The sequence below is a fragment of the Ptychodera flava genome, unplaced genomic scaffold (assembly GCF_041260155.1).
Source record: "Ptychodera flava strain L36383 unplaced genomic scaffold, AS_Pfla_20210202 Scaffold_52__1_contigs__length_894533_pilon, whole genome shotgun sequence".
In the NCBI taxonomy this organism is placed as follows: Eukaryota; Metazoa; Hemichordata; class Enteropneusta; family Ptychoderidae; genus Ptychodera; species Ptychodera flava.
The window spans coordinates 755,027-894,900 of record NW_027248374.1 but is presented as its reverse complement, the minus strand read 5'-3'; the positions used below and the strand labels follow the sequence as shown (position 1 = coordinate 894,900).

The 139,874-nt window shown below is 37.6% G+C and overlaps 3 protein-coding genes and 1 long non-coding RNA gene across 5 annotated transcripts; 2 read left to right on the top strand and 2 right to left on the bottom strand.

The window, feature by feature from the left end:
* Positions 1 to 18,818: 18,818 nt before the first annotated feature.
* Positions 18,819 to 34,034, top strand: LOC139128408 (uncharacterized). Its single transcript, XM_070694183.1, has 7 exons — positions 18,819 to 18,921; positions 27,297 to 27,347; positions 28,805 to 28,918; positions 30,426 to 30,539; positions 32,528 to 32,581; positions 33,051 to 33,164; positions 33,877 to 34,034. Exons 1-7 carry the CDS (start codon positions 18,819 to 18,821, stop codon positions 34,032 to 34,034), a joined length of 708 nt encoding a protein of 235 aa, XP_070550284.1.
* A 9,920-nt stretch (positions 34,035 to 43,954) lies between these two features.
* LOC139128412 (ubiquitin-conjugating enzyme E2 Z-like) lies at positions 43,955 to 54,187 on the bottom strand. The gene is made up of 7 exons (XM_070694186.1): positions 53,239 to 54,187; positions 52,736 to 52,923; positions 51,930 to 52,041; positions 49,764 to 49,879; positions 46,219 to 46,309; positions 45,265 to 45,424; positions 43,955 to 44,302 (listed from the first exon to the last, which is right to left on the bottom strand). The coding sequence occupies exons 1-6, from the start codon at positions 53,302 to 53,304 to the stop codon at positions 45,275 to 45,277; spliced, it is 723 nt and encodes a 240-aa protein (XP_070550287.1). The 5' UTR covers positions 53,305 to 54,187; the 3' UTR covers positions 43,955 to 44,302; positions 45,265 to 45,274.
* A 2,587-nt stretch (positions 54,188 to 56,774) lies between these two features.
* On the bottom strand, positions 56,775 to 74,277 carry LOC139128411 (uncharacterized). 2 transcript variants are annotated; one of them, XR_011551291.1, is made up of 6 exons: positions 74,122 to 74,277; positions 66,142 to 66,258; positions 61,792 to 61,921; positions 59,804 to 59,909; positions 58,260 to 58,413; positions 56,775 to 56,955 (listed from the first exon to the last, which is right to left on the bottom strand). It is a non-coding gene; the product is annotated as an uncharacterized lncRNA (long non-coding RNA). The 2 variants fall into 2 exon arrangements; XR_011551290.1 differs by having other exon boundaries at positions 56,777 to 56,955; positions 59,800 to 59,909.
* On the top strand, positions 66,590 to 69,345 carry LOC139128398 (uncharacterized). The gene is made up of 3 exons (XM_070694174.1): positions 66,590 to 67,282; positions 67,869 to 68,843; positions 69,291 to 69,345. Exons 1-3 carry the CDS (start codon positions 66,735 to 66,737, stop codon positions 69,343 to 69,345), a joined length of 1,578 nt encoding a protein of 525 aa, XP_070550275.1. The 5' UTR covers positions 66,590 to 66,734.
* Positions 74,278 to 139,874: the final 65,597 nt, after the last annotated feature.

Below are 139,874 nucleotides of genomic sequence, written 5' to 3'. Positions count from 1 at the left end.
CGCATTGTAATCTGAATAAAATGTAATGTTAATGAACACAATGCGTGTGTCGTCGTTTGATACTGTGCGCCAGTGTTGTCAACGTAGTCCCAACTTACAAAAATGCTTGGTCTCGGGCACGAATTTCCGACGTTCGATCTCTCGGACGTCCGTTTTCTGCATTTGGGGACTAAAATGGCGAGAATGCCTCATAAGACGACTGAGACACGTGAGGTCATGGGATAAAATCCGTTTGCGCTATATGCCGAGCAATGTTTCAAAATCTCGACCCGCCTGCAACGGGGATTATAGCTTAATACTAACATGTATTTTAAAAGGAACTGCTTTCCATTGCAGTAAATCAAGTCGGCAGAAATAGGCAAACTGCATCAATCTTGTATGCTATAAAATAAACGTTTTTTAAATAAAAATAAAGGGTGACCTAAATAGGTTTCCTTCAGAGGGAATTAAAGAAATACTCTTATCTGTTGTTTGCACTGAAACTAAAATACTTTAATGTTAGCTAAAACTATTTATAATAAACTTATAATAATTTATGATATTGATGATAAGCTTTGTGATGACTACCTTTGGTATTTTCATACTTTTCCACACAATGCAGAATATATTCCTTTAGGACCTGACTACTTTCTTCAGATTTTAAATTGTGCGCAGCCAACAAATGTACCATTAATCAGGAAATGACACAATGTTCCATATTCCTCTCATCAACGATTCTTCAGCAAAATTGATCCGACTCATGCAAGATTAAAGAGATAAATCAGTTACCTTAACACTTACAACATTTGTATCATACTAGCTGTAAATCGGTATATTTTTAAATTCAATTGTTTTGTCACAAACATCTTCGCCGTCTCTTGTAAAACTGCCTCTTCCTGCAACATTTTTATTGTCTTGAGGTACGGAGTAGTACTTAAACAGCCATTATTTTTCCAAATAAAAAAATAATAATTACATTAAATTACATTAGTCATCCACATACCCTAAGTGTATCCGTCTTCACAGAACTGAGTACAATAGCCATCTTTGACAAACTGAATATTAGATGCCTAAAGTTTACTTGATTATTTCATGCGTGGCAATCTCCCTAACGAAACTGTCGAGATTATATTGCTCAAGTCGGTCACCAGAGAACAATTCAGAATTGTAGCCGGTTGTCATTTACTTGTCCCATAGAGAAAACTGCGGCTACGCTAGTTTCCATTCTGCTGTCTTTGAGCCAAATTGTGAAGGCAAGTGATATTTTGATATTGTTCGACATTCTAGACTTGATAAATAAAAGTATTGCTTGAACTGGTGAAAATTACTACCAATCGTGGTATTTTTACTTGCTTGCACAATTTTTTTAATGTTGGAAAGAAAACGACTCACTGGCTTTTCCTATACTAACGAGCAGCTGATTCACGTTTTTTTGCAAGACAAATAAAGAATAGGACACCATCTTTGTATGATGTATTGTGCAAAATGTATTTTCTTCGGACTAAATCAGTGGATGTATTAACTGCTGTTTTGAAAAGGGAGTAGTTTGATAAGGGAAACCAGAGCAATCATTTGGTCGACCGCGGCAGTAACTGTTAGTGTATTCAGTTCGCAAATGTCTTGACAAATGTAAATTCAAAGTGTTTTCACCATAGCACCTAAAGTTTGTCCGTGATGCTGTATTTGAAATTCAAGGGATATTAGAAAATGGAATCATTCTCAGACAAGTCTTTCGTTTACAAGCGATCGCTCGTTTGTTGAACGTTTGTTACTTTCTCTTAAATGGTTACATTGAATAAAAGTCCGTTGCTAGGCTACGTACGGTTATGACTTCAATGCCAGTTGACCTGTCTCGGGTAACTTTTAGAAGACAGTTATATTTTCTTGCCTGTACCTATCGATTGCGATTCCCCTTCAAGATCGTATGTATTTCAAATTTGACACAATGGTTCATGGGACATTATAGTTTATGAATTTGTCATAGCTTTCAGCTTAATCACCAATTCATTTTGTTAAGGAGCATTGTATACCCTACAGATATTCACAATCTAAAAACTCACCAGTATTGGAAGCAGGAGATGACTGCAGATCGAGAAAACCGGCGACCCGGTTACCTTCATCGAATACGCTGTTGGTAAGCTAGCGTTTAACCCCTTGACTACCAAGGCCAATGTATTCCTATATACCAGGCCCCTTATGTAAATATTGATAAAATCTTGGGTTTGGTCATTGCATGAACACTGCTTAGAGTAAAAATTAAGTAAGTACCAATAAACCATATATTTTCTGAATCAGCATGAAATTTCCCACTTTTTCATACATAAATTTTGTATTTCCAGGTCACGTGACTGATCACATGACACGTCATGTGACCAGAGTTGGCAAAGAACATGAATATTTGAAGCATCAGGACGTGTTTTGAATCCATAAAAAGATGCAAATTTGAATAGTTGCAATTTTCATGGCATTGTTTTTACATATAGTAATAATAACTACCCTTTACTTTATTTATAGATGTTCCTATTTAAGATTTTTCTCACAAAAGGCAGAGTAAATGAACCATAAACATCAGCATCTGACATGATTCTGTATTTGAAAATCAACACATTTTATATTTGTAAACACCTGCTTTATGTCTTCCTTGCAGAAACTTGCATCGAAAATGGTTATGATTTATCAAAAAATATTTCACAATATTTAAAAGTAAATTTTAGGGAACAACATATCACATGACCAAACACATGACCAGTCATGTGACCAGTCATATTGATAATATGGCTGCTATAAAATTTCACTGGCTTATAGTAAAAAACTGTATTTCCTCTAGTTTCATTCACGAATATTGCTGTTAATAGAACATATTTACATATAAATCATTTGTTTCCAATAAATAAACATTTCATATCATTAAAAAAAACCCAATAAACATCTTCGCAATCGTCTGTACTTCTGAAAACTGTAAACAATCAGCTCGACGCTTCTGTGATCAGCCTGACCTTTCAGGGTCGAGGTCATGGGTCACGACATTTGCTTCCGGATTTTGGCCATACTCGGACTTATGGGGGCGCAATCACATTCTGGCCAGATCGGAATACATCAATCTTAGTTGCGCTGCATGCCGGTGCTGAAATTACAGGATTTTTAGCGACAAAAACGAAGCAAATACGCCTATTTAACTGTGCCGATATTTCCGGCACTCAAGTATATGGTAATTCAATATGGCGCCGGAAATATCCGGCGCCATAGGTAGTCAAGGGGTTAAACATTGGCGGCAGGATGGGTTACTTTCAAGACACACGCTTGAACGTCACAGGACGCTTTTCCCACACGAATGGGCATTGTTAACGATTGTAAAACATTTCATTTCCCCGGACTTCGATATTTTAATGGAAACTGGGCAACAACTTTGACTTAGTTGCATCATGGGTATTCGACATGCTGTTAATCAAATTTAAAGGAGAAAAACGATTCACGCAAACGCCTATGAATTGGTCATAATACCCGGTGACAAACGCTGACGATAAATTGATTCACACTTTATCATTTGAATAAAAGATTTCAATGTTGTTTGGAACAATAGTCATCAGAAGTCAACTTATCTGGAAAAAATAGTACTACAAGGTGACGCGAGGCTGTGACGGTCTGCCAACACTATCCGACATTGAAGCCGTTGGTTCGCATTTATGTTAATACTGCTCGTGCCGTCGTGGCCTCGGCGTTGAGGCAGACAGTAAGAGTTTTGAGTGATGCGTCGGTTTGTACCTTAACACTCTCCCAACTAACTTCAGCAAAAAAAGCGAATAATTAAGGGTAGACCCATTTGGCAGACACTTATGTTTAAAATGATTTTTCACTATTAAAATGAATTGATACATCAGACAATCTGAGCTGCCAACCAAATCACTAAAGATCATAAAATAAGTCAATTAATAATTATTTGACATGATGCTGCTGTACACATTTACAGTACTGGAAGATCAACACCTGTGTCATGTTTTATAGAATTTGATGCAGTATTTCTTGACATATCAGCTGAGAAAATTCATGAAATATGCAAATACTCAATATATTGACACGATACGGCTCAATGCCTTTGCATGGAACTACAACACTATAAGATCAATATCCGTATCAAGTTTCATCCAATTAGTTGCAGTATTTCTAGACATATCACACTGATCAGTTCTTTAAATATGGAAATTATAAATTAATGACAAGATCTTGCTAAATGTATTTGCATAAAGTTACACAGCTCTTTACCGAGTTTCATCTAATTCGAGTTGGTATTCCTTGACATAAAACCCTAATTACGAAAATTAATCAAATATGCAAATAAGTTAATTGATATGATCCTGCTAAATGTCTTTGCATATAGTTAGAGCTCTGGTGAATGAACAAAGTACCAAATTTCATCAAATTTGTGTTGGTATTTCCTGACATATTACTGGAATTATGAAAAATCATGAAATATGCAAATTAGCAATTAATCGGCACCATAATGAACAATGTTTTTGTGTACTATCAGAGATTTGTGTGACCAACACATGCACATAGATACATAGCTCTTTTTCAAAAAGCATTTATTACTCAACTTAGCACTAAATATGCGTGCAACATCCAAAATAATAGACATGCATATGTATTTAAAGGCAGGGGGAGCCTATAAATACCCCCTATCTCCCTAAGCATTCATAATCCAATATGAGTGGCGTATGGCAACAGCGTCAACGAATGCTCCCGAAAATCTGGAGCTTTCAACAACCATGGTGTAAATTAAAGCACTGTTCCAACATATTACGTTTTGTGAATACTTGTTGCATCAACTTGTTGGTGAAATTCTCTCATTTTTCCATTTTAAGTTGATTTTTGATGCCAAAACTGCTTCGATGTTGTGTTCAAAGCGTCCACAGAACAATAGATGAAAGCATTCAACAGCTGCCAATCACGAGGGGACGCGAAAAGGTGCAAACGATCAAACATTTGATGTGTACATCGGATCGATTACGATGTCAAAAATGAATAACCGCTTATTAGGGGAGAACCATTTGATTTTTTTTTTTGGGGGGGGGGTATGGAGGAAATGGGGTATGGGAGCAAATTTTTTTTCCTGTCACAGTGACAGCAATTTTTTTTTTTTACTGTCACTGCTGCATCAATTTTTTTTTTCAAATGGAGTAGCAATGCAAATTTTTTTTTTTCTTTGTCATCAAGTTTGTGATGCGTTGTATAGAAGGGATCCGTAATTATTTACGGCCTGAAACTTAGAAATTTCAAGTGACACACCCCCCCCCCCCGACAATCATGATGAATTTGAGTAACTCCCCTCTCTAACTCTGAAATTTTGACTGATCCCCCCCACTTAGAAAAGTTAAATACAAATACATGTATTTGTAAAATTTACAAAATACAGCAATTTAACAGTAAAGACCTTTGAAATCCTGATGTACTCTGCTAGACTATCATCAGTTATCTCATGATGGTTCAAAAAAGGTGAACCCATCAAAATGAAATTGCAAGTCACAATAAAATAAAGATATAAAAGCTCACGCAGTATCTAACCATATAGTATATTGTTTAATTTGGATGGGTATTAGACAAGGTTTTCACTAGGATATCTGACCGGGCAGAATTTTAAAGTACAGGGGGAGAACACGCGAGAGGCTTAGGGGAAAGTGTCACAGGGCTTTCCCTATCTTGCATGGAAAGTTTAAGATATTGATGTGTGCAATGGTGCAGTCTGGTGCTATCTGAGAGGTGTTTTTTAATTTTTTTTTTACTAAGTGAAACTGTTAGAACACCTCAAGGGGGAGAGCACGAGAGAGGGTCTCTCGTATTGGAAATTTTGGGAAATTGATGTGTTTAATGGTGCAATCTGAGAGGAGTTTCAGGTTATTTTGCATTTGGTAAAACTGTTTGAAAATGACATTGAACACTGCAATATTTTTACATTTTATGCATGATCAGTGTTTGTGTCACAATATTCAACAACCAAACGATGACAATACAATTTGTGAAAAACAGTTCTGTTTGCCAGAGACTGAAGATAAATAAATATACAGGAACGGAAAATTTGTGACCTTCTTGTGTCATTTCTCCAGCTGCCAGCTTCTAATGAAAAGCTTGAATATGGTATGTTTAACTGTCAAAATGGTCATTGAAGTGAGGTAAATGGAAACATGTCTCTGTGATAATAAAGGATGAATTCACAACAGTTCAGTTTTGTCCTAGATCCTGGGAAAATTTTGAGAAATTGATGTGCGCCACGGTGCAGTTTAGTGCAATCCGATAGGTATTTTAAATTTGTCTTTTACCAGTAAAACTGTTAGAAGACACAAGGGGGAGAGCCCGAGAGGGGGGTCCTGCCCTCTCGCATTGAAAATTTTGAGAAATGGATGTGTGCAACGGTGCAATCTGAGATGTGTTTCAATTTATTTCGCCAAAATAATTGAGTAACCCGTCCCCCTTCTCCTCTCCACATTTTGAGTAACGCCCCCTGAAGTTTTCAATTTTTTTAGTGACCCTCTCCCTTGTATTTCATTACATTTGTTGTTCCTCAATTTTTCATTGTCAACTTGTACATCTTCCTAATATATTTATATTGAGAGAATACTATATTGATTTTAACACTAGTTTATTGACTCCTGTCTTGTGTTTTAACATTTTCACAATTTACAGAAGTCAAAAAGTCCCCTTTAGATAGTGCCTATGCCATTGAGATATTGCAACAGAAATCCTGAAATATGATTTCTTGGGTCAGGAAAGGGAAGGAAAACATTGAGTGCACTGAGGTGTAAGTAGACCTATGTAGTGCATGCTTATATCATAAGTGCTGGAAAAAAACATAAGAATTGCTTGTGGTAAAAACATTTGCGCCGCCTATGGCGGCGCGCCGGCAAAGAATACATGAGAATAGGGTTTCCAAATTTTGCTAATTTCTGGTGCATTGTGACAATTTTTTTTTTCATTCTGTCTGTTATGACAATTTTTTTTTTCTCAGGCCATGGCAGGATCAATTTTTTTTTCTTCTATCTCACCTGGCGACAAATTTTTTTTTCTCAAATCCTCCATACCCCCCCCCCAGAAATCAAATGGTTCTCCCCTTACACTGGAGCAAAATACTTGACCAACGGTACTGAACACGAGTCTCAGATGAGTTCAGACACAAACGGACTGCTTCATGGTTTCAAGCAGATTGCCTCTCCCAGTTTGTTTGTTGATCTGTGTACCTGTAGGCCTATGAATGGGTGATGTGTATGTTGACCTGCAGTACGATATTTTATGATAGATCTCTTTTGGAAGTATATAGTGGCCTAGCCCTGCGTACGATGCGTGTGTTCCCGGCATTATACGGCCTCCCACCACGGCTTGGCTGATTGCCATGGACAAAACCGGCAACATACGGATTCAATTTGGACGGAGCACGAAAAACTACTTTTCTAACTGTTCGAGTCCGATCCAAATCCAATTGCCTACCCAAATCACTCAACCGCTCACAGAGTGCGAAAGAATGCTCTCGTGACGTCTAAAAACCGTTGTTTGCTGGCGATGCATCGTCAATGGCCAAGGCAGTGGACGCCCATTGGATACGTTCATGCCACGATTATGCAGGTGCCCATGAGCTGCATTTCCTGTCGGGTCGGGGCATAGAAACTAAATAGCGATTGACTCATCTCTGTAGGATTTGACCAAAAAGAGCACTTGAAATAGATTATAGCATCAAATGTTGACATTCAGACTGAAACATGATGAAAGGTCTGAAGATCGCCGTGATGTCATTCTTCTCTACACGTTTTTCTGAGCTTGTTTTTTTACTAAATTGCTCTAATTATCTGACGGGTTTTTTTGATCAATTTTTCTTTCCCAACCAGGGACCAACATTACCTTTTTTACTTTCATAGTAACGTAGGATTCATTTAAATTCGCAGATTACATGTAATAGACTCTTATGTTCTTCCTCGATTGTCTGTGAATGATTTTGCTATCCCGATATCGATATTGCGTTCGCACTCACATGTCTTGAACCTTACGTCATTCACTGAAATAGATTTCGGACAAACTCAAGAAATTCGACAACTATAGTCGGCAAAATTTACAGAGACTAGCAATAATAATTATGGTCATTTTACCATCTGTAGCTAAGTGGATTCGCTTGGCGGAAGCAGTATATAACGACCTGAGTTCCCAGTTTTACCCTACCGTGTTAGTAGTATTCGAACGAGTGAGATCATAATCTTACGATGTTCCGAGTGGCCTGGAGATTTTTTATAATATACAATAAATTGACCCTATCAAAATTACTCTGTTTTACATTGCTTGGATATTGATATTTTTTTCTATACTTTTTGACTTTTGATTTTTTGATTCTCCATTGGCGGCAGCACATGTACGGCACAACCGTCATGTGATGACCGGAGTGCGATTGTAAAGTTGTCGGGAACAGTTGTTGTTCAGAAGAAAAATCATTTTGTATTTAGAGGCTGCAGTTCGGATTGTTCATGATAAACAACCAATTATACATTTCCTACATCTTTGGAACGGGGATTACGGTAATCTTTCATGTGATGAAAATTTTTTGAACGTGTTTGCAATGTGTTCCCACGATAAGTGTGAACTGATTCTTTGTCAGTAAAAATCGTCAGAAATGGTCCAGTAACCACGGTAAAACAGACAAAGATGAAAAAATCATTGCGAGGAAAATAGTAAGAAATTCACGTTGCAATATTTGCTGTCGTATTTCTCTGCAGGAATAATCATTTTTTACACGTTGTGTATAAGAAGAGCAAGCAGGTGTTCGGCGGTCAATTGCATGCTTCTATCATAATAATCTTGATCGCAGCTATTTGGCGAGAAGACAGCGGGTACTTATAATCTCGCAAAATTATTGACATCATGTCTTTGTATTGACAATTTTCGATCGGAGGCAGTTCAAATCAACAGCCGTGGTACATTAGGAATCGTGTTTATCACTGGACACCGAACTACCTGCTATCAACAGTACGTAATGTACCATCGGCGGTAACACATTGGTCGTAATCTTGTCTAATTCTGCCCCGCCTTTTACACCGTCCTGAAAAAGCTAGAATTTTTTTACCCTGACATATAATACAGCGACCTTGCACACTAATGATCATTCCAATGTTTCTGTTGGGGTTTATTGGCTTTTTAATTTGCTCCGTGGCCCCGGTAAGATTTTTTCAATACGATACACAGTTTGAATTTTTTAACGTAAATTTAGTATATTGCCAGTTTGTTGGATAAAGTTGTCTGGAATGAAAGTTTGAGTTGACGCTGACAGAGTAGATGTCGAGCCCGGTACAGTTGACTGAGATCCGGTCGGTTTGGGGTCGTTCAGTCCGAAAACCTGCAGAGTTCTGTATGATCATCGTTCGGAATTTAGGTGATTTTTTTGGTCAAAGTAATTCAGTAACAATGTACGCCAGATTCCTTGTGTTGTTTTTGTCACCGTCATACGCGTATACGGACAGTTTTTGATTAAAAACGGTAAAAATATCCAGTGCTCGTAAATGCGTGCACAGTTTATTCAGTGACTGTTTACCCAGCAGTCGTCGATTCGACTAGGATTTGCCACCACGTAACAACTGTAAACACCGCGTCAACAGTCAATACGAAAATTTTGTGCTGAATCGAGTAAGATAATAATTGGCTTGCAGTGGGAAAGGTCAGTCCATCAGCCGTCAAAGTTGTTGATCCAAAAAATCTCCACTGTGCACCAACTACATGAGTGGCGACTGTTATAGTTGTACACGTAGTTCTGTGGGCTTTCCGCTGTCCCTTGTTACGAGCTATGTTCAAAGTGCGTCAAGCTACGAATATTTTCATGTACGGAGTTACAGACATCGGGTGAAGTACCGGTACATTGATTTTGTTCAAAACCACTGCCTGTTTGTTCCCCGTGTTGTTTTTTGTGTCCCTAACGTTGGCTGGCTCTATATGCGTACAAACATAGCAGTCGGGATTAAGATTTCGTGGATAAATAGATACACTCATAGTTTATTCCGCCTCTGACGCAAAGATACACACTGTTTTACATGTGCCACTCCTAGGCCCTGGGATCGATTTCCATACCTTTAACTTTGTTATCCTTGTACCAAGTTGAAAGGAATCTGCCATGGCATATTTGAGATATCTGCGTGGATTGACGAACCGACCTACGGACAGACGCATGGAATGACGCAGCCCAAACCACAAGTCTCCTGCACTTCCTTTTCGGGGACTGAAAAGGACAAACGGTGGTTAACAAAGTAATACCACACTTTGTTTCATTGTAGTTGTTTTTGATAGACATCACAGTCTCAGCCACCGTTGGATTCATCAAATGAATTCTGATTACAATACAATTATATCCCTCCTGATTTGTTAGCCATTACTGCTTAACTATTCATCCACTGAAGTAGCGCTAAAGTAACATCGAAACCTGTGATAGCTCAGTGTGTTCTTTTGACATCACTGTAATGAAACAGTCTTTATGTGGTTACACTTGGTAAAATTTCTACGGCTCAACAATGGTTTCACTTTTTAGTAAAAGTGTTTTACCAGCTCTATACATACATCATGAAATCCTGTATCTGAGTCTTGGGGATGTTTATCCCATGTTGGTATTTAGGTTGACTCGATGGACATATATTTTATCCTTGTTCTCACTGGGACGTCCACTATTTTGATGTTAAAGTTTTTTACTTGAAAAAGTTGGTCTTTACGTTTGTTCTTAGTCGTTCTTTTCCCTCACGGCGTAAGACGCGATAATCTTCCAGGGCCACAGATACACGCCTAATTCCCAAGAAACAAAGAACACAGCTGTCTACTAGCTACCCTTTTTCATCATAATAATGATACAGCACCATACCTTAGTCTACATTTTAACATCTGCTGCTACCAAATTGCAACCAGCGGCGAACGCATCTTTGGTTTGACAGGCCCTCTAGGATAATAACCATTTATCAGTAAGAGAAGGCGGTACTTAATTCACTGTTCATATAGAAATGTCAGCCGTTTCCATGAGCACTGTGTTGAAGTAAGGAAGAGTATACCAATCTGAAAGTGCAGCGAAAAAGTTCTTGTTCGAAACGAATAATCCACTACGTGTAAGTTGTCAGTGTCTCATGATTTGTAGCAGACGTATTTAAGGCTGTTATATAATCACAGCAGGCATCTAATTATTATGGTACGTGCAGCAATCATTCGGAACGGCTGCTGCAGATATTTCCGTGTGTTTCCTTTTATCGCAGCTTTTACCTAAAATCAAATGACTTCTTACAAGTGTGTGCTTAAAGTAACGCAAAGTATCGTACGTCCATCCTCACCCATTTTTCTCATCCGTCGATGAATGCAAATTATATAATTTTAGGTTTACACTCAGAGATAGAACATTTTGATCAGGAGTCAAAAATAATTCGTTCGCAAAATCATATAACACTGGTTAATGTTGTTATAGATTTACAGTACTTATATTTCCTTCATAATCACACACAGACATAAATCATGCACGTTATCTCAGCTCTGATGCTCATGGTTTTCAATGCTGCGACATTCATTGTAGATGCTGAAGATGCAATAGTTCCCAAAAATCGGAGAAATTTGAAAGGTAAGGCCAATGGAAAATATCAACGGGCAAGATTATTTAAAACTTGACAAGGTGTTTTTTTTTTTTATTTTTTCATCACTTTCGTTTTTCAGAGTTCCTTGGAAAAAAGCCTTTGTACTTAATATTCTCTCACGCTAGTTAGCAACATGAACAAAATAGATTTTAACATTTAGCTATTTTTATGCATGTAGTTTCTGACAAAGATTATGTTTCCATGTTGCTAAATGCTGTGACTTTTTCTGATATTTAAAAACAGCATTGATACGCTTGAAACTGCAGTGTACAAATGTAAAAATAGCGGACGCTAGACGCGTCTTTACGCGTTCAAAATGTACATGTCGGTGTTCAAATTTGAACGGCTGGTGTTCACATCGTTAACACTAGTGTTCATATTATTAACAATAATGTTCTAAACCTGAACACGATGTGTTAACAACCATCTCCTTCAAGTGTTCAAAAACTCAGCATCACAGAAATTTTACAATATTCTGAAACAGTTAACAATCTTTTGTGTTTTTTACTTTACATTGGCTATATTAACTTTACTACTGCCTCGCTGTCCGGCATTCGTACACGGATTTTGGTATGACAAATTTCACACTAAGTGAAAAATATTTCCGGTCTACAATTGCTGAAAGCATGTTTTTTCTAAAAAAGGAAGTATAAAAAATAATTTTACACGTTTATTTCGGGTTGAAATTTTGAAAATTTAAAAAGACAATCAGAAAACTACCATGGACGTTTTAATTTTAACATCGACGTGCAAGAGGCGTTCTACTTCTAAACACTTGGTGTTCAAGTTTGGTGCCTTTTCTTATCCCATGATGCATCAAAACGGAAGTTGTGACATTTTTCTTGTAAGCGCACGCTGAAGTCGTGATCGTGTGGAAACAAGACCAGAAGGGGTAAGTTTTCTCTCCAAAATAGTAAAAGGTTTTAGATTTTGAAGCATCTTTATTATTATCCTTTGAAATTATTGTATTGTACTATGAAATAGCTTAACTACGTGAAGAAATCTTGAATTCTTTCAGTGGCTGGTATACCAACAACTAGCTGTGAATACGCAGTGGTACTTTTGGCCATGGCCTATCGATCGATCTCACTCGGGTCAAGGGTCATCGCAACACACTCTAGCGATAACCCTTGACCTGAGCGCGATCGATACGCCTTGCATAGTACCGCTGCGTAATCACAGCTAACACATGTCTTTTAGTAGACACAATCGCATGTAAAACATCAATTAAACATGATCGTACAGTATACAATGTATTGTGTCAGCATATGAGAGTTTGGCTTTTTTATTTTAATCAGTTGATGACAAGAATAAGCAAATATTTTTAAACATTATTGAAAAGAGGCTCCCCTCAGCCCCTTGTCTTTCATAGAAAGTCTTATCTCGACATATTACCTATTGTTGCATTATTTTCAGGATGTAAAAAAATGGACTTAACTGAAAATCGAAGAGTTGTTACAGAAGAGGTAGCTGTTTTGGAACCAAGCTTGAGAACCCCAATTCATCTCTAATGTAGATTTAAACTTTCAAGGGTCAGTAACTGAATTTTGATAAGTTTCTGTATTTGTTTTCTTAATTAATCTAAGCTTTGGTAGCATGCTACGATCAACTATATGTTGCCGGAGAATAAGCTTTCACAGACGTGTAGTCTCCCTCATCGGATGCAAGGGTGGAATGAAAAATTAAAGCTGAAAGCGACAGAAAATTCAGAGTAAAATGTCCACTCTGAATTACTGAATTTTCAGAAATTTTCACTCTGAATTTCCTGTCACTTTCTGCTTCAATTTTTCATTCCCCTTGCATCTGATGAAGGAAACTTCACGTTTTTAAAAGCTTATGCCCCTGTCACATTTAGTTGATCGCAGCATGCTATCAAACCTAAGATTATTTTGTATTGTAGCTCAACGCGTTTCTTGTTCTTAGCAACTGGTTTTAGCTTTGCAGTCACCTAAATATGTGGATGTGTGTAGCATTGTACATAACAAGGTTTTTCTTGAAAACAGCCTGTACGAATCCTTTAATATTTGAATTACACGTTCCGAGAGATTACCCAAGTCAGATATGTTTAAATTATGATGAAATATGCAAATTTATGTTTTTGAGGCTGATGTTGCTATTTTTTGGGTAAAAATCTTCTCTCTTTTACAGACGTCATCAATATTTGAACATGTCCCTAATATGACCGTAGTCAAATTTGTGCTATCTGTCATGAAATATTCAAATTTTTATATTTCATGGCATTTTGTGTCATTTTTGGTAAAAAAACTTTTAAAAATCTTCTTCAAACTGCTCATTTAACAGCTTTGATATTTAGGACATAGATCTCTACTGATAGCCTTTTTCAGATTTTTCAAATTATGGAGAAATTTGCAACTTTGTATTTTTGAGACATTAAAGACATTTCAGAAATTTTTAAGATATTAGGGATTACCAGAATGTGATATATTCAAGTTAAGATAAAATCTATGTTTTCTTTTATTTTAAGGACGATTTTTACCATTTTTGGTAAAAAAAAATTGTATAAAAATTAATAGCAGGGTACACCAGAATTTGAAAGGGCTTTACGATTATGTTTTTAATTTCTGAGAAGTAGATTTTTGAAATGTCACCGATTTATTTCAGGGTTTATTAAAGATATTACAAACAAGCAAAATTTTGGTTTATGAAGGACTTCGTTGGAGAAGGAAATAGGTTTTATCCTGCCAAGGACCAACTTTCCCCACTTTCTGCATGTTGTGCCTTACCGTGACACTTTGACAACTTGACATGTTGTGTTTACTTTAGTGTGGACAACTATACACCATGTGAACTAGAGAAGCCTTGACAAACTTCTTTTCTTCAAAATTTACAATTGTCTATACAAGAGGAAAAGTCTTTAAGAAGCCATGTTACAAAAATGGAGTATGCATTTCATACATATACGTCTTTTCAACACAATGAGTAAGCCAAATTGTGAGCTTTTTCAGATGAGTTTTGTACGTTTTAAACAAGTATGAACATAAAACGTAACCCACAATATCTAAATAAAACCAGATTTGTCATTACTTTGTTCATGTTTTTTAAAGCGATCTACAGTGTTTGTGGGGATTTTTTATTGCTTATGTTTTTTGATAGGAGGGTGTTAACACCGTTGGTAGTTTCCTCTGACAAACTTTACATACAAAGTGGCAATGTTTATTTGCCCATTTTCCAGTAAATTATTGTACTTTATTCTAAAAATGTTTTGTGTATTTTTAGAATAAAATAATTTAACTGAATATCAGTGGTCTGTAATGTTATTTCCAGGCTTGACATCCCCTGAACGCCCAAAATTAAAGGTGTTCAACAAAAGCGCATCATGTGTTCTAGCCTTTAACACACTTATCGTTGAACGGCGTCCATGCGTTCAAAAAGTGTTACAGCCCTTTGAACGCGTAAATGCGTTCAATTTTTTGAACACATGTCATGTGCAACGAGTGTTCTGATATGGAACACCATGGTGTTCAATATAATGTCTGATGAACACTCAATCAAAATGTTCACACATGTGTTCAAAAATTGAACGTCGGTTGAACACGTAGTGTTAAATTTCTGAACGTCTAGACGCGTTCAAAAAGTGTTACAAAAAGACGTTTAATTGGTGTTCTATCCTTTAACACTTAACTTTACAGTGTGTCATAGGTGGAGAATGCATTTATCTTCAACGACAAGGAAAAAGAATTTATTGGGTAAAAAGTAAAATATGGTATAGGCGATTTTAAATCGCAGTAGTTGACAATACCCACACGGTAGTTGTTTACTGAGAGTAAAGTAAAGATATCTGTTAGTCAAATTTCATCAATGCTGCAAACTTCACTTCCTCTGTCATGTAATTTAAGTTACAGATATCATTACTCTGTACTTGAGTAATATGAGTTTATATATATATATATATATATATATATATATATATATATATATATATATATATATATATATATATATATATTAATTATATTATATATAATATTGTATATATATATGTATATGTTATGTATATATATATATATATATATATTAATTATATTATATATAATATTGTATATATATGTATATGTTATGTATATATATATATATATATATATATATATATATATTATATATATATATATATATATATATTATATATATATATATATATATATATATATATATATATTATATATATATATATATATATATAATTATATATATATATATCTGCGTCGATTGACGGACCGACCTACGGACAGACGCATGGAATGACACAGCCCAAACCACAAGTCTCCTGCACTTCCTTTTCGGGGACTGAAAAGGACAAACGGTGGTTAACAAAGTAATACCACACTTTGTTTCATTGTAGTCGTTTTTGATAGACATCACAGTCTCAAAAGGCCACCGTTGGATTCATCAAATGAGATTCTGATTACAATACAATTTATATCCCTCCTCTGTGTCTCCCTGGCCTTTCGAAATTGTTAGTAAATTTACGAATTGGGTTAAAAAAATATTAGTAAGCAGAAATTATGTTATTCTGAACCCATCAACTTTCAACAAGCACTTCTGGTACTCAATAGATGATTTTAAGGGATAGAAATGATGAATGATTTCATTATAGACAAAAGAAAATGAAAAATCCCTTTTTAGTTTTTTGACAATGAACACTCATATTTTGATACGCATTTTCAAAAGATTTATTGAATAACACAGTACATCATGGGTCATGAATGCTTGAAACATTTAAATTTCTTCCTTGTCTCGCAGCTCAATAAAGTGTGTAATTTTGGTCAACGGCCAATGAATATTATTCAATTACTCTATCTTTATTACACAACATAACATGTTCAAGTATATTGTGACACAAATCATAACCCCCTTTGTGTGTGTACTCAGTGGTTGATGATTATATATATTTATTAAGCGGTCATTAATATTATCAAATATTATCAGTGTTTGCACAAGTTTTAGATGCTAGAAAATCTGTCCCGTTTTTCATATTTGGAAAGCTCTGTTACTTTGAAAGTATGCACGTCATCCATGGGTACTAGGTGGTGCCACTATATAGCTGCAGTCATTATGCCATGTTCATCTCTAAAATACTTTTTAAACAACCACTGATCAGAACATCTGGCAGTCTGTGGTTTCGCACAAATTTTGTCTCATCTCAATCAAACTTAAGTACGCAAACTGAGACTGGTGATCCTGCTAATGTTTTCTTAGAGACAGTTACACTTTTAAAACGCTGCAGATGATCGTCATTTATTTTTTTGTCTGGATAAACTTTTTGGTCATGGGACTGTGCACAGCATTTTCTCTGGATCATAGAAAACTCAGTATTCATAACATTTGCTGAGACAGATTTTTGTAAAATATTTTGAAGGAAACCTATTAAAATTGGCCAGCTGACTGAAAAATTCAATTTGCAGATCGTCAAATGACAAATCTATATACAAGATTTCCGGCTCGCTTCCACCTCCATGCACAGAAAAACACTTTGCAGTACATGTTCAACCATGCGCGGTCCGGACTGCAGTTCTGCTGTAGTTCGACTGTCTTTCAGGCTGACTGTTCTTGATCTCTTCTAGCTCTGCGGTTTCATTGTTTCGTATTTTTTTCATATCAGTTGCCGTTTTTATGCCCAACTTTCTTTCCCAACTGGATACTATCAATCCAAAGTATTTGTAACTGCCCGCTTCCCTCGATCCGCTTCAACATACAGTCCATTCGGAAAGTTGACAGCATGTGAGTGTTTGGGTGTCTCGAAACTACCGTAATGGGGTGGTAATGCATGACACACCACTATGAGATTACAAGACCTGGGGATCTTGAAACCTTTTCGCGCATGCTCATGTTATCACAGGTCAAAGTCCAAAGCCAGCTATCACCATGTGTCGATGCGCCGATGATAGGGGCATGCAGGTTTTGAAAGACGAGATATGACAGTATTTCCCCGGAATTCACAATCTTGACCGAAAATCAGGCTTCAAAAATAACAAAATCGTTCGTAAATGGCCGATCGGGCATTCATTTTTTTTCGTAAATTTTCATTTTTGTTCGTAATTTACGAAAGTTACGAGCGACAGCGAGAGCACAGACTCCTGATTTGTTAGCAACTACTGCTAAACTATTCATCGACTGAAGTAGCGCTAAAGTAACATCGAAACCTGTGATAGCTCAGTGTGTTCTTTTGACACACTGTAATGAAACAGTCTTTATGTGGTCATACTTGGTAAAATTTCTACGGCTCAACAATGGTTTCACTTTTTGGTAAAAGTGTTTTACCAGCTCTGTACATACATCATGAAATCCTGTATCTGAGTCTTGGGATGTTTATCCCATGTTGGTATTTAGGTTGACTCGATGGACATATATTTTATCCTTGTTCTCACTGGGACGTCCACTATTTTGATGTTAAAGTTTTTTACTTGAAAAAGTTGATCTTTACGTTTGTTCTTAGTCGTTCTTTTCCCTCACGGCGTAAGACGCGATAATCTTCCAGGGCCACAGATACACGCCTAATTCCCAAGAAACAAAGAACACAGCTGTCTACTAGCTACCCTTTTTCATCATAATAAAAATACAGCACCATACCTTAGTCTACATTTTAACATCTGCTGCTACCAAATTGCAACCAGCGGCGAACGCATCTTGGTTTGACAGGCCCTCTAGGATAATAACTCTTTATCAGTAAGAGAAGGCGGTACTTAATTCACTGTTAATATAGAAATGTCAGCCGTTTCCATGAGCACTGTGTTGAAGTAAGGGAAGAGTATACCAATCTAAAAGTGCAGCGAAAAAGTTCTTGTTCGAAACGAATAATCCACTACGTGTAAGTTGTCAGTGTCTCATGATTTGTAGCAGACGTATTTAAGGCTGTTATATAATCACAGCAGGCATCTAATTATTATGGTACGTGCAGCAATCATTCGGAACGGCTGCTGCAGATATTTCCGTGTGTTGTTCCTTTTATCGCAGCTTTTACCTAAATCAAATGACTTCTTACAAGTGTGTGCTTAAAGTAACGCAAAGTATCGTACGTCCATCCTCACCCATTTTTCTCATCCGTCGATGAATGCAATTTATATATTTTTAGGTTTACACTCAGAGATAGAACATTTTGATCAGGAGTCAAAAATAATTCGTTCGCAAAATCATATAACACTGGTTAATGTTGTTATAGATTTACAGTACTTATATTTCCTTCATAATCACACACAGACATAAATCATGCACGTTATCTCAGCTCTGATGCTCATGGTTTTCAATGCTGCGACATTCATTGTAGATGCTGAAGATGCAATAGTTCCCAAAAATCGGAGAAATTTGAAAGGTAAGGCCAATGGAAAATATCAACGGGCAAGATTATTTAAAACTTGACAAGGTTGTTGGTTTTTAATTTTTTCATCACTTTCGTTTTCAGAGTCCTTGGAAAAAAGCCTTTGTACTTAATATTCTCTCACGCTAGTTAGCAACATGAACAAAATAGATTTTAACATTTAGCTATTTTATGCATGTAGTTTCTGACAAAGATTATGTTTCCATGTTGCTAAATGCTGTAACTTTTTCTGATATTTAAAAACAGCATTGATACGCTTGAAAATGCAGTGTACAAATGTTAAGACGCCCCTGTTTCGCCTCAGCTGTCATAGGTGGAGAATGCATTTATCTTCAACGACAAGGAAAAAGAATTTATTGGGTAAAAAGTAGAATATCGTAGAGGCGATTTTAAATCGCAGTAGTTGACAATACCCACACGGTAGTTGTTTACTGAGTGTAAAGTAATGATATCTGTTAGTCAAATTTCATCAATGCTGCAAACTTCACTTCCTCTGTCATGTAATTTAAGTTACAGATATCATTACTCTGTACTTGAGTAATATGAGTTTATATTATATATATATATATATATATATATATATATATATAATATATATATATATATATATATATATATAAATCCGAAGTGATTGGTGGTCTTTATTCTGTATTTCCAGGCCATCGGCCCAATATACAAACACATAACTCAGATAACATTATTAAATGACAGGAAAAGAAGAAAAACAACAATTCTTGCGGAAAAAAATATATTTTACATTTCGATATCTTTTCTGCGTATCATAGCATGAAATGTAAAGGCTGCTAATCTCTGTAATAAATCAGTATTACTCGAAGACATCAAATCTACAAATTTCCTTTCTGATGGTGATGTGAAATAAATAGCTGGTAATATTTAATTCTTAAAGTATCAAAAAATGGACAAATCAAAACAAAATGATACTCATCTTCAATCTCACTTCTTTCACATAATACATCTTTCCAAAGATGGGTGTATATATATATATATATATATATATATATATATATATATATATATATATATATATATATATATATAATGTGTGTGTGTTCCTTCTTAATTAATTATTTACTTATTTATTTATTTATTTATTTATTTATTATTTATTTAGTTAGTTATTTATTTATTTAGTTCCTCTGTTAGATAACTCACAATCCTTAGTGCACGCTCGGATGCACAACAACAGAGAAGCTCGATCAACTGGACATGATATATTCCCCGACAATGTCGACATTATTTTAGTGACAGCTGACTTGTACTTAGCAGTTTTGAGCACAACCGATTCAAAGTATACGGCCCCTTGGAAGGTACTTTTGCGACAAAAGATGTTGACGTCGGCAATGGTGTGTTGCTTGGAGTGAGTGAAACAAACGGACTTCAGATCAAACATCGATGCTTACTGACGGTTGGGATTCGGTACCAAACAGCTGTTGTGTGATTCGTGTTGCGTGGTATGGGCACAAAATTATTGGTGTAAACGACGAGAAAATGCTAGTTTTGCGTGAGGATGTGTCAGCTAGTTGGAAGGTGATTGAAAACAGTGGAGGTGTCCTATCGGTCGTCTACACAAATGAGTTTGGCATACTTGGCCTTTCATTAGACGGTGAACAAATACTTCGAGCCAAAGTTGACCCGTTCGAGTGGATTAGCGGAAGCGTTATCGTACAAATAGATACACCTTTAATTGATTTACGATGCTACAAGGTAATGTGGTTTACTTGACCGATAAATACATCGCTATTTGCGCCGGAGTTTTACCAACACCTTCGTCAAGTGAAAATTTGAACAGGAGGTAAGGCAGCATTCATTAGAGTATGGTGAGAGTCTTGCCCTTGAACACGGTGGTTGTAACTTTTCTTTAGGTTAGTCATTGTTATAAATAACTAAATTGCAGATATAAGAGAAATCATAACAATTCGCACACGAATCAGAAAACCTGAGACCTGGGAAAATCACAAATTTAAAGGGTCACATACAAGATTCTAAGTTGTTGTGTACTAGTATATATGCATTTTGATGATTAGAAATGACTTTGTTCCTTTATGAACATATTTTTTTATATGAAAAGACTACAGAAAACTATTCACATGTTATTTGGATTCGCTAGGTCAAGCAACACTACAGTGTTAACATCTCTCCATTCAACTCTGACATTAAAAAATGAAAGCGTGCGTTAAATGTGTGTAGCGTGGAATACTTACTGGGTATGAAAATGGATTGTGGAAAATCTGCTCATTGTATATGCATTATTGTGACGAACAGAGTTGAAAAGCGAATATATACAGTAAAGTGATTGACTTTAGGTTTCAATTGAGACATGAGATGCTATCCTTGCGAGTTAAATCATTATAAAATCCAAACACGCTTTCTTTGGTTTCGTTTTGCTAAGCCTCAATAATAACAAGTGTCCACGGCAACGAATGTGACTACGACATGACATTATTGAAAAGCCATGAGTAGTAATTTGCTAAATTGCCCTTATTCACAAGTTATATAATTTCTATTATTGGCTGAAATCATAATGCTTATTGAATTCCTCTGAACGCAACAAATATATGAGATTTTGTAATCTAATTTCAACGTGGAATACAATTCATTCCAGGCTCAAAGAAATATATTTGTATAAAATATCATTGCATGTATTGTATTGTATTGTATTGTATTGTATTGTATTGTATGTATTGTATTGTATTGTATTGTATTGTATTGTATTGTATTAATTGTATTGTATTGTATTGTATTGTAGGGTTATTCACAAAATACGGCCCTGTATGGACGAGGGCTCAGTGGGTGACGTATTGGAAGAGCCGAAGGCGAGTCCGATACGTCACTCACTGAGCCCGAGTCCGTACAGGGCCGTATTTTGTGTATAACCCTATTATTATACACCTACCTCCATTAATCGTCAGTATAAAGTAATTCTATGGTAAATTTGAGGAATGCGGCACGCGCGATATGAGTGGAACGCGTGCGATCTACTGCTCCGTAGTACAAGTCCCTTGCGTTGGCACGAAGCCAAATAATTTTCAGTGCAGTACAAGCAAACTTCGATGAATGTTTTCAATTTAATTAGTTTTTAAAATAAAAATCAATTGCATTTAGACTCAGTTTTGTGTTTAGCGTGTTTTAAGCCTTATACTACGAAAACATTTTGGTGGAAGTTGTTATTATGTCTATAACTCACCGTAAAATAGTTTGTTTACATCCAATAATCGCTAGGTCAAAGGTCAAACAGGCGCGTCGCGCGTCTCCCGTATTCGGGACTCCGCGTACTATACAAAATACGGGGAGTTATTGGACGGTCAAACTCTCATAGGTTACGGCAGTAGGTGTATAATATGTATTGTATTGTATTGTATTGTATTGTATTGTTTTGTATTGTATTGTATTGTATTGTATTGTTGTATTGTGTTGTGTTGTATTGTGCTGTGTTGTATTGTATTGTATTGTATTGTATTGTATTGTATTGTATTGTGTTGTATTGTATTGTGTTGTGTTGCATTGTGTTATGTTGTGTTGTGTTGTGTAAGAAAAGATGACGTAACTGAAAGAGGTCACAAGGGAATAACTGTTTATGATTCAAAATGTTATAACATATCATCACAACAACCATAAAACGAACTGTACCTTTTCGCAATAGTGGGACTGCTTAATATCATGTTGAATGTTGACTCAAAGCATTTGCAGTTGTTGTGGTTTTCATACATTGAATGTGGTTTGCATACATTCAATATGACCATAGCATCAGATAGGACAAAGGTATCGGCATACATATGCAGATCATGGCCATGCATTTCTGTATTTCGTAGTATTCGTACACATATTTCCAACTGAACTCCGTCTTTCGTATTTATGACCTTCGGACAATGGCCATGAGACTGGATGTTCTTTAAACTACGCAAGTAGATAAACAGGCAAGACCACTTCTTCAGGAAAACAGGCTCATCCAATTCAACTAGGCATGTGCCTCTTACTTCTATTAAGCAATGGCGAGCCTCGTTGACATAGTAGGCTGAAACAGTTTGTCTTATGAGATCTGCATCCTTATGTTTTCATATTCCATCTGGATGTTTATAAACCACTTATCGGTGTTAATAAATGAAAGGTCTGAGCACAACTGAAAGGCCTGAGCTTAAGATCAATCGATCTATTGGACACATGTTCATCTCCCACTCAAGTGTACGACTGAAGGTCGTTTGTTGCGGTTGCTGCAGATCATTTACAATATAATACAGACAAAACTGGTAAAGTTGAATATAATTTACTGGTAATGTTTTTTTTTTCTGAGCATTACTGGGTCTACTCATAGAAAACACGATAATAAGAATGCTTATTATAATATGCTTAGCTGGAATCCGGCAATCTGATCGGCAGGAGCCGGATTTTATATTCTCAACAAGAAGACCTACGCGCCGCGTAACATTTTTGAGCTCGCGCAAATTTCGAACGCCAACTTGAGAGCTCAACGCGCTATAATGTCGAACAAGTCTATGGCTTCAGATTGATTTTGATTGTTAAATTTTAGTCTGGTGCAGCTTGACGAACCAACAAATGAAGAGTTTTCTGTAAGCAGCGGAGGCTATGTAACAACAATATAATTTTTAACAGTTTTTTGAACCTTTGTTTGAAGCAAAATTCTTCAAGTTCGATGTCTAATCGCGATATCGATGCCTTGCGTAAACGTATTTTATGAATTCAACTGTGCACGCGCGCGTTCTGAAACGTTCTATTTTAGAGTTTGTATGAGGCTGGGCGCTCCCGAACTTTCGTTCCAACTTCGGCCCTAAATAACGACATTGTCCACCTGTTTTAACTTTAGCATAATATGTAACAGGTCTGACCTGAGAGCGAGCGCAGCGTAGGGTTATTGATGTCATTGATGTTTTCAGGCGATAGCATGCTAATTTCTGTGTTTATGCATGATGCATACTATTATGACATTGAGCTGTCAATTGTTTCTAGAATAACATTAAAAGATATTATAGCAATTTAACTCGGAAATGCCTAGTTCTCAAACGAAAATTATTAAAACTGGTAAATTACATGATTCCGATCAGTTTATTGTAACAGGGGTGGGAACAGAGGCAGTCTAATGTAAAACACGTACTTGATATTCCCGTCGGTAGCTCTCAAGCACACGACTTTTAATTCTCGCGTGAGTTGACTGTTCGTTCTCGCGAGAGTTGGCTTGTTTCAAATGGCGGCGCCTTGTGATGACCGAACCAGGCTTTCAAAAGTGATCGAAAATAGTCATTTTGAAACCAAATTTCACACTTTCTTAGGAATACAGAGATTCTTTTGTCGGAAATACACATTGTCGAGTAGGATTTATGGTAGATGATTTCTTTAATTTCACGCAATCCGTGTAAAAGTATTCAAATGGCCGCCTCCATGTTTTAGTGCTTTCTTTTCAAACTCGTAGGTATATAGAGATTCCATTCTAATTTTCGTGTACACGCTTTAGTCTTTCGGCCGCTCTCGCTGCGCTCGCTAATATGTAACAGGTCTGACCTGAGAGCGAGCGCAGCGTAGTAATAGTATATCGTCATTGATGTTTTCAGGCAATAGCATGCTAATTTCTGTGTTTGATGCATGATTCATAACTTAGCCATTGACTCGTCAAGGTTGAATTGTTGTCAATTGTTTTCTAGAATGGCATTTATAGCAATTTAACTCGGAAATGCCAAGTTCACAAACGAAAATTATTTAAAACTGGTAAATTATATTATTCCGATCAGTTTATTATATTGTAGCAGGGGCGGGAACAGAGGCAGTCTAATGTAAAACACGTACAGTACGTCTTGATATTCCCGTCGGTAGCTAGTTCTCAGCCCACTATTTTTAATTCTCGCGTGAGTTGACCGTTCGTTCTCGCGAGAGTTGGCTTGTTTCAAAATGGCGGCGCCTAGTGATGACCGATCGGGGCCTTCAAAAGTGATCTAAAATAGTCATTCTGAACCAAATTTCACACTTTCTTTGAAACAGAGAGATTCTTTTGTCGGCAGTACACATTGTCGAGTAGTTTTTGTGGTAGATGATATCTTTAATTTCACGCAATCCGTGTAAAAGTATTCAAAATGGCCGCCTCCATGGAACTGTGCTCTCTTTTCAAACTCGTAGGTATATAGAGATTCCATTCTAAATTTCTTGTACACGCGTTAGTCTTAATGCTCGCTTCGCGAGCGGCCTTCGGCCGCTCTCGCTGCGCTCGCTATTATGAGGTTAATATTTAACAGGTCTGACCTGAGAGCGAGCGCAGCGTAGTAGGGTATATCGTCATTGATGTTTTCAAGCAAAAGCATGCTATTTCTGTGTTTGATGCATGACGCATATTTTGGCCTTGCTGTCAACTCGGAAATGCCAATTCACTAACGAAAATTATTTAAAACTGGTAAATTATATGATTCCGATCAGTTTATTGTAACAGGGGCGGGAACAGAGGCAGTCTAATGTAAAACACGTACTTGCCGGCCTCGGCGTCGGTAGCTCTCAGCACACGATTTTTAATTCTTGCTTGAGTTGACCGTTCGTTCTTGCGAGGTTTGGCTTGTTTCAAAATGGCGGCGCCTAGTGATGACCGATCCGGGCCTTCAAAAGTGATCGAAAATCGTCATTTTGAACCAAATTTCACATTTTTTTGGAACAGATAGATTCTTTTGTCGAAAATACATATTGTCGAGTAAGATTTGTGGTAGATGATAACTTTAATTTCACGCAATCCGTGTAAAAGTATTCAAAATGGCTGCCTCCATGGAAGTGCTCTCTTTTCAAACTCGTAGTATATAGAAATTCCATTCTAAATTTCTTGTACACGCGTTAGTCTTAATGCTCGCTTCGGCCGCTCTCGCTGCGCTCGCTTATAACGGTGCGCTCGGGTATTTGGTTGCGGATATAAGACCTCTTGGGTGAAAATTAGCATATTTGGGTGAAATAATCACCTCGCTTCGCTCGGTGATTCTTTCCTGCCGAATATGCTTATTTTCAATCCAGAGGTTTTATATCCGCAACCAAATCACCTCGCTTGCCGTTAATAACCTCTAAATAATATGGTTAGATACAGTCGAATTTAAAATAAACAACAGCAATTTCAAAAATACCTGATTTTAATTGTTAAAATGTAAAATGTATGTATTATTACTTTAACTTCCTGCTCTTGTGTAATTGCCACGCAAACTCCTTCATGGTAGTTCAACAATTCAAGCCTGGCTTTACAACCTTAAAACAATATCAAGACTATATTTATCTTGCAACATTCTTAAAGCTCATGTTGTTTGAGGTGAGATGAATTTACCGGGAGTCTACAATAAAGCGTCTCTCTCTCTCTCTCTCTCTCTCTCTCTCTCTCTCTCTCTCTCTCTCTCTCTCTCTCTCTCTCTCTCTCTCTCTCTCTCTCTCACTCATACACACACATTAAATGCATGCATGCATGCATGAATGCATACCTTTTCATGCATGCATTGATTCATGCATACATACATTAATGTCGGTTCATTTGACCCGGAAGATACGCAAAGAAGTGAAACAAACTCTGAAGTTGTACATGAAGGATGTCAGAGTCTGAATATATGTAATATATATTATGTAGAATACTCAACTATACGGTTAGTGACCCACTTTTTTCAAATATAAAATCGTGCGAGACAATCAATATTGTTAGGCTTACTTATTGAGATGGGTTCCTATTGCAAAGGAGTACATTATTATCCACCTGCGTCTCTAACCGTACAGTAAGTTTAGGTTTCTACGGATACGAAGTACAATGCGGTGTACGATAACTTAAGGTGTTATCGGATGCTATTTGACCTTGACCCAAAAAACATCTTTACGTCAACACGGGATAAAGGGGGAGATAATTTTAGATACTTCTTAAAATACATAACTTCACGAAGTTAATCGTCGTGAGTCCAAAACCTTTGATTTTAAATGACATTGTGCTGCTGACCTACATTTTTTAACACGTGCACTGCGTTGCGCGGATTGCGTTCTGTGCACTTTATAGCGGACGTGCTTGAACGCGTTCGCAGTCTTTTTGTGATCGCTCCGTGCAGTTCCGGGAGTGCAGCAAGCAACCGGACATCCTCAAAACGCTTCAATTATGACTTTTTCCTGGTAAATTTGGACTAAAAAAGGTCTATAATAAGGTTATTCACAAAATACCAGGATTTATGTCCTCGTACAACGTACGCTTTGGTATTGTCCTCGACGTTCAACGTCTATGACAATACTTCCTCGGCACAATGTACTCGGACATAAATCTTGGTATTTTGTTATTAACGATATATTATAAAACTTCACCTGATCTTATCATCTAAACATATTTCCGCACTGATTTTCTTAATTCTATCCAGATATTGACAACACAAGAAGTGAAAGAATGCCGGTGGATTTTACTAAGGGAGGTAAGACGGCGATTAGAATGAGAGTCCAGTAACTTGGATATAGCCCACGATATTCAGTCTTATGTGCAATAGATAATGTAAACTTTATGATGTGAAATTAATTTCCCAGCTACTGCTTGCATGCCTATGTGTGTTCTCGAAAATATATGTTCGCGTGTAATCATCCAACTGCTTATATAGTTGACGCGAATCACACATAATCATTTGTCATTCAATTTAGACGAATACTATAATAGTGACTTGTTTCTAGTAGAGAAACAATCATAGGCAGCAGAACAATTTTGAATAGGAGCTTTGCTGTTGGTGCTATTTCGACGCGCTTTCAATTGGTCAAGAAACTTGATGCAGACGTGATGCTTATTATTTCTATGTCAAAACCCTGCATAGAGTATACTGATGTGAACAGCACTGGACTAATCTCAGGGGAATTAGTTCATGAAGGTAAGATGGAGATAATAATCGATGGTTAGGTAAACTCATGAACTAAAAGCATGTTGATAATAATAGATGAAAATATCAAACCATATTTTAGATCAATAGCACAAGTGTATATGTCGCGCTCTTATTTAGGGGAATTACGAGTTGAGGTACCAGTCTGGATCGTTATGCTTTCAGTAACTGAAGCTGACACACCAAGATGTAGATTGTAACATAACCTTGTTCTTTATTACAAGAAAGAGACTGTGTCGTTCACCGTTAAAGGTCTGATCTCAAGTCCTCTAGTCTAAGTTCTCTACAAAGTTAAATACATCTCAAGACATATTATTGCAAAAGTTATCACGTGGAAATTTTCCCGCCTGTCTTTCATTGTTTCTTAAGATTAAATAAGATCACACCATGGAATATCCCGTTCTCGATTGTTCTCATTGAAATCTTACCCAATAATTAATTAAACTATCACACTATCTCTTATCTGCTTCTCGTACGATCTGAGTCAATGAACTTCACACGCCGCCACCACGCTCGTCAAAACGAGTGATGAAGCATGGCGATAGCTGACAATCTACTAAAAATAAAAAAATCACATTAATCGTAAGCAGTGTGGTAAAATCTCTACAGGAAAGGGCGTTACATATATACATTCCCATTCTTTGAATTTGCGAAATTTGGAGGTCAAACGACGTGTAAAATGACAGACAAATTTCACGTTATATATGTTAGAATCAAAAAAGTTTCTATGCGTGGTCCTATGGATCATCGATTTAGCTCAACTGGTAAGCTGAAGTATTTGCAGAGTCTGAGAAAAACTGTTCCTTCCCTGGCTGTAGAACTTACCTCAATACACGGCCGTGATTTGCTAGATTCAAATATAATGGCAATATCTACGGAGAAAATGTCTTGTGAGTTCTTATTTAGAAATTTCATGGAAACGAGCGTGACCGCCATTCAGCTACTTCTTCACGTCGCAAAACTAATAGAAAGATTTCAAATATGTCTACATTGTTATTTACTTTAAGCTGAGAAGGACAATCTGGAATTAAGTACTGACGGAGATATTCCTCTAGTCAAGACAATTGGTCAACCTGACGCTAAGTCGGGAAGGAATTCTGTGAAAGGCGAATCAGACTCTGGTGAGTGATTTGTCTTTGTTTGACCAGATCTGTCTTTGACATCACCAATACTGTTAATATTTTATTTATATAAACATTTTAACATTTTAATCAGAGTTTTCGGAATACAAACAATGAAAGAGGGGTATGCATGAAAGTGTAGTTTATAGGCAAGCGTATGAACTCTGAATTTTAGAAGTTAGAGTAGGTGTTATAAAAAATATAGTCACCCAATCTATGAGAGAAAGGGCTCCAGCGTTATCGAGAACAGATTCAGCATACTTCAGGTAAACAAATCTTCAGTCATATCTCTCTGTTAATTTAATCAAATCTAAAGTATATCACAGTCATCAGTCGCTCGCCGAGGTCGCTTATAAACAATGTCAATATGACCGACGTGTTTCTGAAATCTCGTCGCTTTGATTAAGCTTTGTAAGTTTATTGACTTTTCTTATTGCCAATGGTTTTATCCTTTATTACGATGACAACAATGAACTAGATTTTTTCGAGCTTTCTGCTTTACTGTTTACTCCGTTGTCAATTTAATAAAAGTTTTATTACAATGCAAAGTTAAATATGCACTCAAGTGATAGGTTTGCTCCTTGCGACGTAGTCACAGCAGAGTCTGCCTGGCTTAATCATAAGGGGACACTCTTTTTACAAAATTGACTAATCAGGAGCTTACACCAAAATTAGGGTAGACGATTCTTCTACCGCTCATCGTAGCTTTTGGTCGCTATTTTTGAAAGTTTTAAGTCCTTCACTACAAGACGTAACTTTCGTAAGTTGAATATTTAGGCAAAATTCACCTTAAAAAGTTTGGTTTATACAACGGACCGTTCAATCTTACAGAGGGTCAAAATCTGACGGGTCGTTTTAATGTAAAACTCCAAGAAAAGGGTTAATATTTTTATTCGCCATTGTGGTTTGCTAATTTAAGAAAAAAGTCATAGCTGAAAAAGACAATAATTTAAATAATGTCCACACCTTAGTATTACAGACCCGGCAATACCATACATAAGAAACACGTTTGGAACTATTTTTGGATAATTGGATGGTAAAGTAGTGTCAATTTAATCTGCATATATAAGCTTATATCTTCTTTTTCTACATTAAACACAATAGCATGAGTGTATATACATACAAAGTTGTTTGTTTATCATACATGTTTTTCACTTGTTTAATTTGTGAATTTTGGAGGTCAAATAACCTGTACAACTACAGCGGACAAAATTCACGTTAATATATGTCAAAACCACTAAAGTTTGCTAACGCTGTCCTGTGGATCATGAATGTACCTCAACTAGTAAGCTGAAGTGAATGCAGATTCTGTGAAAGACAGTTTCTTCAGTGGCTATACAAGTTACCTCAATACACAGCCGTGATTTGCCAGGTTCAAATATAATCGCTTTATTTACGGAGAAATTGTCTTGTGATTTTTTGAGGGCGTGACCGCCATTTAGCATTTTCTTCACCTTGCAAAACGAATTGAATAATTTCAAATATGTCTACATTGTCATTTCTTTAGCTGAGAACAAAACTCTAGAATTAACTACTAACGGAGATATTCCTAAAGTAAAGACCATTGGTCAACCTGACGCTAAGTCAGTAAAGAATTCTGCGAAGGGAGAATCAGTCTCTGGTAAGCTATTTTTTTTGTTTGACCAAATATGTTTTTGACGTCATTAGCCCTGTAAATATTTATTCATATTGAAATTTTACATTTTAACAACATTTTTGGAATACAAACATTTATTTAAGGACTTAAGAAGGCGATAAAAATGAGAGTCCAGTAATTTGGATAATATAATATTCAAAGCCATATTACTCCGCTCATGAATATAGCCTATTGTTAAGGATTGGAAATGCGGGTATTGTTGAGGCTCATTCCGAGCGAAAAACGTAACACGTTCACTAGTCACAGGGTGGGCGGGTGGGGATATGGCGCTACTGTGCATAGGCCTACCAAATCTGACATGAGGGAACACCTAGTGAGCTGCCTTCGAACTGTAACCTGTCCTTCGTGTTCGAGGAGCAGCAGATTGACAGGAACTTATTCTTGACTTTTATGCTATTTCAATAATATGAATAATTATTTATTCTTAACAGCTGGCGTTGTAATATCGCTATGTGATGGGCTATGAATATAGTCTAAGATATTCAGTCTTAGGGAGCCGTCATTATTTAAGACCTGGGGGTTTGAGGAATGTGAGGAAGTGGTCACTCAACAAATTGAAAACTCCAGAGGGGTCACTCATAATGTGGAGAAGAAGAGAGGGGATTACTCATTTTCGGGGGTGAAATAAATTCAAACCTCTCATATTGCACCATTGCATGCATCAATTTTTCAAAATTTTCGCAGGATCCAAGGACAGAACTGAAGTGAATTCATCCTTTATTATCACAGAACATATGTTTTAATTCAACTCATTCAATGACCATTTTCACAGTTAAGCATGTCACATTCATTATAATCTGCCAGCTGGAGAAATGACACAAGAAGGTCACAGATTTACCATTGCGGCATATTCATTTGTCTCCAATATCTGGCAAACTCAGAACTTTTCTTTACAAAAGTATTGTCATTGTTTCGTTATTGAATTGTGTTACTCAAACAGTGAACATGCAAAGAAATGTAAGAATATACCAGTTGTCAAAGTCATTTTCATACAGTATTACCGACTGCAAAATGAATTTGAAACAACCCTCAGATTATATTGCGTCATAACACACATCAATTTCTCAAAATGTTCAGTAAAGAGGGGAAACCCCTATCGTGCCCCAATCATGCTCTCCCCTTGTGGTGTTTTACCAGTTTCATTTAGTAAAAAAAAATAAAAAAAACACTTTTCAGATTGCACTTGACTGCACCATTTTACACATCAATATCTTAAAGTTTTCGATGCAAGATAGGTGAAAGACCACCTGTAACACTTTCCCCCTCAGCCTCTCGCGTATTCTTCCACTGTACTTTCAAACTCTGCCCAGTGAGATATCCTAGTGAAAAACCTGTCGTGATACCCATCGAATTTAAATGTACTGTATGGTTAGATACTGGAAATAGCATAGGATTTTATATCTTTATTTTGTTGTGACTTTGAATTTCATTTTGATGGGTTCGTCTTTTTCAACCATCATGAGATAACTGATAATAAACTAGCAGGGAATATCAAGATTTGAATGGTCTTTATCGTTGCTGTATATTATAAATTTTACAATGACATCTATTGGTGTTTAACTTTTCTAAGTAGGGTCAGTCAAAATTCAATAGTAAGAGAGGCGGGGTTACTCAAATTCATCATGTTTGGCGGGGTCACTCGAATTTTGGATCTTCCAATGACATTCCTCCGACCCCTCAGGCCGTAAATAGTGACAACTGTCTTATGTATGATGTATGATTGTGTAAAAGCTATGATACGAAATTAATTTCCGGCTACTGCTTGCATGCATTTGTCTGTTTTCGAAAAGGGAAGATAGCGTATCCATCCAAATGCTTACCCATCATTGGCAGCAGAACAATTTTGAATAGGAGCTTTGTTACTGATACTATTACGATGTGATTTGAATTGATCAAGAAACGTGATGTTCATTATTGTTATAGTTTACTTTGTTTGTCAAAATCCTGCATAGAGTTTACTGATCTGGAAAGAACTGGACTAACATCTGGGGATTTAGTTCATGAAGGTAAGATGGGGATACAGTCAGGTAAACTCATGAAACAGCGTTATAATAATGATAGATATATACATATAAAGTTTTTTGTTTATCATACATTGTTATCACTTGTTTAATTTACAAATTTCTGAGGTCAAACGACATGTACAACAGCAGACAAATTTCATGTTATATATGTTATAATCAGCAAAGTTTGCATACGTGGTCCTGTGGATCATCGATGTACCTCAAATGGTAAGCTGAAGTGAATGCAGAGTCTGTGAAAGACAGTTTTTTTCCCTGGCTGTACAACTGACCTCAATTCACAGCCGTGATTAGCTAGGTTCAAATATGTTGGCATTATCTACGGAGGAAATGTCTTGTGAGTTCTTGCCAAGAAATTTCATTGCTACGAGCGTGACCGCCATTTAGCTACTTCTTCACATTGCAAAACTAATAGAACGATTTCAACTATGTCAACATTGTCATTTACTTTAAGCTGAGAAGAAAACTCTAGAATTAAGTACTGACGGAGATATTCCTCTAGTCAAGACCAAAGGTCAACCTGACGCTAAGTCGGGAAGGCATTTTGTGAAAGGCGAATCAGACTCTGGTAAGCGATTTTTTTTGTTTGACCTGATATATATTTCATATCATCAACACTGTAAACATTTATTCATATTAAAATTTCTACATTTTAATCAGAGTTTTTGGAATACAAACAATGAACGAGTGGTCTGCATAAATAAGCCTATGAACTCTGAATTTAAGGAATTCGAGTAGGTGTTAACAAAAACATAATACACCCTATCTATGAAATAAAGACTTCCCGCGTTGTAGAGAACAGATTCAGCATACTGCAGGTAAACAAAACATCAGTCATATCACTATGTTAATCCATTCAAATCTAAAGTATATCATTGTCACCAATCGATTCATTGTACAGGCAACAGTCATCGTGAAATGCTGTCAGTGCTTTGTTAAATAAAACTGGTCAGAACGTAACAAGTTCAATATATAAGCAAAGTTGTGCCGAAATTAACTTCTGTATTTTAGGCGTTGAGTGTACATATACAATGCTGAACACACATGATGAGACCTTTGACAGGCAGAAGCGCAGCTAAATTCATAAATTCGACAGATTTTTGAGAGATGAAATCTCATATTTTGAATTTTGTACCTTGCTAGAGCCGGCTCTTCTTTAGAAGTTGAACTTCAATTTCAAAAGCTCATTACTGACGGACATACGTTGCTGATATACATTATTTTACTCATTAATAGCGTGGTTATGATTGAAATATAATGATTAAAATGTTAACTTTCAGACATGGCTGCAAAAATATTCGTCGTTGTTGGGATAACTATATCAGTACAAGTCGGAATGTTATTAATACTATTAATGATAAGGAAACGGCGCAAGGAATCCGGAAAACAAAGGACAGAAGTTCAGCAGAGTACCAGAGAAGACCAGACTCCCATCTAGTCGAAAATATGTAACATGCGGCATCTAAAGAAAGTGACATTGAATATCCAACCGGACTAGAACTTCACAATTTCGTGAATTTACTGGATAATTTGCATTCTCTTCTTGAACAACAGGAATAAACAATCATCCGAAATATTTATTTCACTAAAACAACAAACAAAAAACAAACAACAAAGATACAAATAAACAAAAAACAATATCACAAAAGGATGTTAAACCTGAAAAGCGACAACATTGCTGTAATCACTGTAATTCAGTAAAGTCTCCTTGGTCATTTATAAAAACAATGAAAATTTAGGAAATATCGCAAAAAAAACCTTTCTCTCCGCGACATTGATTTGAATGTTATCTACAAACGTTAAATGTTAAACGACGAGAAGTATGCAGATATTTTGTTTCTTGACTCCTCTTTGCATTTCACGTGGTTGTATCACATGTGTAATTATTGTTGCGTTTAATTTTAAGGCAGCGTATGCTAACATTTTCCAATTCTTACCGTTCAAGTAGGTGATCATTATTCACAGGCCTCGTTATATAAACGGAGTAAATTAACATGTTTTGGTGACTTAATGCGTATGTACACAGGACTAAGTACAGTTTCCGTATTACAGCAATCGATGGGTTTAAATGAAAATCTGCAATCCATTGTCAATTAAGTGTTTATTTGCAGTGGTGACAGTTATTCCTTGAATCTATCAATTTTCTGCATTTGCTTGGAATATAAGCCTATGCTTTATTTTATCTGAAGGATTATTGGGGATTATTTTATACCATGCTACCATGCGCCATTCTCATTGGACGACAGCATATTCCACCGATGCTTAAATGTTGTTTTAGCAGTGCTGAACCGGGACCCTAAACTAGCATACATAGTTACTGTTGAAACCAATAAAAGAAGGGTATTGAGCTGGCAGAGAAATTTTGGGGGTAATAAATAAATAAATACGTAAATACATAAATAAAATAAATGGTCAATTCAATAACTAGTAGTGTGCATCGTTATACGGGTGTAGATATATCATCTTCGCTTGTGAAAGGCCTCGCTGTACTTTTGGCGTTTTGCCAATCTTGCACTGTCACTTTTTGTCGTCTGTTTCAATAAACATACAATATGGCCGAATACACTTCAGAGCTTACTCTTTAGCCATTTTCTATGTTTCCATTTAGACGTCTAAAACATGTCTGCGTTGGCACTGTAATGCCACAATGCGTGTGTTGTCGTTGAATACTGTATGCGTGTGTTGTCAACGTAGTCCCAACTTACAAAAATGCTTGGTCACGGGCACCGAATTTCCGTCTCTCAGAAATCTGAATTCTGTATTTTAGGACCTGATATGATACGATACGATATGATGCCAAATGGGACGACTTAGACACATAAGTTAATGTGATAAAATCGGCGTTTTCTATATGTCGCAAATTGTTCCATAATTTCGAGTATACCCGCCTGCAGCGGGAGTTATAGCTAAATTTTAATATGGTTATAAAAAGGAAATGCTCCAAATTGCAATAAATCATGTCAGTAGCAATAGGTAAACTTTATCCATCCTTAAAAGTATAAACGTTCCTTTATGAAATAAAGGTAACCTATTGTGTTCCTTTAGGGTGAAGTAAGATATACAGAGATTTGTGGTTTGCAATGAAACTAAAATGCTTGAAGTTTAAACAAAAACTATTCATAATAAGCTTGTAATAATTTATAATACCTTTAATAAGCTTTGTGCTGACCACTTTACGTTTTTCATACTTTTCCACAGAGTGCAGAATACATTACTTAAACACATGATGAATTTCTTTAGATTGAAAATTAGTGTGCAGCCAAAAGATGTACCATTTTATAAAGAAAAGACGCAAGTTCCCATTTGCTGTCATCAACTGTGCTTCAGCAAAGCTGAACAAATAACTCATGAAAGATAGAAGAGATAAATCCTTTACTTTTACACTTATAACGTTTGTATCATACTAGCCGTAAAATGGTCTATCTTTATAATTCCTTTGTTTTATCACAAACACAATTGCTGTCTCGTAATCCTCAAACATTGTCTTGAAGCTGGGTAGTAATTACCGAGCCATTATTTTTCCTATTAAAAATAAAAATAAAAATTAAATTACATGAATCCTCCACATGGCGTAAGTGCATCCTTCTTCAGATAACTTAGTATAATAGCCATCTATGATAAACTGGATATTCGATGCCGGAAGTTTATTTGATTATTTCATTTCTGGTGGTCTCCCCAACAAAAGGAGCGGATACACCTCCCTTAGTGAAAAATGTGTAAAAACGTAAGCTGTTTAGGAGCGGTTTGAGGTGACCCGGGCAGTTTTATGTTAATTGTACTGACCTGTATGATATGAGAAAGTGACGGTCTATAATTACTATGTACTTTACTCAACATTTAATTTGATATGATGTGACATGATCTGGCGTAATTCGGACCGACACTGGCACTAATGACGATGTACTCAACATGAAACATTGCTGCTAAAGTTACCTTTGAGTACCTTTGAGTTACTTGTCTTTAGAAATTTTCCAGTATGGTAATTCAAATCAGCGTTTTGTTTTTAACTCCATCATTTCAGTCCTATAGTCATTTCAATTTTGAACTTATGTATCCCCAAATTTTCACAGTCCCCCATAAATCTCCCCAATCAAGATGTGTTGTTTGTGAACGAAGACTGACGGGATGTTAAGTCTTGCAATGATACCTGGCAATTAAAGAGTGTAAACTAGAGACCCTGCAGTCTATTATGACTTGTAATATCCACATAAAGAATGATTGAAGTGTCAGCTTCACAATCGAACTTTGATTGTTAACATTCCTACACTTCTGACTTATACGCCTCTGCTTTCCAGAGAAGAAACTCAGTAAAAACAGTAATCACAAAACTGGCCCTCATTCATAAAAGCTTTAAATGAAGAGAGTAGTATAGAATAATGAACATTTCTGATCAAACCATTGGTAAAAATTCTCGAAAAACATTTTCTTCTAATAACTATGTGTCATCGCTTCAGTATTATTGATGCCTGCAATTCGAAAAAAAACATACGCAAGAAAGATGTGAAAGATGTCGATCCTAAAATATTTGTATAGAATGTAATTCCTCGGTAAAACTGTCCTCAAGAACACGGTGAATCATTACCATGTGTAAAGTGTAAAGAAATTGGGTTCAGGATTCTCTGTATACTTTGGTCCGCCCGGACTAAGATATTAAAGCAGACAAATCTTTTTTTCAGACCAATTATTGCCACGAGATGTAGTGCTTTGTTCGGTAAAGTTAATCCTTTCAGAACCGCTTGGGAGCATCCCGGATTGATAGTAGCTTGTTAAAAGCTCAAGTTCAAACCAAATTTGATTAGATTTGTGTATACAAAGGGTTATACATTTATAAAATATGGACAGGATTTTATTTCATAAAGGACAACATTCCAGCTTAAAAAGCAAAATTGTCAGTGCTACACAGAAAGTAATGGGGATTGTGTGATGGTACTTCTGAATGATTTTGTACATTAAAATAAGCATTTAGCATTTTGCTTTATCCCGATGGTAAACATAATGGCTCAACCTCTATTTACCAGTTTACGATAATGTCATCCTCAACAGTAGTGTTTCAGCAGTCTCAGGTCGATAACACAAAAAGCAATGTTAAGAAAATTAAAATATTTGTGACATCCCTCTTGCTATCTTACAGAAACATTTTGTTATTTTATTTTTCCAGCAACACGAAAATTTTCTGCAGAGTTTTGTATCATTTACGAAATGCTTTCATTCCTCAGAATTTTATCTGGATCATCTGTAAATAAAGACACTCGTCAGCAATTATCCTCTTTTCATTTCCATGGATGGACGGGAGGGCATCATATATTGGTCTTTAGGCGACACACTGAGCAATTCATATACTGGACTGATTCATGATGGGGATCCAGAAGCATAATATCTGTGACAATTTTCAGTCAACGTTTAAATGTTGGCTATGAAATTGAATATCTGACTGAGATGCGCTCGTTAAAGGGCATTCTAAACTTGACTACAACAAGTGCTTTATCATATTCAAGATAAAATCCATCATTAATGAATAGCCTGAGGGAAAAGAGCGCCTTCATAACAATATCCCTACCCGTGACAAATAAAAAAACCCGTCATGTTTGATCACCGTGTTTAGTAAACCTCTGAAAGTGACATACCTGATGTACGTTTTCTTCTATGAAATTGAAATTAATTACCTAAATATCTGAATAATGACTCCAGATGTTAAGAATAGGATAATAGTAATCAGCAAGCTATGTTGACCAAAATGCAAGGGGGAATACATTTAATACATTTAATATATTGTGGTTGTACCAGTGTATGACAAAATTGATTAAATCCGTGTTCAGGTATTTACTTCGGACATGAAATCTGCCTGGTTAAGTCATTACATTGGAATATATCGTGAGAAACCAATAAAAGATTATTAATGAGCATTAAAACATTAGTATAAGAAAGGTATCTTGAAGCAATTTTCATTACGATAATACCATAGCAACACAAGTTTCAAAAGTTTTAGTCGATAGCTTTCTTACTGTGCAAACATCATCCGCGAAAATGTGAGTTGTTCTAGCCATACAGATTTTGTTTGATACGATGAACTGTTCTTGAGATGTCAACACACCATCGCACACATGTTGACACTTAGACATAAGTAAGGTGGTAGGTCCCTGATTTGAACAATGCGGCGAAAATAAAGTTAGGATACTCTCAATGCTCTCAATATGGTGACAATAATAAATGAAATGGACCTATTCTTATAGTAATTGAAATAGACTTATTACTATAATGAGACTTTTGCACACTAAGAGCATTGTATACCTATCACAGCCTGGGACATGAAATATTCAGCACCATGTTAAACTCTTTTGTATGTGACAACGCTACGATGGCTATGTAGGTTATGTTTGAAAAACATTTGCAGATTTCCATCTGCCAAGATAAAGTACAACACTGGCATTCGCACCAGCGCGGAAGTTGACGTTAAATACACCTTTAGGTCCTAAGGAATTTTCGTATAATCAGTTAAGCCTACTACGTGAAACGCCTTAGTGAGGTGTGCAGCGATTGGACTGGTACACATTTCACAATAAGGTATATTTATGGTAAGAAACACTGGTCCAGTGATCCCCTTATGACTGATTTGTTTTTAAGGTCAACATATTAATGTAGGGCTGTAACATGACACTTTTGTATCAGCACAAACTTATAAACTGATAGGCCATCCACTTGATAAACATTGTTTTTCCCTAATAGAGTGATACGAACTGCAAGGATGACTATCTGGTTTGGGCACCATATTACGTTCTTGTAAAAAATGGCTAAATCGAATTAAAACTGTAACACCAGTATTAGTGACACTAGGAATGAAGTATTATCTGGAGGACATATCAAGTGACTTCAATAATCCATTTACTACAAGTGACTCTAGTATTTTTTGGCGAAAATTGCGTAGACCTATCGGATCGTTGTATCCAAGGTAACCATAAGTGATATACTAAGAGGTTGTGCAGGCGCAGGATCATATGACCTCCATTTGCATGTTATTTTCATTGAAACAAGGACTTTCTTAAGTCGCGTAAGAAGTGGATGATTAAATGTTTGACTTTGCAGCATGCATAATTTTACTGTCGATGATTGCCTGTCATATTAACGTGTTTGTTGTTCAAGTAAGGTAGCAATAGATGCTGAATTCAACAAAGGTTTTGCCAATTCTTGGTTTACATCACTCAAGTCACGCAGTAATACGCTGTATTTCTTTGAAGGTGTATGATGATAATTTGGCCATGTCTACTGTAAGAAAAGTTTCACTGTATATTATAATGCTGGAGTCAACTCACTGCAAGATATTTCTTTCGAGATACAATTATCAACATTTTAGAAGCAAAATCGCAACAACATCAGACGCAATACATCGTGAAAGATGTTTTGACAACCCTAATGATACAAAAAAGCACTCAGCGTAATGCTATGACAAATAATGAGTTGGCTTTTTACCATATGCTGTGATTTGATATTTTTATAATGTTGACAGACTCTGAACGTTTACCATGATATTATATTGCTGTAATTTCAGGATGAAATTATTTTTCTGACACAATAAGTCTAGCCCTACAAAGGCATCTATTTTGTAGTCCCTGTGTATGAGACCGTCTTTTTACATTTTTTGAGAAAACGTTAAATACAGCAAATGTTTCGAGCACGATGAGATCAGTTTGATTCTTGCAAAGGAAATTTACCATCTGCTAAACTGTAATGACCAAAGGGATACCCAAACCACACCCGGTATCCATTTGCGACAGTCTGGCTTCATCTTCCCTGCCGACGCCATGTTAATCTCTGTTTTTGAACGGAATCCTAGAGCGAGTTGGCGTTTAATGTTTGAATCGAAAATAAAAATTTAAATTACATAAGTGTGCATTACCTTTAAGTAGCATACTAAAGTCTTGAAGAAAGAGAACGATGCTGCTAGTACTTTCTATCAATTTGATACTTTACCAGATTTAAGAGTAATGAGCTGTCAGTTATTGTATTGAAGATTATGACAGAACCTCGTGGCCTCGGAGGGCGTTCTACTGTCAGTATTTTGCTCGGAAAATCACTGGCTGCAGAAAACACCTTATCCCTCGGGATATACCTTTTGAATGCCACAGAACGCCTTCCGAGGCCACAGAGTTCTGTTATTATTACATCTGTCCCCAAATTTTGTCAATAGCCATCGAATGAAATAGCTGATCGCGACACGGCCTGATTGCATATACATTCTATATTGTTACCGTTTCATCAGCTGTGAGCTCACTGATTAGCTAAGGGAAACTTTCTACTATTGCAGTCACTTGTAAGGGAACATCTACTGTATCTTTTCCTTAAGCTTTTTTCCCTCTGTGTATTACTATGGAGGTAGAAGAACTAAAAGTTGATTGCAGTGAACATGAATCTATTTCTGTCTTAAGCTGTAGAGCGTGAATCATGGCCCATGAAATTTGACACACTGGTATGGGGCACTTGGGCAGGCCCTACGTGGCTCCTGAATAAGGCTTACCACATAAACAGACATACTGCCCCTGTGTCATCTAAAAGTTTTCATGTTCAACTAACATGAAGAATAGAGATGTCAATGACTATGCAGACATGTTTCTGGCTTTCCTTTAGTATGCCCTGTAGAGGGCAGTATAAAACATGATGACCTGAACGCAGAATGACTTTGATCTGACAAGTGACCAATTAGCCCAATGTTTGTAACATTGAAAAGCGAAATTCAACTCTGACTCAGGTCACAGTACCATACAGTATAACATGTAACGTTCATTTGACATTTGAGCTTTAAAATACCAGAGACAAACGAATCAGAAATTTGCATCATATAATAAAAGTTAGTGGATTAATTCAAATTTCATTTCTGAATAAAATATATGAATGAAAAATAACAAAACATAGCGCCAATGACACTTGGCTCACGCTGGGTTCAATGTGGCAGGCCACAGTGAATGTACTTGACTAAGTTTACCCCTGGGAACATGCAAACCACGTTTCAAAGCAATCAGATAAGCGATTTCAGAGAAATAGTTTCTTACCAAAAATGGGAAAAAATTGCCCAAAAATACAAATATGAACATTCCACCACAATTTGAAGACACTCAACAAATGTTGCCTCTAGGTACATATACACAATGTTCAAAGCAATCAGAATTGTTAATACAGAGAATTTTTAGACCAAAAATGCAAAAAAAAAAATGTCCCAAAACTACAAATCCGACAGAAGACATCTCTAGGATCAAGAATGCAAAGTGTCAAAGCAATCCAAGCTGAACTTTGGGAGAAAATGATTTTTTGACCAATAACAGGAAACGTTTCCCCAAAAATACAACTATCAAAATTTCACCACAATTTGAAGAAATGTAGCTATATCCATTATAAAGAACCTGCATACAAAGTTCCAACCAAATCTGGCTTGTGGTTCTTGAGTAATAGCAATTTTCAGGATTTTCCCTTGATTATCCCATTTGCATATTTTTGACACTGACATTATTCATTTGAACAAATTCACATTTCCATCCCTGGGTGTACCAGTACACCAAGTACTAAGATGGAAGGTGCTGCGGTTTTTGAGTTATTGATGTGGATGGACGTACATCTGCACATACTAACATACATATGTACATAGATACAGACATGCATACAGATGCCACAAACCTACCATATAAGCTCTTTTTGGTAAATATACAAATACCATTTGTGTGCTAAAAATGCAATGGAAATACAAGTTTATGTTCTTTCCATAGGGTTTCAAGAGAGTATACTTTATTCTCAAACAAAAATGGTAAATAATGTAATCAACATTGAACTCACTATATTCTATAATGCTGAAAATCAACATCTTTGATGATATTCTATTAAAATTCCACAGATCATGGGCCACTATGCCAATATATTTGGAATTTCAACATATTATTGACTTCTACGCTGGCAATCTTGGAATCTCCACAAATTATTCACGTATATGCTGACAATCTTGGAATTTCCCAGATTATTGACTTCCATGCCAATATTTTTTTATTCTCTGCAGCAACTGACCTCTTTGTAGATAATCTTTGAAATTTCCACAAGTTATTGACCTTTATGCCTATTATCATGGGAATGTCTAACGGTTAGTTACATCTACCCGGTATGCTGATAATTTTTGGAATGTCCACATGTTATTATACAGAATACAGGTAATTGACTTTAATGTGTTAATATTCTTTGGAATTCCCATAGGTTTCAACCTCTATGTTGATATTTTGTAGAATTTCCACAAGTCATTCCTTCAACTCACATTCAGTGTGAATCATTGCAGTAAATTATAAATGATTACGTCAACCGTTATCCTGGAAAGTAATGCATGCTGAAGCTTGATGGAGTGAAGCATCTGACATTTCAGTGTACATTTGTCCAACTTTGTTGCACATGGTGACCACCCTTCTTTACAGATTATCACAGGTGAGTTTTCAGCAAACACACAGAATACCGGTAACACCTTTACATTAAGCCATATTACAGTTCAATATTATCTTAAGTATTTTCTATATTTAATAAAGGACCCTGAACAGAAGCAGATTATAATGATAAGATTGGAAACACTATATTTCAAGTGCACAGAGGTTTTATTCTTGATTAGCATGTAAAAAACATGGAACACAGGTATAATGAGGCTTTAATGTCGAGAGATTCTTAGGGACAGATATTCAAACTCACTTTTTTACAATACTTGACTGATCTGCTGAATGTGAGACTTGTCTGGAGGCTTGTTGAGTATATCAACTTTCTATGTTATGGTAGTGAAGAAAATCAAAAAAATTAAGTTTCCCCACAAGGTTAACTTAGAAAAAGTGGTCGCTTTGAATTTGATAGATTGGTAAACATGAGTAGTTTGTTTCCCTTTTACTTAAATTTGCACATTTACCCCTGTTTTTTATCAATTTTTAAAGAGAATAATTTTAAAGTTTACTTGAGGGAAATTTAAACAGAAGTTTAAGTGACTGTTTCTGTGTAGAGGCATGTACAACTTTATCTAGGTTAGCATGTGAAAGACCGTTATCATTGAATTATACACAATAGACACCCCAAGTTGCTGTGAATAGTGACAATCCACCAATCAGATATAACCTTCTGAGCCAGCTACACATCAGCAGAAAACATGGGACACAGTATGATACAAACTCTCTTGACTGAATTCTAAATAAATCTGTCATAATGTATAGTGCCATGGTATGCATTCTGTTAACATTTTACATTGGCTACCACAGTCAGTCACCTTCGCTGTACACCGGGCGTCATTCCATGTCTACAGATACACAGACAATCTGTCATGACAACTTAGCAAAACATACCCTGCGATAAAACCATAACACAAAACTTGGAAGGGTCATTATATTTTGCCATTTTGCAAACAGTTCACATCATGAACTACAAACAGACACCTACCATCATAATGGTAAGTTATCTGCCTTCTTCTCTGATAATTATTATGAATATTTACATTCAACGACATATTTTAACATCTGATTGATTGATAGACTAATCAGCTAATTGATTGATTGGTATTTGTATCAATATTAGTTTCTGTATCTGATGTGCTCATATCTCTGTCTAAATCAGATAATTTATCTCCTAATTTCTCTTCTATCTTTTCTTGATTACTTCCAGTCTTGTTTTTAATGTTGCATATTCAAAGCAACCTCTTTTTTCACCAACTGGATCCTGAAAAGAAAATGTACAATAAAAGATTAACTTTGTAAAGAATCTAGAACTTACTACACTAGGGATGAGATATTGCTTAAAAGATCATTACAGAAGATTAAGTGCCAACTGTCTGGATTTCTTATTCATTCTAGACACAATATACCATCACTGTGCTTTATGAGGGTCCTACAAGACAATGTCCTTTAAGGTGAAGTACTACGAATTACGTCAAAATTAGGTTGTGGTGTCATTTTCTTGAAACTTTGCACAAATATTCTTGGAAGTTTTGCGAGTGCAAAAATGAAATAAAAAATGGGGGTCACCACGCTCGTTTCCATGGAAACGGACGTTAAAATGGCGTCGTTAGAAATAAATAAAAATGATATAATTCACTTAAACTAAAGAAAGCAATTATAAAACGCTTAGCAAATGAGTTAGTTTTAATAAATTCCAAGAATTAAGATCCATATCTATCGAATGTATAGTTTTCATGATGTTTGTAAAGTAATTTTAACATGAGTATCGATTACAAAATGACGATATCGAAATTATATCACTACATAATTTTCGAACTTTCTTCCTGTCGCTTTGAATGGTGTCATTTTGACCAAACTTGGCAAATAAAATCCTGACATAATACCATTTAGTTTACACTTTTAATAAAAGGGTGTCACCACGCTACTTTTTACAATATCTCCAGGTGAATGGGTAATATGCGCCATGTAAATGGGAGAGAAATGTTAATTTTGCGCTCATATTGAATAAAAACCAGCTTCCTAGGGGGTCAAAATATGACAAGGTCAAAGGTCACATGTATTTCTAAGAGACTGGGTCAAAAAATTAGGTAAAAGCGCAATTTCAACAATGACAGCTGATGTTAAATACATGCGCTACAAAATAACCCATTTGCGGCAGGCTGGAGTTAAATCTGCGCAGAAACGTTCTAAAGCGTGTACGCGTCCGAATTCGTCGCCCTTTACCTTAAGTCTTTCATGGATCTGGTAATTCTGATGTGCTCATATCGCTGTCTAAATCAGATAATTTATCTCCTAATTTCTCTTCTATCTTTTTCTTGATTACTTCCAGTCTTGTTTTTAATGTTGCATATTCAAAGCGACCTCTTTTTTCACCAAATGGATCCTGAAAAGAAAATGTACAATAAAAGATTAACTTTGTGATGAATCTAGCATTTACTATCTGAGGGAAGAGATATTGCTTAAAAGGTAATTAGAGAAGATTAAGTGCCAACTGTCTGGATTTCTTATTCATTCTAGACACAATATACCATCACTGTGCTTTATGAGGGTCCTACAAGATAATACCCTTTAAGTCTTTCATGGATCTGGTAATTCTGTTACCTTGAATGGCAACTGTCACTGGATCAGTTTTTTGATGTCATGTTAGTATCTAGTAACCAAACAGATTGCTCTATTGTCACTTGAAGCGGATGGATATGTAATGGCAACATGTACTTGTATTATTATTTCTGCTGATTATAGACACCATCATTTCTTCAAGTAACTATTGCAATACAGAGATGCCATATTTGGATATTATCAAATGAATTGCCAAGCAAGCCAGATGATTTCTGAGAAATCTAATTCAGTCAACTCGCTAAAGTTGCTGATGAGTAACGGTTTATAAAGTCATGCAATCACAGAAAAGAGGAGTTAAGGTAGACTGTGTCACGGGAACATATATTTTGACTCTCAAACTTTTAAAATATTCTTTTGGCCTACCACATTTGGGGGCTCATTTTGAAGCTTATGGATATATAAATTTTCACATGCTTCTGAGTATGAAAATTTGTACAATGCAAGACATTGAAAGCTGTATTTTTTAATCGGTGAAAATTCAGCATTTCTAATTTTCGGTAAATGAGTTACTAACTCAGAATCTTGAAAAAAATATGCTAATTAGTATTGTATACATACCTGCATTGTTTGCCCTGATAGATACAACCTGTCATTGACAGTTGATGTGTAATAATCATAAAATTCGGGAAATGATTTCTCCATCACATCTCTGAAACACAATGACAATAAAATATCTATTATAATTGTGAAAATAACAATTATGTACACTAAGATTTGAATTTCATGATTTGAATTACCATTATTTCAATTGTCAGCAAGCTAAAAAATATTTAAATCACTCTCCTTATGTGGTGGTTGGCCCCCTTTTGCCTTGAAAATATCACATTTATTTCCTCCAAGTTTAAATGATGTTAATTGTAAGAATTATATACATAGACTGCAGACCAAGTAAATTAACTACCTCAAGTTCTCCTAACTTGAAAGGGACAACATTCAAGAAGTGATACTCACAATAACTTTCAGTGATAGCAGCCATTATTGGCCACTGTACTTTGTCTATGGCAGGTACGACATCAATTTGTAACGATACCATTTTATGAATGATGCCGTTTCTAATTAACACCAAAATTCTTTCTGATAGATTTGGCAAAACGGTTGAATCACTGTGTTCATAGCTTCTGGGCAAATGCTGATTACTATCTGCATTTAATCGCTATATCCAGCATTTCATGACTCAATTTCCTTTACAAGAACTTTTCAAGGACTTTCAAGGAGACACTAATTTATTCAAGGAATTTCTTCAACTTTCCCAGCTCATGCTGACTCTGTTACAACAGTCTAGGCACATGCTGACTCTGTTACAACAGTCTAGGCACATGCTGACTCTGTTACAACAGTATCAGCACATGCTGACTCTGTTACAACAGTCTCGGCACATGCTGACTCTGTTACAACAGTCTAGGCACATGCTGACTCTGTTACAACAGTATCAGCACATGCTGACTCTGTTACAACAGTATCAGCACATGCTGACTCTGTTACAACAGTATCAGCACATGCTGACTCTGTTACAACAGTATCAGCACATGCTGACTCTGTTACAACAGTCTAGACACATGCTGACTCTGTTACAACAGTCTAGGCACATGCTGACTCTGTTACAACAGTATCAGCACATGGAGTCTCTGTTACAACAGTCTAGGCACATGGTGACTCTGTTACAACAGTATCAGCACATGCTGACTCTGTTACAACAGTCTAGGCACATGCTGACTCTGTTACAACAGTATCAGCACATGCTGACTCTGTTACAACAGTCTAGGCACATGCTGACTCTGTTACAACAGTCTAGGCACATGCTGACTCTGTTACAACAGTATCAGCACATGCTGACTCTGTTACAACAGTCTAGGCACATGCTGACTCTGTTACAACAGTATCAGCACATGCTGACTCTGTTACAACAGTCTAGGCACATGCTGACTCTGTTACAACAGTCTAGGCACATGCTGACTCTGTTACAACAGTCTAGGCACATGCTGACTCTGTTACAACAGTCTAGACACATGCTGACTCTGTTACAACAGTCTAGGCACATGCTGACTCTGTTACAACAGTATCAGCACATGCTGACTCTGTTACAACAGTCTAGGCACATGCTGACTCTGTTACAACAGTCTAGGCACATGCTGACTCTGTTACAACAGTATCAACACATGATGACTTTGTTACAACAGTCTAGGCACATGCAGACTCTGCTACAACAGTATCGGCACATGCTGACTCTGTTACAACAGTCTAGGCACATGCTGACTCTGTTACAACAGTCTAGGCACATGCTGACTCTGTTACAACAGTATCAGCACATGCTGACTCTGTTACAACAGTATCAGCACATGCTGACTCTGTTACAACAGTATCAGCACATGCTGACTCTGTTACAACAGTCTAGGCACATGCAGACTCTGTTACAACAGTATCGGCACATGCTGACTCTGTTACAACAGTCTAGGCACATGCTGACTCTGTTACAACAGTCTAGGCACATGCTGACTCTGTTACAACAGTATCGGCACATGCTGACTCTGTTACAACAGTCTAGGCACATGCTGACTCTGTTACAACAGTCTAGGCACATGCTGACTCTGTTACAACAGTCTAGGCACATGCAGACTCTGTTACAACAGTCTAGGCACATGCAGACTCTGTTACAACAGTATCAGCACCATCACATGCTGACTCTGTTACAACAGTCTAGGCACATGCAGACTCTGTTACAACAGTATCAGCACATGCTGACTCTGTTACAACAGTATCAGCACATGCTGACTCTGTTACAACAGTATCAGCACATGCTGACTCTGTTACAACAGTCTAGACACATGCTGACTCTGTTACAACAGTATCAGCACATGCTGACTCTGTTACAACAGTCTGGCACATGCTGACTCTGTTACAACAGTCTAGGCACATGCTGACTCTGTTACAACAGTCTAGGCACATGCAGACTCTGTTACAACAGTATCAGCACATGCTGACTCTGTTACAACAGTCTCGGCACATGCTGACTCTGTTACAACTGTCTAGACACATGCTGACTCTGTTACAACAGTCTAGGCACATGCAGACTCTTTACAACAGTATCGGCACATGCAGACTCTGTTACAACAGTCTAGGCACATGCTGACTCTGTTACAACAGTATCAGCACATGCTGACTCTGTTACAACAGTATCAGCACATGCTGACTCTGTTACAACAGTCTAGGCACATGCTGACTCTGTTACAACAGTCTAGGCACATGCTGACTCTGTTACAACAGTCTAGGCACATGCTGACTCTGTTACAACAGTCTAGGCACATGCTGACTCTGTTACAACAGTCTAGGCACATGCTGACTCTGTTACAACAGTCTCGGCACATGCTGACTCTGTTACAACAGTATCAGCACATGCTGACTCTGTTACAACAGTATCAGCACATGCTGACTCTGTTACAACAGTCTCGGCACATGCTGACTCTGTTACAACAGTCTAGGCACATGCTGACTCTGTTACAACAGTCTAGGCACATGCTGACTCTGTTACAACAGTCTCGGCACATGCTGACTCTGTTACAACAGTATCGGCACATGCTGACTCTGTTACAACAGTATCAGCACATGCTGACTCTGTTACAACAGTCTCGGCACATGCTGACTCTGTTACAACAGTCTAGGCACATGCTGACTCTGTTACAACAGTATCAGCACATGCTGACTCTGTTACAACAGTCTAGGCACATGGAGTCTCTGTTACAACAGTATCAGCACATGATGTTACAACAGTTTAAACGGAGTCAGTATGTGCTGGGAAAGTTGTAGAAATTCCTGGAAAAAAAATATTTGAGCTGCACTAACTTCTCACCATTTCATACGCAAAGTAACAGCCATAGCAGCACAAGTCACTGTGTACAGACCAGTAAGAACCATATGAACACCACCGTTTGAGGTAAACAGCGCCCTCAAACAATCAAATAGAACAGATGATAGTTGATTGGATGATTATACGGTACCTGAAAAAAGCATTCATGTCTTTTTCTTTCTCCACTCTTTCTACTAACGCTTCGGTAAATGTTTTGGAAATTATGATAGGACTGTGCAGTAATTGCAATGACTATACTTACCTAAGTTCATCTGGAACTTTGTCTGAGGTATTTTCTAACATTTCACAAACTGCTACCTGTATCGTTTCATGTCTGATACAGTCTTTGTATCTCTGTGCATCACCACTCTGTCTCTCCTAGAAATAAAGTATAAGAGTCTATGATTAAAGGGCCAGTAATGCTAACTTTAGATAATATTATTTTGAATGTGAACCATAATTCCTTGTTCTACTCCCCAAAGCATGTTGATATACAGTGTTCAGCTTGTTAACTCAACCTGTACATGTGTAAACTGCATTGTTATTGTTAAAATTTGACTTCTGGTCTGGACTAGAAGTCAAATGTAAACAATAACAATGCATTTTATACATATATGGTAGACTCTAAGTAGACAAGTAAATGGTGTTTCAGCATTGTTTGGGGAGTAAGATAAGAAGTAAAAATGTATATATAAAAAAAAACAATGAAAAAAATCATCAAAACTTAGCATTACTGACCCTGCAGTAGCTGTCAATTGATAATCATTGTTGTACCTCATGAGGGTTATGGAACTAGGGACAGAATATGAATATATCTTGATGGTCTGATATCTATGGATGTTATCTACAACTTGAAATTTTGAAATTCATGAGTCTGAGATCCACTGTGAGTGGTCGTGTAATACAATAAATCATACAAATGCTGCATGTCAAACAATATGCAATTAAGATTAGTTAGAAACCTGACTTTTGCATATCAACATATTTGCAATGTTCTGCCAAAGTATTGGACTGTGATTTGAGAGAGCTACACTTTTTCAAATTGTGTTTGAACATCAAGATTTAGCCTTTTTAAAATTCATGCCACATCATTCAGTTCAATGGTCAGTGTAATTTTGCTAAAAAAAATTATATTTGATTTTTGGTGATTAACAAATAAGCTCTTTGCCATAGTAAGCCTATGCTAAGGTAGCAAAGGGAAAATACAAATCCACCACTGGGGGCGCTATTCAGGGTTCCACACTTTGACTGAGGGAATACCTTTCTTAAAGCCACAACTTAATTATAATTTTTTTTCTAATAGGAAATTTTTTGATAAAGATTGATAAACATTTCATTTGAAAGAAAAGTTAGTGTGTCAATGAGTATTTCAGACATCTACTTTTGATAATATCAGAGATGGAGATGGACACATTAGATAGCCTTAAAGGCGGAGCCTCCCTTTACAGGGACGCGAAGCTATGGCGGCGTTCACTGTGTAATTGGATACTAAACAGGCAACACGCAGGCACACACTCCAGAAAATGCCACTTTTTAATTTTCCCCAGCCGTAAAAACGCAGGCAGACTGCCAAGCGGTCAGTGCGAAGTTGCTGCAGATCAAACTCTGTGGTTATATTCAAAGTCTAACGCAACTGGAAGACAATTTTTTAGGAAATTCGAGCATTTGTGGTGGGAAATCAATGACTGTTGGCGATTTGAACTGACCGTCAATCAAACGCTTGTATAAACTCTGTTTGCAGGATTAGCAAAAGATGACAGAAGGTTGAGATCACTTTGTGTAATTAATGTTATAGAAATCAAACATCGTACTGGCCAAGTGTTTGACTGGGAGGAGAACTCCACTAATGCGAGAACCTGGGATTGAAAAGTGCGGCTTTAAGGAAACATTGGGATGTATTGATAAAGGTTGATAAACATTTCATTTGAAAGAAAAGATAGATAAAGTGTTGATGAGCATTAAAACATCCGCTTTTGAAAGTACCAGAGATTGAGATGGGCACATTGAAGATAGACTTGATGCAACATTGATTGCCAGCATGCTTGTTGTACACTTGCTTTTTGTTGTCCTTGTTAGTAGCTGTAACGTTTGATGACTTTTCCACCATTTTGTTTTCTATACCAACTACCTTTCTTGTTCTACTCAAAGCAGGTTCAGATACAATTTTCAGCTTGTCAACTCAGCCTGTATATGGGTAGACTGCATTGATATCATTAGCAGTACATTCTTCACACATAGACACTGTGTTGGCAAGCTATATAGCAGGTGGTTTTTTAAAAAGATTTGGGAGAACAAGAACTTTTTGTTGTACAAAACAAAGCTTGTTAAAAACCATTAAAAGTTTCTGCTACATGCCTTTTAAAGTATGATTATTAACGAAAGATAGTAGACACTAAATCAAAAGTAAAAACTTTTAGTAAACACTTACTTGTTCAAAGCCTGGTTCATTGTGGTAGGGTTTTTCATTCATTAATGACTGTATTGATATAAGAACACTGGATAAACTTTGTGCAGGACTCCATGCTGGCCCTGACCAGGTTCTGTTACGTATAATAAAATATATTATGAAATAAATCTGTATTTCTAATTACTTGAGTCAATATATGCATGTGTGTTTACAGAGCATTTGCAGGTTCACCCAGGTGCCTGAACACCAATGTATGCGTTAATGAATATAGACGACAGTATGTATAGATTGCTCTCTCTCTCTCTCTCTCTCTCTCTCTCTCTCTCTCTTTCTTTATATATATATATATATATATATATATATATATATATATATATATATATATATATATATATATATATATATATATATATATATATATATATATATATATGTATGTATGCATGCATGGATGTATCAGTTATGTATGCATGTATTCATGTATTCATGTATGCATGCATGCATGTATGTTTGTTATTGTATGTATGTATGTACCGTATGTGTGACAAAGTCAATGTACAAGTAATTTCCATGTGTATGTGACTACCAAACATTACATTACAGCTCTGTTTCAGAGTCAATCATTCGACTGCCTACTGTGTGCATACATGTAATTTGAATATTTATCATACACAGACAGTGAGCCCAAAGAATGGCATCATACGAAAGTAGAAAAATGGGTTTGAATGAAACTAAACAGACCATAAAGAAATGAAAAGTTTATAGCAGCCAGACACACAGGACAGACACTTGGTAAAGAAGGTCATGCAATGGAGGAAATTACTTACCCTAGAATACTAGGACAGACTTTGCCATTTCGATAGAGGTTTGGATTAAACCGAACTTTACCATCACCTGTGTTAATTAACTTGACTCTAGGGGGTCTGATTGGATAATCTGGAGGAAACCTAATAAGGAAGTGGGAGAAACAACACTCATAAGGGGTGTCAAAGGGTCCCGTAATAAGTGCATGCACCTGTGAAGAAACAGAAGTAAGCGGTATTACATGTGCATATAAAAATCATAGAATTTCTCTGTATCAGAAATTATATTGTTCACATACAGTGTTACAAAGAAAAGAACATTTGTCTGATTTGTCTTTTCATTATGAATGTTTCTGAGGTATGTGTATGTACACAACAAATCAACACTGTTGCATGGAAGTAACTTGCGATGACTGCTAATGGAATAATTACATACAAGAATTGATTCCGTGACCAGTGGTAGGGTACTTGACAAGATATTAAGTTTCAGTGACATGGAGGGTGATTAGATAAATTGTATGACTGACCTTTGTGATATCGTCTTTATCAGGAACTACACACATGCCTGGTGGTGGCTCATTGTATATACTCATTATGTCCCTGATACAAAGAAACAAACAGTGTTTAGAAAACAATTTATAATACAGTCTATGAACTCAAGTTAAATTATCCAAGACATATTATCTGTATTACAAATGACAAAAGGTATCTGTGTGACATGATAAGGCATATTAAAGATGAGATGGAAATGAGATTAAATACAAAGGACTGATGTTCAATTGAAAAGATAAATTTTGAAAGTGATGTGGTCAGTGTGTACAGAACATAAAAAAGTATGGGAGAACTGCCTGTACATGCACTTCTGAAAACATTTAAGAGTAGACCATTCAAAATCAGCATAAAAATTAATGTACATGTATAAAGCATTAGTTTACAGTAGTACATATCTTTGTGGTGTAAACTATCACCATCAGGTCAAGTCAGTGAATATCATCACTGTTGCGTGTTTCAGCTGGTAAAATCATGTCACTACGTGGTTTTACCATTTTAAATGATCAGGTCTGTATAAATATTTTGCATCCAAAAAACTTCTCTATACTGTGGAGATAAACTTGACCTGCCTGTCTGAAAAAAATTAAAGCAGTGTTTTCTTCAAGAAACCGCATATATACAGACAGACACATAGACGCCAACAACTCTATGAGGCATATATACAAAATGTGAGCTCAAAAAACGACAAGTTTATATGAAGTTATTGAATTTGTCCTGTTGATCTCATTGACAGAAATCACACCATAAATTTTACCCACAATGCAATACCATGACACAATAGCACAAGACTGAGTTCACTCACGCCGCCCTGGAAGATATCCCAGAATCCACCACTTCATCTTTGCTTCAAAAATGACGGCCATCTAGCGATACCGCGGTAAAGACGCTAAATTTCAAACTAATTTTAAGAGCCACTTTTTATTTTCTAGTAAACTCATTTTCACGCATACTACATTTTATTGCCTGATGTACAAGACAGTGGTATTTTTTACGAATTTTCATTAGTTCTACGCATGAATTTTTTGATCGAAAAATTGATGCTTTGTAAAGTTTGGTCAAACATCCAATGTATTCACTTTTCCCCGGACGTTTTTTGATGAAAGTCATATGGTCAACCCGATCAATGTAGTATCATTCGACTCTTAATGGTACGAAATGTGTCAAACTGTCATCCGACCCCTATCGACCCCAAGCGTTTTCACGTAATGGGGGCTTTCTTTCTGCCTACTTTTAGCGATTTTCTAAAATGTGGACGCCTTATGTAAACATAGCCAGGCCGCTAGGCCTGCAGCTGGGGGCCGGGGCAGCAGGTCACCTCGACCCCTGTCCGTTTCGACCCAAGTAATTCACACCCTCTTGTCGTTGTTTGTGGTCAAATCAATCCCGGTGCCTTAGTCACTTCGACCTCAGTCACTTTTCATGTTACATGTACCTGACAACGTTTTACTGAGTACATTATGCAACTTGTTTCTGTGAGAAAAACTGCTGGCTTCGCTACAACAATCTATGGGACTGTGAACAATCTGATACTTGTGCGAGGCCTGGGGTACCCCGGTCTCATTGTCATTTACTGACTAGGGAACGTGTCTCACTGAAGTAGGGATGGATAAAGCATGTCATTTACTGATTTTTGGAAATAAGGCATTCGTCATTATCGCAATTGCTTGCCATATGCGGCAAGATTGGATGAGCAAAGCCGATCCGCTCGCCTTGGTGTCTTGACACCAAATGAGCCTATTTCCGGTTTAGGCGTTGGGCTTACAGCAATGCATTATAGGATATCTTCCAGGGCGGCGTGGAGTTCACTAGCAATAGTTTTACCTTTGTCCTGTACAGGGTACATATACCCATGATGCATTGCGATATCAAACAAAAACTTTAGATAATTTACCACTACCAAGGTACACACTACCCACAATGCAGGGCTCGAAATAAGCGGTAGTCCCGCGTCCACAGACTACCAACTTTTCTCTTGGGCTACCAAAATCCATGAAATGGTAGCCAACACGGACTACCAAAGCCTGGGACCTGAAATTCAGTCATTACTTCGTGTGCCATGTCTGGTGCGTCATTCTGGGACGAGCTAAATGCACAAACTCTGCTGGACACAGAAAGGCCAGACTATGACTTTGTATTACAAAGACGACCGTGCGGTGGAACTTTTCAACAAAGTTTCAACTGACGCACTTGAATGACAGGCACAGGAAATGATGGCCAATGAAAACGCATTGTTACATATCTTGTTTCTTAAATTTGACTTTGTTGTGTTCCGGTGATTAACTGTCTGTTCTGTGCTGTTTTGTGTCTATGTTAACAACTATTTTATTACGAATTTTGACCTAGTGTTGTCGGATTATGGATAGGTATGATGGCGATTATTTTTCGTTGCATTTTGATGATAATGGATCATTGACAATTACACGGAAATTATGCTTCCTAATACATTTGACGCCCCTGCAGACAGCGGCCGGCTGCCCATGTCATATATAACTCCTGCACATACAGCGATTTTATCGAGTGCTGCTCTGCAGATAGGAAGCTCAATCCTCAGTAATGTGATGTCGATATTTCATAATTATGATTTATTATTTTTAATTTATTAATTTTTAATAATTATGAAAATAATATCATATTTTAGACTTCATTTCCAGTTGGCCTTTGAAACGCCTTGTCAATAGGTCGTCAAACATTTGAGTATCACTATCGTCCATTATACCTGTTTCTTTTGGTATTAAAAGTGTGCAATATTCACATCAATAACTATAAAATTCATTTCATGGGCAGAATCTTGACAAATAGCCCTTTCTTGTCTGGTTAACGAAAAAAGATACCCTGATCTAAAATATGCATGGGCTACCAGCCAGTGTCACCGGGCTACCAACTTCAGAATATGGTAGCCCAAGTGGACTACCAGAGAAAAAAATTAATTTCGAGCCCTGACAATGCATTGTAATATCCTTACTCAAGCTAGTCTACCTCTATCCTGTACATTTCACCAAATTTCACTTCAATTTTCTCTACATGCACCAAGGCAAGTTTTACTCCAGACAGTTTTGACGTCTATTCTTCACACTTAACATGTAAATATACTGGTACAACTCAATAGCACAGCACTTTTTACCAATAATACAAAGTGCAGGTACAACTCAACAACACAGTTTACCCATGATGTGAAGAACAGAACATTCTACCATGATGCAATGTACTGGTACAACTCCATAGGTTAGAATATTTTACCCATGATGCAAATTTCTTACACTATGCCTCCACATGGCATATTCTACCGATAATACAAAATCTTTGCTGAAGGACTCCGAAGTGAAAAGTCACCCAATAAGGACTTGAGAGACTTGAGAAACTAGCAAATATGAATTGTTACACCAAACAAGAAAATGATGTTGTTTTGGAACTGAAGTCTTTGAGAGCTAAATTGTTGACATGACATCTGTACAAATCAATGGGACAGCATGGACTCAGTCACAAACAGAGGATTGTGATGAGAGATATTTCAAATAAACTAAATTACAGTTGGTGAATTACCTTCAGCACACAGTTCAATTAAACATCTTCTGTAAAACCCTTCCATCCCAGTATTACAGACTGGTATCAGCCGTTTCTCTGACTAGCCTTCCACTCTTGAACTTAGCCATGGAGGCAAGTCTGGTGATGTCTCTAACCTTGCAGATACATTGCTGTGGAGACAGAATAAAAGAAAACCACTAAACATGTTATAAATTTAAATTCTACGAAACAAAACAAGAGTTTAACTTTTTACACCCGTATTTTTGCTGTATGTAGGTAAATCCAGCCTATTGAAAACAATGAGAAAATAAGAAAGTTTCAGGATGAGAAAGATTAGAACCAGAATAGCTGTACTTCTTACATTTTTTTTTCATGAAATATCATCAAATTTTATTCAGACTTCCTTCAAACTAATTGTATCTACACTGTCAATGTCAACAGTCAATGCTTCTGATAAAAAGTAAAGTTTTACTTCAGTTTTTTTTCATATACCATTTTATGATTTTTTTTGTAATATTTTCATTCGATCCAACCTTATACTTGATGTAAAATAAAGGAACACACAGCATTCATAAGCTGCATTGCTATTGTTAAAGGGAAGTTCACCAAGGATGACTTTTTACATATCTGTTAGCTCTGTGGTTATTTACCAAGGAAAAACTATTTTACCATTTATAACTCACGCGATTTTTTACAAAAACGATAAAAATAGCACAGGAAGTTGCCCATGTAATTTGAATCATGGGAAAAAAGCTCCAAGCTTGGAGCTTGCATAATGTGATATGGAAGTGACCACCTTTGGACAGGTATGGGCCCCCACATTGTCCACTCACAGTGACACAGTAGTAAAAAGCAACACAAAATCTGACGGTGGACAGTTTATTATAAGTGATTCATTGTTTATGCAAGGATACTCAGTAAAACAAAAGTTATGTAGATGCGCACAGCCTGGTTTAATCATGGGTGAGTGGACAATGCCATACCCATGGAAGATGGTCCCTTCCATATCACATTATGCAAGCTACAAGCTTGGCGCTTTTTCCATGATTCAAATTACATGGGCAACTTCCTGTACTATTTCTATCGCTTTTTATAAAAAATCGCGAGAGTTATAAATGGCGAAAATAGCTTTTCTGGGGTAAGTGACCACAAAACTAACACATATGTAAAAATCATCCTTGCTGAACTTCCCCTTTAAATGCTGACTTTCATTCAAAATTTGAATTCAGTTGTCAAAAACAATGCAGCTCACACATACATTACACTTTGTGAACCAGCCAAGTATTGGTGTTCATCCTGCTTTACCCTTTCACCACCATGGTTTGTATCAATCCCATTGTTTTCTATGGTAAAGTTGGACCTTTATAAAGGGAAATGGGGCGTGAAAGGGTTAAGGAATACATCACACCACTGTCATTTCTTAATGCAAACAAGACACTGAAATAAATCAGAGTCTTCAAGCATTTACGTTTACCTTTGGGACAGATCATAGATTTATTCCGATTCAGGGGCCCATCACCAGTGTTATCAAGCAAGCACATCCAGTCTGCTTGAATCCCATTGGTTATCCACATCTTACACCATTGGTGACGTAATCACCACCTTCTTGACTGCCATGGTCTTCATGTCTTGCAAGTGAAATTAAAAATAAAAAGTTAGGGGCTGCATGGAGTTTGCCTTTAATGGTGTCTGTGATTGGTCAGTTTGCATGGAGTGTACCTTTAATGTTGTCTGTGATTGGTCAGTTTGCATGGCATTTGCCTTTAATGTTGTCTGTCATTGGTCTGTTTGCATGGAATGTGCCTTTAATGTTGTCTGTGATTGGTCAGTTTGCATGGAGTTTGCCTTTAATGTTGTCTGTGATTGGTCAGTTTGCATGGAGTTTGCTTTTCAAGTTGTCTGTGATTGGTCAGTTTGCATGGAGTGTGCCTTTAATGTTGTCTGTGATTGGTCAGTTTGCATGGAGTTTGCCTTTAATGTTGTCTGTGATTGGTCAGTTTGCATGGAGTTTGCTTTTAATGTTGTCTGTGATTGGTCAGTTTGCATGGAGTTTGCCTTTAATGTTGTCTGTGATTGGTCAGTTTGCATGGAGTTTGCCTTTAATGTTGTCTGTGATTGTCAGTTTGCATGGAGTTTGCATTTAATGTTGTCTGTGATTGGTCTGTTTATGGAAGCTATCCTTATGATAAATGCACAGTAGCTGTAACGTTTGATGACTTTTTTCAGTTTTTGTTTTCAACGTCAACTCAAGTTTCTTTGTTGTTCTACTCAAAAAGCATCTTGAATCACAATCTAGCTTGTCAACACAGCGTCTATAAATGTGAAATGCATTGTTATTGTTTCCATTTGAATTCTGATAAAGACTAGAATTATTATTGTTGACAAAATATACAATACGTACATGCAGAGTATCATACAAGTTGAATATTTTGTATCTCAACATGCTTTGGGGAGTAGAACAAAAACATCTGTAGTTCTTTGGGCATTAAAACATAAAAAAGGAAAAAAAAATATCAAAAGTTACAGCTACTAGCTCTAAAAATCCATGGGGAAAATGAAATATTTGATTTTCACAAAATCAAGGTGAATACTTTATTTTCCTGACAAGTTTAAAATTGAGTCCTCACAAGTAGCATGTCAGCAAAGTATTGTAAAACTGTAGCAGTCCAAATTGAGGCACAATCTACCTTATGAGTGTGGATAACCCTTATCCCATCCATTGCTCTGTACATCATCATAGTACAAAAGGGTCATATGTACAAACTGTTGTGTCATTTTGTAATAGTAGCAGTCATAACATGAATGTGAAACATGGACCAATAAATGCTCAACAGTGGTCTTGGGCAAAGATTTCACTTGGTTTTGAAATCTAGCCATGTAAGTTATTCTCAGTCAGTTTCATCAAAACATGTCAGTTATGACCCTCTTACACTGACATGACTGCATGTAGCAGTGCAATGGGGTTGGGTCAAACCATGCTGATGAATGGGTTAATGGAATGTAATAAACCTTACCTACTAGTTAATCAGAACCACTTCAAGTTTCACTTACTCCAAGACTGGCAACCATATCATCTTTGATGCTTGGCTCTAAAAACATTTGCTTCAGTTCATCTGAATCAAAGCTAGAAAATAAATATGATTGTTCAGATATTACAATATTGACACATCATTATAATTGTGTTTGAAAATCGCTTTCGGTAAAGGGACAAGAACCGTCATCTTTCTACCGTGTTTTTCTCATTTTTGTCTCAAGACAGAACTCTGACAGATTAATCTACTGACTTAATATACAACCCTAGTTCCTTAAAGGAGATAGCCACTACCTTTAGATTCAAGAACCAGATAAAAGTTCATTAAAATGTAAATATTCTTATATTGATAGAGTCTCATTCAAGTAATATGCGCCTCCAAAGTTAAAGGCTTAAACTTTTGCTCCAACTTTTCTCAGTCAAACTTTCTACCATTCTCTTACCAAAGTAAGAAATTGCATCACAGGTCAGCGTGCAAACTTGGTACTGAAGAGATAAATTACCTAAGAATTGAAATTTAAAATGGCTGAAATCCCTGTGAAAACTCTTAGGGGAAAGACATAATTTTTGATTTTCAAAAAAACTAAGACTGTGAAAACTTTTTCTTTCATCAAGAGTTTTAAAATGAGCCCCCAAAAGTGGTCTGTCAGCAGAGAATTGAAAAAATTTGAAAGCCGGAATTTCTGTCCCTGAGGCATGTTCTACCTTAACATTACAACATACTGTGCTGATAATGCAAATCAACAACCACACTGCAAGAACCCTGTTGATGGTGCACAGAGAGGAGACTATTTGTAACAAATATTTTACAGAAAATATGAGTTGGTGTACACTCTACAGCAGGACACCATTGCAGGAGTCATGACCGTTTTACTGAGCAATCACAGAAGGCATTGTAACATCAATATTCAATGAGCAAGCACAGAAGTGAAAACACGGATTTACCAGGAAAGCATTCACTGGCAATTTTCGGCAGTTGTTTTAAATCCCAATTGACATACCTTCCATGGCGTTCAGATGTAAATATCTCCAAAAGAGTTACACTGAGCTACTCTTCAAAGAATGGAAAGTGTGTGTCTTCTTGTGACTTCATTTTGAAGTTGGTCATTGAAACATGCAAATCACTGTGCTGCTTTGCTCACAAGTTTTACGATAATACATGTCCTTTTCCAACGTATTGTTCGAGAATATACTATTAGCTTTCATTGATGTGTTTAAGATCATTCCAAAGTTGAGAAAACAGGTTTTCAAGTTTTACATAACACATGGTGTAACGAAATGGGTACAGCAGTGCATGGCTTTGAATCATGGGGAAGCATGTCGTCGTCTCTGTGTATAGATGTGTATACAGCCCTGGACTCATAGGCAGAACATGGGGCGGGCTGCTTATACTTTATACAAGGATGCCTGATTCCCTTCCTACCACCTTGGCATTTGGTGACTGAGTGTAAAAGTAGCCCATCCTACATTCCGCCCATGAGTCCAGGGCTAACATCTCTACCAGTGTCTTGTGGAGTGACTGTGCATGTACACTGATTACTAGTATTTACCATTCTAGTTGTGATATTGAAAGTAGACATTTGTATTACAAGAAAAACATTTTGCTACCAGTGTCAGTTTCAAAATGCTCGTTTTGGGGTTCAGTTTTGAATTTTTTGTTCCATGGTAAATTACAATTGTAAAATTTAAGTCTCAATCTTGTAATTTCAAGTTCAACACTGGATGTTTTCTTTGACATTTTTTGTTTATTAACAGAGTGTTTGTTGACAGTGTTCCCAAGTTCATGGAGACATCAATGTGGAAAGTAGGATTGTTAGATGTCTCTGACTTCAGAGTGAACATGTCTTGAGTACTTATACATGCAAAACAAAGCTGATATCCAAAGTCTATTTTACCCCTCTTTCATTGGTGACACAAACACAAAAAAATAAACAAAAAGTAAATACTTTGTTGAAAGTGAACAAGGAGACAATACCTATTAAGACCTTGTGTTTCAACATCTGACTGCATACCAATTGACAGAGGCAATCCACCACATCAGATTCCATCAAACTCTTCCATAAATGCAACAGTGTAGGAGAAATCTGCACCTGTCCTGCCATATTCTGTTATAAATTAAAATACAAACATTATAGACTTAACATCAACACAATAATGACTACACAGACGTCTACAATGCTAAGTTTTCAGCCCATAAAAGGCAACTTCGATAAAGTGTGTATGTGCGATGTATGATAGTGAGCATGCGTGCGTGAGTGCTTCACGAACTCTACAACGTGTTGAAAGGTCTCAGTCAGAAAAATGTAACAACTTAGCCAGCTATTGAACCACTCTTTTTTGGGAGTGGAGATTTAGCCGACTGGTTCTGTCTCAGGCCTCTCAGCTAGGCGACTGATGCCGTATGTTGTGGGTTCGAATCCGATTGAAACTATCCGTATTGATCCTATCTACTTTTTGTCAATGTGTTTTGCTATATGTGTAAACAAATGTATACTTATCTTGTTGACAATAAATATGTGTATCAATATATATATATATATATATATATATATATATATATATATATATATATATATATATATATATATAATATATATATACATATTTATACATATTATACATATATACATATCTCTCTCTCTCTCTCTCTCTCTCTCTCTCTCTCTCTCTCTCTCTCTCTACTCTCTCTCTCTCTCTCTATATATATATATATATATATATATATATATATATATATATATATATATATATATATATATATATATATATATATAAGTTGAAAGTATGTATCAAAGTTTTTTGTTGTTGTCATATCAAATGATATACCGGTACATGAATTTGCTTAAAGGTAAGTGACTGTTAACCTTTTCAGGCCTAAATCCCTATACCGGTACATGGTAGGTTACCAGAAAGTCAGGCCTGAAAGTGTTCATAAAGACTGAGGCTACCGCTAGGTACAGTACAACATCACCATGGTAATTGGAGCTTCCTTTACAGTAAGTGACCAGCTATGTAAACAATCACCTCTACATTATACAAGGGATACAATTCAATCTACATATGCACCTTAATAATTCTGTGTTTTGATAAAAAATATACTTTATTTCAATGGTCTTTGGCAAAGATGTCAAGTTTGGTGCAATGATGTTCCTTGTTCTCACTGTTCTGTCATTTCACGGAAATCTCCCTGAAGATGTAAAATCAGTGATTTTCAATGTCAAAGTTTTACAGTTTAGAAACTAGTACAGTACCGGTATGCCTGAAACACCCAACCCCTATTGGCAGATCACACTGCTGATGTAAATTCAAAGTTAAGACAGGTTGCAAAGTCATAATAATGTTGAGTAGATTTTGGCTGTACATGTATATTATCATATTTATGTTTATTTTAAAGTAATATGCGCCTCCAAAGTGAAAGACTTAAACTTTTGCTCTAACTTTCCTCAAGGGATCTTTCAATCATTCTCTTTCAAAATCAAGAATAAAAATAGGGGGTCACCGTGCAAATTTTGGTACTAGAGAAACAAATTACCCAAGATTTACCGATATTAGAAATTCAAAATGGCCGCCATCCCTGTGTTAACTCTATGGAGAAAAATAAAAAATTTTCGAATTTCGAAAAACTAAGCTGGTGAAAGTTTTCTTTCACCAAGAGCTTTAAAATGAACACCCACATGTGGTATATCAGAAGAGAATTGTAAAAGTTTGAGAGTCCGAATGTCTGTCCCCGAGGTGCGTTCTACCTTAACAGGAACATGGATATTTATTTCAGGAAGATAAATACTGTGAATATTTTATTTTGTCAGCAGTCCAAGTTCCCTGTGAGTCTACTTCACATAAAGCTTCATGAACTTTAAAACATCAGAGCAGAGTGTGTACATTTCTGTACGGGATCATTCAAGACACCAACAGACATGTCAGTTTTGTTGAAAACCATAACATCATATTCAGTTTCTGATCCTCTGATCAGTTTGATGACAAATGAATGGTTACCATTGTGCCCTCTAACTCACTAACTCTTTGAGTCTATTTATGAATTTCTGGAAATTTCTTTGCATCCACTCAATACCAGTATATGTAATATGTCATGTATCAGAGACAACTTGATTCAGTCAGTGGAGTGTCAAATTATCATGTGACAGCAGTGTTGCAGCCAGGATTTTTAAACCTGGCGACACTGTGGCCCTCTACCATTTTATTTTTGTAACATTTTGCACATTTTGGCGTCAGCTGTCAATCAAATTTGTATCAGTTTTGTAACAAATTTGTTCAAAAAACAAAATCCAAGCTATGCTGGAATTCAGTAATTGCAGCTGTATACTGTATCTCGGCCAATCAGAACTCAGTCGGACTACAAGCACTTTGTAATATCAAGGGCAGCGTTTCTATTGCTTCTAGCCATTGCTCAGACAGTACAAAAATATGTGCCTTAAAATAATCACGCAAAACAATGGCCACCACCCGACGTGACCCTCAAAATGCGATAATGCGATACAATGGGTTCTGCTTTGCAGACATTGTCACAAGGGTGCGTACTGGCTGCAACACTGTAAAAGAGAGAAATTGATTAAGTCAGTGGAATGTCAATGTCGCCTAGAGGGCGCACTGATGATGATTCAAATTACCTTCATTGATTTCTACATCAGTAGACTATCAAGAAATTACAGTGAATTAAGGCAACATGCAACATTGGGACAGACTTTCAACCTCTCCATGTGTATTACTTTTACTGTTGATCATTTTGCTCTCTTCATTTTAATTTTTTGAACTTTTCGGGTCAAGTTTAGGAATTCTAAAAATAGCCTTGTACTAATGCATGTAATGTGTAGAATTAATTTGCATCAACAAGAACACTATTCAGTCAGTGGTTCATCACATCTGCCCTGAGGATGACAGGTCTACGGCTTGTGTTGACTTGTTTTAACCCCGTCACCATAATGGTTTGACCCACACCTATTGTTTTCAGTGGGGAATGTGGATCTGTGTACAGGGAAATGGGGATGAACAGGTTAAAACCTGCACAGAAACTTTCAAATTCAGTCTCTTGTGTTGTGAAACAGAAAATTACATTTTCCTGTACATTGAGAGATACAATAGCTGTCACTTTTAACAAATTGTTACTTTTGTTCCAGAAAACAAGTTCATTTTTCTCAGCCTCCTCCTAAACTTAAAAGTAATCTGAAATACAAAGTATTAGTCACACAACACACAGTGTTTAATATTCAATGTTTTTGTTGATAAATTAATGCCAGCCTGGCCTTGAATTCATTTAAAGCAATGATGTACCCCTGCCTGACCATAACGGACGAAAGCAAACTTTACACGATGTACCGGTAATGAACGAGGTGAAGCTATGGGCCGGGAGGGGGCACATTATTGCTATTATTTTATTGTGGAACATTTCTGAAAGTACATGGATAACAAAATTTGAATTGGCGCTTGGCGATGCCTGTTAATTTGTTGACGTACGGTAGAAAACATCTGGGGCCACAATGCTGGATATAATCGGATACATTATCAGTAATAATCTGAGGGTAGGACGTCACAAAATTCACTGGTATTGACAAAGCTATAATGTAATTGTCAATAATAGCATTGGCTATTACACACATACAGGTTGTGAGGACAAGTTATGACAAGAACAAGAAATTGTATTTTACGAACGGGACAAAAATCCTGGCAAATTTATCACAGGTTACAGATGATGCAGCTTTAAAACCAAACCTTGCATCCATTTCTGTACCTAGTATTTAATATTTCAAAGTAAATTTGAGACACTTTACTGTTTTAACCCAAAAATTTCAATGGTGGCTTGATTTTACTCTTGAATGCCAAGGATAATGTATTTAACTGTGATAAGCAAAAGTTAACAATCATTAATTATCAGAAGTGAATGTCACACACACACACTAAGCAAAAGTTAACAATCATTAATTATCAGAAGTGAATGTCACACACACACACTAAGCAAAAATTAACAATCATTAGTTATCAGAAGTGAATATCACACACACACACACACACACACACAAACACACAAATGCAGATGCTCATATTTAATCAGACCCAGAACAATTTTCCTTTCAAAGTTTCTTTTAACCCACTTGTCCCCATTCCCAGTTTGCAGGTCCACAATCACCTTTGATAACAATAGGTTTGGACCAAACCATGGTGGTAAAAGGGGTTAACCATTGAGGGAATAAAACAGGTCAGTGAGTTCCTCTACTTCTCTGATTGTCTATCATCAACAACTTGTCAACTATTGGAAATATACTGTATATATCAAGACAAAGGTTGTTTAAAAGGGTTTAGACACATTTCTCACCTGTTGGTCTATTTATACCTGGGGATACAGCATTGCCCATTTCTTGAAAAGTTGATGTGATACAACTCTTTCTGCAGACTCCCACTTGTCCAAAATTCTGATTTCTTTTTCAATAAACTGGAAGAAAAACACCAAGAGTGTGATTAAATTTCAAACATCAGGGAAAGAGATGTAAAGGGAATTGCAGCATTGCCTCTGTTATGATGAAGTTGAGAATACTAGTAAATGCTTTCCAGTGAAACTGTTACACTTCCGAATACTTTATTTTAACACCATTGGCTACATTTGGACTTTTAAGTTATGCGTGGACTGCATTAAACTGATGAAAACAAATAATGCTCTTCAGACTATTTGCTATTATGCTATTTGACTATATGAAGGCCTACAAATGTTAATCAAGGAGATGAAAAATCCGACCCTTGCAGTTTTGTAAACTTTGTTAAAATACCACACTGGCAGTGCAGATACAATAAGTGATTCCCGGGTTGTGCGGGCGCGTTCGAATTTTTACTATTTTCAACTCATGGGGGCGCACTTTTTGGGGTAAAAATTTGTCGTCTGTCACTGTGCGCATAGCGAAGTTCATCGTCAAGATGGCGTCAATCACTACAGACGACGTCAAGAAAATGAAAGTACCTGAGCTCAGAAAATTTCTCAAAAGTAGGAATGTAACTTGTGGTGAGGCGACGAAGGCACAACTTGTGGAACTTTCTGTGTTAACGCTTGAGTTGGATGTTAGGGCGATAGCCGATGATGACTATGAAAAATCACTCGGCGAACGCAGAACAGTGATTGATGGCGGTAGACAAGTTGTATTGCCTGACCCAAATGTGATCACACAATGGGAAAGCAGTCTTAAAATGATGCCAAAAATCGATATTGCCGATGTTTTTGTTTATTTGATATCCCACTGTTGTTGGAGTACATCTCGCATGAAAAAATACAGATACGATCGGGGATATCGTCTTTATAAAGATGGTAACATCATAGGTGTACAGCTACATCCCATGCCAGATGTCAATCATCTCTACGTAATGGGCGACTGTGTACGAGAAACAAGCGTCCGTGAAAAACCGTACAAAACCTGGTTACTGCTGTCTGAGGAAGGTGATATTGTATCCGGTGGATGCACTTGTGTAGCGTAAGTTTCTGTTATATCATTTAAATATAAGAACAAAGACAGACATTTGAACGCAATGAACCTACTGATAATTAGGAAAATTTGAGACACAACGAATAATCGTCGGCAGTTGTTCTATTGTTTCTTGTCGTCAATTGAAAACATGAACTATTGAACATGAAATGTCGTTTCCCTCCTTGTGTAAGTTGTGACAAATTTATTTTTATGTAGTCGGCGAATTCAGCTTGAAACATTTGACTAGCGAAGTTCCATCGTCGAACTACATCCTCATTCAAACTAAATGACAAAAACGAAAAGGGGCACCTCAAATATCCACAAACGTAACAGTTAATATTGTTTTCGATTTTGCAATTTTCGACATTGCCATGTACAGTGAGCAATGAGTGGAGTCATTCAGCTTCGTTTTGTTTATAGTTACGCCGTGTTGTTAGGTACAAAAATAGAACTCTTTACATTGTTGCAAGTTTTAGTGTTACTTTTTAGATAATTTATAGGTGGCTACAAAAAAGGTCAGTGACTTTGTTTCTACCAAGAAAATAAACAAACGGCAAGTTGACCTATTTTCTTGAACTTTTTTTTTTTGCAGTGAACATGGAAGCTGTAAACACTGTGTAGCTTTGCTATTCAGTTTACAAGATTTCAGTGACCGCCACTGTGATAGACACACAGCCACTGGTACAGACGTTCCATGTTACTGGGATCGTCCTCGGCAGGAATCACGACCGCTTCCAATAGATGACATCAATATCGGACACTCTGATAACAGTACATTGTTAGAACCAACATTAGAAAATTTTAACCCATTGTCATGCCAATCAAACATCTCTGATGAACAGGTATTGCAAGAAATTCATGATTTCACAAAACATGATGACTGTCAGGTAAATGAAGTATTAGATCCAGTGACTGATGCAACTACATTTCCTTTACAAACAATACCACAGTTATTCAATGATTTTAAATCAAAACAGTCAAATCAGAGTGATTTTATCAAATTTTTACAAGAAAATATTACATCAGAATACATTACACAAATTCAGTCAGAAACTATCAGCCAGAGAAATTCATTGCAATGGTATGCTCACCGAGTGGGTAGAATAACTGCTAGCAAAGCTGGGGATATTTTGAAAAAATGCAATGCCAGTAGTTCAAATTTTGATGGGGTTGTCTCAGAGATATTGGGAAATGGCAGAGACTTGTCTAATGTGAAAGCTGTAAAATTTGGCCTTGATTCAGAACCAGTTGCAAAACAATTATATTTCACAGAATACTTAAAAAATCATAAAAATGCCAGGATGAATGATATTGGCCTGTGTGTACATGAAAAGTACCCAATGATCAGTGCTAGTCCGGATGGTGTTGTATCATGTGAATGTTGTGGTGAGGGTCTATGTGAGTGTAAAGCTTCTCACAAACACCGACATAGTTCTCCATTAGATGCTGCCAGAGATCCTACCTATCATAATGTATATGCTGATGCTAATGATTGTGTTAAACTTAACAGGAGATCACTGTGGTATGTTCAAATTCAGGTACAGCTGGCTTGTACTATGCGGAAATGGTGTGATTTTTGTTTTTTTCACCCTCAAAGATATTTCTGTAGAACGAATTTATTTTGATCATGATTTCTGGAAATGTCATTACCCAAACTATTGAGATTTTACAGAGAACATGTTGTTCCACGTCTCACATAGGAATGTGAATGAGAAATTGCAGACATGTATACACTTGTTATTGAAGCTTTAGTATCTGTATCTTTTTAGGGTGATCCTCAAATTGTACCCTTCAAAGGGACAAAGTTACTCATTTTGACATTATTTCAGTTATTTTAGTTTCTTTTGAAATATTTTTGATGATGATCTGCTCACTAAATTATGCTAATCCAGTTGTTATAGTACAACTCTCAACCAGTGCATGGTTATAGTGTGTGAACACTTCCATTAAACAATTTTTGGTACATACCAAAAATCAAACGATGGAAGTTATCATGCATTATGCCCATGTACAGGGTAGAGGTTGAGATTTGTGAACCAGTCATTGGGCCCATTTCAATGGGCAGATAAATACAAATATAGAAACACAAATAACTGAAATAATGTCAAAAATGGGTGACTTTGTCCCTTTAAGCAAGAGAATCTATCTCTCTGATGTGACAGTAAAGATAAAAAAAATCAGAAAAATACATTAGGATATTTGAAATCGTTTTTGTAAAGGCCAATGTCCTAGTAGGGGTTTCTAATCATTTGTCAACATATATATTCCCAATGTTAAGTTGGTTAATTTACAAATACTACTACGCCTGATACAGTACAATACTATTTTATTTTCATGAAAAGGTAAAATTACTTGTACACAAAATAACTTAGTGATAAATACAAATATTGCTGTTTATATGGTACATGCTATACATACTTTAAATACACTGATTCCAAATCAAACAGTATTGCTATGATCCAATTATATAAATATTCTATGTAAATTACTGGCAGATGTCTGTTTGGATAATAATTTAAATAGATAATTTAAAATCATTTTCTTCAATATTTACATGGTCAACTAGTACAGTAAGCAGTATTTAAATATGCTTACACCTTTCATAATTTATTATAAGTATTTATAGAAATTCAAGAGTTTTGGTATTTTATTATTAAATGTGAAATGTATATTACTGAAATAAAATATAAACATTTTGATTTTCTGAAATAAATTATTTGTTTTATATCACTAGATATCTGTTTACTTAATGTTTAACATCAAGCATCTTCACCACTTTTGATAACATCACCAATGTATTGGGTACAAAGCATTATCTACTTTTTTACAAGCTTTGGCATGAAATTACAAATACCTGCAGCAACACTGACCATTTGATTCATTACTGGTTTAAGTTTAAGTGGTATTACCTGATTCAGTAAATTAAATGATTTCAAACGGCCAATGGCTCTTTCAACATGTATGCGCAATCTAGCAATTTTGCGTGTTCAATAACTTCTTTAGCATTCAGTCTTTTACCTTTGCCATATTTACTTTTCCGTGTAAATGGAGGAATACGTAAAAGTGCTTTCTTTCTTAGAAGCAAATCCCTAATATTAAACCCACGGTCAGCCATAATTTCATCACCCTCTTCAATCAGATCTAAATATCCACTGTGTTCTGTAAGGTATCTGTCTGAAACATTCCCACCCATAAATTTGATAAGAATGAAAACATACCAGAGGGAGTGATAGATACAAGTAATTTAAGAGTATTGTGTGATTTGTATGAACTGTATGTGGCGATTTGTGCTTTAGGTTTCCGTGGTTTCTGAACATAAAATTCTGTACAATCTATTATGCTTCTTGTATTTGGATACTGTTCCCTGAATGACAGTGGCATATTTTTCATTACCTGTTCTCGTGATGGCCATTTTATGATTAATTTCATTATTTTTGAAATATATGTAATCCATGTTATAAATACCTGTGAAACTCTGGTTTTGGAAACCCCAAAAATATCCCCAATAAAAAAACTAAGAAGCCCTAAACGTAATCTAACTAAGGTCATAAGATACTCATCATATCTCTGTAATTTACGTTTTGGTCCTGTCTTCTTTCTTTGCTGGCTTTGATAATTCTTTTCCTGTGCACTTGTACTATCACTCCAGTATTTTAGCTGTGGTTCCTTCTTATCAAGAATATTAAAGAAGGAATCTAAATATTGGCGGGAGGAAACCCTGTATATCTAAATACACTTTCATCAGATTCAATTACTTTTTCAATAAACAGTTCTCTTCTCAAATTGTCTCTATCAGTCAGCTTCTCTTTCAGTTCTGAATGTTCATTTAGCAACTTATCAATGTCATTTCCACAAATATCTGTTTGAGTTGTGCTGTCAACATACACACGAATTCTCCTCCTGTTGGCATCTGCCTGATCTGCTGTCCATCCATCTCCAAGCTTTGTTAGGTTTAGTTTTCCAAGTTTTCTATCATCTGAGTGCTCTCCATCATCATCACTCATAGCTGTATACAGGTAATCATGCTGATTGATTGGCTCTATCATATTCAATGAAGAACCTATAGAGACAAAAAATATGTCTTTTGTCATTTTGAAAGCTTATGAAGGAATGGTTAACTTGTGAAACTATCCAAATTAAAACTCATTATACTATAACTTGTACTGTCAAGTCAAAACAAGACATCCCCATGACATACAACAACCTTCATGGAGGCATACTTTTTGATGTGATAACATCATTGTTAAAAGGATATAAGTAAAGGTAAAGTCAGTGTCTGGTATAGGTTGATAAAATATATTTGGCCTCAACCCAAATATTGGCGATAATTGCCTGTTAAGGATGTAGAGGTGGTAAATTGAAAGTACTGTCAATGTCAATAAATTGTCAATTTTTGGATTCTTCTTTGTTAGTATAATCAAAATGTGTAATAAAATATGAGGGTCACCATGCTCGTGTACGAGTATGAATTTTAACATTTATGAGAAAGAATGTTGAGTCAGCATTTTCACACCAATGCCTTTTTTCTATGGACAAAACCATACATTGCCATTTATCTCAAAATTAAGGGCGATGACCCTGCAATTTTATTTCATCGCTATTATTTATTTCGTTTGTCTGAGCTTTGTGCAAATTTCCATTCAAATGACAATATAGTACAAGTTGTTTTTCTAGCAATTCTACATGTAATCCTATGAGAAGGGAAAAATTCCACATGTGCATAATGCTCAGTGGTACATCCTTAAAAGAAATTGTTTCCTACTGTAGTCAGAAAATAGATAAAGCTAATTCGCTGTAGCTTTTGGCTATTTTTTCTGTATTTTCTGTCTGTATTTCAACTACAGTTTCTGTTGTCTGAATTCCTGCAGCATGATAGTATTATGAACACAGCCATGTGTGTTTAGTCTATGTTGAAAACTGAAATAATGTTTGAACTTGAATTCATTTTTGTTGACAATAACATTTGCGTACACAGGCTTTGTTGAAAAGCAGAGTGCAGGCCATTTTAACATGGAGTGGAACAAGACAGTGAATACTGGCCTGGAATAATGAGAAAAGAAAAACAGAAGATACAGACAGTATACCTTTTAGCACTATGTGATTCAATGACCTTATATTAAACCCCACCTATCTCACCTCTATTGAAATTATTTATGATACAATTTTTCTCTAAGCTGTCAAAAATTTGTTCATTTGATCATAGACGGTATAGCGAGCTCTACTGTCTATGATTTGATGTACCATAGACCCTGAATATACTGCATGTGGCAATCAAGGTAATATATGAGTTGGGAGTCACTATGTACATCATTGTACATGTTTATGCTTACCAGATAAAGAATTTGTATCAGAATGACAACAATCCACTACCACTTCTTCACCAGGTCACTCATCTCAGCATCTATGATTGTTGCCTGTTGCTGCAGCTCTACATTTTCTTTCTCGGGGTTGCAACTCCAATACGCAAAAGCAGTAGCCTGTTCACGCTTCAATATGTTAGTATTTGATCGACACACTGGCGACACCTTGTAACTATTGTACCCAAATAATGTCGGAACAGGATGTATAGATGTTGGCCCTCGTCCGCCCTCGAAATGTCTGGAGCACACTCTTGAATAGTAGTTGGGTGACCAGCCTTGTTCACGACGTAACATTTTTATCCACTGCCGTCGTAACCTTGCATTTTTCAGTTTGGTCGGGAAAGCATGAAATGTTACATTGGTCATCCACGGATATTTCGACAATTTTTTCCTTTTTTCCGCTGACGCCGAGCATCCTGGAGCATTGCACACGAACCTAACCATGCTGGTTGCGCTAGGACGTCGATAAACAATGTAAAATATATTTCTAACCTGTATCAGCAGACGATGTTGACGGCTGGGTCGTACAAAACAGATCACGCGCTCCGTGTTTACAAATTTTAACCCCAAAGAAATTTCTCTGACGTCACCAGACATGCGCCCTCACACAAGCATTGTGTATGAATCGTTCGTTTTGCACGCAACCCGGAAAAGGCTATTATAAACTAGGGAGTACTGTACATGTTGTGGTGCATTAGTGTATGGATTTCTCTGGTGGCCTCCCTGGAATGGTGTCAATCAGCAAGACAAGAGACCTTCAAAATACTTTATTCAAAGTCGGATATGCTGTGATCGTTCTGATCACAGGTGCTTAAATCAACCAGTGATCGCAAAGCCTCCTGTAAACCATTATGTACGTTTACAGGAGGCTTCGCGATCACTGGTTGATTTAAGCACCTGTGATCGTTCTGATCATGGTCCTTTATCACGTGATAGAAGGACCGTGTTCCGATATACCACTATAGCACAGTAATTGATGAACACTACAAGAGGTCCTCTGGGAGCCGAGTAGCCAAAGTAGCACACTCAACACTCTGAACACCTGTGGACTTTCTGGTAGTTGTCACAGTGCTGTGTTGGGCTACCTTCATGCTCCACAGGGCGAGCATGGAGGTAGTTTCACATCTACTTCCATGGGGAAAGGAGGGAGGTACCTCCTTGAAGGAAAACACAACCCAGGTGTCACATGGCAGCGTTACAGGTCGCCAAAAAACAACAACAGTAACAACAACAACAAAGCCAACACCCACGTCAGAAGTCCTGACACATCAAAACGTGGGCTGCTTCACACCTGACGTCACTGTCCTAGACGGCCAAGGTCAACGAATGCAATTCAATCATCTCAGAGTGTGCAGTTTGCTACCTTCATGCCTTGAACAATGTTTCAGACTGATTGTGTAAACTATAATGTTAGCGACAGAGTAACTCGAATGGCCGCAGCCCCAGCTATGTGTAAATAGTAAATCAGTGTACAGCAGTATCTACCTTAGTTAGGCTCAGGCCTCAGGCGACGCCGAAGCTCAAGTCAACATAGATCTCGTGTAAAATTCCTCGTCCGTAATGTAAGTTTACGACTTCCCTTCCAGGGATATCGATGCGTCGTTGACTGAAAATCGTTGAAACCTAGCAGTTGCGGTAAGGCTGCGGCTGAGAACGTCACGGTCTCAACACAGTCCCTCCAGAGGGACTGTGGTCTGAAACAATCCCATCTTCGCTTGCCAAGGTCTCCGCTCCGGGCAGCTGGATGCTTCCCGAAAACCAGCGTGGTTAGTGGAAGACTCCCTGTCTGGCTAACGAGCCATGCGAGCGGACGATGAAACAATCCAGGAGACGCGGCCGCCGCCATGTTGTATGTTTTCATACAAAGTAGGGGGTTATGGGTAAAGAGGTCATTTGAGGTCAGGTCAGGCTTGAAGACGCTTGCTTTTCTGGTTCAGTTTGTCATGGAGCTAGCTCATTGAGTTTGTCCACTGTCCCTCTATCCACTCAGTGGAGCGAGAGTACCACTCAAGGTCTATATTTTTGCATAGTTTTTTTTTTACACGTACCATGTTATAGTTTGTGTTCCGTACACTCTGCAAACTTGAGTACCATACTCCAGCCTTGAGATCAGGCTAATAAATGCCACTGACGTCAATCTGTTTGGGTGGTCATTCACAGGAAAAGGCTAGGTATCCATGGTTGTTCTGCAAAATGTCAAAATACCTCTTATCTGGGACTTTTCAACAGGAAAAGGGACTTTGCCTCAAGTGTCGTGCCATCCAACGGAGCTTTATACCCGGAGTTGCACCATTGAGTTATGGGTAGAGCCAATATTCGTGTGAGGGACATGTGCATGTATTCCGGACACGGTTGCCAAGAAAAAATAGGAAAGTGTATTGTACTTAAATTCTCTAACGGCATATCTGTTTTTGGAGGATGTAAAGTGTCCCTGGTATAAAAATGTGGCTTGACGCGAATGGATAATAAATCCCGGTAAAACTTATCGTCGATCTCAAGCACATTGCTCCAGCCGCGGCTGGAGCAATGTGCTTGAGATAAAATAAATAAATAAATATTTATTTATTTATTTATTTATTTATTTAAATTTCACGCACTTTACTCAACGCATGAAAATCGATTTTTAGTTTCACTGACTTTGAGTAATAAAATTAGGCTACAATGACAATAAATCACAAGATGACCCTGCAGTAAATGGATCTCGCATGGAAATCATCGTTGTCTCCACTATTGAAATAAGATCTTTAAAATCAGTAACTCGGCCATCCATCGGCATTGTTCCTCTGTAGAAATTCGTGATTATTTTTCGATATATGTTTCGGGATGGTAGTCTTTGCAATAGTGTAGGAAGTAGTCATCGAGATTGGTATGGGTGCAGTATACCGTGTAATCCCTCCCGAAGGGTTCCACCAAACTTCTCCAGCCAAATAGAACACGAGATGTCAGAGATTCAACTTAGTCTGTTGTCTTTATTACATAGTCTGGCTACAAGGATGTGGATAAGTGTGGTCATTCTCTGTTGGCGACTAGGACATAGCGACACTAACTGTGAATTGTCACTGCTTTTGTTAGAAACGTCAACTACTCTTTCTTGTACGACTTCGCAAAGCATGTTGTGACGCACTGTACTCAGCTTGTACATGTTTGAACTGTCATTGTTGATGAGTGTCACTGAATCCTAAACATGCTTTGAACGGCAAAACTGAACATACAAAAATATTTGTGGAAAAAAAACAAAATTTTACAGCTTCATGGCCTTTGGAGGACGGTAGCTTGATAATTAGAACTACATTTCTAAAAGTTTTCGGATAAAATGTTTCAAGAATAAAGGACCGACACCATGCAATTGCAACTATTGATATCCTCAAAGACTTATGCAAATATCAGGGATTGTTGACTGCTACTGTAGGAGCTGAAGCAATGCATGGACATATGATTCCTTACGTGCCATGGGTTTCTTCGGATGGATCAACACAAATTAAACATGGTGACTTTCGGATACTTTGGCAGGGGCCGGAGGGTGGGGGGGGGGGTAGTAATAAGGGCGCCATATGACCATATAAGAGTAATAAGAGAAAAGGAAACAAAGACACCGCAGTATAGCACTAAGTGTAAAGTACTCACTGAAACCCTGGTACAGTTTACAGTTTCATGCACTGCACAGCAAAATGCCGATATACGCGCAATGTTTAAAACTCGCAAGCTTACATTCCCGAAAACGTTGTCGTTTTATGATTTTCAGAACGTTTCACTTTGATATACTACATATTGCAAACGAGTGGCAAAGTTAAATCAGTCAAAATAAATCATACCACTAAAATAATTTAAGCCAGCCGAACTAGCATCTCTAAGTCTTACCAGTCCCAAAATTACAAATGTTGTTGCCGACAAATATTCATACATGTGTTTGTTCGCGATATTTTAGTCTCTTTTTTCCTGTCGTTTAGATAATGTCCCATAGTTTCCCATCTTTGTTTGAAGATTTTTCCAGGTTACCGTAACGAAAATAAGTGTAACAAAGATGCCGTCATTCATCGCATAACATTATAGTAGTGTGAAAGAGCCAGTAGAAGTTTTGTGGCTCTTTGATTGTATTTGTTGTTATTGTAAACAATTTATTTTATACACCCAAATAGTATTCCGATACTCAGTATTTAGCTTTGTAAGTCAGTCTGTACATTGTAGACTGCATATCTTTTGTAGACTGTTGTGTTTTGGTCCGGACAAGAAATTGAAAATAAAAAATAACATGTCAGCATTTTACACTTCCGACACTGTCTTGACAATCTAAATATTATGAAAAAGTATGTGACTGATTCTATTGTCTCTGAAGTAAAAGTTACAACCAGCAAGTTGGCGTTCAGCTGTACGATATAGAACACACGCAAAACGCCTACGGAAATGAAAGCTGTCGCTCGTATATACTTACAAAAACTTCAATTAACTCGTTTATTTTAATTGGGGGTGAAATAGTGCTTGCACTGAATTTCAAAGGCAGAATACTGTTAGCAAACACGTAAAATCATTACTATAACTTGACGTTTCTAAGAGTTATTTGTTCCGTTTGGTCAGCTGTAACGTGTATATCTGAACTCTAAAGTAGTTCCAATCGTAGTGAAAATAAATTTCATATTTTAAGACGATAAAACGTGGGTTTATATCCATACTACCGAAACGAAATTGGAATGGCAATAAAGGCATAACATGATCTTCATGTCGCGGTGGTTTTGCTAATAAGGCTCCCAGTAAGTTACTCTTCATGTTTTTGGTTTTATTGGTTGCCAAGTAACGTGATTTCAAATGTTATATGACATATACCATGGATCACCATTCTTGGGGTATCAACATTTCTTGACATTGTTCTATTCAATTCATTCTGAATAGTTTCTCATTGTCTTTATGAACATAACAAAGTATCATATGTGGACTTGCGCATCTATCCGATTATGATAGGTACAGCTTAGCAGTGAAGAAATATCAAAAGAACACAGTCGCTGGGAGCGTTATGGTGGCCATTGTAATGTCGTAAAAAAACAAAAAAGTGCGATAAACTCAGACAAACTGAAATCATTCATTTAAGCCAAACAACCTATTACATTACGAATTATTGGAATTTCACCCAGTGATTATTTATAAAGTTCAAAAAGGATTCTTGAAAGTTCAAAGGTCAAATGGGAAATAATAATTCAATTAAGATATTATGACTCGGACTGTGACATCTGAGGGAGGGTCGCTGTTTTTTGTGCATGAAAATTGGAGTGGGTAACTCTTTTTCTTGCAAATACTTTTGGAGGGCCTAATTATTCAGCCCAGGGCTATAGGGTGCGAAGAGTTTATGAATCAAATGTGATGATTTTATTTATTTATTTATTTATTTTTTTGAGGGGGGGGGGGGCACATTTTACAATTGATGGGTTGGAGGGGATCAAATTTAAGAAATTTGATTTGGAGGGGGTCCTTTTTACATTCCATTTGTTGCTCAAGTTCCACCGACCCCCTATATACAAACAGTGCACTGTGATTACATATAAGTAATCGGTATTTGTAATTAGTGTCTTTTGCACTTCGATAAACATTGCACAGGAATGTTCTGACGCCCTGTATATTCAGAATATTTAATTCTAAAATATGAATTTTTAGCATATTTAATATCTGTACACTCGCAAACACATCAAAGGATTACAGTTTTATTTGTTTGTTTGGTCTTTTTTTGTTCAGCATTTATGCTGTCAATATAGTGCGTTTTCTGTGTGGCTTTACTCAATGAATTATGACACAGTTCAGCTTATGTTGCAACGAATCGATACCGTGAAGTAAACGTTAGTTTTGTTTTCGATGCCTGATGCACTGGTTGTAGGAAAGTATATATCGACGAGGAAGTAGAATATTTGCAAAACGTGTCTCTCTGTTATCATAAAAGTTTGTTATTCGTCCTCTGATTTCGTAGGACACGTCGAAAAAGATTTGCCGAGCTAGCGGTCGAATTCCTCTTATGTTTCTCTTACAGTCAATGCATTGAATGGCCCCTCTCACCGCCCTACGGTGGCCCGGCCATGTAAGTGCTCTGAACCGAACCAGCGTAAAGTTGGCGTCATACTCATCCTCATCCTCAGCCTCAGAGGTCACGCGAAAATGAGGATGAGGATGACGCTACAGCGTCAGCTTCACCGGCGTCAGATCCGATTATTCCCGAATGCATCTGATGGAATAGTAAGTGTAAAAATGACTTTAAAAATGTGCTCCAAGTTTCATGTCGCTGTAAATGTTAATCAAAACACAGTTGGGTTTGTATTTCATAATATTTAGTAAACTCTCTGCTTCTCACGATGTAGTTACAACGCAACATTCTTAGCCCTTAATTTCAATTTAAAGTTCAAAGGTGGCGTTGACTTTTCAGGCCTCAAGTCATAGTTCTACAAGTTAATTGTTTTATATATCCTCTGAATAATTAGGGCTTTTATATCGCCTCTCATAGTGGCGATTTTTACAAATTTCGGACCATGTATACCTTTTTGTACCAATTTTTGGAAAATCTTAACGCAAGAGTTGAGAGGATACCAACAAACATATCCACGGATCCATGGACTGAAAATTACGAACATTTCCAAAAAACTAGCCTGTATGAGATATAATAATGATTAAAAATTACCTGCGAACCAGTTTTACTATTCAAAAGAAAGTTGAGAAAGAATGGAGTTGTTATTTTCTTAAGTTATGGGCGAATTTTATCATTTATCCGTCATCGTGTAGCGTAACTTCGGCAATCTTCGGATACGACGCTGAAGCTGACGCTGAGCAGCGTCATTTTCAGCGTCAGCTAGAAAGGTCACCTGAGGCTGAGGATGAGGATGAGGATGACGCCAACTTTACGCTGCTCTGAACCGAATTATAAAGCTTAGCGAGCCCGGTAAAGCCGCACAGGTGCCCGTGCGCTGCATGGATCTGCTGCGCGATCGATTTTGTGTTCGATCTATCGATCCCGTACTCAGGCTCAATCTGTCGGCCACTGAGTATTTAGGTTGCAGTGGAGGGCAGATCCAGTACGGGATCGATAGATTGTGCAGATAGTCGATCGATCTAGCAGACTACCCGGCGCAAGGACGTCTGTGTGGAGCCGGCAAAATAGCATTGCGGCCTGCAGGGTTACCCCAGTCTGGGTTCCGGTTACGCAGACTGCGCTTACCGTTCTCATCCGGGTGCCCAGACGAGACCCCACAAGTGCAGTCTGGGTAACTTAATCTAGGGCGCGTGAGCAGTATAGCTGCGTAGCCTTTATCGGTAAATGACTTGAATGTATTCCAATAATGATACTATTTTAGTTATATTTGCTCTTCTTTCAAGCTAAATGACTACTTTTTAAAACCGATATTTTGTACTTTTATATGTTTACTTAAAGTTCTGTAGATTTAAGTGTATTCAGGTTGCAATATTTTTTTCTTTTAAAAATTAAATTGGTCAAATGGTTGTGAGAGTGTCTATGAATGGCCGTTTATTAAAATTGATCAGGAAAACTTTAATAATCCTTGAGAACCTGGGCAATTTAGAACTATTGTTGTCCTGATTGCATGACGTAGCAAAGGGTCATTTCAGGTCATGCGACGATACGAAATATTCCCTTATCAGTCCCTACAGCCGCCCAGTTTATTTGTCGTTATATATTAATAATTAACCAAAGTCCATTATCAATCTGACCACCTTGTCTACACCGTTTATTACAGAGTAACTAATATTCTGGTTTAAGTTGCGTATGCTGATGGAAATTTACTGAAATACACTTTGGAGGATTAGTTGGATATCTTATTGACGGCACGGTCCCTCCACAGAGGCAACCAGTGCAATGTAACATCGACTGTGCTTGTGTTGAGACTGAGCAGAGCATATTCAGGCCAAAGTAATAATGGCGTCCTAGTACAGCCTTGGACAAATACAAGAGGTGGGTTACATGTGTTGCTACGCTATCTCACAGCCCCGTGATGGCAATAAATGTTATAGAGGCTTATCTTCAAACAATGTGTTCGGTGCCTGAATAGTTGAACCTGACATGCATCGAGAATTTGCACAAGTTTGGTGTATGATACGACAGGCACTAGTGACGTCAGATCCATAGGGCCGTTGACTAAGGTATAGAACATTTGGTATCCCGTGGTCTCGAATATTTTTCGGGGGAAAAGATTCCAAGCAAATGTAAAAAAAATTAGCCAGAGAAGGCCCGACAATAAAAGTAAGAGTTGAAAAAATGTGTGCACTGGATCAGGAACAAAATTAATGCTACCTCATCAATCTTCTAGATCCCCAAGATATCAAATGGTCCACCCCTATTCACGCCTTGTCGGTCTGTCCGTATAGACTATAGTAGCCATTGTGTAAACAGTGTAAAACTGAGTACATGCTTCTAGTGTCTTCCTCGCTCGTCCCACACTACAAAACTATAATAACATTGACTATAAGCTAAACATTTGAGCTACTGTTTCTGTAAATTTCGTAGGCGATATCACAAAGACAAAAAGAGAAACAGGCCATTATTACAATGAAAGAATGTGGACTTTGGTCTTTTGGTTTGAGCTTGACCAGCTGAACAAGCATGTGGCAATGTGAACATTGCATCGAGTTGACAAGGACTTAATTCATTAAAATATCTCATGCGAGTGATCTAGAATGGTAGGAGTCGAAAAAGCTAAATATACGACCACAAAACATACTATTTTCCACAACAACAACAACAACAACAACAAAAGAACAACTATTCGCAAATTCAAATTGTGAAGTCAGCGTGGATCGATTCGTTCTGTACAGGGCACAGACATGTTCTGTCGGTAAATCAGATTCAAGGGACAACGGATGACCCCCATATCATGTCTTTTATCTCCAAGGTTAGAACCCATTGTTTAATTGTTAGACTACAGGGGCTGGCAAGCATTCAAATAATTATTATGTATGAACCAATTCTAAATAGGCCCTTTTTTACAAAACTCCTACCTCCATGCTTAAGCAGTGTCACTTTGTGCCTATCATGACCAAATCACACGGAAAAGGAGTCAGTCCCCTAGGGTGGGGAGGGGTGAAATTCTTTGTGCAACGGTTATTTTTTAATTTTATTAATTTTGACTGTGTGATTTCAAATGAAGATTCTGACTCCAAACCGTCTGACTGTTTTTTTATTAACTACAAGTCCTTATCTCCTCTACCCCCTTTGTACATACCACTTTATTGTTCCGCAAACGTTGCTAACTTACCAACCGGCTGTCCGTATCAGTGGATGAATTGATTGAGTCAACATCACAGCCGTCCCACACGCTGTAAAAAAATATTTACTACGTGCGGGACGGCTGTGGTGTTGACTCAATCAATTAATCCGCTGACACTGTACTGACACTCGCTGTAAAGTTAACAAATTGTTTATTCATAAGATCCTCAGTGATGGTGATCAAAATTGAGGGGATTATTGTGGGCGCAGTCGACAAGTTTGAACTATTTTCTTTGAAATACTACACTGAGATAGTCAGGGGAGAACGATTTTCCCCACCACTGTTGAAGCATTTTTCCTATTGTCTGTCCTGCATAATTTTTTTTCCACATCTGAAAGCAATTATATTTTTCGTGATTACCAGTTATTTAATGTGCGACAACTGCACAATCTAAAAATTAGCTAGTAGTACTCTACGTGAGCACAGAAAATATGATAGTAAATTAGAGGACAGATACTGTGTTAAACAAAAAGTTGTCTCTCATGAATTCTTTATTGGAATTAAATTGGTAAAAATTGGTAAACATTACCAGAGCATCACATGAAGGTTTAAGGGGCCGAGCTCTCCAACTGCCGACCATTTTCCCCAAAATCTTCCAGTCCCCCCGAAATCTAATCGTTCTCCCCTTAAGGGCTAGTTATACATGTAGTAGGCACATAGTAGATCAAATTGGTGTTAAGGTACCCATCATTATTTTTTGACTGGGGAGGTCAGAGCAATTATAGGGGGAGTCACCAAAATTAAAAGCTACACGTGGGTTTTTCAAAATGTGGAGAACAGGAGAGAGAGAAGAGAGAGAGAGAGAGAGAGAGAGAGAGAGAGAGAGAGAGAGAGAGAGAGAGAGAGAGAGAGAGAGAGACTACTCATTTGTTTATGAAATATAATAAAGTAGGGATTTAGTGTAGTTATCAAAAGATTAAAATATAGAAAAGAATGGAAAACTATACTATAGATGAAAGCATGGTTTGAAATTATATATATATATATATATATATATATATATATATATATATATATATATATATATATTATATATATATGATTAAAACATGGCGCAATTTGATACATATATGAAAAAAAAATTGTACACTTGTTTTATCAAGAATGGGAAACTTGTACTCTTTATTCTATAGGGTATTGATTGTTCAGGATAACATAAAAAAGCCAATTCCTCAAAGTATACAAAACAGTTAACTGCCTCGGTATCTATTATCGCCAGAAAATAATTCATCATACTAGAAGTTCAAAATACCTTTAAGCAATAGAGATTTCTTGTATCTTTCCACCAAGTGTATATTTAATATCTATATTAATTTTTGGCTTTCTTTACTTGTTTATTTTCTCTGTCCACTTTGACACACATTTTGGTAATGCCTTGATAAACACTATATTGCAGAAACAATATTTTGACGCCATAAATAAAAATTGCATAACATGATTTCTATGCATCGAAAAGATTATTTGATAATGTATATTTAACTCTTATAAATGTTAAATATACAGTAAATAAATATTTTAAGAGAAAAATAAATATAACCAAAGTACAGCATGTGTAAATTCACTATGTATAGTACACTCAAAATGTGACCACCTTGACATTTAACCATACCCATCCAAATCAAGGAATACTATACGGTTTGGTACTGGTTAGAGGGTAATATCTTATATTCACATGCATTTTGTTGTGACTTTGAATTCCATTGTTTGTTTCACTTTTTTCAACCATCATGAGAGGCAACTGATGATAATCTAGCAGGGTAAACCAGGATTTGAAGTGTCTTTTAACTTTTCATGAATCCGTAAAAATTATACAAGTAGGCCTACATGTATTGGTGTTTACTTTTCCAAATGGGGGGGGGGGGGGGGGGTTCTCTTATAATTTCACCGAGGGACGCGATACTCAAATCCACCATAGTTGGCTGAAGGGGGGGGGGGGGGTGTTTCAAATTTTCTGAGTGTCTATTTTATGTAATTCGTCCCCAGATGTACTGGTGTATTCGTTCCCAGTCCTATGGAGTGACATCGAATTCTCAGCCGCAGGGCCCCTAAAAACTTATATGCATTAGAAAAGTTAGCATACAGCGGGCCTCGCCGCGAACCACTAGTGACTGTGTATATGTCCATCACTTAATCAGTCTGTTAGAATCACTCTAATAATTGTTATCATCACGTGCACACTAAATGCTATCGTTAACAGTGGGTCAACGGGATAGAGACACCATGAACGCAAACGCGTCCGTGTGCCATGGCAACTGTTAACTTGGTCACGTGATCAAGACCAGGCAGACTGCGCGCACTGTGAATATCATATGTCAGTCGACAACGTGAATCGGTCGACGTCTGTCTTCAGTCGTTGGGATCGACAGCCAGCAGTATTCACATATTCCAAGGGAGTACTGAGCTTTTGTTGACACATAGTAATGTACACGACCAAAGATGATTGAGTCCGTCATTATTTACCCGTCCCACTTTCGGAGATGTGTTCTCCCTCGTCCTACTCATCGTCTGCAATGCTGCCATATTATTGGGACGTGTAAGATGTCGGCGCGGTCACCCAAAATGGACATCGGACGCATAAGCTTAATGTATGTGAGTCCCCTTTCAGCTCATAAATTATGACAGTCTGCTTGCAGTTTTTTTCAGGCTGTTATTTTGTAGAGAGTGTACGCTATCATTGTTCAATACTTGCAGTACAGTAGGTTGAGGTTTTACCTGGGTTGTTGGTTGAAGACTGGACCCAGGCAAGGCTGGCTTGTCTCGCGCACTGCAGCTGCAGAACAGTTGGGCCAAGGCGTGCACCCAACTTGACATGGCAGAGCATAGGTCATGGCGTTCACCGCAGGCGATCTAAGTACCAGCCTACCATCTATCGTGACATTCTGCTTAATTTCACTGCTTCAGTTTATTCTGTTTTGATAATTTAATACCCACAGACTCGGAGCAAGTCTAGATCCGACAGTTAAACTTAAAGCCAGGTTTTGCTGTTAACCCCACAACCTGAAACCTCATGTAAAATCTCGAGCTTCTGTTGGGTATCAAGCGTCACGAGCAACGTGCCACATTTCAAGATTCACAATTTGCAGTGTAAGCTGGTAATAGATGCATTTTCACACTAATTCAGTTAATTCGATTCATCTTCACTGCACTGTTATAGTGTTAAATCAGCATTTAATAGACGCCTGGTATGTGCATGAAGTTGTGACCTGCGATATGTGAGTTCAGGAATTCAACATGTGCTAGCAGGTAAGGGACAGGGAAAAATTAAAGGTAGGGAGGGCGAATTTTTTAAAATGATGCTGAGAAAAGTGACCCTCCCAAATTGTTATGCCCAACAAATAATATCATCAAAAATATTTTATTTGGCAAATATTTACTAATCCACAATGTGATGCCTCATCCCACCAAATATGAAGGCTGTTGCACTTGTAGCTACTAATCTACTGGCAAATATGCTGAATTGAGGTCAAAGGTCACTCTTGTTATGTGATACTTTTGCTGTAAACTTTCCTCCTATGATGGCCGTCCAGCAAAAATCAGACCTGTAGCAATATTCGCTAGCCGTGAATTAGACATACATTAATCAGATAACTGTTACTGATTTATCGGAATATTCATTAAATCAAGGTCAAAGGTCATCCTGGTTGCTTGACAGTTTGGCAGAAATCTTAGCTAACATAATCATTTCCGTCCACTAAACTTCAGACCTCTACCTCTATTGGCTAGCCTGTATAATTTATAGATGTGCATAATTAGTGAGGTACAGGATGATTTTAGGGTCAAAGGTCGGTGACCCATACCAGTCACAGTACAGCACCAGCCATTGTTGACTTTTACATAGGATAAAATATAGCCACAACTCAGTTGCACGGGGGGGGGGGGGGGGGGGGGGGGGAATAAGGGCGGGTCAAGGGGTCATAGAAATTCTCAAAAATAATATAAAATTCTTCTTTTAATGTTATCATGGCTTAAGACCCAGATATTTGAAATGAAGCGACCTTACCATATGGTCTACAGGCCCTCCTGCCCTATAATTTCTCCGGAGTCCCTCTCGCATATGCCCTAGATGTAGAAATTGTGAACACACATTCTCTTGTCATCAGTTCATGCATTTAGAAGGCGACGTTGAAGCCCGCATGTTGATTTATGTATGAAAATGAATCAATCAAGCATGAAAATACACCTATTCAGGGTTTTACATCACTTTTTACTTTTGAGAGTCCCTGGGACCCCTGGTGTTAGAAAATGGAGTCCTACATCAAAATATGGGGGTCCCAATTTATTTCAAAAGAATATTTTATTGTTTATCCATGCCATGGTCTTCACTGTGTTCAGTTAGTGTTATAACACACGGCAAAATGGTTGCGCATTTCTTAAAATTATTCTTACATGAAAATTCTAGTTCATACTGAGGTCCCTCATTGATCAATTCAAAGAACACTATTCATAATTGAAATGATCTCATAACTTTAATGACAAGTTCACAAAGTTGTGAAATTTGAACAAGTATTCAAATTTGTCAAATTGACAAGAAGGTAAGTAATTTCATACTCTAAAATGGCATTCACCCAGCAAGTCCAGTAGGTTGAGTTCACACTCTGCCAGCAGCTCCTTCAGCAAATAACCTAGCATTGTTTATGAAGTCAAAATCATCTGTGATGGGGCCAACCAGTTTGATGAACATTAGTCTATTAAGCCTTTGAGGATTGAGTCTATTTCGTGCCCTCTGTTTGATGGCATTTTGTACTGAAAAGCCCCTTTCACATGGGGCAGAGGACACTGGTATGAAAAGAGCAATTTTAGCAAGAATGGCAAGATCAGGATACTCCTCTGTAAAATCAGTTAGCAACAGCTTGATATACATATCAAAATTCAGTGCATCCCTATGAGATCTTGTGAAGTGTTTGTAAACAAGAAAGTGTGCCCTAGCTCTATCAGCATCAATACCTGGTGTATTGTTATGATGATTCAACAGTTGATCAAGCTGGTTGACCCCATAGTCAGGTAGGTTGGCCAAATTTTCAGGATATCTGTGTGGGTTTAGAATTACATCAAAACATTCCAGAATATTCATCTCATCATCTGGAAATCTGCAATCTAAATTCTGCAGTAGTTTGTTGATATAATTTTCTCGTAGGCCTACACTACAGAAGCTCTGTCTGAGTGGCTGATTGTAAGTGATTTAATGTTTTTGTATGTGTTTTTCTGACCATTGCCAGGAACATCACCCAAATCATTAAAGACTTCTCTGACAGTGTGTGAATCATTAGTCATTGTATTCAATGTGTCCCTAATAGACTGAACACTTTTTTTGATATGGGATAGGTTGACAGAATCTTTCTGAAATGTAAGGATCAAAATTCCAATCACAGTAAGGACATCAATCAATAAGGCAGTGAATAGCAGAAACAATGAATTGGAGACAAATTTCAACAGCCCATCAGCCTTTCCCCCTTTTTTGTCACTTGCAAGTGCCAAGGCAATTGGCTCAAAACTGATGAAAATCATCTTGACAGCTGATTCAACCGACAACCAGCGAACAGATGTAGGCTCAGTAATTTGTTTCGCCTTCCCATTCAACAGAGTTTGAATTTCTCTAAGTTTGTCATATCTCACACTAGAGTCATAAAGTATTTATACAATGAATGGATTACATTATGATATTCTTTGCAATATTCAATATCTCTGCCTGCTTGAGAAGCAGCAAGATTCAATCGATGTGCAACACAATGCACTTGAACAAGGTTGGGATTTCTGGCTTTTAATTTTGCACCAACCCGTTCAAACGACCGGTCATTACGGCCGCCCCGTCTGTTCCCAGTCCATATATTTTGTCTACGGCCGCGTCACAGATTTCTTTCCTAGTCAAAAATTCAATCAAGGCGTTTTCGATCCCTGCAGCAGTGGCAATTTGCTGGTTACCGAGGAAAGAACCATTCGCCTCGCCATTCTGAATATATCGAACATATATGGCAAGTTTCTTATGAACGGTTATGTATTGTCACAAGTCTCATCCAACATTATACCGATGAAATCACTTGCATGTATGCTATCAATCAGGGACTTCTCGATCACACGTTGAATACACTCTTCAAACTCCATAACTATCTGCGGACGTTTGTAATATTCAATGTCTAAGCCGTTCAGATTCTGTAGATGCATGATGTCAGTGAATACATCGCATGGAAGGTCACGTTTAGCGATCAGATAAACAGTACGTAATTGTGCAGCGTACGCCTCGAGTTCGTTTACCCTGCACCTGCCGGTCCTCTGCAGATTTGCGAGCGGTAGTAAATTGTGACCTCAAGCTTAGGATTTTAACACTTGTGAGATGACTTTTCGAGTCCTGATGACGAGTGAGAGTTGAATGTTGAAAATTTGAACAACCTTCCGTGAACGGGCATGTAACATTCGATTCCAAACATACATCGCATTCCATGACGTTTCGCTCTTCAGAATATCGAAGCCATTTAAAATCTATTGAGCCAACTTCTGTTCAATGTTCGTAATTTTGCTGACTTGGCCGGGGATCTGATGTATCAGTATCGCATGGCGTAGCTGCTGTTTCGGCCTCGACCAAACCTACATCGTGCTGGTTGCTGCGGCTGTCGAAAAACTTTCGCAGATCGGCTTGTTTTGGGTATTTGACACGACCCGCCATGATGCATATAAACATGTATTGATCGCCGCAAACAAGAAATCGACCAATTAAGAATCAGTTTACATTTTGAAAGTCACTTTTTACGGTAGTAAAATTTGTTTCGCGGGTACCATTGGTCATCAAACAGTGGAGGCCAATGCACTACGGAGCATTCTATTAAAGTATGGGTCGGTAAGGTTTACTGGGATGTGTTTTACGTGTTCAGCAGCTTCGCGAGATATACACCAGCAACAGATATTTCTGCGTCCGAAGGGACGCGTAGTTTAGTTTTTGAGGGGTCCTGGGTCCGGTTTTATGCGTTAAAGGACGCAGAAATGCGCGTCATGTAAAACCCTGCCTATTTATTAGCTTAATGGGATATTAGCTGTATCTTTTGACTAAATTTTCACTACTCTGTTTTACTATAAATTATAATCTGATCATCATGACCAATGCCCAGTGTCTTGCTTGCCAACACAGCCTGTATATGAAATGACAATTGTTATTTTGATAAATGTATTCTAGTCCGGACCTGAATACAAAATTTAAACAATAACAATGCAGATAATACTCATAGGTTATGAGCTAAATATTAAGAATTTCTCCATGGTTCAGGGATTCAAACCAGAAACTGCAGATGATACACAGAACAAACAAAATTTAAAAAATGACCAAAGTTACAGCTAATGGATCTTGAACCTGCTGAGCGTGCATTGTGAAATTTGGCATGCGGCATATGGCGCTTGAATAATAGGCTTATCCGCCTCCCCTCCCCCTGTAATTGCTATCCAGTCCCTTACACAGCTCGCGGCACACTGCTCCTGGCGCTTGAATTAGGCTTACCCCTTCTGTTTGCTGTACTGCTGCTAGATTTGCAAGGTCGTCGCATAGTCACTTGTGGTTCTGTGATTCTGAATCTATAGGTCTATGTCACACTTCTGGGTGCCATATTTCAAAGTTCAACAATTGATTATATCATGTTTGAAAACAAAAAACAGAATGGCACGAAAATGGCAGGAAAATGCCCCAGTATCTTACAAGTCTACGAAGCTTTAGGTATAAGCTTATCATTATTTGCTCATAAAATACAAAGAAAATGTATTACTCTGTACTTGTTTCACTATCAGAATGTTTAGTATTATCATAGACCGTTGGGTGTGTGGTTTTATTTTTGTTTCACAGTTCGTATGATTCAATAGTTAAACTAGAAACAAATGCCGTTTTAGGTTTCACTATTTTGTTAATTGCAAGTGTTCCTCTTTATCCATTATGCTGATGTTTGTATGAAGGTCACAGACCACCCCACAGGTGGCCCAAACTTATTATTTCTGGATGGCATTTGTTACATCGAGCAGGGCCATATCTGCTCTGTTACGTTTGAATTTGGCGCTTTGCAATGAAAATTATGCGCCTTCCGATCAAAATTCCTGTTTATTTTTGAATAATGAGTAGTGTTTGTTTATGCATATCATGAATATATAAGAGTCCACTATACCTTTTCCTTTCCATTTACATCTCCATCTTCCACAATGTTGACCAACCCATAAAATCCCTTATAAGTCCATGGATTTAGCATAATTACTTGTGTCAACTAATTAATTACAAGATGTGTATATGAGAGATAAACGTCCTTGTAATGGATGTAAATTAAAAAAAGAGTCAGGCATCTTCGCTTGCCAAGGCCTGCTGTTCGGGCAGCTGGATGCTTCCCGAAATCAGGCCTTGGCCGATCGAGCCCACAGATCGTAGTTTTTAAAGCGCCACCAGAACGGTTGTACGAGACCTGTCACCAGCCAATCAGCAATCGCTGTTGTTGTTTACATTTCATTTCTAATTCTTGGCGTACGCATTCAAAGCGAGATTGTAACTTGCAGCTTTAATAGCTTAAGTATTTACTTTGGTGAAAAATGGTTTACAATGGTACCAACACGATCGTCAAGTCGTCCGTTTTGTGGGAGGGGGGTGTCCCCCCTCCCACAGTGCAGACTTTTTTGATTTTGCAGTCTCCAGAATGGCTGTCCTGGACCCATTTTATGAATTTTTGGTCAAATCTTGCACACTTTTACATCATGTATAATGCAGCAAGATAGGGACAGTCAGGTGATCTCTGTTCAGGTATTTACTTCTAAACATTTAACATTTCTTATTTGTATAGTCTTGTTTTTTTGTTGGCCACCGTAAACCAGTAAAATAATCACAATCATACCAATCCATAATCCAATAACACTAGGTCAAAATTTGTAAGACAATAGTTGTAAACATAGATAGACACAAAACAGCACAGAACAGACAGTAAATAGACGGTACACAAACAAAGTCAAATTCATGAAAGAAAGATATATGGACCTCTGGCCAAAAGACCAAGAAGTGATGTCAGGTGTTTCAAAAATAGTAAGCGCATCCTGCCCCACATGTGGCACCCGTCATATATCAATCTGTAAGTCAGATAGGTAGTGGTCACTAACTAAGGCCCCATGTCACCGATGCCATCAGTGATCATTTGTCGAAGAGAGATATCGTATTTATCAACCAGCTTGCGATACCTGCCGAAAAGCGTTTGAATGTAGAGACAAGTCTTGCTCTGGTGTAACTTCGTCAAAGCCCAATTTTCTGTTCAATAGCCACGCGTGAGAAACTTTACATTTACTTGTAGAATTGTCCCCATATTTGTCGTACGTCGGAATCGAAGAACAGCAGCTTTTGCTGCACAAATAGAAATAATGAAGTCCGATTTTTAGCTCACCGTTGCCATCAAATACATTGCTAAACACAGCTAGGATTTCTTTCTCACCGTCACTCTGAGATAACACGTACTGTACATTGTTTTTTGATTCACGACCTGATGAATTGACATCACTAATAGCAAAATTTTCGGTTGTTTCAACAGTTTCACTTGAACACGGTTCGCATTCAGTCGTTTCGATAATACTGGAACACGGCTGGCATTGCACGGCCGCGTGGGAACTCGACTCAGTTGTTTTGGTTGCGATTTCAGGAGTACATGAAGGACTTGCACTGACACTCTGCATAAGTGTCGGCAGGGTCATCGGCAGATTTTTCACCAAGTTTGTTTGGCCTGTTTATCAGAGAAACCACTGAAGAATTTCTTGATACTTGGCTGTTTATCGCCCGAACATTTACGTTCTTCGTGCAATCTCGGCAAGGTTGACATAGGCTTGTCATGCAAATACAACTGCGTGACTGTACCGAGTCACTCCGAAAGCTAGCCGAACACATGCCGACAATGACGTACCAAAAAAAACCTGCGAGGTCAACTGCGACCTGCATGACCTGTGCATTGCGTTCCGACAAGCACACGTTACCGATCGCATGTGCATGTAGATTGTTTCAGCGTACTCTTGTTTACAATTCGATTTCGTTTGACTAGGAATTTTTGGGAGTCTGAAAAGACATGAAACTCTATGATTTTTGTAACTTAGTACTCAACTAATACCTGATCCCGTAGCGGACTGAATTTAACACGAGTGGCCATTTCCGTGTGAACGCACGCACGTATGTGTACATCCTCGTACTCGATTACGATTGATTTTTCGGACACACAAATACAAAAAACTGCTGTTTCTCGTTGCAGTTACATTTATTTTTAAAGATTTGTGAGAAGATTTGGCTATTTTTTTACACTGCAGCAGAAATGACATCGATTTTACATCTGCAAATAATTTTCACAGCCGGCAAAATTTTGCTGACAGCTGGTTGTTTTTGCCGGCCGCCGGCTATTTTCTACATCACTGTACATGTATGTCACAAATTGGTATTCTCCACAAAACATAGCTGAGCTCTATCAGCCTTTTTCAAATTTGGCCTTTATTTCGCTTGTTACATTCAAAGTTTGTTTTTCAAAATGGCCATTCCAAATCAGTGTTCTCCACGGGTTTGAAAAAATAAATTTGATACCTAATTTACATAAAATTAGCATATATATTTGCATAACATTTGCATAACATTTGAACAAAACTTGCTTTTGTCAAATGAAGTTTCCTAACAGCCTGGCATGTTACCTCAGACAGTTGACAACAAACATTTATAAAATACAGTGTTTCATCTAGGCTGCGCGATTGCGCAATTCCCCCTCTTTAGTGTGGTGCGCGCCGCCAAGTGTATGTAGAAGGGGCGACCCATCGCGCACTGCACTGAGCTGGCTGGAATGGCATATCAAATATCATGGTCGTCACACTTGATGCTTTTGACCCATTATCGGCACCTGTTAGGGATGGACCATTAGACCTTGGGAGGGGGGGTGGTCACAATGAAATTGTGAAAATTTTTTTTTACTATTGTAAATTTCTGAAATTTTTTTTTTCCAATTGAGATTAGCTGTGCAAATTTTTTTTTCAGAGTAAATTTTCAGATTTATAATTTTTTTTTAGTTCGTCGCTGTCTGAAGATAAAGAGGGCAAAGATGTGGTGCCAAGCACCACAAGCGGCCACGCAAGCGGTCACGGGGGGGGGGGGGGGGGGGGGGGGGGGGGAGGTCAGGAGAGGGGTGTCCCCCTGCTGCTGTTGGAGCTTTTGAAAATAGAGATTAAAATGGTGTTATTTGGTGGCACTTGGGGAGTATTTTTGCGGGGGGTGGTCAGGAGGGGGTGTCCCCCTCCTGCCTTTGGAGCTTTTGAAAAATAGAGATTAAATTGGTGTTATTTGGTGGCACTTGGGGAGTATTTTTGCGGGGGGAGGTCAGGAGGGGGTGTCCCCCTCCTGCCTTTGGAGCTTTTGAAAAATAGAGATTAAAATGGTGTATTTGGTGGCACTTGGGGAGTATTTTTGCGGGGGGAGGTCAGGAGGGGGCTGTTGGAGCTTTTGAAAAATAGAGATAAAAATGGTGTTATTTGGTGGCACTTTGGGAGCATTTTTTTCGGATTACACATCTTCCTCTGAAACATGGTCTTCTTGCTCCTCAGTAGCTTCCTATAGTTTTGAAAATTGACTATTTTGGTTTCTTGGCTTCCCTTTCTACTGCGTGGTGAAATGCCTACATTCACCCCACCAAACATCATGCATATCTCATGATTTACAATTGATTTTGACAAGCTGAGAAGCTAAAATAAGCTAAATAATATAGTTAAATTTGCATATTTGTGTTTTAGAGCAATTATTGCCCTTTTTGATCAAAACATCTATTTCTCTGTAGCAGCATGTCCCAAATTGATTGGATGTGTGTATAGATGTGTTGAAATTTCAATATTTGTCTTTTTAGGGCAATTTATGCCATTCATGGTCAAAAAATCTGTATTCTCTGGAAGGGCTTGTCCAATTTCTTTGAAATTTGCTACACAAAAACGATTATTCATGCAGATTTATTCAGTATTTGCTATCGAGAAACTTTCAAAGTTCGACCCTTTTGTGTTTTTGTGTTGGGATTTGTTGGATAGATGGCATTCTACGTAGTGTATTGTTGAATGTTAAAACGTGTTGCTGTTGTTTTTTGAGGCTGTTTTTTGAGAAAAAAGAATTGAAAATGCCTTTTTAAAAGCAAAATAATACATAATGACTTGATATGTTGTTTTATCATTATTGACGTGTTTCTACTTGTTCACCCATTCTTGCATTCATCATTGCAATAAAATGCTGTGAAAAAATGAAACTGATGCAGGGCTTGAAAATCTCGCTGCCCGACGCCCGTGACAAGTGAATTTGAGTCCGGGCAAGTAAAAACAACAGTCTCCCAGCCCGACGGACAAGTGAATTTCAATGAGGCCACTGTACGTACGCGCTGCCACTCTCTAGTTCTTTGAGTGTACCGCTTTCGATATGGCCGGCCGATAAAATAGCTCTGTTCTGCTTGGTTACAAAATGGCAAAATATTGACGTCTTTGCACGATCTTATGTTTTTTTCTTCTCATGAAATCATGTACGTTTCTTCATGAATATGTACGATGCCTCCTCAACAGAAAAACTACAGCTTACAATAAAATGTTGTAAGGTGTTGAAACAATTTACCCTCCTTCCTACAAAGTTACAATGTATTGAAACACTTTACTCTCCTTTCTACAAAGTTACAAATTCCCTGGTATGTGAAGCAAACATTGTTGCTGTTCGATACTGCAATCACAGTCCCTCTCAGTCCTAATGGACGGACTGTGCTACAATACATCATGGACGACCATGAATACTGAGGCCTGGCTTTGCCTCTGTGAGTCCCGCGTACCGGTCGTCCTTTTTAGTCCAAGTTTTACCTACTTTGCTTGAATCAAAATTTGGCCTGCAATTACTCAGTTTGATAGTAAAAACCATTATTTCAAAGGAAACTTTCACAAACAGAGTCAGAATACAAGGGAAAAGGAGAAAAACTTGAGGTTTTCTGAAAGGTCAAATCTGGGTCATCTTATGTGATGTCATGAATGAAGACCTTTTAAGTACACAATTATGGTTCAAAAGAAACCACCTAGGGAGGTCTAATAGGTACAATCTTATGATAAAGGTAATTTCTTGGTGCTTTCCAATTTAATGGCATTTAGCTTGACTGTCAGTTTTAAATTAAATTTTATTAACAGTTATGGCAAAGGGAAATTGTCAACAGTAGTTGCAGTAAGCATATCCATTTCAAATCATCACATTAATATTTCTGCAGATTCCTCCAGTTTAATGATGTAATAGTGAACATCACCAGACATTTCTTGATGATATCAAATATCAAATGAAAATGTTCCTGGGCTACAATGTTATCATTATCATTAAAACTATTATTACTCTTTAAAACATTTGGAAATGAATTGAACAATTGTGTCTTGTTTAAAGGATTTTGACCTGACCCTTTTGTCTCAAGAAAAATACTTATGCTGAAGATGCCTGTTTGATCACAACTATGACACAACACCACAATACTTGTATCTACACTGTCACTATGCTGCCGAATGCTTTCTTCTGCATGGAAAATTTGTATTTGCGTGGCTAACAAAACCACATAAGGAGCTTGTAGTGTATATGTATGATAAGTCATACTGTGGACACTGACTCAATGGTGCAGAAGTACGTATTCTGTATCTGTGGTAATATACACTTCACATTGCTACCTGATTTTTAGAATTGCCACCTAATTATTTCTTGTGGCAAAAGTTTACCACTAGAAATGAAAAGTATTTCAATCCCTTCAATGTCATAAAAACACAGATAATTAATGTAATAAAAACTAAACAAATATTTCTTTAATGTAAAAATATCATGAACAACATACAAAACATCTTGATTTGTAAAATTAGGAACTCCTGAATGCCGAGAAAGCTGTTGCTACACTTGAGATCATAAACTGTTTAAAAGTTGCTCAAAGTGGCTACAAGATTTTTGATTTGGCTAATGAGTTGGCTAATCATTTTGGTGACTTTATAGGGGACCCTGCAGTTTATGCACATACCACGTGGTAGCAGTAAACTAAATGATACTGAAAGTTTCACATGGGCACAATTTGACACAACACCGGTGGCCTATTATATACTTACCCTTAGTGCACCTACCTGACTTGCCTATTTAACACAAGGTACCAGGTCATGATGACACACAATGACAATGTACCGGTGTTGTTTTATTGAAATACACTACATGTCCCCCAAAATTTAATTTGTCCCCATTAAGACCTACTATGGGTCACTGTGTCCCCATGCTAGCAAAAGCTGGCTGAAACACTGTGCATGTATACATTACATAAGATATTATTTTTGATACACAGAATAAGGACACAAATTTATCTGTGAGTTACAGCTACTGTTTCTTTACAATGACATAAATAAAACCATACACATTTACTCCTTAAATCATCTGAAATTCAGGGCAAGTGAACTTTTCTTCCGGACAAGTGAAAATTGAAAATTCACTTGCCCTATGGCAGTGAATTTTAAAAAAAATTCGAGCCCTGTGATGTGGCTGCATTGTGTACCTTGATCTTAAAAGGCAAATACAACTTCTGTCTGACAAACCATATCATAGTTTCAATGTTTACCTACTGTAACTGCTTGGTTGTACGCAGGAAACAAGTAGAAAACAGGCTCTATAATTTCATAATTTTCAAGTGATCAGAATACAAAAGTCCTGAAAAGATAAGATAATCACAACTTCCAGTATAAGGGATACAGTCACTCTAAATGTATAAATTAAAATTCAAAATGTGCTTGGAGGCAGAAATTTGCTTTTTGTCGGTAAAATCTAAAAAAAATTCCAAATTTTTTAAGACTTTTGCAGATTTTTTTTTACGCCTTTGTCTTCTTATTTTTTTTTATTTTGCAAATTAGTTTGAAGATTTTTTTTTTCCTAACTTTCTGCTCTGAAAATTTTTTTTTCTGTTTTTGACCACCCCCCTCCCAAGATCTAATGGTCCGTCCCTTAATACTTTGGCAACAGGCATTGTATAGTGTAGCAAGAACATTTACATGAAAGGAACTAATTTAGTTCGATTTTGATACTTTTTGTACTTTCCGTATGCTGATTTTGCATATGAAAGCATGTCAGCCCATTGAGAGATTACGTTCACAAAAGTTCATTGCCCTTGTCTCATTATCTCTGTACGATCGAGAACAGGAGACAAACTGAAGTTTTTGTGCATGTATGAATGTCCGTAACACTATGAAATAATTCTGGTAGCAAAAATTGACTCAGAAATTGGACTTTACTGTTACAGAAACGTTTTCAGTTCAGTGAATGACATTGGTACTGTGATGGGATTGCATGCAATATAAGAGTCACAAGCAAGCTGTAGTGTCAATGGGCCCCGTTTTTGAATTCAGTGAACAAACATTGACTTATTTTTCGGGCAAATAAACCCTAAAGTTAACTGTTGATGACAACCAACATTTCTGTTTGTTATTTTCCCACTGTAAAATGACTGACAAAAAGCAATTGGAGGGAAGTCTGACATCAAGAAACTCCACATTCAAAAAACACGGCAGACAGAGACCTCCTAAGTTGTTCGTTTTAACTCTACTGAGTCTGCGCACAAGACTACAAGACCAGCTAGGTCACTAGAAAAATACAGCTAACTGGTTTGTATAGGGCAATCTTGATCCAAACTCTGCTGTGGTTAGGGATGATATACAGTCTGATAAGCACAGTAAAAACGTGACAAACAAATATATATTATTTTTTCAGAAGATAGGAAAGCTTTCCTTTATAACTACTAAAGATTTTTTCTTGCTTTGTGTAAGTACACACAGTTCAGTTAAAAATGAAAAAAATCCTTTCAAGGTTCATGTACAGTGGAAATGGCTAGCTACAGAATATTGTAGCATACAAATTACGCTACAATTTTTCCACGAATATTAATGTTACGAATACTAATGAGCCATCGGCCACTCTTCTAAGCTCTACATACATTCACAACAGAGATACTCAAATTTGTTGACTTTTGAAAACATCTTATATAGGATGGTGTTTGCAGCCAGCAGCTTGGATTGTGTAAGCAAGTGATTTATGGCTTGTAGTATGTGTATCACAAGTGACATCATTGCAACATTAAAACGTACCTGTAAAGCCGTGATTATATGTTTTAGTTAAATCCCCCCCAAAATTTTAAAATCCCCCTCAAAAATTCCTGCAGAGGGGGACCAGTCCCCCTGGTGTAGCATCCTAGATGAAACACTGAAAATACATAAACAACCTATAAGAACAGGGCTCGAAATTAGCGGTGGTCTTGCGTCAAAATGACCACCATTTTTCCACGCTTGACCACCAAATTCTGTAACTGGTGGTCATTTTGACCACCATGAAAAGAATGTTGTATTTCAGCGGTTGCCGGTTTGTCTGATGGCTTGCCTTAGCTCGCGCAAATCAGATTCCGCGAGAGCGATTAGCCGCTCACGCCACGGCTGGGACCCAAGTTTTTGAGACCAAAGGCACAAGTCACGTTGTGTCCAAAATGTAACATACTCTAATTCCTCCGATCGACGCCAAGGCACAGTGTAGCGAATAAAATTATGCTTTTAGTATTCAGTTCATTTAACATGAATTACGTTCTCGGCAAGCAATGGAATGGATTGATTTAGGTGCAACAATGTGATACAGTATTACAATAGCACTGTACTTGTCTAGCGACAGCGTATATCGGCATCGGGCCTTTACACTTCAATAGCACCACTACGGTTCGGAATTTACACGTATACAAACAAATGTAAAAAGTACAGCCCTTCATTCTTACAAATTCAAACCAACTCCGTTTTCTAGGCTGCTATATTCTTTCTTAGTGTTCAAAACATAAACGGTTATCCTGCCGCAGCAAGATTTCATAGGAAAAATATTACGCTATCGAGATCGAATGTGGAGAAAATGTCTATGACATGATGAATGGAATTACATGTCGCAACTCGCAGAAACAAACGCGTACTCTCTGATTAAACAGTTTAGCCTGAGCGACTGCTAGGTCTCTTGGTCCTTTGAAAGCTTAAAATAATTAAATTGACTCTGAAAAGTTGGACAGATACCTGATAATTCTGAAAAAAGATCGCGAAACGATCATGAGTTCATTCTACCGTAAAACTTTGAAAGACGTAAATTTTGCCACATTTTGGTGCACAGTGCATAGGAGTTATGTGTGACTGTCGTAAAATGGTACCTATTGAAACAATTGGCAGCCCTCGGCCCTCTTCGCCTTCGAGTGCTACACACCGTAGATCGTGTACCTCGACGTGCCTATTATGATAAATTCGTCTTGTTTTGTGGAATGTAAACTTGTGATCACTTCGATATATCGCGGTAACAATCGGCCAAGTTAACTTGTTGAAGACCAACGAGCATGCAGGATGTTTCAGCGGGCCGCAAGTGTAAACAAATGAAATATAACTTGACTGTGGACTGCTGGTAGCACGATTCAGTGTAAAATCTAGTTTTGTACGCATACTCGGCGTAGTTCAAACTATGGATGTAAAAAATACCTCCATGTTCAAGACCAAACATGTTCAATGACAGCACTGTTGTCTTGGTAGGTTTTAGTCTTAATGCCAAATATGTGCATACCATAAGTCTTATAGTATTTTTTAAAAGGCTTGTAAGCTTATGAAAACAATCATGAAAAAGTTACATGTCCTTTTAAAAAGTAGAACTTCATCTACTTGTCCGTGAATGCAACAGAGGCCACATTTCTGCATATTTTTTGTTCGAAAAAATTTTAAATGTTCAAAGTTAGCCAATATGCTATGAACATTTGGGTGGGAGAACACTGCTTATCCTGTTTAATAGGTATTATTTTTTTATCCACTGTACAGACATGTACATTTTTGGTACAGCTATTTTTCAAAGACTCCCACCATAACATTGACCTCTCTTTCATGAATACAAAAAGCCTGATAATATGATTCAGTTAAAAAAAATATTGACTACCATTTGCAATAAAATGACCACCAAATTTAAAATGTGGTGGTCAAAATGACTACCAGGATAAAATGTTAATTTTGAGCCCTGAAGAACAAGAACCAACTTATTATTGAAATATGTGTTGTGTAAACTTAGTTAACACTCCTTGAAAATAGCATTTTTCACAAATAGCATTTTTCACAACAAAAACTTTTGGAAAATTGCTTACAATATTCCTGGAAAATCATGGAATATTACTGAGACTTTGGGTGAATGAACCTTGATATACAATTTATTCCTCAGTCCTGGGAGGGTCTGTTAAATTATTCTGCTAAAATTATAAAAGAATTACCATGTAAACACTCTAGGAAAATGGCACATATTAAATATGAACAAAAGTTTCCTGAAACACTGTGACGATTGAAGTTTAAAGTAACAACCCTTTGTTCATTCTCACAATAGCAACCAAAACACAATATATATGAAACAAAACACATTGAAATACGCTATTACAAAACAAGATAGGTGATGTGTGAAACAACTTTCCCTTTACTACAAAACCAACTTCACTATCTAATTAACAATCAAAGTGAAACTGTTGAGAATGGCCTGGCAATTTGTATGAACTATCGATCCTCTTGTTAAAATATGAGATGGACAGGCAGTGTACCATGCACATCACTTCATGATCATTGGCCTTCAAGTTGACTGTGATCGGCTGGTCACTATGCATAGTACAATCACGCCTACCATTGTGGAACACACGTGGGCCTACTGAACTTTTAACTTTCATAAATCGGGAAGTTTTTTGAGAATATAATTCAGGCCATTGCCTTTCGAAATAGTTTAAATCCATGCATTTACCATTCTCTTGTTCCTTGGTACATTTCAAAAACCAGAGATCATACAGCGAAGCTTGACCTTGCGACCGCTTCAGACTTCTTGGGCATTTTGAATGAAGCATACGAGAATTGGCGGGAGTAGTACACACATTTTCATTGGCGGATAGAAAGGTTACGACATAGGAGTAAGCAATTAAAGTAGCAAATAGAAACGTCTGTCCCAATTCATAACATTTGTTTTCATTCAGGCAAGGCTTTCTACGACGTGACTGTAGTCAATCATCTACTAAATTTTTTTCATTTAAAAGCTGCTGAATAATTTGATTATACAGCTAGTGATAGATATCTGAACCATTTCAGAAGGTAAAAAATATTTAGCTGGTCAATTTCGCCAGCTCCTGGCTCTGAATGAAACCCCCGACTTTTTGAAAATATTTGTACATTTGGTAAGAGGGACGCGTTGTTGAGGCATATACTTATAGGCCTATGTGTGTTTTCGCCATGAATTGTGTTGAATAAAAACTTTTTATTGGATCTCAGCAAAGTTCACAAAAAATAATGATTATCCAACTTGTGTATTGACTATGTTACCAGCGGAAGCAGGGGCGTGTGGCTCAATCATTTAGTTTCACTCTCATGTAACACTCATGTCGGCATCTCTGTCAGCATGTGAAACAATGCTGTCTCAGTGACTGTCTCTTGATGCACATTCCGGTATCTGTTAATCAGTTTACATTTATGGCAAATGATAGCGAATTTCACACATTTTGCGAGACAAAGCTCTGGTTGTGTTAATCACACAATGTTCACTATAAAGATAGGCTCTACACATGAAGAAACATCATTTACGTGGCAAAATCAATGTCACTTTGCCATAGTGGCGGCAAAAGTTTCAATGTGGTGCCACCCGATTAATGTGGCGCACAGGAATTTATCATGGTGCTTGCCACATTAAATTGACCCGCGGAGAACACTGCGAATCCTTTAATATTTTGAGTACAGGTCCCCAGGGATGACCTCAATCAGATATCGCCAAATTGTAATAAATATGCAAATTTACTCTTTTGTGGCAAAGTTTGCTATTTTTTGGCCAAAATCTTCTCCTTAAAGACGCCCATTGGCTATAAATACTGGATCACATAAAAGTACACTTATTATGCAAAAAGATGCCGTTTGAGTAGCTTGAACTGAGAGTTCCCAAGATTGCAGTTTTTGTGTGTTTTTTTGTGAAAATTCATGAAATGGCAATGCTCTACAGCAGGGTAAATACCTGATATGCATAACGACTCCATACATTGTAATTTTCAAACCGACAAGTTTTTTAGGCAATTTTAGTGAGTAATTGTGCACAGCCAGTGAGAACGTCGACCCAGGGGACGCTGATGGGGATTTGAATATCACTGCTCAACTGTGCAAATCAACACGTTGTGCAAAGTACAGACACGAGTCAGCTGAGGATGTGTACCTAATGTCATTAGCATTCGCCTTATCTGCTAACACTAGTAACAGTGACTAAAAATAAATAAAATGGTGTCAAGATTTCCAGTGTCGAAAGATGTAGTTTTCACAGTTCTCAAACTTTTGTACCTAGTACCCACCGCATTTCTGGGGATAAAAAACGTGATCAGACTACACTCAAGTCAATTACATCTTAACCGTGAAGAAGAAAGTGTCTTACTGGATACTCTCTTTCTGGAAATGTTGGTTGCCCTGAAAAGGGCCGTTTGGTTTGGTTTTGTGGCTTCTACCCTACTCTCAAAGATAGCAAATTTGTAAGGTACGCCGGGCAAATTTGGATATAACGATCAGATGAGAGAAGTCACTCAAAATGGCATATCAATTTTCTTCTTGAGACACGTATGTCATCGGCCTGCATCAGATGCTGTTTTCAGGTCAAAAATCACTCATCACGTCAAGCCTATGTCAGGTCCAGGATATCCCAATACTTCCAGACAGGTTCTTTGTCAGTGCTAACTGATGATGCTAAACTCTGAATGACAAATCAGGAAATGTTCAATACCCTGGCACAGCTGGGTGTGAAGCGGTACGGTATCCATGTACAGCTTCCGATGGAGTGTCGTTTGTACCTCCATGAGTCTACTAATGAACAAAATGTTTATAATTTGACTTCCTCTGTTTTGTCCTATCATCACTTCGAGCATGCGACATATCCATGTGCAAGCACAGGTACGTGTGGTTCGATACATAAAAGCCGCCGTGTGGTATCTCATGCCAAAATGTACGTACTCTGACTCGCCCATCAAGGTTCCACATGGATAGGTTGTTCATAAATCTACTAATATAGCTGCGTTTGACGCAAGACAATGAAAACAATACTATATTGACAGGGTGGAGCACCTACTAATGTGTGAACGTAGGATTGAGAATGGCGGCTTAAACAGCTGGTCCTACAGCTTTAACGTATGGTACACATGTCCCCAGGGATTACCTTACTGGTATTTAGATTTGTTCAAATTGTGATAAAATACGGAAATTTGTGTTTTTAAAGGTAATGTTGGTCTTTTTTTTGTAAAAAAAAAATTAAAAATCTTCAAAACTAGTGGTTAGTTAGCTTTCATATTTGCGATATACATGTAGGTCCCCTGGAATGACCTATTTTCAGGCTAACTGACTAGGCATGCACAGGTTCAATATATACTATGCCAGTAAGTGGAAGTCTACCCAGCTTAATTAATTGACATTTTAATGCCATGTCTGAGTGCTTGTAAAGAAACAAATACAAAACGTGCAAAGTAATATTTTTAAATTGCCATCAACATAACATATCGCTGCCATTACCGAATATTATTTTCCACCTTGTCATTGATACAAGATGTTGTTGACCATCGCAATTAAAAAAAGTAAAGGAGATAAATCTATAAATCTATCCTGCATATGAATGAGGACTGATGCTAAGAATGCTTGGATTGAATGCACATTTAGAAAAGCGCCCTCTGTGTCAATGACTTGATACAAATTACCAGTTTTGAGACACAAAGGTCTTCAGCTTGCAATACTGGATGTTGGGCGGTACAGTTTCTATAGTATAGATAATGATGACATAATACACTCCTTATTGAACACAGTGGATTGTCATGATAAATGCAAAATGTTATGTACAAACATTGTCATTAATTTCTAAATTTTTGACAAATTAAATATTAAATCTATACCTGCCCTGATCTGACAAAGCAAACTATGCACATCAGTTAGTGACCAAGTAAATTTGGTGTTTGAATGTATTGTCTTCGCATTAGGGGGACCCCTGCGTGACATCAAGGGCTGAGCCCTATGATATATTGAAATTATGATGATGAATTCTGCTATTTTGAAGTCTTGAACAATTTTTGCCATTGTCAGTCAAAACATTCCTCTTGTCTGATAGCTTTGATATTTGGTGTACAGGTTCTGAGGAATTGTCCATGATATTGCCATGTAGCTTGGTTGAGTGGTGGGTAGCTTTGGTTCGTCTTTGATACGTACACTCTGGGGTAGAATGTTGGAGTAGAAGAGACAGCAACAAGTACACAGAAATACTCTTAAGTCATCATACTAAATATTAACTGAGTAACTCACAAGTTACGCGGAATAGCTTCTCTGACTAGGGTAGTGAAATGATAGTCATCTCAAATGGAATGTCATCTCCAGGCATCTCCGCAAGTTCTCCCTAAATGTCTCCTTAACATCTCCCTGTTGATCTCTGCTATCTCATTAAAATGCATATATTGGGTGAGAATCTGCATATTGTGATGACTTCAAATGGTATGTCTCTAAAATAACAGAAGACAGTTGGCAAGGCGATAGGCAGTAAGGTTCCTCACATCAAAGTACGATGTCAAACACGATGTAAATTTCTTTCAGTGCTGAGCATGTGCTTGTCCGGTCATTGCTTATGACCTAAGCAATTGTTAAAATAATATGGCTACTTCAAAGGTCACAAAAATAAACAAGAGGGGAGATCACTTTCAGGATGCACAATGTGTAGGGTTACTGTCTGTCAATGCATTTTCAGTCATTACAATTAAATTCAAGGGTAAAATTCTAAGCAATCATCAGGCTACATCATACTATATTGAAATTATGATGATCTGGAATTTGAATTTTTGGGCAATTTTTGCCATTTTCGACAAAAAATTCCCTCCTCAAAAACAGCCAGTCAGATTGCTTTGATATTTGGTAGACATGTTCTAAGGGATTATCTTAAAGGTCTGGTGAAATGGTCCGGTCGTGTGACAGAATATCTTCCAGGAGGTCAATACTATTACACTCGCAACAAAATTGCAACCTAAAAGTACGCGCAAGTGTTAATTTTTTTGATATTTCTATGCGCGGCTTTCATGGGGTCATTTTGCGACACTCAGGTCACGCCCTCAGCGGGAGTCAAGGTTGGCCGTCTGTGACGTCACAGGTGTGTTCATTTACATCGAATAGCGGTCCAACGCCGCCTTATCTCTGCCCGGTATCCGCTAACAAAACAGGCTTCGCGCTGCCCATTCGCCACGTTCGCCAATGCGAATCGAAATCCGAAGTGGCGAAAAAAAATCGATCCTAATTCGCCACAGTGGCGAAACTGATTTTTGTTTAAAAAATATGGTAAATAAAGAAAAAACGTGGGTTTTTTAGTCTTTTGTTTAATCTGCGCTTCTCTCTCGGCGATTCCAAAAACTGTGTCTACTTCCGTATTATTGCGTTCTTTCCGTCGCGTCGTACGTATTTGCAATCGAGCCAAGTCTCGCGAGAGATTTGACGTCATCTAGTCTAGTGTACAGCAAGCATAAATGGCTCTCGCGAGAATTGAAACTTATACACCCGCGTACGCAATCGAGCCCTTGTGATAGATTTGACGTCATTTTGTCCAGTGTACAGCGGGCATAGGAACGCTCGCTCGCGAGAATTGAAACTTTTGCTATACATAGCAGACATACGCATTTTAATCGAGGCAACAAGGTTCGGTGTTATAGTTGATTTACACTAATTGCGGTCTAGATGTTCTGTGTTGTGCATTTTAATCACGGTCTTAAACATTCCATGTTGTGGTCGAGTTTCATCGCGTTCCTCGTGGTCCGGTATTCCCGGTTGTTCTTCAATTTAGCCTCAGTAATTGCCGTCCCAACGACGCGTTCCGTGTTGCTGTCGATTTGTATCATGGAGGACTCTACCTCCATGATTTGTATCGCGATCTCTACGTTCCGTGTTGTTGTTCGTTTTTAATGGTAGTCTCAACGTTCAGTGTTGCTGTTCATGCAGCTGATTTGCATCGTGATTCCAACCTTCCGTGTCGTAGTTGTAGTGCATTTTAATCACGGTCCCATTTACGTTTTTTACTGTCGATTTGCATTGCGGTCACGACGTTCCGTGTTGTAGACTAGTGCATTTTAATGGCAGTCACAACGTTCAGTGTTGGTGACACGTTCATGCAGTTGACTTGCATTGCGGTCCCAACCTTCTGTGTAGCGAGTAGCGAGGCAGGCTCAGCCGAGGGACCGTGGCGATCGTACGAACCAGCCGAGACAAGCACATTATGGTTCAAACACTCCACACTTGACGGGAACTTGAAAAAGTTTTCAGTTGAGCCGTTCATGTTCTTGCCGCTTTCACAGCCACCAAAAGAACAACGTCTTCCCAAAGTGAAGGAGGACACTGTCCTGATCATGTAAGCGGAAACCCTAGAAGTTACCCCCCGTGGGGAGCTTATGGAGGTGTGAAATACTTCACTTCCGTTATGAGATACGCCGTCGGGCAAACTTCGGAAAGCCGAAAAAAGTCGACTGGAGAGGCTCGGGGGACACGCCCACATTGCATTTTTCTTTTGCCATATTTCATAATCACGCGCGCTAAACGAAAAAAGAAATGAATGCAACTGTTTTATAGACCATCAACTGTATTTTTGTGATTTTGCAACATGGGCATTTCACCAGACCTTTAATGTGATATGTTCAAATTATGATGATATCTTTAATTGGGTATTTAGCAGCTACTTTTGCAATTTTTGGTCAGGCCATTGTAATGAGCTATCATAAGATGTCTACGTTCATCTTCCTTGTCATCTGTCATCTGCCAACAATTGCCTTTTTCTCTAAAACAGCAATCGCTTAGAAATTTGATATGCAGTTCATTTAGAAAGACCTGTTTTTTTAAAGTTTATGTGCATCATGGTGAAATTTGCATATTTGTAATTTTGGGGCATTTTTTGCTCTTTTTGGTAAAAAAAATCATCTTCTCTGAAATCGCATGTCCCATTGCTTTGAAATTCAATATGCAGTTTACTTAGGAGGACGTCAGTCAGATGTGTTCAAATTGTGTTGAAATTTGCATATTTGTATTTTAAGGGCAATGACCTATTTCAGATTTGTTCAAATTAAGCAGAAATTTGCAAATTTGTACTTTTTAGGCAATTTTTGTTCAAAAATTTATTTCACCAAAACACTTACCTGACAGCTTTGATATTTGGTGTGTAGGTTTGTAGGGATGAGTAAATTGTAATATGTTCAAATTATGGTGAAATCTACCATTCTGTAATATTCGTGCAATATTTGCCATTTTTTGTCAAAAATGTGTTTTGTAAAAGGTACTTGTCTGATTGCTTTGAGATTTGGTATACAGGTTTGTACAGATGAACTAATAGTTGATGTATTCAAAATATGATGAAATCTCTAATTTTGTATTTTTTGGGGCAATTTTTGCTATTTTTAGTCCAAAATTGATCATCTTATAACTTTTATATTTGGTACATAGGTTTGTTGGGTTATCTTATTTATGATGTTTTGCAATAATGATAAAGTCTGCAATTTTGTATATTTTTGCCATTTTTCATCAAAAAAGTATATCTCAAAGATTTCCTGTCTGATAGCAGTGATATTGGTATAAAGGATACAGATGAACTAAATGTGATATATTAAACTTATGATGATATTTCAGGGGTTTCATTAAGAGCCGGCAGCCGGCGAAATTGACCGGTACTTCTCACGATTTGCTGGCTACTTTTTCAGAAATTTGAAGTCTTCTCATAGCTAAAATATTTTTTACCTTCTGAAATGATACGGACAAGTTTCACAAGCTGTGTAATCAAACGTTTTAATGGCTTTTATGTGAAACAAAATTTTGAAGACGAGCGAGTACTACGATCGCCTTGTACTACGATCACGGTCCCTCCAGGAGGGACCGTGCTACGATGCAGCACGGTCTTGCGTATACTGCCCCAATAAAAATCGGAATTGCAACGGACGATTCCATTGGCTACCTGCATTGCTGATTGCTATGTGGTGACCTTTATATACGCTAATGAAAACGTGCATACTACACCTGTCGGCCGTCGTTAGCTCAACTCAAAATGGTCGATGAACAAATGAAGACGGAGAGCGATCGCAAGGCCAGGCTTCGCTGTACGATCCTCGGTTTTGAAGTAGACCAAGAAACAAGAGAAGGATAATTACGTGGATTTAAACTGTTTTCGAAGGCAATGACCTGATTTTTTTCTCACGAAAAAACTTCCCGATAACAGTTCGAATGTTAGTAAGCCGATGTGCGTTGCACTACGGTAGGCTTAGATGTGAAGTATATAACCAGCTGGACGTATGATATGTACTGCATTTCAGTCTATCGAAGCCAATAAGAATGTTGCCCAGAGTGGTTAAAATACGATCAGACCTCTAAATTCACTTCAAAAACGGTCGTCAGGTTAAATCCAAATGTGAGTTTCTGAACGTACAAATTTTCATATCATATCAAGGTTCTTACTTTGCATACCCATATAGTCAAATAACCTTGAGAGTCTTTGATTCTATTTGCGCAATATGGTAATGATTGTAATTTTTTATCATTATTGGTATATAAATTATCCTTTTTACCTCCCCAGTGGTATAAAAGTTTTTCATCTGCAGATTTCCATACCAAACATCAAGGTTCTTAATTTTAAGCATAACATTATACATTAATGAAAAGTTTCTCATTTACTGTGCTTAAAATATGAGTTTTTCATCCAGGATGGCATCAACAAGGGGGATTTTCCCCCTTTACCAGAAAATTTCGGGGGCATTTCACCAGTTCATGTGTTCTACTTGTACCTCTAAGGTGTTACTGGCACCATTTCATTGGGGAGAGTGGTCCCCCTTGACAAATAAATTGGGGTGCCAACATTTCAACAGAACTAGAGGGGTAATCCCCTATCCCCCTATCTAGATGTAACACTGTATAATATCATCTACATATCAAATTTATATCATTAATAATTATGAATTATTATAGTTTACCTCCTAAAAGCATAGAGGCTCTAAAAACGTCAGTTTTCTTTGTTCAAAATATCGTCAACATTACCACATTTTATCATTTTTAATTATGAATTATCATATTTAGGCCTAATCTCCCAGGTAAAATGGCTTTTATGATATGAACACAAATTGCCCTGGAACAATGCTGATAATTATCCTGAAAAACTAGAAATTAAAGTGACTGTGATCTGTAAAAAGTGAATTTTAGCTCATTTTTCAGGGTTTTCGGCCTTCGGCCGGGAGGGGCAACACCCCCTCCCGTACCCTCTCCGACGACGACCGCTTTGTGGTCTGGCCGCTGCAAGCCGCCACACTTTTTCCATCATTGGCCCCCTACTTCAAAACTTAATGAAACCCCTGTATTTTGTAATTTTCAGGCAATTTTTGCAATTTTTGGTGAAAAATTTATTTATCAAAAACTGCTCGTCTAATGGCTTTCATATTTGGTATACATGTTCCAGGGGGTAATTTAAAGATGATATATTGAAATTTAGATGACATCTGCAATTTAATTTGGGGGGGGGGGGGCGTGCAATTTTTGCCAATTTTGGTCAACAAATTTTATTCTAACCCTTAAAGTGCGCGTCGGTTTATAAACGACACGGCATTCTCGCTTCTCAGCGCCACGTCGGTATATAAACCGACAGTGGTTGCGTTCTATGCTTATGCCTAACTCAGCTATGCATTGCCGAACTCAGCCAGAAGGAGGGTATTCCTGACCCTTGAACCCAGTTTAGTACCATATAAGGACTAAAATAATGACATCATGCAGCCTAACAATAAAAAATTCCAGTAATTTATGCGAACTTTCTTCAAAAGAGGTCAGCAGTTTTCATGAATATTTAATCAGGTCTGCAGTTTCACCCGTACGCGGATACGGCTACAGTGCATTGAACGAAACACTTACGTACGTTTGAAAGCTTTACCATGCCGTATAGACATGGAAGACAACTATATTATGCCAAGCTACTGCCCTCTGGGTGATAGAAATGATAGATTTTACAGTTTTTTTGAGAATATTTTACGGAAAAATGACGCGATTTGCTGACCAAATCGATTGCGATAGTGAACTTCAAACGTATCGGCGGCCAAGATGGCGGCACTGTGTGATGCCTAACTCTCGACATGGAACCCGAGGTTAAGGTTTTCGAAGTCCAAAACATGCAAGATTGAGAAATTTGTAAGGATTTGGTTAAATTGAAGTGTATTTTGTGAATTTTCAAGCGTTGGACTGCCAAAAAGCACCTTTCAACTGTTGATATTTGACCTCCGGTCGTCCTGGAGCGAGACGGCCATGACAGTCGACCGGTTTGTAAATGAAATGTAGTTGTTCCGAACTGTTGACATTGCGAGACATTTCCTACGTGTTACGCATTTATTTAACTGAAATAAACCGGACATGAAACTTTTTTTCTCGATACTTTGTTGTTTCTTTCCATTTCGTGGCGGATTTTGTGGCATGCTTGTCAAAATACGTGATCAAACTTGGCGAACGGATTGACTAGTATGTATGGTAGTACGAGTCCGTGACTCGATAAGCCACAGATAGTTACACACGCGTACGTGAATTAAACTAATGTAAGTTGGGTCAAACACCAAAATTAATCGATAAAAAGGTTAGTGAAATGTGTTTTTGTCTTCAACTCTTCATTATAATTATACCGGCGGTTCAAACTATACAGAGTCAGTTGAATATGCCCTATAGTTGTGTGCATGTGTGCACAGTAGTTACCCCTCCATGTACAATATGGAACCCTGTTGTCTCTGTGTATGCAAATTAATTGTTTGTGTTACAGGCAAACAAGACTATAATTGATTTCTTCTAACTTTGAAGACAGATTTTAAATAACACTAACAAGAAATCGTATGATAGATAGTAAACTGATGACAAAGTGGATATGTACACTGAATTTTCTCTGGAAAATCATTTCCACTAGAAGAAATAAAATATATAAACAAGCAAACAAATACAAACAAACAAACATACAAACAAATACAATAGACAAGTAAACGACAATGCTTGGGGCAATGCAATCATGCAAATGCTCCATACACAGTAGTTGTCAATCTACATTTAGTGTACTGCATGTAAAATATTATTTGTATTTTTGTAGAGATGCATTTGCACAGGAAGCATTTGTATAATTTTGAAAGACACTAATTGTTGTTTGTTTTGTGTTATTATTTACGTATGATGTTACATGATGCTGAAATCGTGTACTTGAATTTGTGTCTTTCCATAACATGAAAATGTTATTCAAGTTTGAAGGCCGTTGATGAATTTTATACATTTTTAGAAACTTTTTATCATTTTCAGTGAATTTTGAACAAAAAACGAGCATTTTAGCCCAATTTTACACCTTCAATGTGTAAATTGAAACTTTTCATTGTCATAGAGAGCTTCTTCATATCCTGCGCTTTGAAAATAATAATGGGTTGTTAGGGTTTCTCATCACAGAAAATGAACTGCACCAGTCTGAAAAAAGCATAACATGTTGAGAAGTTGGGTTCAAAAAGTCCTTGGCCTGGCAGTTGCATTGCATAGAAAGTCTATGGCACTTTAAGGGTTAAAATCTGCTTTGATAGCCTGGGTGGTCATGTCTGGATGCTCTTAAGGTGATATTTTAAAATTTTGATGAAATATTCAATTGACAATGTGTATTTTAGCACCTATTTTTGCGGTTTACTCAAATATCAAGAGAACCGCATTACTTACAGATTTGATATTTGTTGTGTAGGTGCAAAATATGATTATAAGAAACTTTTTATATTTTTTGCAAATTAGCGCAAAAAGGGCGTTCTTGGTAAAACTTTTTCTTAACTGCTGGTCAGACAGCTTTGATATTTGGTATACAGGTTGTTAGGGTTAATCCAACTTAGATTTGTTCAAATGGTGATGAAATATGCAAATCTGTATTTTTAAGGAATTTTTTGTCATTTTTTGTCAAAATTTATTTCATCAAAACTGCTTGTCTGACAGCATTGATATTTGGTATAAAGATTCAATGTTCAAAATATGATATATTCGAATTATGATGAAATGTACAATTTTGTTTAGGGCAGTTTTTGCCAATTTTAGTCAACAAATCTGTTACTCAAAAACTAGTTGTCTGATACCTCTGATATTTTGTATACAGGTCCCTATGAGTTGTCTTATTAGTGTGATATATTGAAGTTTGATGAACTCTTCAATTTTTGTATTTCTGGGTCAATTTTTAGCTCACATATGGTATACCAATGTGAGGTTATCATATAAGCTGAATCTGGTGGCGTCTGTATGTACCGGTATGTGTGTATATGGAACGCCGTAGCTATCATAAATGCATTTTAAACATATTCTCTTTCCCATTTTCAGAACTTGTTTCGCATTTTTGGAACATGTTAGGCATTACTCTTACGTCACTCTGCATTGAGATTATCATTTTAGGCATTCGCAATAACATTACTGACATTCAACTGATCGTGTAAGGCATATCAAACAATGTTATAGGCATTGAAATTATCATTTTAGGCATTTGCAATAACATTACTGACATTCAACTGATCGTGTAAGGCATATCAAACAATGTTATAGGCATTGAAATTATCATTTTAGGCATTCGCAATAACATTACTGACATTCAACTGATCGTGTAAGGCATATCAAACAATGTTATAGGCATTGAAATTATCATTTTAGGCATTTGCAATAAACATTACTGACATTCAACTGATCGTGTAAGGCATTTCAAACAATGTTATAGGCATTGAAATTATCATTTTAGGCATTCGCAATAACATTACTGACATTTAAACGATCGTGTTAGGCATTTCAAACAATGTTATAGGCATTGAAATTATCATTTTAGGCATTCGCAATAACATTACTGACGTTTAAATGATCGTATTAGGCATTTCAAACAATGTTATAGACAATTAAGGTGATTGTTGAAGGCACTCGATTGTTCACTTTCGGCATTTGCAATACTGTTATAGTACTGTGCGGGCGCTGTTCTGTTATTTTAGATTGACCAACTCATTACCATGTCAGTGGTAGGCTTGCACAATACAGTCAAAGTCATTCAGCTCATCGTCTTAGGCATTTTCATCATTGTAGAGCCCATTTGTGAGGGCGCTGTTCTCAACTCCGAGTCTGCGCAATAGGTCCGAATCAACAGAGCGCTCCCGCGAATTCCGCGCACTTTTAACCCACTTTTACTGCTATCGTCTCACAGGCGCTCCTTAGCTGGTTAGTCTGCTAAGTAGATCGATTTTCGGTTCGATTTATCGATCCCGTAGTCGATATGCCCGCCACTGCAACCTAAATACTCACAAGGTGTGCAACACAATCACTCAAAAAACACACACCGATTTGTCTACTGGCCGTGCGCTCACACAAAACATTCAGAACTACACTCCCATATACCTAGTTGGATCACAAATTTAACCATCTCCTCGAAAATCACGCCAAAGAGCGTGTTACTCGCGTCATCTTGAAGAAATCGGCCGTGTTTTGAGATCAAGCGGGGTGAAATGCAGCCTACCGAACGATTCTACCATATGATGTAATTTTTTCCACTGCTGATTGGCTAATCAACGGCCAAAACAAAGGTCACTGCAAGACGTCACTGTGAAGTACAGATGAACCAATCAGCAGTGGAAAAAATTACGTCATATGGTAGAATCGTTCTTCAGGCTGCATTTCACCCCGCTTAGTCTCAAAACACGGTCGATTTCTTCAAGATGACGCGCGTAACACGCTCTTTGGCGTGATTTTCGAGGAGATGGTAAATTTGTGATCCAACTAGGTATATGGGAGTGTAGTTCTGAATGTTTTGTGTGAGCGCACGGCCAGTAGACAAATCGGGTGGTGTGTTTTTTTGAGTGATTGTGTTGCACACCTTGTGAGTATTTAGGTTGCAGTGGCGGGCATATCGACTACGGGATCGATAAATCGAACCGAAAATCGATCTACTTAGTAGACTAACCAGCTAAGGAGCGCCTGTGTGTATTTAGGTTGCAGTGGCGGGCATATCGACTACGGGATCGATAAATCGAACCGAAAATCGATCTATTTAGTAGACTAACCAGCTAAGGAGCGCCTGTGTATCGTCTCCACCGGGCATTCGCATGATATTGTACGCATTGAGCTCGAACTTTTCGCCATGGCCATGAAACGAATCCTCGAACAAATGTCTCTCAGTACTTTGGCTTCGAATTTTGAAGCTGAGCGAATCGATCCAACGCCTGTTCCATCTATGAGTGAGGGCCAACTCATGCGACTGGGAGTTGGCACAATGGGTCTCCAGCTACGTCTTAAACAGTTATGCCAGGCGTATATTCAAGCAGAAACACAGGAAAGTGAAGGTGACGCCGCCGTGTAATAAAGGGAAAGTGGCTTCACACATCAGCCATCTCGTCTTGTATGTGCTTTGGTGTGTTTAGTGTCTGAGTTGTGTTTTGGCTGTTAGTGTGGAAATTAACAAACGAGTCGTTAATTTTAAAATAAGCCATGGCGAGACATGGGCGCAGTCAGATGTGTCCTTGACAGCGGTGACTCTTTTTTATCCCCACGTTTCGAAACCAGAGCGGTCTCTTCCTCAGTCGCCTAAGATATGTGCATATCTTTTTTGTTTTATGTCATGTCGATATTGTTGATTCTCTGTGCTTCTAGCAGTGAAGCCAGGATCGTTATGTTTGGATCGTAATGTGTTCGTTCGTTGTTTCTAATGCAATGGTTTTTAGCCTTAATCAGTGTGTCGCTTATGTTCGTATTTCTTTGTAAGCGATGATCGGTTGTTTAGGAAATAAATTCCTTAATGTTTCGTCCTTTTCTATGTGATCCCAGTTTTCACACAGAGCTAGTTTGATTGCTTGTGTCTTTATGTATGGGCTATATCTTGTTGTGAACACAAGTGTGTTTTTTCGTTGTTTTTGTTCGCTGGTGTTGTAATTGCGTAATTCTGGTGGCGAACTTTGTTTGTGATGTAAATTCTAGAGATTCATCCTGTTTGTAGCAACGTTCAACTAATCTTGCATTGAATGAATTGACTTTAGCACTAAAGTCATTCTCATTGTTGCAAGTTCTGATGTACCTTAGTGTTTCGCCTTTGATCAGGCCTTTAAAGGTAGATTTTGGATGGCATGATGTTCTATGTAGGAATTGAAACGTCTTATCCCGACTCTTATGCAAATAAGAAACACCAAACTACACACATACTATGGGTGATGCGGTGCTTCCTTACTGACTGCAAAGCTCCCGCGTTTATTGAAAAAAACACGACTTAAATAAAGAACCAAGAAAACGGAAGACCAAACAAGGAAACCATGCAAATCGCTCAATAACAAACTACGATGTCGAAAAACCACTCGTGAACTACAAAAAGAGCATATAGCCGTCCAGGAAAAACCAGAGAGAAAACCCTAAATACAAAAAATTAGGAAAAACTCTGGAAACCTGTACCCGAATACTATGCTACATATGCTCACAACAGATGTCGGGTATCATCTTGGAAATTAGGACTAAGATCCTAATGGAAAAATTGACATAACGGGAAAAAAATTAAACAAAATGAGAAAATTCAATACTACAGTAGGAAAAAATTAAACCTTACAAAGTCCATGTCGTTTATAACTACACTAAACATGCACGGAGAGAAGCACTGCTAGACTGAAATCACATAGCTACACCACAACAACAATACAACACCTGCACTAAATCACATTCCAATCACTTGATTGGCCCCGCACTGGCATGTGACATCTTAACAAGACAATAATTTCCCGCTTTACTGCGAATCGCGGGAAATTCCATGTCTTATCCCGACTCTTATGCAAATAAGAAACACCAAACTACACACATACTATGGGTGATGCGGTGCTTCCTTACTAGACAAACTAAAGAACGGGCAAATGCGCCACTATGGTTTACAAACCCAAACTTTTTGAAACCTCTAGCCTTTTTGCTAGAGAATCTTCAACATAACCATCCTTAGCCGATTCGGACTTCCAACGACCATGGCGCTTCCAACAACGATCCCCTACTCCTGCATTTGCTGCAGCGGTCGCTCCACCAGATCGTAAGGAATGCAGCCCAAAAGATTTACCATCTATGCCTACTTCATTTAAGCGTGAAACGATCGCAATTCTCGCCCTACTGTAACTTAACTTTTTGTTACCAGACACAAACTTACAAGTGTTTCTTGATCTATAAATCGGCTTAAACAGAAAATCTGAAGAATTCAAATCGATACCTGCTACAGCAGAGTATCTCAAAAACATACTATAAGGACATGCAATGGAATCAAGCTTTGAAATGACCAACTCATTACCTTGACGATACTGATCTGTTTTACTGTGACAAATATACAGATTCAAATGGTCTGAATTGACGGTTACATCACAACATCTTATGTTGCTACATTCATCATATCTGAGAAAACCAGAAAAACAAAAAAGAATCATTGTAAGATCACGCAAAATTAACAAATCTGTGCAAGATTGAAAATTGGAACAAAGTGTATTGTAACATGCCGGTTGTTACGGGATCCTTCTTAGATTTACCGACTGAACAATGTCTCTTGGCACTTTCTGCTAAACTTTGAACAAAAGGGTGAATTGTAGGATCTGAAAATCCGCTGGTTTCATGAGCCCACTTGATGGCGTAAATGTAACTTGAAATGACATTAGCCGAACTGTTCTGCTCGATGAGATGGGTGATGAATAAGCTACATGGACCGCATTTGCTGGAAGAGCTCGTTCTCCTTTGTCTTGAATAAAGTCCTGCCATTTTCTGAAATAACCAAAATATTTCTTCACGATGTTATCACTTCTTGATGATACAAGATGTAACGGCATTTTCTTTGCCAGATCCAATAAGTCAGGAGGAGTCAAAAACTTCCCATCGTCACTTGCTGATTTGATTGCTTCTTCTAATTTTAGATCTGCAAAAAACATGAAATCAATCATCATACGACCATACCTTGCGATAAATTTCTACGGTATTATTTCATTCATCGCAAAAAGAAATTCGAATTGCTAGCAAATCAAACTTTAAAGTTTGACCACTGAAAATACCATTTCGTCCCCTACCCGGCACGATCACGTTCTTCCTAGGAAGCGAACGAGAGTCTAAGACAAAATTCGCAAACTGTTTGCCATTTGGGCAAAAAAAAGGCCAAAACTGGGCAGAACGCCAACAAGGAACTACTAATGTTCCCTCTGCTTTGTCAGACGATAACTTTTTCAGAACTCGTATAATCACACTTGATGGAGGAACTAACCAATTGTTATCACATTTCCACAATTGTGAGAAAGCATTAATAGCTTCTGAACCGGGACACCAGAATTTTGAATTGAACCTGAAACACTTCGTGTTGTAATCCGTAGCAAAACGATCAACTGTATGTGGACCCCAAGTATTATCCAAATACTTAAATATCTTCTCTGAGATACCCCAGTCATCACTATCATCAATCCTACTGAGCAAATCTGCCCGCACATTATGCTCTCGAGGCACCCACAGTGGAGTTATATTTACTCCCCTGTCTTTACACAATGTAATGATTTTTACAGCAATATTCTGTAAATCTGGCACCTTGCTGCCTGCGGTCAAAATTCTCGCCACGTTCATGTTGTCAGTTTTCAGTTGGACCCTTGTCCCTTCCAAGTTCGTTTTAACAGATTCCAAAACACGATATACTGCTTCCAACTCTCTCCACGTGGAGCTTTTCAAACTTTGTGGCAGAACATGAACCACTGATCTCTTGCCCACTCTGGTTAACGAGATAACCGCCATAGCCTCTCGCGAACGAAGCATCAGTATACAATATTTCCTGATAGCTATCAACACGTCACAACGGTGTTCCGTTAAGAGACTTCACATTGCTCATCCAAAAAAACAATTCACTCACAGCTAAAGCGTCGATAAAAACACAAGAATCCCAACTTGCCTTCTTTTCAAGGCATGTATAAAGATATCGCGTGCGGAGTCTAACTAAAGGTCCAATGCCTCCCTGCATAGAAATAATTTGTCCAATGACGGAAGCAAGTTTCCTAGCTTCGAAACAAACCTTACCCGCAGCAATAGCCTGAATAAGACTATCCAATGACGAAACCAATTTTTGAATTCGACAATCTGTAACGTAAACGAAACCCTCACTCATATCCAGGCGATGACAAAGCCAATTTAACACAAGTTGTGGCTGCCAGTGGCATTTCTCACCGGCCAGTAAAAAAACAAACTGGCCAATGTCCGTTTTGACTGTATGACTTACCTGAAGGGCAACCTCTTTGACTGCAGCGCCACCTAAACCGTCATCAATAAACATAAACACCTTGAAACCCTGACTACGCCAAAAGCTAACCAAAACACGCGCAACTTTCGTGAAAATGTACGGGGCTGTTGATAAGCCAAAAGGCAAAACATTAAAAACAAAAAATGTCAGGACTCCGTTTACAGGCCAAGCAAAACCCAAAAACGTCCTATGCTCTTCAAAAATTTCGATGTGATGATATGCAGACTTAAGATCAAACGAAAACAAAAAATCGCCTTGTGCAAAAGCCTGCCTCGCAGAAGAAACATCCTCGCAACGAAACTTAAACTTGAATAAACACAGATTAACATGCCTGCAGTCAAGCACCAATCTCTCCTTCCCAGCGCTTCCAACGGCAACAGTTAAGGGATTAACTACACGAGGACGGTAATCTACTTTAGAAATGCAACCCTTAGCCAAGAGTTTTTTGACCTCCCGATCGACAAAAACAGAATGAACCAACGCGGACCTATTATTTACTAACTGTACTCTTTCCGGAGTAACTTTCAACGGCAATTTATAGCCCGATTTAACCACATCCAAGACATGGGAATTCGCTCCCGCTTCAACCCACTTATTCAAAGCCTTAGCTAAACTGCCTACGGGACTAACCACCGGAACAGACACCGCAGTATCTGAAGATGACTGATTCAAAACACGGAAATTTAAATCTGAACAAAACCAAAACCGTCACTAGGAACATCTGCGGAATCTGTATCGCATTGCAATTCAACGCCAACCTCATCGTTAATTAACACCTGACTATTAAAATAAGACAAATATTCACTGTAAATACTTATCTTTTCAACTGCGCTCCCCAAAGAAGAATTCCGGTTGGTGTTGAAGATGGGGCACTCGTTTCTCCAATGACCTAACTTTCCACAAGCAAAACATGAACCGGACTTTCTCTGCTGGTTGCCGCTGGAAGTTGCTGAGAATTAACCTTTTCTTTCTCGGTTTGGTAAGGACTCCACCGAAAGTTTCCAGAACTGTACCCTTTGGCGCGTCGCTTGGCCAACTGCTCTTTTTTCTTTCTGTTAGCTCTAGTTTCGGCCTTATAAATTCTTTTTTCGTCATCAGATCCTTCAGCTAGTTCGTGGGTCTCGTATTCTTCCACTAATAACCACCCGTGGTCAGATTTATCGGCCATTCGTACAATTTCTGTCTATGAGCTAAAAGTTCCATACCTTTTGCGATGTGCTCTTTAGCAGTTGTAACTTGGGGATTTACTTGCTGCGAAATGGAATGGAGCTGCGTGTGCGCTTCTGACATATGGTCCGCCACCTTCTGGTTAAACTTAAACTGGCCTCACACCCTTTCTTCTTAAAAACTGGCGTTTCTGTGTACTTCATCTCTTTGATAGCATTAATTTGCGACTGTGAAAATTGTCGTTGGCTGGCTGTGATATCGTCCTTCAGCCCTTGCATTCTGCTTGTCACCAGATTCTCAAATTCGCCAAAAGCTTATCACTGTTCTTAGCTACTGCCTCCTGCACTTGCCCTTGCACCACGCTCTTCAAGGATTGCATATCTATAGAAAAACCTGACTGCTGGTGAGCCATCTGAACGCATGGAGAGCGAAAAAACGGGAGAAAACTAAACATGCACGGAGAGAAGCACTGCTAGACTGAAATCACATAGCTCTCAAAACTTTATAAATACACCACAACAACAATACAACACCTGTACTGAACCGCATTCCAATCACTTGATTGGCCCCGCACTGGCATGTGACATCTTAACAAGACAATAATTTCCCGCTTTACTGCGAATCGCGGGAAATTCCATTTATCTGTGGTTTCTCGTGTGTGTTCTTATGTCCAGTATTTTCTCACTGTTATGTCGTTGACCTTTGTATACCACAAGATCGAGATCGAGATACCACAAGATGTCCCTCAAAAGTATCAATTACGTCCCCAAGTTATGAGAGGCAAGAATCTCCGCCATCGTCTTCATTTTGAATAGATATTAGTATCAGTTCAGTTCTAGGTCAGTACAGTGAGCTTACACTTGCTGTGAAAGCAATGCATTGTTGGAAAATCATTTACATTCTTTTCATGTGACTTACATGTGTGATTCCAGAGTCACAAAATAAAGTGTCAACCATGTGAAAGCCTAAAAGAAGATATTTCATACGTTTTTGTTAGTTGATGATGATGATCATTTTTCGCGAATGACTCATTTGGTTCAGAGGTCACTAGGAAAATAGAATCATTTGAGGTTAGAGGTCATCCCTCCTTGAAAAAAGATACTTCAACGAAATGTTAAAAATACCAACCATGATGTCATACTTGTATGCCAAGCTATTGCCAAGGCCTGTATTGCTAATGCCTAAGATAAATGGCAAAGTGTCTAATGTAACTTTTACATTATTACAAATACCTGTCATAATAGATGAAACGCCTTAAAAATCTCGCTGATTCTTAAAATCATTACTTACATGACTCAAACGTTTGTTAAGTGGTAAAATAATTAATTAAAAGCCTATCAAATTGTTAAATGTTCGTAAAATGACCAAATAAATGCCTCAAAAATCAGTCAAAGGATATAATAGTAATAAAAATGCTTACAATTTTTAAAAAATGGTTATATCAGTGTTTGAAATGCCTAAAATAACAAACTGAATGCATTTAACAGTAAACTAAATTTTCTGTAACATTTATGAAAATGCCAATCTAAATAACTGAATGCCTACAAAGCTATTGTGAATGCCTATCATGATTAACTAAATGCAAATGATGTTGCGAAATGCCAAACATAATCAACTAAATGCGAATGATGTTTTTGCAAATTCTTAACATGATTAACTGAATGCGAATAATGCCATTGCAAATGCCTTACATGACCATCTCAATGCTTAATGCCATAAGAGTAATGCCTAGCATGATTAACTGGATGCGTACAAATGTATTGCAAATGCCTAACTTGATTTATTGAATGCCAATAACGTTATTGTAAATGTCAAAATGTTCATCTCAATGCGTAGTGACGTGGGAGTAATGTCCAGCATATTATAAAAATGCGAATCATGTTCTGAAATTGGAAAAGATGATATGCTTAAAATGCATTTATGACAGCTACAGCGTTCCATATGTGTAGATATGTATGTATATGTGTGTACATATAGTATGTCTGTCAACATCAAAAACTCACTAACAACTGCTTTCAGCTGGTATTTGGTGTGTTGATACATCCTGGGCTTTAATTGAGATTTTGTTCAAATGAAGTTTGCATCATCAAAATTATGCAAATGAGCTTACAATATATGAAAATGGTCATGAATAAATAACTCAAGAACTGCTGTTTTGATTGGTTTGAAAACTTGTGTACAAGAAAATTTGTGTACAAGTACCTTAGGTGATATTTATACAGTTTTATGAATATCATGAAGATATCTTGAATTTTGTATTTTTGCTGAATTTTTTGGTGATTTTTTTCATTTTAAGTAAAAATTCTTCTTCTCTGAAACCACAAGCCAAATTGCTATGAAATTTGGGTTGGATGTTTGCAAGGGTGTCCCCCTTCTAACTTGTTGACATTATGACAAAATTGGAAAAATTACTCTTTTGGGGCAATTTTTGTCATTTTTGGTCCAAAAATCATAAAAAAATATTTTATTTTTAAAACTGTTGAATAGACAGCTTTACATTTGGATACAGATATCAAGAGATGACAATAGTTAGATATGTGGAAGTTGTCCTGAAATATACAAATTTGTACTTTGGAAACAATTTTGTCATTTTTGGTCAAGAAAAATTGTTCTGAAAATTACTTGTCCGGTAGCTTTGGAATTTGGTGTAAAAGTCCTGAGGGATTTTATTAGATAAATTTTCTGCTAAAAGTGTTGGGAAACCCCAAATTCATATATTTTAGGTAATTTTCTCAGTTTGTGACCTTAAATAACCTATACCAACCCGGGATATGTTATGAAACAATTTTGAAGGCCTTGAACATAATTTTGTCATATTTGGTATCAGTTTGTAGGAAATTTGAACCAGAAAACAAAGCTGAGGTGAATTTTTTTTATTGCAGACCAATTGTTGCTACTTTTCTATGTAAGACACCCAAGAACTATTGAGAAATTTGGATCCAGGATAATTCCAGATATCGTAATCACCCCCACAGTGGAAGGCATTTCACTATCTGTAACTAACTTTCGTGCTGTTTACATTCGAATGATAGCACTCATAGCATTAATTAAAAAATCCCCAAGTTTTTAAATACATTACCTGCCATTGGGCCTTATGTAAACATAGTCAATACCAAGGGGTGGAACATTTGATATTCATCAGAGGTCGCGTTTACGCGTAAATCACGCGTATTTGACGCCGAAAATATTCATTTGACGCGAAAATATGAGTTGACGCGTCAAGCTTGACGCGCACATCGGCCGCATGAGACGTTCAATTCACGGCTTGCCACACTCACGCAGTTGACCATAGACCACCAATATGGAGTTATATCCATTGAAATCAGCCATGTTTGATTGACAAATGCACGTGCACGCAGACATTGAATCTGTGAAATTGTATCATATTGTATTCTTGTCGTTACAGTATACATAAAATTAGAACCCCCTTGCTTTGTCTTGTCACAAAGGAGACTGTATAGTGATTGAAACATTTTAGCTCAGTGGGTCACATGTGCGTCGATACGTCGCTACTTGTTAAATACCCCTTGGCAGAAGTGTGGGACGAAGCAAGGGCAACTTGGTGAGCAACCCAGTAGACTTTTGTCAAGTACAAGAATTACGATGATACGAATAATTACTACGTTGTTTTGGCGACCTGTCATGACCCCATAACAAACTTCGATTGTTTATCTGATTCATTATTTCATCGCTCAAACTCTGAAATAATTGTTGCAGTTTACAAAAAAAATAGTGCAACCGGATTTTTTAAATACTATTGGATTGAAATAATAGATTACGTCGACTGAGACTGAACCAGCTTTGTAACTGAGGTTCGATGAGCGACGTTTACGGCGTCGGATCGTGTAAGCACGTGTTAGTGATGTCAAATAAAAAACCCACAAATATTGCAACATTGTAATAAGGGACGTCTTTTGACCAATATGACATTTAACGGATCTCGCAGGCACAGATTCAAACGAAATTGTTTGTTAGTAGTGAACAGAGAATTATTGAAGCGATGTCAAAGAAAATTCAATCTAGTTTATTTTCCTTCAATTTCGGCCCAGCCCGTGAACGGGCGGCACCGGCTCCAGACAATGACACGCCACAGTCACCCGAACCTGGCTCGGCCTCTGACATGTCCAGCCAAGAGGTCGCAAGCAGCCCTCCTGAGAAAAGAGCAAAATCCGCGACGGCGAGAAAGTACCGACCCGAGTGGGAGACGGAGTTCGTGTGGTTGAAGAAACAGAAACTGAAAATTGACGGCCATGAAGTCGATCGAATGTTTTGCTCTATATGCCGTTGCAGTGGAATGAATAATGCTTTCACAAGTGTTGAAGGATGTGGCGACCTCCAGCGATCGGCGCTCACACGACATCGAGACAGAGAAGATCATAAAATTGCGGTAAAATCTAAGCCGCTGAAGTCACGCATGGAAACCGTCGTCAAGCAAAATGCTGATAGGAGAAAAGATTCGCACGCTGGCATGATTCGTACGGTATATATGATGGCAAAAAACGAAATGGCAGATGATTTGTTTTCATCACTTATCGAACTTCAGCTACAAAACGACTGCAAGGCACTATTGGAGGCACCCCTGTACAAACACCACAGTAGCGTTTCTGAAATGCAAGAAGCAATCGCTTATGTTATAAACGAAGATCTTCAACGTGAAATTAACGCCAGTCCGCTAATATCAGTCATAGTTGACGAGACTGTAAATGTGATCATTGATAAAAACTTATCGTGTTTCTGAGAATTATTGCGGACGCGAAACCGAAGAACGTTTTTTCGGGTAACATTACTATCCCAGCTGGTAATGCGGAGACGGTGACTGCAGCAATTTTCGCAGAGCTTGAGCGACGAAACATCGATTCAAGGAAGGTAATCGGTCTTGGCTCTGATGGAGCCTCGGTCATGACAGGTCGCCATAACGGAGTGGGAGTACGTATGCGTAGGGTAAACCCGTACTTGACACAAGTCCACTGCGCCGCTCACCGAGTCGCTCTTGCTTCGTCGGACGCTTCAAAGGGCGTTGAACAAGTAGCAAAGTATCGACGTACTGTGAATTCTGTGTACAATTACTTCGAGTACTCTGCCTCGAGATACGAACGTTTGAGGGAACTTAACCGCGCACTCGACAATCTTGATTTCTTGAGCCTAAAACAACCATGCTCTGTGCGCTGGCTATCGTTATCACGCGCCGTGAAATCAATTCAGAGCAATTGGCCAGCCCTTGTCATGGAGCTCGATGAAGATGCTCGCACTAATCCTACTGCTGACGGAATTGTCCGACAGTTAAAGCAGTACGCGTTCATTGCTTTGACGCACACATTGGCTGATGTTCTGCCAATCATGGATCGACTGAATTTGGTCTTTCAGCGGGAAAATGTTAACTTATCGCTGGTAAAACCCATGGTAAACGCTACGATCGCCAGCCTTGATGAATTACAGCGTGGTCAAATGTCAGGCGTCAATGAGCGAAATTTTGATCGGGAATTTCGGGAGTCAAATCGCCACTTCAGAGGGCACCTCCTGACATATGCCAGTGACACCAATGTTGCAGCCTACGGCCGAGTACGCGTGGATTTTATCGCGCATCTCACCGCAAGTCTGAGGGATCGCTTTCCAGAGGAAGATCTCAATTTATTGAGCTGCCTTGACAAGGTTTTGAATGTCCGAAACTATCCAAATGAAAACTTGAACGAGTACGCGATCGCCGAAATCGCAGTGTTGGCAGACTACTTCGGAACACCAAAGGTCAATGATGCTGGTGTGGCAATCGCGCCACTGCTTGACGGAAATCAATTACGCGAACAGTTTGCCACCGTAAAGCGATCATTGGTGGCATTGGAAACTTTGATGATGCCTGTCGCGTTCTCATCGAAGATTACGGGGATATTTTCCCATCATTCAAATCACTGGCAAATGTGGCACTTGTTTTGCCGATGTCTAGTGTACCATGTGAGCGGGGATTTAGCACTCAAAATAGGATCAAGACAGCCAGGCGATCTCGGCTGACGGACGATCATGTCAATACACTCATGCTAATTTCAATACACGGACCGCCATTAGCAGACTTCGACATCGATCGCGCGGTGACAACATTTAATGTGAAACAAAGGAAGAAATGATGAGGTTGATTAAAGACAGTTGTGTAAAGTACAATTTTATTAGACAGTGAGATACTAAAATGTTGTGTTGACTCCATTACTGATATTTCCATGGGCATTTCGTCTCTCCGTGACTGCAGAGTTGTCTTCTGGTATCTCCGTCACGCTGGTTTTACAGTATAGTTAACATTTTCTCCTGTTCAAAGATGTGAAGAATACTTACCATGTTTGTTTATTTTTCCCAGTCTCAGTCAAATATCGAGACTTGATTTATTGTTGACACGGTGTTGAACGTTAATTTTGTAAAGGGCATGACCCCACTATGTAAACATGTAAAGCTTATCTCGCTTTCTACGTCAATGTGACAACTTGTTACATACAGTGTTCAAATAAATGGGCCATTACTCAAGTTTACGCGTAATTTTGATGTTTCGACGCGACATTTTTTATGGACGCGTCAAAAATACGCGCAGCCAAAAATCCTAGCGCGACCTCTGATATTCATGAGGGTGTAGGGTCTAGAAGATTGATGAGGTAGCATTACCTTTTTACCAGTTCTCTTGTACATTTTTTGCCCACTCCCACCTTTTGTTTTTATGAAGCCGCCTCTAGCGAAGTTTTTTGTTGATGTTTGCTTATGTATTTAGGATCTGCTTGTACCATTGCTATAGAAGTTGACATGCATGTTCCTAAAAATGACTTCCAGTACCTAAGTTGGAGACCTTAATTGCTTTTGTCATTCTTGTTTTTTTTTGTTTAAATATTTCTTTAACAGACCATTTCAAACCGAATGTGAGTACATAGTGATGGTATTTTTGTCATTTTTGGTCAAAAACTTTGTTTCTTAAATGTTACTCATCTGATAGCTTTGAATTTTGGTATATACATTACTTAATTGCATCAGTGAATGCAATAAATGCAACAATGAACATACATGAGTAAACAATTTTGCAAAGTATCTAATTACCAACTTGGGCAGAGTCACTGGAGGAAGCAATTGCATTTTTCAGGAAAACTGCTAATGGTAATGCATTGTAACTCATGATATTGATGATAACAGCTTTTCTCTTGTAGACATCAGTGAGTCGCGTCATCTGTAATTTCACAACTGTTGTATAGATGTTTTCTTTCCTTGGTAAAATTAGTACAAAAAAAAACTAGATGCCATTCATCATCTAACTCATTCATATTACATCTACGACAAAATTCTATGTAAGGGAATTTTAGGAGATTTTATCCTACCGAGCTCAATTTCTAAATTGTGGTCACTAACATGAAACTTTGTAAGACAACGCCTCAGGCTGAAGTCAGAAATGTTATGCAAATAATTTTCCATGGTAAAGTTTGATTTAAACAATCTGTAAGTACGTAATTTATTACCATCACCAGTCTTTCTTTCATCATTATAAAGTTGACTCATCCAAGAATCATGTAATCTTTCTCCAATTTCTTACGTACACATTTTGAAAAGCTGAAACTTTGATTGTACAGAAAAAGATTTGAAGACATTTCTCTGATAACAAGTCATCGTTGATGACACAGTCCCCACTTGTTAATGAGTACTTTGATTACAGGTCCTCAGAGAGGATAAAGTCCTTTCCATTAGGTCTGTGATAAAATACTTTGAATAAATTCGCTTGATACATGTCTGAGTTGTAGTTCAGGACATGAAAAAATCGTAATAAAATGGCCACATGGCGGCCATATTGGATCGTATCACAAAACAAATCAATGTGCATATGTATGACATAGGTCAATGTCCTTGTACCAACTTTGAATCAAATCGGTTGAGATATGCCTGAGTTATGGCTTTGTACATGAAAAAATCATAACAAAATGGCCGCACAGCAGCCATATTGGATCTTGTATCACAAAACAAATTAAAGGTGCATATGTATGACATTGGTCAATCTCCTTGTACCAACTTTGAATAAATTTGCTTGATAGATGTCTGAGTCATGGTTCTTGACACGAAAAAACGTAATAAAATGGCCACGAGGCAGCCATATTGGATTATATCACAAAACAAATCAATGTCCATATGTATGACGTAGGTCAATGTCCTTGTACCAAGTTTGGAATAAAATTGGTTGAGATATGCCTGAGTTATGGCTGTGTACATGAAAGAATCGTAATAAAATGGCCACCTGGCAGCCATATTGGATTGTATCACAAAACAAATTGCATATGTCTGACATAGGTCAATCTCCTTGTACCAAGTTTGAATAAAATTGGTTGAGATATGCCTGAGTTATGGCTGTGTACATGAAAAAAATTGAAACAAAATGGCCGTACGGCAGCCATATTGGATTGTATCACAAAACAAATCAATGTGCACATCTATGTCATTGGTCAATGTCCTTGTACCAACTTTGAATAAAATTGGTTGAAACATGCCTGAGTAATGGCTCTGTACATGAAAAAATCGTAATAAAATGGCCACCGGGCAGCCATATTGGATCGTATCACAAAACAAATCGACGTGCATCTGTATGACATATGAAGTAATCCTTGTACCAAGTTTGAATGAAATCGCTCCAGGCATCTCTGAGATATCAGCGTGAACGGACAGACGCACTGACGCACGCACACACGCACGCACACACGCACGCACGCACGGACGCATGACATGACCAAACCTATAAGTCCCCCCCGGACGGTGTCCGTGGGGACTAACAACTACCTGTAATTCTAGTAATGAAGTTAATCCAACTTGAATCACATTTGATATTTTCATTAAAAGCTTTCTTAAGAATGTGGTTTTCTGAAAGGCATGTAAATTTGAACCAATATTTCAATACTGATATGGTGAGAAGGATACGTAATGGAAACCTTCCCATCTCTCCTCTAATTGCAGCAAGAGGAGTGCGTTTGCTAACTCCCAAAACAAATCTGTAATATAAAGTACACAATTTCTCAAGAAAATTATCAGCACTTGAAATTTCACTTGCCCAAATCTCTGATCCATAGGGAGGGAGGGCGAGTTTTTCAAAATGATGCGGAGAAAAGTGACTGCCCCCAATTTTTATGCCAAACAAACATTGGCCGTCCCTATATTAGCCCTGCGTACGATGCTGTGTGTTCCGCTACAGCTAATAGCCCCGCTCACCACAGCCCTGCAAAGACCCGTACGTAGAGTTGGTGACTTCAAATCCATTTTTGGACTTGACGTAAAAAGCCAAATTACTGCCGAAATTCAGCGTTCTTGGGCCCAAGTCGTATCTCTGCCTACCTCAGCTACTCGATCGCTTCCAAAATGCCAGTCTTTTATTCTTTTTTCGGAAATAACCGTCGATGTCGGCAACTCTCTCGCTAGCCGTGCGTACGTACGCAGTGTACGCTGTGCATTCCCTGTGTGCGTTCCTAACACACAGCGTACACTGCGTACACTGCGTAGCTGAGGTAGGCAGGGATACGACTTGGGCCCAAAAACGCTGTATTTCGGCACTAATTTAGCATTTTACGTCAAGTCCAAAAATGGATTTGAAGTCACCAACTCTACGTACGGGTCTTTGCAGGGCTGTGGTGAGCGGGGCTATTAGCTGTAGCGGAACACACAGCATCGTACGCAGGGCTACCCCTGACGGCATTTTCACATTGAGTGTACAAAGTAGGGGTCAAAAATGGCCAAATTTCAACCTCATTGTTTTACTGTGAAAACCTTACCAGGACTTACATATGCCACATATATAGTGCAGAAATGGTTTTGCACAAACTGTCTTAGTTCCATAATAAACAGGCCTTCTTTATCGTACCCTTACAGGGGTACGGACTATGGACACTACACAATTTAGAAAATTAAGAAAAGATTTTGCACCATTGCAAAATTTAGGGGAGAATATACAATACTTTTACCAAATGCAAATCAATACAGTTAGCCTTACATCATAAAATGACTTTTGTAGAGAATCTTTGAATTCCACCGGGTGTATACAATGTTGTCCTTCATACCAAAACAAAGGAAACACTTTATTTTTGAAAGAACAACGAACACATTTCAATTATTGCTTAATAATCTTCCACAGTGAATCCCAAAACTTAAAATGATAATTGGCAGCATGCATAGCTATGATATATAGCATCATTTCATATGTTAGTCCATGTTGGAAAGACTCATCAAAATATTTCATAAAGTATGTACAAGGGTACGGACACTACAACACCAGCCCAAAGCAAACCTGTACTGAAGCTGATCATTTACATTTAGTGTAGAAATAATAGCTGATTAATTGATGAAGAAACATGGTTTTCTTTCCATTTTGCCTTATCCTGTAAACTTTTAACCACAGTGTAATTAATTGAAGATATTATTAAACTATATTTATGGTTCATGGTTTAATGTTATTCAGAGAACAACACTCAAATATAAATTTAGCATCAACAATAAGAACAAATTGAAAACTTTTAAGTTTTTTGATAAAACAGTAAATCTCAAGCTATAAAATTTCTAATATTAACCCTACTCACTGATTAATAGTTGTATTTAACTAATTTGTTGGGTGGGGTACGGACACTACACAACATGCATTAAAATTGTTTTCTACTAAAGTTAAGTCTGAACTAAAATTCATTGAACAAAAAATGGCAATGCTTGTACATGTGTGTTGACAAGCCAAATACTGGTCAATATGACATGCTACTGGAAGAAAAGACAACTGTTTTTAAAGACAGATCAATAATTTTGAAAAAGGTCAAGTTGCAACATAACAGTTGTATCAGTGGACCTGTCAAGATAACATTTTATCAACAAACTGCTTGATGTAGAAATATGTCATTTTAGTACTTGAAATAATGAAATTTACTCTTCATGAGATGAAGTGTCTCTTGTCAATGTCATGTGTAGAGAAACAAAATTGTTTTATCTTATAAGTCAACTGAAGGAAACCAACCCAACACACAACTGATTCACTGGATTCACTGAACAATCAATTCATATATTCTCATCTATCGCATAAGCTTTGATATTTGGTATACAGATGACTTAGGATATACTTAGATAATTTCATACAGCTTCAGGAAAAATAATAAATTTGTGTTTTGGAGGCAATTTTTGCAAATTTTAGTTAAAAAATCTAAAGACACAAACTAAGCCAACTTATTTCTTCAAACTTGGGAGGGGGGGGGGAACATGGCCGTAATTTTGTATTTTTGGAGCTAATCTTTAGTCTGCGACCTGAAATAACCTATACCAATCCCAGATATCTTTTAAGACAGTTTTGTAAACTGTGAAAACAATGTAGTCATATTTGGTATCAGTTTGTAGTGAAAGTTGACCAAGAAAACAAATCTGAGGTTATTTATGACACATGTATAATATAGTGGATCAACTCTATATAGCTAATATTTCGTTGAGGGATACCCAAACACTGATAAGAGATTTGTATCCACAAGAATGCCATGTGGCAAGATGCACTCTACTGTGAATACAGACTCCAGTACATGTCATTTTTACATTGAGTAGTTTATGTCAGCCCTGGGCCAGCCCAGGTTTTGAGTCAACTCAATATTGTCAATATGGACACTCTAGGTCAGGCCAGAATCGGTCTAGTTTCGGCTGGGCAATAGGGGAATCCAGTACTGCCTCAAAATTTGGGTCATGTCTGGACCAAGATGATGCCCAACTGAACCTAAGTTTTCGCTCCAGTCTTTATCATTCCATGTTCTCAACACAATATCTTCCCACCAGGTTTTGCTCCACAAGTGGGACCACATCATCTGATTAACATTACTTAAAAGAAAGGCATTAGTTAACAAAGACATCAGAAACACTGTGCACTGGTTACATGCATTTCTGTACAAGTCCAATTCTGTCTCATAAAGTTCATGAAACCATACTGGAGATGTCTCTGCAGTTCAAGTGTCATTTAGTAGTTAGATTAATTCTTTTTGGCAAAACTAGGCTGGTCCTGTAAAATGTGAAGGTGAACCAAATTTTTTCCCCACAGAGGATTATTGTCACCTTGCCCAGGTCCGACCTAAATTTCGTGAATGTGAACATACGGTAGTATCTGTCTTAGTCCAATCATTGTGTTTTATATAAACATACAGACAGTTGACAGGCCATTGGTTGATTAAGTAAATCATCACAGAATGGAGGGTAGCGCAGTGCAACTCATAAACATGATTAAGAACATGAGCAATTTAGGATGATGTCAGGTCACTCCACCACACAAACAGAGTAAGCAACAAATTTGACTACCTAACTCTCTGACACAATATAATTTGTTCCTTCAAAGGTGTGAATTTATCATAGATCATTGAACAAATGACCGGTGTTTTTCTGCTTTTGATCACAACTTTCAGCTTTTTGTGGACAATCATGTTGACTTCCAATATATTTGCGTACAATAATTGTCAAATTATAGTTATACATTTTATCTGAAACCAATAAATATTCACATTTTGTGTTACACATACTACTCACACAACTGGGAAATAATTGAAATTTTTTTTGACTGACGTCCAACATTTGATATCATTGAAGCTGTTGGTAGTCTCATTCTTATCAGTTTAGTTGGTGTGTATATTGCACCTTATATTCCGACTTTGTCTGTGTATTACTTTAAGGCATGTGCTGGCACCAGATTGTCTCATCAGAAAATTTACCCACCAGATTACAATTTCAATGGAAAACAAAAGGCTATCACACCTCCATAATCCTCTTACAGACTAGAACAAAGGCGATCCCAGGGATCGCGAGCAATGCCTTTAATTTGATATCCAAACATTTCAAGTTTGGGCCACCAAATTTTTACTGTTGATCTTCAAAATTGAAAATTGGTCATTAAAACAGACTACTGTCTAAACATTGAAAATTAAACCCTTTTGCAAATACAAATAGCACTTTTTGTTTGCAAGTGAAAAACAGGAAACAGAAACATGTACTTCGTTTTTTTTTTAGATGCGAGCAACGCTATTTTTTATATTTATGCAAGAATCATTATTATCACTAGTGCTATTAATATTAATTGAGGTTTTGCCAGCTGATTCAAACCTATCATTTGATTTCTCTTAAATATCACAGCACAGTTATTTCAGATGCTAGGCCAGTTGTTGAAATGTCTATTTCGAGGGGTTTTAGCTAACTGACTGCTATGCTAGGTGAATTACCGTAGTGTTGTAGATAATGTGAGCTCAAGCCTCAAAAAGTAATGCATCACATTTAATGACACTTACTATACTGGCACATGTTGTTGATATAGAGATGTACTTGCACTGAAAGGCATTGAGCAGCATCAAGTTATCGCTATTTGGCATATATAATGAACGAGGATCTCAGGAACCCCTTGTCTAATAAACATTGACGTTTCAAGACTTTTTATCCAATCGCCTGATTGTATAAGAGTCCACCTTATGTCAGAGACAGATAGCAAAGAAACTAAAGTATAGGCCCTGATGGCAGTTTTCTATGTTGGCTATTGATTAATATCTGTGTACCGGTATAGGGGGGGGGTTGGGGGGTGTCGGTAAGTATGAGCCGAAATTAAACATTTCTTCTGCCATTAGAAAAGGACTTGTGCACTCACTATATCTGGTAGTATACTATGTACATCTTCCATACCATCCATGTATATTGTAGCTACAAGGTCATTGGCACTATTTTTTATCCAGGGCAAAATTCCTGTACATTAACGTAGTGTGTGTTGTGTTGACCCCCCAAATCACCTTATTGAATCCATCTGTCAATTGAAATTACATTTTAATGTTTGACTTCACACTGATTATACATGGTTACATTATAATTAAACCACTCAGCAGTGTACTAGGGGTATATCAAACCTTTTACTTCAGTCGAATCCAAATCAGTGTAATCCACTGGAAAAGGGGTACGGACACTACATGGGGGGGGGGGGGGGGGGGGGGGGGGTACGGACACTACATTTGGCCTATAATTCATATATATTTTTTTAAATGGTGATTGTCTAAGATGAATGCCATATATCATTCATCTATACCAAGTACTACAATTAAGCAATAACCCACGCCGCAGGAGGGTATACACGAGATTTTGGTACAATGCGCGACATATAGCACGAGCCGATAGGCGAGTGCTATATGGAGCGAATTGTACCAAAATCGAGTGTATACCCGACTGCGAAGGGGGTTATTGCTATTATATTATATCAACTTGCTTGCCTTTGTTGTCTTACTTGGGTATTTTCATCATTCTAAGCCCCAAATGCAGAAAACGGACGTCTGAGAGATCGAACGTCGGAAATTCTGCGCCCGAGACCGAGCATTTTCATAAGTTGGGATAACTTACAGACACACGATAAATACGCATTACATTCATATCAACATTGCATTTTATTTGCATGCAACACGAACACTATACTTGTCAAAAAATACCTGCTGAAGTCACACAGAAATGGGTCAAGAGTTCAACTCAAAAGAAAAAAAGTAACATTTTTTTTCTTAAATTTACATAGGAACAATAGTCCTGGCTTTTTTGTGCATACTAAAAATAGATTTGTCTCAATCTGTACCGCATACGCGGTATACGTCGACCGCGGCCGTAGCGACATTCAGGGGTGGCTTAGTGAAGTTACAAGACCTATTTCTGACGGAAAATTTGGACGATAATTGTACCAGAAAGCAAGTAGTTTTGAAATAATCCAGATTTGCGATGACTGCAACTGTGATGAACAGTTGTGCAGCAGGGAGAGCTAGACGCTGACACTGCTCGTTGCATTTGATGTCAAATTAGTCGCAGTCGCCAGGAGTCATCCAATTGTTATGTTGAACTTCTTGGTATACATCGTTAGGACACCCCGGTCTGTTACAGCCCAAACTTTGGTAAAGAATATCTGACATACCGTTACTGTGAGTAAGTGTCAATTTATTTGTGTATGAACGAATACTATCTTCATTTTAAAGAGCGGTAGGATATATCGCGTCTCGACTCCCGCAATATCAAGCAAAGTGCACGGTGTGCTGTCGCCCTAATATTTGTTGTGTGCATCACACCCGAAATGTGCTGCTTCAGATATGTCTGTCATCGATCATCGATCTCAACTTATTTACACTAAGAGGTGAGTTATAGACCCACACTTTGTCTGTGTATCAAAATTCGGTCTTCGGTCTTCGAAACAAAGTGGACTATTTCGGTTTTTGTCGAGGGTCTATGGTATAGGTACAGTTCAAATGCACCGACCGGGCAATTTTCGAAAATGCTGGTTTAGGGGCCCGTTTTACCACCGCTATCAGTGCTAAAACAGTATTTTAGCATCGGTAGAATGAGCTCTCGTCCAATCAGAATGGCGCATGGTAGCATGATATAATACAATATGTATTTTACCTTTGTTTTGCTGACAGCCTAATATAGGTGTGGAATTAAATGGTGGGGTACGGACACTACATAAATTTCCGGAAAATTTAGGCTGAGTCTTTGGCAAATTCTTGGAAATAAAGAATGGATGCTTATGACAGTAGTTTATTACAGTACTTAACAGATACCTGCAATGGATTTTAACAACATTTTACAAAATAACTATACATTAGAACCAAGTTATACACTGGGTTAATTGTCCATAATGAAAAACGCAAAAATCCGTAACGATGGGCTATTTTTGGATTTATTAATGGTATTAATCAACTGGTGAATAGCATACCATGGCGTTACTTACTACTTGTATTAGACATCCTTAAGACCACACAGAAAGAAAAAACATGTACCTTTACTAGAGTTTATAATATGAAAACAGCATTTTCTTAAAGTTGAAAAATGCAGTGTACCTTTGTAACAGTCAAATTTGACCATTTCACACCACAAAAGATGCCATATCTTTGCCAAACATGGTCCTATTTTTTGTAATTTTTGCTTTGATTTGCTCAGAAAATCTTACTCAAAAAGCTATCACAAGAGTAAATATATACTGTAAAATAGTTTTTTAGAATTTTTTCCGTACCAGATTTTTCTGAGAGTACGCCCAGGGCCGTTAAACAGAAAATGGCTACGTTGTCTGCTTCACACCTGTAGCTAAATAACGGCCCAGGGCCGTAATTCGGTAAAAATTTACCGCCAATTTACTAAAAAATACGGGATTTATTCTCTGGTCGTTCTACGTCACGACAACCCGCGTCTATGTCATCAATTTTGGTGCGTCGGACCTTTTTTTGTCGATCTTCGGTGTGCTCGTAAATATGTAAACAAACAACATGGCGGCCGATGTTTCTCCCACGATCAAAAGTCATGTAATGAAATCGATATTTTCACAGACTACGACATTACTCATCCGAACAATGTAAACACAAGAGTGTACCGCCTGTATATTCCGAAGGAATTACGTGAATAATTTGCGGAAACAACGAACTCGAAGCTGGTCGCGTATACCGTGGGTTCCGTACGCATTGCAAACAGGGTCAGGCGCGACGTTTACAGTGTTCGCGCCGTCGAGATTCAGTCGATATTTGTTCCCGAAAAATAGCGTATCTTTGTCTGTGATAAATTTCTAGGACTATACTACATTTCAAATAGAGTATAACTTTGCGGAAGGTAGCCTACGTGTAGACCGAGAGCTGTCATTTGCTCCACACACGAACGAACGTGAGCGCTAACGCACACGACGGACGACTGGAAATGATTGACAACTTGTGCACGGCGTACTGATATTTATTCCTAAAGTAGTTCAAAAGTTTAAACGCGGAATCGTCATGGAAAACTTATTTTATTTTGCAAAAAATAACGAATTCTTGGCTTGTGCATGTGATAAGTATATTATTCCCTAATATTTTTCTTCGTTCAGCGAAGGAAAATACGAGTGACGTAATGACCGTGTCACCACTCGTCTTCGACTCGTGGTGACACGGTCATTACGTCAATCGTATTTTCCTTCGCTGAACGAAGAAAAATATTAGGGAATAATATCTAATTATCACATGCCTCAATGGTTTGTCGAACGCATTCAAATACGGCTAGTTTTCAATCGGATTCGAACCCACAACATACGGCATCAGTCGCCTAGCTGAGAGGCCATAGACAGAACCGCTCGGCGAAAAAGCGAAGAAAATCATCGATCAGATTTTGACGTGTGCACGTGTTCTGAGGTTGACCTAGTTTGTAAGTGTGACAAGTTAATCAAAGTAGTCGAACGTGTGAAAATAGATACAGTGTTTCACATTCGTTGCACGCAAAGCGGTCAATAATCGTAAACAATTGTGGATCATACCATTTCTACTAGGGATTACTACAACTGTTACGTTTGTGAATGCAACAAATTTACGCGAAGAAAATCATCAGATTTTTGTATCAAAGCGAAAAAAACCTGAAAAGTAATGATGTACATTAAATAAAAAACAAAAGATGGTACACTCGATTGTGAAAATGCCGTATATGTATCGTAGTCAACAGCAATAATATTTTTTTTGACAAATATTTACTAATTCATAATGTGACGCCTCATCCCACCAAATATGAAGGCCGTTGCACTTGTAGCTTCTAATATACTTGCAAAATTGAGGTCAAAGGTCATCTTGGTCATGTGATATTTTTGCAGTAAATTTTCCTTCCATGATGGCCATCAAGCAAAAATCAGACCTGTAGCAATATTGGCTAGCCGTGAATTAGACATTTGCATAATTAATAAGATACAGGATGTTGAGCTGTTGGTTACTTTATGTCCATAACTATCAATGGTGTAGAACTTTTAGTTACTGATTTATCGGAATATTCATTAAATCGAGGTCAAAGGTCATCCTGGTTGCTTGACATTTTAGCAGAAAACTTAGCTAACGTAATCATCCCCGTCCACTAAACTTCAGACGTCTACCTTTGTTGGCTAGCCTATAATTATAGATAAGCATTATTAGTGAGGTACAGGATGAGGTGAGGGTCAATAGACAAGCATTATTAGTGAAGTACAGGATGTTTTGAGGGTCAAAGGTTGGTGGCCCATACCAATCCATAGTTCATTAAACACCAGCTGTCTTTGACTCTTATGCAGGATAAGATATAGCCACAGTTTAGCTGCAGAGGTATGGCAGGTCAAAGGTCATAGAATTTCTCAAAAATAATATTGTAAAAATCTCATTCAATGGACAATGTTGGCCATTTTTCAGGAAATTCGTTTGATACGAGATGCTACTTATACTTTTGCACATGTTGAAAGATACTGAATGAAAGGCTGACCATGCATTTATTCGACCCCGGTTTTAGACATTATAAATGATTCCATCACGAAAATGAATAAATGGTCATGACCATTTATTCATATTCGCAGTGCTTTATAAATTTGTACCCTTGTACATTATTTTTTCCCGACTTTTCCACCTTTTCTTGTTGTCAAGCCTTTTTAGGCTGATTTTTTTTATTGACATTTGCTATTGTAGGATCTGCTTGTCCCATTGCTATAGAAGTTGATGTGCATGTTTCTAAAGTTAAACTTCAGTACCTAAGTTGCAGACCTTTGCTTTTGTCATTCTTGTTTTTCTTGTTGTACTGTGTAGAAATCATTGTCATAACATCAACGTAGAATTTTGCTGCACTGAACAGATAGAAACAACATTTATTGTTGATCTTTGGTACCAATACTAGTATGTACCAATTCTGATCAAATGTAAGCAACACCATGTCATTGGTGGTATTTTTGAAATGGTGGGATATCTTAAATGATGTTAAAACCTTTTCAATTTACATGCCACTTTCGACCCTAATGACAGTTTTATACACTTTTTCAATCTTTAATGGGTCTTATTCAAAGAAAACCCTCAAGGAAAACTCAGGATATTTTGAGATCGGTTTATTACACATTTGCAGCTATTGGGGCTTTAAAGGTACATTCTTTTGTGTAGCGGATGCTTTAAGTTCATTCACAGTCTGCTTGTGATTGCACAAAACGATATGTGATTGTGATGGGCATACTAAAAGCACTTCAATTTTGACTCCTTTTGGTGAAATTGGATCCAACTTTGGCAATAACTCTGCTGTATGATGTACACGGATGTAAATTCTTGTATTTTGTGAATAATCTTGTATTGTCAATCTAACTATTTAGTGGCACCAATAAGCATTAAATGTATCGCAGCCATATTTCCAATATTTCCACTGAGCAAATATTTTAATTAGAGTTATATACGGCAAGCGAGGGTATTTGGTTGCGGATATAAGACCTCCTGGGGTGAAAATTAGCATATTTGGCGGGAATAATCACCGAGCGAAGCGAGGTGATTATTTCACCCAAATATGCTAATTTTCAGCCCAGAGGTCTTATATCCGCAACCAAATACCCGAGCGCACCGTTATAACCTCATTATAAAATGCTAAAGTTAAAAACAAGCGGTCAATTGTCGTTCTTTTAGACCAAAGTTGGAACGAAAGTTCACGAGCGCCCAGCCTCACACATGCACAAACTCTGAAAAGAACGTTTCAGAATGCGCGCGTGCACAGTTGATTCAATAAAATACGGTAAGGTAACGCATCGATATTGCGACAATGAATTTGAAGAAATTTACTTGAAAAAAACGCTCAGAAAACTTTCAAAAATTATGTTTTTGTCACATAGCCGTCGCTGCTTACAGAAATTCTTCATTTGTGTATCATCGAGCTGCACCAGACTAAAATTTAACAATCAAAATCAATCTCAAGCTGTAGACTTGTTCGATATTATGGCGCGTTGACGCGTTGAATTCTCAAGCTGGCGTTCGAAATTTGCGCGAGCTCAAAAATGTTACGCGACGCGCAGGTCTTCTTGTTGAGGATATAAACCCCGGCTCCAGCCAATCAGATTGCCCGATTCAAGCTAAGCATATTTTAATGCACAAAAAACACAATTTATTACCAATTTAAAGTGGTTTCTTTATTAAATTGTGTATGTTTTTACATGCCTGAGACTTTTCTTTGAAGTCTCAAAGGCATATTTTGTGATTTTGATTGTCCAAGATGCTGGCCGTGTGATGGCCATTTTCCAGTATGGCTTCCGAACAAATCCATATGCTTTTTTTAGCTCCACTCTCAGTGATGCAGAGCTTATCGTATAAGTGGTTTTGTAGCGGTGCCCATCAACCATCGTCTGTCGTCTGTCATCCAGGGCCTGAAAATTTCCCCTTTTTCCCACTGGTCCAAGGACCAGTGACCTGTTTTTTTCACTAGTCCCAAGGTAAAATCCACTGGTCCTCATAAATTTGCATAACAGTACGAGAATGATTCATTTCTCGTACTCATGTTAAATATGCATTTTTATCAGATTTGCTTGGTATTTACATACAGCAAAAACTGTCAATCTTTGTAATACAAACACACTGCATAAACATTTACTTGGTAGATTTCTCAAGTTCTTGCATACACACACTTAAAATGTTTTTTTTTCACAATTGCTATAAAGCTCACTTCATTTTTAGCTCACATTTGGTATACCAATGTTAGGTAATAGTATAAGCTGAATCAGTTCATTTGCATCCATTTTTCATGTCTGTATGTATGTATGT

Bases quoted from the DNA above. Each gene is read 5' to 3' on its own strand.
- LOC139128412 (XM_070694186.1), bottom strand. From the start codon at position 53,304: ATGAGTATATACAATGAGCCACCACCAGGCATGTGTGTAGTTCCTGAT. The intron at 52,042-52,735 runs GTAAGTAATTTC...TATACGTAACAG, and splicing joins GTCTGTCCTAGTATTCTAGG to AACCTGGTCAGGGCCAGCAT. The intron at 49,880-51,929 runs GTAAGTGTTTAC...CTTTATTTCTAG, and splicing joins ATGAACCAGGCTTTGAACAA to GAGAGACAGAGTGGTGATGC.
- LOC139128408 (XM_070694183.1), top strand. From the start codon at position 18,819: ATGCACGTTATCTCAGCTCTGATGCTCATGGTTTTCAATGCTGCGACA. The intron at 32,582-33,050 runs GTAAGATGGGGA...ATTTACTTTAAG, and splicing joins TGGGGATTTAGTTCATGAAG to CTGAGAAGAAAACTCTAGAA. The intron at 33,165-33,876 runs GTAAGCGATTTT...GTTAACTTTCAG, and splicing joins GAAAGGCGAATCAGACTCTG to ACATGGCTGCAAAAATATTC.
- LOC139128398 (XM_070694174.1), top strand. From the start codon at position 66,735: ATGGCGTCAATCACTACAGACGACGTCAAGAAAATGAAAGTACCTGAG. The intron at 67,283-67,868 runs GTAAGTTTCTGT...TTTTTTTTGCAG, and splicing joins GGTGGATGCACTTGTGTAGC to TGAACATGGAAGCTGTAAAC. The intron at 68,844-69,290 runs GTGTGATTTTTG...GCCCATGTACAG, and splicing joins GCTTGTACTATGCGGAAATG to GGTAGAGGTTGAGATTTGTG.